A 140,087-nucleotide genomic window follows, 5' to 3' on the forward strand; every position below is an offset into this window, starting at 1 on the left:
GGAGGCCACACAGCACAGCTTTGATCGGGGCGGGCAGGAGTCATGAGTCTTGAGCACATACGTCACTGTGAAGGAGAACGACATGTCAGGGCTGCACCTATCCTCCCGTCGGCATTTGACGAAAGCTCCCTGAAGTGGGGCAGCACTCTCCTCCGGAGAGATTTACCATTTATTGCTCCTCTGAGGAATGTGTGCTTGGGAACTGCCAAGTCTTGCCCCTTCTGGAAGAGGATGTTTTCTCTGACAAGAGCCTAGAGCGTCGGCTGTATTGTTCTGGGACTTGATAGAGGAGCCATGGGGTTTAAACACTAGGAAAGAGGGGCCGGGTGCAGTGGCTCATGTCTGTAATCCCAGCACTTTGGGAGGCAAAGGCAGGCGGATCACCTGAGGTCAGGAGTTCGAGACCAGCCTGGCCAACATAGTGAAATTCCATCTCTACTAAAAATACAAAAATTAGCTGGGTGTGGTAGCTCACGCCTGTAATCCCAGCTACTCAGGAGGCTGAGGCAGGAGAATCACTTGAACCTGGGAGGCGGAGGTTACAGTGAGCTGAGATTGTGCCACTGTACTCCAGCCTGGGTGACAGAGCAAGACTCCATTTCAAAAAAATAAAAAATATATAAAGTAAACAATAGGAAAGGATTTGGTGGGGTGAGGGTGCAGTGTTGAGGGCTGGGCCTCATCTCGTATTCTGAAAGCTGAGAAACATGGCTGGTCAGCTGGAAGGCTGGTGGATGGGCAGGAGTGAGCCAAGCTGAGGCGTTCTCCAAGAAGCAGGTCTGAGTCTCTCCAACCACTTTGTATCCTGTGGGGAGAACAACTTCATTCTTAATGTACTCTACAAACCAGAAAACAAGTTTTTAAGGAGGATGCTGGGCATGCTGATATCTTTTCTGGTTTCCTAAGGAAGAGCTTTTAAAACCAAATCAAAGGAAGAAAAATGCAACGACACGTGGAAGTGAACACTGGATGAATAAGCTGTTTCCCAAGTTAGAATCCTAACGTCCATATTTAACTTCACTTACTCCTCTTTGGCTTCCACAGTTCAACTCCTTTTATTTTGAGATGGGGTCTTGCTGTGTCGACCCGGCTGGAGTGTAGTGGCGCTACCTCGACTCACTGCACCCTCCACTCCCCAGGTTCAAGCGATTCGCATACCTCAGCCTCCAGAGTAGCTGGGATTACAGGTGCCTGCACCACGCCTGGCTAATTTTGTGTGTGTGTGTATTTTTAGGATTTTGCTATGTTGCCCAGGCTGGTCTTGAACTCCTGGGCTCAAGTGATCCGCCCACCTTGGCCTCCCAAAGTGTCAGGATTACAGGCATGAGCCACAGTGCCCAGCCCATCTCTTAATCTTCCATTCCCTTGGTGAATGGGAACTTGAAAAACTTGGGGACTTCACAGCAGGCTCCATGTTCTTCTGGCCTCACTGTACTGTAAGGAAAGAGCTGCTTGTCAGGAACTGAAGACGGGACGCTAGTAAAAAAAAAAAAAATCTGGAGTCCCCAACTGGACTAAATAGGAGTTTTCCAGGTTTGTAGTAACCTGAAACTCTCCTAGATCAAAGCAGTTAGACTGGCCTATGTGGCCTTCTCAGGGTTTGTGATTCAGTTCTTAGTGATTCTTGGCCTGATGAGTTTATAAACACAGCCCCACATTCAAGCCGTGGCCAATCCCAGCTTGCTGTTCTCACTGCTCTTGGGAGGCGTCGTCCCAGTCAGTGTTTCTACAGTTTCCATTTGTTGTTATTATCCAAAGTAAGCGCCTGTTGAATGCAGTTGTGCTGAGTTATAGGTGGGATTTGGAAAAGGGCTGCTATTTCTGCTGTTGAGATTTCAGAGGCTATACTCTTTTTTTTTATTTTGAGACTGCGTCTTATTCTTTTTTTTTTTTTTTTGAGACGGCGTCTCGCTCTTATCACCCAGACCGGAGTGCAATGGTGTGATCTCAGCTCACTGCAACCTCCACCTCCTGGGTTCAAGGGATTCTCCTGCCTCTGCCTCCCGAGTAGCTGGGATTACAGGCGCCTACCACAACTCTTGGCTAATTTTTTTTTTGTATTTTTGGTGGAGATGGGGTTTCATCAGGTTGGCCAGGGTGGTCTCGAACACCTGACCTCAGGTGATCCACCCACCTCAGCCTCCCAGTGTGGGTAGGATTACAGGCATGAGCCACCGCACCTGGCCTCAGAGGCTATACTCTTAAAATTTTGTTCTGAGGGGAGACAAGGAAAGGGTTAGACAACTTGAAACATTGACCTGCCTGTTGGTTGTATAAAAATGCATAATTCTCAATGTGTATTTATAAATTTCTATTTTTTATAACTTTATGGGACTTCTTAGAGGCAAAAAGTAGTAAACATGCAGATTAAAAATGTTTATGAAAATCTCAATAAAAATTCATAATAAAAACTTTGTAAATAAATAGAACTGTAAGCTTTGAACTTAATTTGTGTTCAAAAGTTAACAGCGATGTGGACAAATATGTCAGGCTTAGCCCTTGTGTTGGCCTAAGCACACCTGGGAACTTAGTAAAACTTTTATTTTGGAAATTTTCAAATACAAAATTAGCAAAATACATGAACCCCTGTATATGCCTCTCCAAGCTTCCACACTTATCAATAGCTTGTTGATTCTGTTTCACCTGTTTCTCCCACTTTTTGTCCTTTATTTTCTTTCCTCCTGGAGTATTGTGTGTGTGTGTGTGTGTGTGTGTGTCAGAGTTTCGCTCTTGTTGCCCAGGCTGGAGTGCAATAGTGCAATCTTGGCTCGCTGCAACCTCCGCCTCCTGGGTTCAAATGATTCTCCTGCCTCAGCTTCCTGAGTAGCTGGGATTACAGGTGCTTACCACCATACCTGGCTAATTTTTTATATTTTTATTAGAGATGGGGTTTCACCATGTTGGCCAGACTGGTCTCCAACTCCTGACCTCAGGAGATCCACCCACCTCAGCCTCCTAAAGTGTTGAGGTTATAGGCGTGAGCCACGGCGCCCAGCTCTTGTGGAGTATTTTTAAATGCAAACCCCAGACCTGTGTCATTTAATCTGTAAATGTGTCTGTATGTATCTCTGATCGATCTTTCTTTAAATTTTAATTTTGGAATAATAGATTCACAAGATGTTGCAAAAAATGTTCAGAGAGATCCTATGTACCCATCACCCACTTTCTCCAGTGGTAGCATCTTGCGTAACTGTGGTGCAATATCAAAACCCTTGCGTTCAGTTTCAGTGTACAATGTGGATTGTATATTAGTACAATCCATAGAGCTTATTCAGTTTTCACCATGTGCACGTGTGTATGTTATGTGTGTGTTCTGTGCGGTGTCATCGTGTAGATTTGTGTAACCACCACCACACAAATGGTGAAGACACAGAGCCATTGAATCAGTACAGTTCTCCCTCATGCTGTCTCTTCACAACCACATCCACCTCTCTGCTCTTCCACATCTCTCCTGGCAGCCACTACTCTGTTCTCCATCTCTCATGTTACTGAAAGAATGTGATAAATTGAATCGTAAAGTATGTGACTTTTTTCTTTTTCTTTTTGAGATGGAGTCTTGCTCTGTCGCCCAGGCTGGATGGAGTGCGGTGGCGCGATCCCGGCTCACTGCAACCTCCGCCTCCCAGGTTCAAGAGATTCTCCTGCCTCAGCCTCCCGAGTAGCTGGGATTACAGGCATGCGCCACCACACTCAGCTAATTTTTGTATTTTTAATAGAGATGGGGTTTCACCATGTTGCCAGACTGGTCTCCAACTCCTGACCTCAAGTGATCCGCCCACCTCAGCCTCCCGAAGTGCTGGGATTACAGGCATGAGCCACCGCACCTGGCCAAGTATGAGACTTTTTGATGTTGGCTTTTTCAGTTCTGCATAATTCACTTGAGGTGCGTCTAGGTGGTTGTGTGTATCAATAGTTCCTTTCTTTTTATTGCTGAGTAGCGTGGAGTCACCATACTTTAACACGGTTTCTTTAATCATTCACACATTGAGAGACATCTGGGCTGTCCAATTTGGGGCTACTCTGAATAAAGCTGCTATAACACTTGTGTACAGGTTTTTTGTGTAAACAAAAGTTTTAGTTTCTCTGTAATAAATACCTAAGAATGCAATTGCTGGGTCCTATGGTAACTGCATGTTTAATTTTGTAAGAAACTGACAAAACTATTTTCCAGAGCTGGTGTACCATATATATATATATGTGTATATATATACATATTATATATATATGTGTGTGTGTGTGTATATATATATATATTTAAGACAGCCTTGCTCTGTTGCCAGGCTTGAGTACAGTGGTGCAATCTACTGCAACCTCCACCTCCCGGTTCAAGTGATTCTCCTGCCTCAACCTCCCAAGTAGCTGGGACTGCAGGTGCATGCCACCTCGCCCAGCTAATTTTTGTATTTTTAGTAGAGGCGGGGTTTCACCATGTTGTCCAGGGTGGTCTCGAACTCCTGACCTTGAATGATCCACCCACCTTAGCCTCCCAGAGTGATGGGGTTATAGGCATGAGCCACTGTGCCCAGCCAGCTGTACCATTTTTTTTTTTCTCGCTAGCAATGTGTGAGTGATCCAGTGTGTCTCTACATCCTTGCAAGCATTCAGGATTATTTTTTATTTTAGCCATTCTGATGGGTGTGTTGTAATATATTAATTTGCATTTCCTTAACGTCTAACTCTCCCTCCGCATCACAGCCCCAGTTCTGGCTTTGAAGTGAGGATTCTCGGCAAGCCCCTTTCCTCTGTTTCTGACCAGGAGGGAGTTAAATGGTGATTGGCGGGGTTATTCTGAGAGACCAGTAGCAACACTGGCTGGCTTTCAGGGAAACAAGTGTGAAAGATGTACCTGAGTGGGGCCAGGCGCGGTGGCTCACACCTGTAATCCCAACACTTTGAGAGGCCGAGGCGGGTAGATCATGAGGTCAGGAATTCAAGACCAGCCTGACTAACATGGTGAAACACCATCTCTACTAAAACTATAAAAATTAGCTGGGCAGGCCGGGCGCGGTGGCTCAAGCCTGTAATCCCAGCACTTTGGAAGGCCGAGACGGGTGGATCACGAGGTCAGGAGATCGACACCATTCTGGCGAACACGGTGAAACCCCGTCTCTACTAAAAAGTACAAAAAAACTAGCTGGGCGAGGTGGCGGGCGCCTGTAGTCCCAGCTACTCGGGAGGCTGAGGCAGGAGGATGGTGTAAACCCGGGAGGCGGAGCTTGCAGTGAGCTGAGATCCGGCCACTGCACTCCAGCCTGGGCGACAGAGCGAGACTCCGTCTCAAAAAAAAAAAAAAAAAAAGATGAACCTGAGCTTTGTTTTTCTGGCATCTTGAAGTCTCTCTACTTCTATTCATGTGGCTCAGTAAAATAAGGCTTGGTGACATTTGTATGCATTGTCCACCACTTAACCACTTGTGGATCTGGGGCAAATCACTAAACTTCCAAATCAGTTTCTACAGAAGGGGATTGTTAGGATACCTTGTTGAGGGAATTTCATGGAATGTCTTTATCATTAAAATAAAGTATGGCCATACTTTATACATGAGTGTTATTCCATTACCAGACCTTTCTTTTCTTTCCGTTGCTTTTAAAATTATAAAAGCGGCTGGGCTCAGTGGCTCACGCCTGTAATCCCAGCACTTTGGGAGGCTGAGGCAGGTGGATCACCTGAGGTTGGGAGTTCAAGACCAGCCTGACCAACATGAAGAAACCCCATATCTACTGAAAATACAAAATTAGCTGGGTGTGGTGGCCCATGCCTGTAGTCCCAGCTACTTGGGAGGCTGAGGCAGGAGAATTGCTTGAACCTGGGCGGTGGAGGTTGTGGCGAGTCGAGATTGCGCCATTGCACTCCAGCCTGGGCAACAAGAGTGAAACACCATCTCAAAAAAAAAATCATAAAAGCTTGCTTGCCTCATGACAATATGAAAAAATATATGTAAAAGCGAATACTAATTGAGAACTGAACTCTTGTCAGTCACTGTTCTAAGTGTTTTACACATATGGACTCATTTGATCCTCACAGTTACCCTGAAAGCAAATGTTTTGACCATTCGTGTTTGCAGTCGAGGACATGGAGGCCTGGAGAGGTCGGTAACAAGTCAGTCCACCTGGCCGCTGAGTAGGCCAGCTGTAGTCTGCACCCAGGCATTCTGCTCCAGAGCTGACTGGCACTGTTTCCTCACAACTGTTCGTGTTCTGAGGCTTAGTGGCACTGAGCACTGCTGTGTGCAAGGCGATTCCCACCACCCACCCATGCATTCACCTGGCCTGTGAGTGGGAGGAGAAAGGGAGCTAGAAATGGAACCAGTTAAGACGGGTGATGTGGCTGGGCACGGTGGCTCATGCCTGTAATCCTCGCACCTTGGGAGGCCAAGGCAGGTGGATCACGAAGTCAGGAGTTGGGGACCAGCCTGGCCAACATGGTGGAACCCTGTCTCTACTAAAAATACAAAAATTAGCCAGGCATGGTGGTGCACTCCTGTAGTCCCAGCTACTTGGGAGACTGAGGCAGGAGAATCGCTTGAACCCGGGAGGTGGAGGTTGCAGTGAGCCAAGGTTGTGCCACTGCACTCCAGCCTGGGTGACAGAGCGAGACTCCGTCTCAAAAAAAAAAAAGAAAGAAAAGAGGGAGAGGGGTTATGTGAGGCAGGCTGAGGGCACTGATTACTGCTCATGTTCATTCCTTGATGAAGTAGATAGGGAGAAAAAAAAACTTCCATTAAAGATTTTTTTTTCTTTTTTTTTTTAGAGACAAGGTCCCACTCTGTCTCAGGCTGGAGTGTAGAGTCACTATCATAGCTCACTGTAACCTAAAACTCCTGGGCTCAAGCGGTCCTCCCACCTCAGCCTTCCGAGTAGCTGGGATTACAGGTACACGGCACCATGCCCAGCTAATTTTAAATTTTTTGTAGGGATGGGGTCTCCCTATGTAACCAGGCAGGCCTTTAACTCCTGGCCTCAAGGGATCATACTGCCTCAGCCTGCTGAAGTGCTGGGATAGTTGTGAGCCACTTTGCCCAGCTTTATGAAGGGTTTTGATCTGTTTATGAATGATGGCTTTGTAACAGTGTTAAGGAGACTAAGGATTTCCTGGTAAGTGAAGAGTGAAGATCTTGTCAAGGGAGATGACAGTGACCTCTCTCACTACCCCTGAGGTCCCTAGCAGAGATGAGCTGAGCAACCTTTGGTCTGATCTAAGGTGGCATTTCTGCTGGATTAAATATTGTGTTCGCATATGAGTTAGGCTGCCCTAACAAAAAGTCCCCAGAATCGAGTGGCTTAAGTCAGAGGCATATGGCTTCTATGAAAGCTGGGTGAACAAGAGTGGTCCAGGCCAGCTGGGTGACTTGGTGGTGTCAAGGCCCTTTCTGCCTCTTGGCTCCTCTGTCACTTTGGGTGCTGCTTGCATGACAGAGTATGGTGGCCACCCCATCTGCTGGGCCCAGATTCCAGCACTGGGGGAGAAGGGAGGTATATGAGGGCAAGCTTTTACCTTCCTCCTAAGCAGGACCTGGAAGCTGCACCCTCCTAGTAATACCACCCCAATTGGCTGTGAGGGAAGCAAGGAAATGTGATCTTTACCTGGGTGGCTCTGTCTAGGTAAAATTTGGGAGCTTTGTCACCGTGGGAAGAACGAAAAAGTAGATTTGTGGGACAGTTGGCAGTCTTTGTCATAAATGAGTTTTGAGTGTGTATGCCCAGGAATGTCTTGTTGGGACAGGCAGCAAGCCCTCTACTAACAATGCACCTCCTGACTTGTACCATTAGCTCTCCCAGCCTGTCCCAGAGGCCAGCAGGTAGGTGCTCCTCCAGGATGGGGGCCCTTCAGTGGGGCCCAGCCCGCTGCTTTTGCTTCTGGCGTGTGACTGTGCTGGCTGCCCCTTCCTTCTTCCACATTGTTCCTTTGACTTCCATGACACTGCCCCACTTTCCTTGTTATTTTTGGCCTTCCTTTTCTTTCCTGGCTCTTCCCTCCAGTCTTCTCAGCCATGGATGGTCCCAAACACTCCACCTCTGTGTATGCATGGAGATGGCTCATCTGCTTCTCCACCTCCAGCCATCATCTCTCCAGGACGCCTCAGCATCCAGCTGTCCGGTGATACTTTCATTTCAACATAGCCAGAGTCGATCTCCCTTTCCCCCAAAACCACTTCCACTCCACAGCTTTCCCACTTCAGACAAAGATTAGAAACAGTGAGGATAACAGCAGCCAACCCTCGAGTGCTTACCTTGACCTGGGACCTGGGACCTCAGCCTGGATGGCATGATCTCATTTTCCCAGCTCCCCAGCTCAGTCCCCTAGACTGAGACCTTGGAGTCTTCCTCCTTGTGTGTCTGTATCAAGATGGTCACTGAATTGTGCCCCCTCTTTCTTCCTGGCCAGTCTGATGCTGCCTCCCTGCATGGCTGATCAGGTACCCTGCTCTTCCCCAGCCGCCATCCCTGCCAGGGCCATCTTCCCACAAGCCCTTGCCTTGTCTTCTCTCCCCTGCAGTAGGACTTGCAATTCCTCCCTCGTGCTTTTCACTCCAAGTCCAAATGACCCAACCAGGCTTCTGAGGTCGTCTGCCAATTCATTGTTTCTTTTGGATAATTCATTTTTCTTTTCATTTAGTAAATATCAATCTATCAATCTGGGCATGCCAGGCGCTGTACCAGCTCTGAAGATACCATGGCGAACAAGACAGACATGGGCCCTGCCTGCAGGGAATTCATTCCAGTGAGAAGACATACAAAGAAAACAAACCCACAATTATGACAGACAGTGGAGGGGTGCTAGGAAGGACATAAGTGAGGGTCTTCACACCCTGAGAGGAGGCCATTCTCATCACTGCTGTATCCCCTGCCTTTGTTAGAGCTCTTCCTCCCCATCACCCCCTAAATCTTGCCTGTCTTTCCAGCCTCTGTAGCCTCTCCAGATTACATTGATCCTCCCCTTGTTCAGTCACTCATTAAACAATTTTTTTTTTTGAGACAGTGTCTCACTCTGTTGGCTGGAGTGCTGTGGTATAATCTCAGCTCATTGCAACCTCCGCCTCCCAGGTTCAAGCGATTCTTCTGCCTCAGCCTCCTGAGTAGCTGGGATTACAGGTGTGCACTGCCACACCCAGCTAATGTTTATAGTTTTAATAGAGATGGGGTTTCCCCATGTTGGCCAGACTGGCCTCAAACTCCTAACCTCAAGTGATCTGCCTGTCAGCCTCCCAGAAGTGCTGGGATTATAGGTGTGAGCCATGGCACCTGGCTCTAACATTCAACAAACACTTATTGAGCTTCTGCTACACACAATGCTGATACAGATGTTGGGATACACTGGCGACTAAAACAAGGTTTCCCCCCTGTGAGTTTGTGAGCTAGCTGGGGGACAGACAGCTCACCAACAACATGTAGCATGACGAACTGCAGACAAAACTCTTCAGACACTTGAGTTAAAGAAGGAAGAGGTTTATTCGGCCAGGAGCATCGGCAAGACTCCTGTCTCAAGAGCCGAGCTCCCTGAGTGAGCAATTCCTGTCCCTTTTAAGGGCTCACAACTCTAAGGGTGTCAGCGTGAGAGGGTCGTGATCAATTGAGCAAGCAGGGGGTACGTGACTGGGGGCTGCACGCACTGGTAATCAGAACGAAACAGAACAGGACAGGGATTTTTACAATCCATAGATAACATAACCGGTTAGGTCAGGGGTCGAGCTTTAACTACCAGGCTTAGGTCATGCAGGCCCAGGCCTGGTTTTGGGTCTGCTTTCTTGGTTTCGGGTCTGGTTCCTAGGTGCTGGGCTACCTGCCTTTATTTTCACTTCTTTTTCCTTTTCTGAGTATAAAACAATCTAAAACAATATGAAAGGGTCTGTCTCTCTTCTCTCAAACAGACCTGTCGTGTCAGGTGGTGAAGTTAGGGTCCTGGAAGGAAAGTGACAGTGTACCTGGGTTGGATATTTGAGAAAGGTTTAATAAAGGGCTTACTTCCAAAGGTGCAGGCAAGGTCCAGCAGAAGCACAAGGGTTGGTGTAGCACCTGGGCTGGGAACAGGGAAGGAGAGGGGCAGCTAGAACCTGGGGAGAGGCCCGTGGGAGAGGCTTCTGCAAGAGCCCAGGCCTCAGGTCCAGGAGCCCTGCTAGCCCACAGAGCCCTGCAGGGAAGGAGCCAACCCGGGAAATCAGTACCCTCACCTCCCTCTCCTTCCCTCCCCTCACACTGTCCTGCCTGCTCTCTGCTGGATGGGGTCGGCTGATATGAGCCATACCAGCGCCAGCCTGCCAGGGCCTAGGAGGGTGCATCTGGAGGGGTGGAAAGAAGTGATTGCCACATAATAGGGCAGCAGGGGAAGGAGCACTCGCAGCAGGGGTTGCTGTTTTGGGAGCGGTGGGAAGGAAATTTCTCTTTGAACAGAGCCCTGAATGCATTGAGGGGCCGGCCACATGGAGAAGCATTCCAGGGAAAGGGGACAGCAGGCATACTGCTCTGAGGCAGGAGTGTGTGTGGCTTCACCACAGGAGGCTGGGTGTCTGGAGCAGAGGGAGCAGGAGCGGAGTGGGGCAGGGTTCAGGGAGGAGCTGGGCCGTGCCTGCAAAGCCTCATGGGCTTGATTCATTCAGATGGAGACGGATAGCAAGGGAGGGACAGGAGCTGACTCAGGATCATTCTGGCTGGAGCAGGTATGGGGGATACTATTTATCTTACAGTCAGGTCCACATAGTTTGGCATTTGCCAAGCACAGTTCCGTAAGGGGACAGCTAGCCACCCTAAGACCTGGGGGAGGTTAGTCCTGGCCCCAAGAGAGCCGGCCAGCCTGTCAGCAAGGCCAAGTGTGACTCCTTCCCATAGCCTGAGCCTGTACCAAGGGAGAGGGAGGAAATATAAACCCGCAGCTGACTCCCCTCCCCCGGGGAGTTAGCAGTGTCGTCAGGGAGACAGGCAAACACACAGGAACCTGTTTTAACTCCATTCACCAAGACAGAGAACAACTGTCATTGGAAGGCTGGACTTTAGGACTTAAGTGCTGAGGCCGGGCGCAGTGGCTCACACCTGTAATCCCAGCACTTTGGGAGGCCAAGGTGGGCGGATCACGAGGTCAGGAGTTCGAGACCAGCCTGGCCAACAGAGTGAAACCCAGTCTCTACTAAAAATACAAAAAAAATTAGCCAGGCGTGGTGGCAGGCGCCTGTAATCCCAGCTACTCCGGAGGTTGAGGGAGGAGAATCGCTTGAACCCAGAGGGCGGAGGTTGCAGCGAGCTGAGATTGCACCACTGTATGCTAGCCCAAGTGACAGTGTGAGACTCCATCTCAAAACAAAAACAAAAACAAAAAAAGACTCAAGGGCTGAAGCCTGTGCCAAGTTCCGAATGGGGTGGGGTTAGCAGGTGAAGCTTCAGGAAGAGGTGAGTACAGAGCGGAGTGGGAGGGTGGAAATGGCCTGGGGGAAGGTGGGAGGGCAGTGAGGGGAGTGTTGTCTCACCCAGCCTGCGAGGACTCAGCCACTGAACTGGGGTGTCTGGGGTGCTCCAGCTCAGCTCCTGAGGCTTCCGAGTCCTGAGGCTTCCGAGTCCCTCCTGTAACATCTGCTTGGAGGCTGGTGTGGTGTCAGCTGAAACCAGCCTTCTCCCTTGTGAAGCCAGCAGAGGCTCCCTCAGCGGCATTGGCCCTCAGGTTGTCCCTCCCCCTAGGCAGATGCAGTTTGGGAATGCCACCTCTGAATCAGGGTTGCCCCCGGAAGGAGTCACTGGAACTGGTGGGTCCTCCTGTAGGTTTCTCTGGACGGTCTTTCCCATCGTGGTCATCTGGGGTCCAGGGTTGGAAAGGGCCCCGCGCCAGCTGCTTTACCCAGTGAGTTCTTGATGTTCTTCAGAGGCTCTTACGTGGATGGTCAGGGCATAGCCATAAAAAATATTAGAATCATGTCCTTTACAGCAACATGGATGGAACTAGAGGCCATAATCCTAAGCGAATTAACACAGGAACCCAGAAAACCAAATACTGCATGTTCTGTCACTTGTAAGTGGGAGCTAAACACTGAGCACCCATGGACATAAACATGGAAACAGTAGACGCTGCAGACCACGAGAGGGGGGAGGGAGGGAGGGTCCTCGGTCAAAAACCTACCTATTGGGTGCTATGCTCACTACCTGGGTGCAATATGCCCATGTAGCCAACCTGTACATGTATCCCCCATATCTAAAATAAAAGTTGAAAAAAGCAAGATTTATATACAAAGATGTGCATCATAGCTTTATTTATAATAGCAAAAGACTGGAAATTAGCTAAATGTCCCGCAATGGAGAATTATTTTGTTTGTTTTTTGAGACAGAGCCTCGCTCTGTTACCCAGGCTGGAATGCAGTGCGACAATCTCAGCTCACTGCAACCTCCATCTGCTGGATTCAAGCAATTCTCCTGCATTAGCCTCCCAAGTAGCTGGGATTACAGGCGCCCGCCACACACCTGGTGAATTTTTGTAGTTTTAGTAGAGATGGGGTTTTGCCTTGTTGGCCAGGCTGGTTTCGAACTCCTGACCTCAAGTGATCTGCTGGCCTTGAGCTCCCAAAGTGCTGGGATTATAGGCGTGAGCCACCGCACCCAGCCCCCAACAATGGAGAATTATTAATAAATGATTACATATCCGTAAGTTTCAGTAATGTGGAAACATTAAACATTATGTTTTGGAAGAGTACTTAATGAAATGGAAAAATGTCAATTATATATTAAATGAAAATATCAAGATGTAAAAATAATGTGTATACTATGATTAAAATTATATATTATACATAAATTCATATACTAAATCAATAATAAATAGATGGACAGGGGCTTCAGAGGCTCTTACAAGCAGCTTTGTGGGTACAAGAAGAACCCCCTGAGCCTTGTCAGTTTTTGCCATAATGAAAGAGTCCTGGGGCCACACATTCTATTTCTTTTGAACTTTGTTGTGCATTCATTTATGAGTTTTCCTCAGCTGTTGATAGTGGGTTTCTCACTCTTCTGTTTTACTTAGGCGCATACTGAAAAAAGTTCTTAATTCTGCGAACATCAACTTCCCATGCCCAGGTGCAAGTGTGGGGGCAGCTGGCCCAGGGTAGAGCTTTGCCATGGACTCTGGCGCTTCTGGAAAAAACATTAAGGTATTTTTCCTCCTCTTGGAGCTTGTGGCCTACCTCATCTCCATTTGATTAGTAGTTTTTCTTTTTCTTCTTTGTTAAAAAGTTATTTAATTTTGAATAGATAATATATGTATGCAGTATAAAATTTAAAAGACAGAAAAAGATATAAGTGATAACAAAATATCTTCCTCCTCCCCTGTTTCCCAGAGGCTCAGACCTCATCCCTGGCAGCTGCTATTATGTTACTGTTAATATGACCTTATGTATTCTTCCAGAAATATTCTGTGCATCAAATGCAAATACTTATATTTTCTACTTCTCAGTGTATTTTTTGGTGACGTTCCGTGTCAGTAATAAAGAGCTTCTCTGGTTCGTGGCTGCATGGCCTTTGTATAATTCTACCATAACTTATTTTCCAGTCCCCAACTGATGGGCGTTTAGGTGGTTTCCAGCCCTCTGTTCTTTCAAGCATTGATGCAACGAGCAGCTTTCTGCCTGTGCCATTTTGTTATGGGTGTCCACTGAGTGTGGACAGATGTCGCCCAGGTCTCAGAATGTGTACCAGTTGGCTCTCCTGCACGAGTCCCTGCCTCTTTGTCACCTCAGTGTAGAACTCCTTGAACTTTGCTACTCTGATAGATAGAAAGTTGTGTCTTGTTGAAGTTTTATTTGAGTTGGAGTTGAAATTTTTTTCCCCCAATTCCTTCTATTATAACAAACAAGTGTGTGTGTATCAGCTGGAACCGGGAACATAATCACCATTCTGTGTGATGATGCCCCACAGAGGGGCACCCAGGGACTCTGCCATCACAGAGGAGAGAACACAAACTCTCGGCTGGGACTTCCGGAAGAGCGTCCCAGGGCTGGTGACATTTAAGCTGGACTTTGACCAAGACAAGCAAAGGAAGGAAGGACATTCTAGGCAGAGTGAACAGAGTACACAGGGTACAAGGGAGTGGCAAGGGTTGAGTGTTGCAGTGAAGGTTGAAGACAGACCCTGAGGGCCTCATTGGCCTCGCTGAGAAGTTTCCATGTTGATCCCATAGGGGTCAAAAGTGCAAAGGAGAAAACACGATGTATTTGGAACAAATTCATTTGCTGAGCACTTCTTATATGCCAGGCACTGTGCTAAGCACTTCACATAAATTAACTGTTCATCCTCATGCTATCCTAATGAGGTTGGGAAAATTATTATCCCCATTTACACATGTATCAACTTATTTATTTATTTATTTATTTATTTATTTATTTTATTTTATTTTTTTTTGAGATGGAATCTCACCCTGTCACCCAGGCTGGAGTGCAGTGGTGTGATCTCGGCTCACTGCAACCTCCGCCTCCTGGGTTCAAGTGATTCTCCTGCCTCAGCCTCCCGAGTAGCTAGGATTACAGGCACATGCCACCGCAGCTGGCTGATTTTTGTATTTTTAGTAGAGATAGGGTTTCACCATGTTGGCCAGGCTGGTCTCGAACTCCTGACCTCAGGTGATCCATCTGCCTCAGCCTCCCAAAGTGCTGGGATTACAGGCATGAGCTACTGCGCTTGGCCTCATTTATTAATAGTAGTATTATTTTTGCTGTTTAACAGAAGAGGAAACAGAGGCTTAGAGGCTAAGTACCTTGTGTTAGGTCATCAAGCCACTACATGGCATGACCCTACCCTGCTCTCTCCTAACCACGTGTCTACCCATGGCATCCGGAGAGCAGCAGAGTGGGCTCCTGTCTTGGATGAGTCGGGGGGTATTGCCTCTCTCCAGACTAAAGGAGATGGAGACTTCCATAAAGAGCAAAAGCTGTTCTGAGATTCCACGTCCCCTTGAAACATGCAACCGTTGATAGCATCCTCTAGAGGTATTCTGTGCATATCCAGCAAATACAGACACAGTTCCCCCTTTTTTTTTTTACACATATGGTAGCATACTGCATAAGCTCTTCTGCACTTGCTTCTTTCCCCACTTACTATCTCTTGGAGGTCACTCCTGATAGGTAAAGAACTTCCTTATTTGTTTTTGTGGCTGCAGGGTGTTCCATTGTATGTCTTATCCTAATTTATGACCAGTTTTTTATTTAGAGAAATTGAGACTATTTCCAGCAAACAATGCTGCGCTGACATAATACTTGTTTGTTGGGATATCTGCAGGCCAATTTCCTAGAAGCAGAATTCCCAGCTTGTATTGGTAGCTACTATGGTCTAAATGTTTGTGTCCCCCCCACCACATTTACGTTAAAATCCCCCAGGTGATAATGTTAGGAGATGGGGCCTTTGAGGAGGTAATTAAGTCATGACAGTAGAGCCTTTGTGAATGGGATTAGTGCCTCTAGGCCAGGCACGGTGGCTGATGCCTGCAATCCCAGTGCTTTGGGAGGCTGAGGCAGGAGGATCACTTGAGCTTAGGAGTTTGAGACCAGCCTGGGCAACATGACGAGACCCCTATCTCCACAAAAATTAAAAAACAAAACAATTAATTAGTTAAAAAACCCCCAGAGAGGCCAGGCACAGTGGCTCACGCCTGTAATCCCAGCACTTTGGGAAGCTGAGGTGGGCGGATCACTTGAGGTCAGGAGTTTGAGATCAGCCTGGCCAACATGGTGAAACCCCATCTCTACTAAAAATACAAAAATTAGCTGGGCATTGTGGTGGATGCCTGTAATCCCAGCTACTTGGGAGGCTGAGGCAGGAGAATTGCTCAAACCTGAGGCAGAGGTTGCAGTGAGCCAAGATCGCACCACTGCCCTCCAGCCTGGTGACAGAGCGAGACTCCATCACAAAAAGAAAAAAGAGAGAGCTGCCTCGCCCCTTCCACCATGTGAGGACACAGTGAGAAGGCACCGTCTGTGAGCCAGAAAACAGGCCCTCTCCAGATGCCCAATCAGCCTTGATCTTGGGCTTCCTAGCGTCCAGCACTGTGAGAAATACATTTCTGTTGTTCATAAGCCACCCGGTTTCTAGTACTTTGTTGGAGCAGCCTGAGCAGACTAGGACAGCAGCTATTGCCAAATGCTCTCCATAGAGGCCATGCCAATATCACCCTCCTCCAGAAAAACAGCCCATTTCCCTACATCCTAGCCAACGCCATGTGTTTTACACTTTTGCCAATCTGATAAGTGAAAAATGCTATTTCAGAATAGCCTTCACTTGATTTTCTGTTACTATGATTGAGGTGCGCTTTTCCATATTGTGATTTTGAAATACGGTGTCCTCATCGCTAAGCGTGGCTGAGGAGAGAGCCAAGAAGTTCTGAACAGAACGTGGCTTTCTCTCCTGTGCCGGGAGCACCGTGGCCACCATGTGCTTTCACTTCAGGGATTGTTCTCCAGGGGTGCACATGTGTGAGGTGAGCAACTCCTTCAGGAACTCTGAGTTCTCCCGGGGAGAAACAAACCGTTTAAATCATCACAAGCCACTCCCCTGATCTGAGGCACCCCCTCTCCAGTGCCAGAAGCTGCCCCCTCTTCCACCAACCTCTCCTGACAATCCAAATAGAACAAGCAAAGTGGTTTTTTTCACCCTACATTCCTCAGGCCGGATACATTCTAGAGAATTGTGAGACTTTGTCCTAAGCTACCAAGTGCTCCCCAAGGACATTGGTCACCAGGAGAGCAGCCACAAAGGTCGAGAAAGACACACACGGAAGGAAACCCAAGCTCTGTGCTCCTTCCAGCCCTTGCTGGTGCAGGTGCTACCCCACAAGCTCGTCAGATCGCCCAGGTGACGGGCCAGGCGCAGCCATCGGGAAGGTCATTCAGCCAATCCGGAGGATGTAAATCCTGTCCTCAAGGAGCCCAGGGCGGGTTCTGCCGTGCCCTCTGAAATAGTCTCTCTCCTCTCAGAGCCCTCCCTCGAGAGCCCGAGTGCGCCATGTCTCGTGGCCTCGCCTGAAGCCTTCCTCTGGCTTCACAGAATGCTCTGGAACTCTGAGGTCTGGTCAGGGAGTGTGTCCTCAGCTTGTCTGAAGGAGACCTGCATCCCTCCTGAGCTCTTGGAGGTGCCCAGGAACCCTGCCTCTTCTCACAGGGCCTGGCCACATAGCCAGTTCCAACTCAAAGCCCAGAACAGTGCCTCACCCACTCCCCTCTCCCTGTCTCTCCTCAAAAGAATTTTACATGATTTAAAAATAATAATAGCTTGTATCTACATAGTGCTTACATTTATATAGCACTTACTATGTGCCAGGTACTAATTTAAGTACTTTATATTAACTCATATAATAAATAGACACAGCACAAAACTCAAAAGGTACAAAAGAATAAATCAGTTACAAACTACACCTTCTTCCTTCTCATTCCATTTCTTCAGTCACCCCATGCCCCACTCCAGAAACAGCTACTATCACTGGTCTTATGTGCTCCTTCAAAGCTATTCTAGGAATACAGGTATCTATCCTTTTGTTATTACACAGGGGGTGGCTTATGAAATGCATGTTCTGTATCCTTGTTTAAGTTTTCCTGGTTTTCTTTTTCACTTCCCTGAGATTCTTACCCCCTTTCCCACCCTTAAACGCGGAGCACAGTGACAGGGAGGAAAGATGCCTGGCAGGTCTGTGGCCAGCCCCTACCTGACAGCTCAGTCAGCTGCAAGTGACCAAATTGCTCTGAGTCTCACCTTCCTCATCGATAGAGCAGGCTCATAATGCCTCGGAGGTATCATGGAGAGATGTGGTATTACAGATGACAAGTGTGGGCCGGGCACAGTGGCTCACGCCTGTAATCCCAGCACTTTGGGAGGCTGAGGCAAGCAGATCACAAGATCAAGAGATCGAGACCATCCTGGCCAACATGGTGAAACCCCTTCTCTACTAAAAATACACAAATTAGCTGGGTGTGGTGGCTTGTACCTGTAGTCCCAGTTACAGTTACTCAAGAGGCCGAGGCAGGAGAATCGCTTGAACTCAGGAAGCAGAAGTTGCAGTGAACCAAGATCATGCCACTGCACTCCAGTCTGGCGACAGAGCAAGGCTCCATCTCAGGAAAAAAAAAAAAAAAAATGACAAGCGTGATCCTCGTGGAAGAATTGACATTCTTCCCAGGTGAGCTGCCTCTCTCCTCAGAGATGTGGTCACCTGATGGGTGGGCAGGGGCTAGGCTATGGACCAAGCATACCTCTGGAGAGTGCTAGTGACACGCAGGAATGGGAAGTGTTGCACTGTGGTTCATAGGTGCCTCAGTGGCGAGGGAGAGGAGAGGGTGATGTAGGAGAGCTGCGTTCTTGGCCTGTGATTCAGATGTTGGCACTGATGAGTTGGTAGCTCTGCCCTCTTTTGGAAGATTGGATGGGCACCCTCCTCACCTCCAGGAAAGCCCAGCTCCAGAAATAGCCTGGGCCCTCCAGCCCCCTTCACTGCAGAGCTTTCTATGGCACAGAAGACAGCCAAGCCCGAGCAGGCCCCAGCTCAGGGTCCTCCCAGGAGCACCAACCCCCTGAAGCCTCCCTGCCTCAGCCCATGCCCTGCCAGGGCATCCACCAGCCACCCAATGCAATCACCAGCTGTCCAGCCCCAGTCCCGCTCTCACCACCATCCTCTTTCTTTTTCTTTTTTGTTTTTTTTTTTGAGACGGAGTTGTGCTCCTGTTGTTGCCCAGGCTGGAGTGCAGTGGCACAATCTTGGCTCACTGCAACCTCCGTCTCCCGGGTTCAAGCGATTCTCCTGCCTCAGCCACCTGAGTAGCTGGGATTACAGGCGTGTGCCACTACGAACAGTTATTTTGTATTTTTAGTAGAGACGGGGTTTCTCCATGTTGATCAGGCTGGTCTCAAACTCCCAACCTCAGGTGATCCGCCCACCTCGGCCTCCCAAAGTGCTGGGATTACAGACGTGAGCCACCACGCCCGGACACCATCTTCTTTCTTCTTCCATCTGATCATGTTCAGAAGTGTAAGGCCTATGGTTACATTCAGCCTGGTGGAAACTAAGCTTAAAAACCCAAACCCAGCCAGGGACGGTGGCTCATGCCTGTAATCCCAGCATTTTGGGAGGCCGAGGTGCACGGATTACCTGAGGTCAGGCGTTTGAGACCAGCCTGGCCAACATAGTAAAACCCCATCTCTACTAAAAATACAAAAGTTAGCCGGGGGTGGTGGCGGGTGCCTGTAATCCCATCTGCTCGGGAGGTTGAGGCAGGAGAATCGCCTGAACCCAGGAGGCAGAAGTTGCAGTGAGCCGAGATGGCACCACTGCACTCCAGCCTGGGAGACAGAGTGAGACTCTGTCTCGACAAACAAACAAACAAAACCTCAAATCTTTTAGGAAACTCAGGCCAAATTACAATGGAGGGACCTGCCCAAGGTTACTGAGCTACTGTAGTAGGTGTCAGAGCTGGAACTAGAACTCAAGACTCTGGCGAGGCCCTATCTAGCTCCAGCCAATTCACTTCCCCAATGGAAGGGATATTTCCAGTCCCTCCTCGCCAACTCCCAACCATGGGTGAAGGTCCCTGGGGCGAGGGTGGACAGGGACCCCCAGGACCCCACATCAGTAGCGTTTTACATGGAGCAGTTATTGGTGGGGTTATTTTTACTGGAAAACTTTGAGGAGAAGTTTTATAATTGAATACATGTAAATACATTAGGAAATATAGTGTAGAACGCCCATGAAAAGTAAAGTCTCAAGGACATTTTGCTTTTTTAGTGGCAGCTTCAGGCTTCTCTCCTAAAGCTCGAGGGGGTGGGCGGGCATGTCTATTTGCTCCTTTTGTTTGTTTGTTTGGCAATCTGGGAGGAAAAATATTAGAAGCACTGGTCTAATTAATGGTTCTGTCTTAAGCCGGGTGATAATGATCTGGTTCCTTTGTTATGTATCTTTTTATTCCATAATGGATTAGAAGCAGCTTATAACAAAAATAATAAATAACAACAATCTATGAAATTAAAAAGCAGGTGGGGCGCGGTGGCTCACGCCTGTAATCCTAGCACTTTAGGAGGCCAAGGGGGGTGGATCACGAGGTCAGGAGTTTGAGACCAGCCTGGCCAATATAGCGATACCCCGTCTCTACTAAGAAATACAAAAAAATTAGCCAAGCATGGTGATGCGTGTCTGTAGTCTCAGCTACTCAGGAGGCTGAGGCAGGAGAATCGCGTGAACCCGGGAGGTGGAGGTTGCAGTGAGCTGAGATTGTGCCTCTGCACTCCAGCTTGGGCAACAGAGTGAGACTTCATCTGTGAAAAAAAAGAAAGAAATTAAAAAGCAGAACCAGTGGAAAATGGACTTTAAATGAGTCAGTTTGGGCATGAGGAGGAAGAGGGCCAGGAATAAACAAATAAACATATATAAGATGGCAATGAATGCTGAGGAAAAAAATTAAGCAGGGTAATGAGAATAGAGGGTGTGGAGGAGGAAGGGCATTGCCCTTTATTTATTTATTTAGAGACAGGGTCTCTCTGTGTCACCCAGGCTGGAGTGCAGTGGTGTGATCTCAGCTCACTCAATTGCCCCAGCTCAATCAATCTTCCCACCTCAGCCTCCCAAGTGGCTGGGACTATAGGTGCACGCCACCATGCCCTGCTAATTTCTTTTATTTTTAGTACAGACGGGGTTTCACCATGTTGCCCAGGTTGGTCTCAAACTCCTGGTCTCAAGCCATTCACCCACCTCAGCCTCCCAAAGTGCTGGGATTACAGGCATGAGCCACCATGCCCAGCCTGGGATATGGTCCTTTAATGGAGTGATTATGGAAGGCCTGTCCTCTCCAAGAGGGTGACATTTGAATTGAGACCAATGGAAAAGAGCATTGGGTGGCACAGGATAGCCACTGCAAAAGCCCTGAGGCAAGAGTGGGCTTAGCGTATTTAAGAAGTTCAGTGTGGCCAGCATGGAGTGGTAAGGGGCAGGAGTGAGAGAGGGTGGGAGCACGTGGGGTCTTGTGGGCATCCTAATGATAATAGTGTTTACTATGAAGGGGTGGGCCAAACAGAGGAGTGAGATTACCTGATTTAGGTTTAACAGGCTCATCCTGGACGCTGTGTTAAGAATTGACTTCCTGGCCGGGCGCGGTGGCTCAAGCCTGTAATCCCAGCACTTTGGGAGGCCGAGACGGGCGGATCACGAGGTCAGGAGATCGAGACCATCCTGGCTAACATGGTGAAACCCCGTCTGTACTAAAAATACAAAAAACTAGCCGGGCGCGGTAGCGGGCGCCTGTAGTCCCAGCTACTTGGGAGGCTGAGGCGGGAGAATGGCGTGAACCCGGGGGGCGGAGCTTGCAGTGAGCCGAGATCGCGCCACTGCACTCCAGCCTGGGAGACACAGCGAGACTCCGTCTCACAAAAAAAAGAAAAGAAAAGAAGAAATAAAAAAGTAGTGCTTGCCTGTAATCCCAGCACTTTGGGAGGCCGAGGTGGGCGGATCACGAGGTCAGGAGTTCGAGACCATCCTGACTAACATGGTGAAACCCCATCTTTACTAAAAAATACAAAAAAAAAATTAGCTGGGCGCGGTGGCGGGCGCCTGTAGTCCCAGCCACTCGGGAGGCTGAGGCAGGAGAATGGCGTGAACCCGGGAGGTGGAGCTTGCAGTGAGCCGAGATCGCGCCACTGCACTCTGGGCCACAGAGCCACACCCCGTCTCCAAAAAAATAAATAAATAAAAGAAAGAAAGAAATGGTAGGTTTATCTTAAAGTTAAACTGACAAGATTTGCCAAGGGATTGGAAGTGGTGTGTGAAGAGTTGTCAGGGAAGAATGCGGCTCCACACCCTGAGGTGGAGAAGGCTCTGGGTGTGGGAGGCCAGGCGGGACTCAGGTGTTCAGCTGTGCACCTGTTAAGTGTGAGATGCCATTAGGCAGCCAAGTGGAAACACTGAGTTGGTAGCTGGCTCCATGAGTGGTATTCGGGGGAGGGCTGGAGGTCATCAGGGTGGGTGAGAGTTGAGGATGTCATGTCTATTATCCCAGGCTTACCTCTCGATAGATCCAAGGAAAAAACCCATCTAGAATAATTGAAAGGATTGTTGGACTGCAGTTCCCTGCCTTCCTGAACAGCTTCATCCCATCTGGTGGTTGTGTTCTTTTTGGTTTTGTCAATATTGTTTCCTTTTTTTTTTTGAGACGGAGTCTTGCCCTAGGACCCAGGCTGGAGTGCAATGGCACTGATCTCGGCTCACTGCAACCTCCGCCTCCTGGATTCAGACGATTCTCCTGCCTCAGGCTCCTGAGTAGCTGGGATTACAGGTGCCCACCAACACGCCCAGCCAATTTTTGTATTTTTAGTAGAGACGGGGTTTCACCGTGTTGGCCAGGCTAGTCTTGAACTCCTGACCTCAAATGATCTACCCGCCTCAACTTCCCAAAGTGCTGGGATAACAGATGTGAGCCACCGTACCTGGCCGAGATTCTTTTCCCCCTCAAATCAATCAGAATACATCTTCACTGTTTGTTTTGTCGAATTTCCTCAAGCTAGACTATAGGAATGTTCTGGAAGACAGCGTTGTAACATTTCAGAGCCCCAGAGCCCAACTCCCTGCATAACAACCCTGGCTCTCTGGCTTGCTAGCTCAGTGACCTTGGACAAGTTACAGAGCCTTTGGTAACAAAAGTGCCTGCCTCTTGGGGTTGTTGGGAGGATCGTATGAAATCATATGCGTAAAGTGCTTAGAATCGTGCCTGGTACCTAATAAGTTGTTGCAGGACAGGCTCCCCAGGAGACTGAGGTTTGCGTGCAGCAAGATTGCTGGGAGTGCCCTCAGGATGCACACCCGTGTGGGAGAGGGAGAAGTGGGCACAGAGCAAAGCTGGGCTGCCTGCACTTGCAATGGAGGGGCGCCCTGGTCTGCAAGGACCTTCAGAGTTGTCCTGCATTGAGGGGAGGGACTTAGTGAATGTGAGCTGCCTCTAGGGAATGGGCATGACCTTGGGTGAGGTGACTCTCCCCTGGAAGGACAATTCCTGGGGAGGGACTGCCAGCTGCTGGCTGGGGTGTGAAAGCTTCAGTCCTAGAAAGGGAGAGGGTCAGGGAGACAGTGTAGCATCCATTGTGAGTGCTTGCTGACCACTATCATGAGGCTTGATTGAAACAGAAGCAAGCCTGGGCAACACAGCGACACCTCATCTTTTTTTTTTTTTTTTTTTTGAGACAGATTCTCACTCTGTCGCCAGGCTGGAGTGCAGTGGTGCAATCTCGGCTTACTGCAACCTCCGCCTCCTGGGTTCAAGTGATTCTCCTGCCTCAGCCTCCCGAGTAGCTGAGACTACAGGTGCGCGCAACCACACCCAGCTAATTTTTGTTTTTTTGTTTTTTGGTTTTTTTTTTTTTTTGAGATAGAGTCTCGCTCTGTCGCCCAGGCTGGAGTGCAGTGGCGCGATCTCCACTCACTGCAAGCTCTGCCTCCCGGGTTCACGCCATTCTCCTGCCTCAGCCTTCTGTGTAGCTGGGACTACAGGTGCCCACCACTGCGCTCAGCTAATTTTTTGTATCTTTAGTAGAGAGAGGTTTCACCATGTTGGCCAGGATGGTCTTGATCTCTTGACCTCATGATCCGCCCACCTCAACCTCTCAAAGTGCAGGGATTACAGGTGTGAGCCACCATGCCCGGTTGACACCCCATCTTTAAAAAAAAAAAAAAAAAAAAAAATGTTTTTAATTAGTCAGGCACGGTGGCGCGCGCCTGTAGTCCCAGCTACTCAGGAGGCTGAGGTGGGAGGATCACTTGAGTCCAGGAGTTCAAGGGTTCAGTGAGCCATGATCATGCCACTGCACACCAGCCTGGGCAACAGAGTAAGACCCTGTCTCTGAGAGAGAGAGAGAGAGAGAGAGAGAGAGAGATGCAAAAGTATCTTATTTTTATTTTTAAATATTTTTTGAGATGAGGTCTCACTATGTTGCCTAGGCCAGTCTCAAACTCCTGGGCTCAAGCGAGCCTCTCAAGTAGCTAGGGCTATAGGCATGCACCACTGCACCTTGCTGAAAGTGTCTTTAAAACATTATGGCCACCCAAGGAATGACTGTCAGCCTAACAGTGACTCTATGACCACCTCCCAGTACTGCTTACCCCAAGCCTGCCCTCTCTACTTACTGCCCTCTCTGGAACAAAAATTTGGAGAGTGCTGTCACAACCACCCCAACCCCATTGCCCTGGGGGCAAAAGGCAGTGCAGCAGGTGCTGTCTGACTCCCTAGCACCCTCCAGCTGTGTGGCCTTGGCAAGGTCAGTTGGCCTGCGGAGGCTGTCGTTTCTTCTTTGGTAAGCTGGGCATGGCACTATCTGCCCCAAGGGAGATGAGGTGATGACACATGACACCACACAGCAGGGGTTCTCGAAGTGCCGTCCCTGTACCATCAAGACTTGCAGCCTCACCTGGTAACTTGTTAGAAATGTGAATTCCCGGCCAGGCGTGGTGACTCACGCCTGTAATCCCAGCACTTTGGGAGGCCAAGGCAGGTGAATCACCTGAGGTCAGGAGTTCGAGACCAGCCTGGCCAAGATGGTGAAACCCCATTTCTATTAAAAATACAAAAATTAGCTGGGCATGGTGGTGGGTGCCTGTAATCCCAGCTACTTGGGAGGCTGAGGCAGGAGAATTGCTGTTGCACTGAGCCGAGATTGCGCCACTGCACTCCAGCCTGGTAGACAGAGGCTCCATCTCAGAAAACAAAAACCAAAAAAAAAAGAAAGACATATGAATTCCCCAGCCGCACCCCAAACCCACTGAATCAGGAGCTTTGGAACAAGTCCCAGAAACCTGTGTTTTGACAAGTGCTTCTGATGCACTTCTGAGTTTGAGAATGACTGGTGTGCCGGATAGCACTTAGCTTTGTGCCTGGATCCTAGCAGGAGCCATGTCAACCTCAGATGGATCTCAATCTGAACCTGAACCCCACCAGCCACACGAACTTCAGGCACTTGTGAGCAAAGTGCCACCAGTTGGCTAATGCCCACTCCACATGCACACACGGGGATGCCAGACTAAGACCGTGGTGCTGGACACCAGGGTAAATTACACAGGTGCCTTCTGCTCACTCCCCTCCCCTCTCCCTGGAGAATCCAGTTAAAGTGAATGTCAAGAGCAGCTTTAAATGGCCAAGAGAGGTCACCGAAAGACAGCTCGCTCTGTAGGAAAAATAAGCACACAAAGGGCATCGCTCATTCCTCTGCCCAGTTCATGCACGTGCTCCCATAAGGGTCACAGGCCAGCAAGAGAGGGCAACCACAATGACAGCCCACCAGTGCCCCATGTGGTCCCATGCTCTCTTGGGCCACCAGGCTCTCCTGGGTGGGAGAGCTTGGCATTCTCCTGCTCCATAGTCCAGTTATTTGTGTGTATGTCTGTCTTCCACACTCAATTGTGAGCCTCTTGCGAGGTTCCTTGGCTTGTAGTGAGTAGCGCCCCCTCACAGTGTTGAATTGCATTGGTGGAATTCCATGCTGCCCTTAGCTATTAGAACAAATGCTGGAAAGCTGTGAACCAAAAGACAGGAAGATGACAGATGGGGTAGCCCAGAGAGAGAGAGAGAAAGCAGGAGCCTACCAAACTCTCTTGAATGACTCAGAAAATAAACTAAGGCAACAATGAAAAGTGGCAGGAGATGCTCCTTTGCAGTGAGGAAAGTTGAAAGGAGTCAGAAGGCTCAGTCTGCAGAAGACAAGATTGAAGACATTCCACTTTCAAGAATGAGAAGGGAGTATGAGTGCGGTGGCTCTTGCCCGTAATCCCAGCACTTTGGGAGGCTGAGGCAGAAGGATTGCTTGAGCCCAAGCATTCAAGACCAGCCTGGACAACATAATGAGACTGTGTCTCTATAAAAAAATAAAAACAAAAATTAGGCAGAGGCCGGGCCCGGTGGCTCAAGCCTGTAATCCCAGCACTTTGGGAGGCCGAGACAGGCGGATCACGAGGTCGGGAGATTGAGACCATCCTGGCTAACACGGTGAAACCCCGTCTCTACGAAAAAAATACAAAAAACTAGCCGGGTGAGGTGGCGGGTGCCAGTAGTCCCAGCTACTCGGGAGGCTGAGGCAGGAGAATGGCGTAAACCCAGGAGGCGGAGCTTGCAGTGAGCTGAGATCCGGCCACTGCACTCCAGCCTGGGTGACAGAGCAAGACTCCGTCTCAAAAAAAAAAATTAGGCATAGCACAGTGGCTCACGCCTGTAATCCCAGCACTTTGGGAGGCCAAGGCGGGTGGATCACGAGGTCGGGAGTTCAAGACCAGCCTGGTGAAACCCTGTCTCTATTAAAAATACAAAAAGTAGCCAGGCGTGGTGGCAGGTGCCTATAATCCCAGCTACTCAGGAGGCTGAGGCAGGAGAATCGCTTGAACCCAGAGGGTAGAGGTTGCAGTGAGCTGAGATCACACCACTGCACTCCAGCCTGGTGACAAAGCAAGACTCCATCTCAAAAAAAAAAAAAAAAAAAAAAAAAATGAGCCAGGCCTGGTGGTGCATGCCTATAGTCCCAGCTACTTGGAAGGCTGAGGTGGATCACTTGGGCTCCGGAGGCTGTGACCTATGAGGGCACTACTGCACTCCAGCCTGGGCGACAGAGCAAGACCCTGCCTCAGGGAAAAAAAAAAAAAATGAGAAGCAAGTATCCCATTTCTGGGAGTAGTATTAGGGCTAATGATCTTATGCTGAGGTGGAAGAGATTCAAAACAGCAAGTCTATTGGGTCCCCACTCTGTGCTTAGACCCCTGCTAGGCCCTGAGAACCTCGTGCAGGGAGCCCATTCCTTAATAAAAACCAAACCTAGAACCGTAGGGCTTTCCTCTTGAAGGTGGGCTCTGCAGGTGGGGAGGGCTGGTGAACGAGTCGGGTCTGGCTGGCTTCTGCCGCCCTAGCGCCTTCTCAGTTCTCTGGCCCACATGTGACAGAAATTTACCCTTGGTCCACAGCTGAGATAGGCTGTGGCACCAAGTAAGTTTGCTGAAGACCAAAGGAGCTCAAAAGGGAAAAAGGAACAGAATGCAAATCACTTGGATTACTGGAGCTGGCTGCCCTGGGGCTGGCTCACTGGTGGGGTGCAGAGGGCTGCCTGAGATCCCCACGCCTTAGCCCTTTCTGAGGACCAGAACTCCCTCACCTGGTGCCATCACATCCCAGCTCATGTCTCTACTTAGAGCATGCAGTATCTCAGCCCACCAGGCAGGAGCCACTCCAAGGCGTCTGGACACCTTTATGATGAGACCTTAGAAACTCATCCCTAAAACTAAACCTTCTCGAAGCTTGATAACCTCAGCATTAGATGAAGTTCCACAACTTAGAAAGGATAAGGTTAGGTATTCATGAGTCCACTGGAGACAAGGCCTTTGCCCTTGAGGAACTTTTTTTTTTTTTTTTAGATGGAGTCTCGCTCTGTCACCCAGGCTGGAGTGCAGTGGTGTGATCTTGGCTCACTGCAAGCTCCGCCTCCCAGGTTCAAGCGATTCTCCTGCCTCAGCCTCCTGAGTAGCTGGGTTTACAGGCGCTTACCACCACGCTCAGGTAATTTTTTTGTGTGTTTAGTAGAGATGGGGTTTAACCATGTTGGTAAGGCTAGTCTTGAACTCCTGACCTGGTGATCCACCCCTCTCAGCCTCCCAAAGTGCTGGGTTTATGCCACCGCGCCCAGCCAAGGAACTTACACAGTGCTTGATGATATCTGATTCAGTACTAACTTGTATTCATCAATAAACTCAATATACTGAGTACCTGCTAGTGCCAGGAGCAGCACTGGATGCTGGGGATACCGTGATGAGTGAGGCAGTCCTTACATTGTGGAGCTTATACGTTACTGGGAGAGAGATGTAGACCAAGTAACACTAGTGGGGGGAAGGAAAGCAGCAGGGGCTGTGGGAAGCTTCGGCAGGAGCTGCTGTGGCCTCGTAGGTGAGGGATGTCTGAGCTGAAGCCTGAATAAGAAGAGACTGCCACAGAAGTGGGAGAGGTAGGTATGGAGGAGGAAGAGGTCTCCGAGCAGAGCAGGGCTGGGGAAGGCTTCCTGTAGGAGCTCCAATCCAAGCTGGGCCTTGAGTGTAAGCTGGCCTAGGGGAAGCCAAGGGAGCCCAAGCAGTGAGGCGGGGATGAGTATGGGGGTAGTTTGGAGCCATTGGTCTGGCTGCTGTGGCCACACAATTGTGTGAGAAGGAAGTAGGGGAGAATCACTTTTTAGAGAGGTTGGATTTGAGTGGATGGCCAGGCACCCACATGGACATATCCAGGAGGCACTTCCAAAGTTAGAAATATGGACCCCTGGTACAGGTGAGCTTGAGGGGTGACACTGTCTCCTAAGGAAGAAACTAGAGAAGGAGTGGAGAGCCGAGGACAGGGTGGACAGGGAGACACCTGGAGGGAGGAAAGAAATCAGCGTGCAAGACAGAGAACTGGAGCACCTTGTTCCGCACAGGCTCAGAGAACGATTCTCAAGAAGGGGAAGGAGGGAGGAGTGGCTCATCTGTGCCAAATGTGAGTGAAGTTTCCAGAGGTGTGGGAATTGGGCAGAGGAGCACAGGATTATCCATGCAATGAGGGAGTATTCATAATGAATTGCCTTGGTCTCTTCCCCTCTCCCAGAAGAGCACCTTTTCTCACATCGCTGGCAAAAAGCATCCCAGAGGCCCCAACAGCAGGGCTCAGAATCTGGCCATCCCTGGGGCTTCGGAGGGAGGAGGCCCGGGCTCTCTGACGGGTGCCAGTGCCCATCCTGCCCGTACAGCTGACTGATGATGGCCTTTGAGCTGCAGAAATGGAAGCGGCCACAGGCTGCCAGGGGTAGGCAGGTGGGTGAGCAGGTGGGGGCAGGCCTGCCTGACAGCTCAGCAGTGAGGTGGCCTCTCCCTCACCCCTCCAGGTTCTGGAGCCACCTCTGTCCTACAGCTTTGCACAGAAGGGCTCACCTGGAGTGAGAGGAAGCCTCTCTCCTTCAACAAGCCTGGCCATGACAAAAGCTGAGCTTGACCTTTTCCAGGACAGGCCCCTTTACATATTGCTGACGCCAGGCCCCAGGCTTCCAGCTCAGCTTTTCCAGGGACCTGTCCTAGCTGTTGCTTTGGGCCAGGCTGGGCTTCACAAGAGAGGTGGGGTGGGGTTCTGGCCCAGGGAATAGTGAAAAGGCTTCAGAAACCAAGGTGTGGCCAATCTGATCCAGGAACATCTGCCCCACCCATGCCCATTCATCTTGTTTTGGCACCAGGGTAGCTCTAGCCCACTCAGCCTCTCCTCCACCGCCACTCTAAAAGAGGTAAAGTTTGGGGGGTATGACTGGGAGAGGATAAGTGGGTGGGGAGAGTGGTTACAGCTATAAGGGAGGCAGCTGTGATGAGTCACGCAGAAAGAACAGGGTTTCCAGTCAGAGGGGTCATTCTGAGCAACTCACATGTCTTCCTGGGGGCCTTCGTTTCCTCCTCAGCAAAATGGAATTAGGAGTATTACATGGCCGGCACATTTTAGAGGATTGTCACAGGTAAATGAGAGAGAGAAGGAACTTTGCAAACTGTCAAGGTTAAATAAGTGTTGGCGGGTACCTTGACCACTGTCACTTAAGGAGTTTTCAACGTGAAGCCTGTGGAGCCTGAATCTGGGGGAATCTGTGGGGTGCCTGAAATAGTGTATAAAATGCACTTGTGGCCTCTTGAGAAGCATGCATCAGTTTCTCAAAGAGGTCAGGGACCCAACAAAGTTTAATATCCAGACAAGGCCCAAGTCCACCCTCCCCATTTCTCCGATGAGTCAGCTGACACCCTGGTCACACAGCTTGTCAGAGGCAGAGCCAGGATGTGAGGCCCTTGTTCTCTGCCCTCCCTCCTAGGTTAACCATTGCCCCTCCCATGTCAGATGAGGGAGAAAATGTTAGAAGGGAGCAAGGTGGGGAGAAAAGCCAGATGAAGGGCCCGAGCCACTATCCCAACTCGGGGTTTCCAGAATGAGGACATCATGGTATATGTTGGGGGACAGTGAGAGACAGGAGAACGAGGAGGCACCAAGGATGGGAGAGGCCCTTCCTGGAAGCCCAAATTTCAGAGTAAGTGAGTCATCTTCCTTTTCCCATAAAGTCCCCACAAAAGACTCGGAGGAGGAAACACAACGCTTTCTCTAACACTGTCTCGAGATGACTTTTCTGGTTTTCTTTTCTGGAAAAAAAATAAATTGGGGGCCGGGTGCTGTGGCTCACGCCTGCAATCCCAGCACTTTGGGAGGCCGAAGCAAGTGGATCACAAGGTCAGGAGTTCAAGAACAGCCTGGCCAACATAGTGAAACCTCGTTGCCACTAAAAAATACAAAAATTAGCTGGACGTGGTGGCACATGCCTGTAGTCCCAGCTACTCGGGAGGCTGAAGCAGGAGAATCGCTTGAACCTGGAAGGTGGAGGTTGCAGTGAGCCAGGATGGTGCCACTGCACTCCAGCCTAGGTGACAGAGCAAGACTCCATCTAAAATAATAATAATAAAATAAAATATTCTAAAAGTATGACGTCAAGATGGCCTTAAAATAAAAAAAGCTTTATGGAAAATTGTGATGGGCCACATACGAATGTGAGGTAGCCATCACCCAAAGATGCCATTTGTTGATCTACTAAGCGCTAGGCACGTGCTGGATGCTTTGCCTAAATCAGTATGTCACCACCACAAGAGGCCTTCCCTGACCACCCTGTTAAAGTAAATCCATTCTTCTCCCCACATCTAGCTATTCTCTCATGTTCCCTGTTCCTTTCCTTCTTACTACTTGTAATTTTTGATGTTTTTGTGTGCTCTTTTTCAGTCCTCTCCTCCACTAGACAGACTATTAGCTTGCCATGAACAGGAGTCATGTGGGTAAGCTGATGGCAGTCTATCCATGCTAAGCATAGTGGCTTGTATCCAATAGTTACCCAAATCCTTGTTAGACAAACACAGCCACGGAGCTGGAGGCCAGTCCAAACTGGCCGTTTATTTTCCAAGTCAAGTGAGACTCAGTCTTCTCTGCCCACCCCAGAGCAATATACAGTTGAGAGTCTAGACATCACTCCTCAGGCCTTAGCACAGCAGATAAATTAGTGATCTCTTTTATAAAACATTGTACAGGGAAAATACATACATATAGAGAGAGCTAGTGCTGGCGCTGGGGTGGGATTCGCTTCTTGAACACAGATAACCAGGCCCTACCCCATCATGGTGGCTGGCCTTGGTCATCTGGGCACCCACCCACCCCTGCACTTTCTTCCCTAAAGTGGCTCACCTGCTGTCCTGACAACACAGTGCCTAGGCTGGTTACCACAAGTAATAAATGTCCAACATCTTCCCCAAAAGGGAACTACTTTCTGGCTGGCCCCCACCAGCCTGCTCCTCTGAAATGGGCCACTCTTCAGTCCTTCCTTCTTACTGAGGCAGGCCACCTTGGTCTGGTCCCAAGAATTTGGCCCACCAAGACCTGAAGATAGGGAAGCAAGACCCAGGAATATTGCTTCCTGGTATGTTTGGTGATTATAGCATCTAAACCAGGACTTTTTTGCGAAGTGGAAGGGGGTCTAATTCACTGGAAAACAAGCATAAACCTAGACTGCCCAGGCAAAGGACACGTGGTCACCATACTAATAGGTCTCCCCTGCTCTTTGTTTTTTTTTTTTTGACACGGAGTCTTGCTGTGTCACCAGGCTGGAGTGCAGTGGCGCGATCTCGGCTCACTGCAACCTCTGCCTCCCGGGTTCGAGCAATTCTCCTGCCTCAGCCTCCCGAGTAGCTGGGACTACAGGCACACACCACCATGCCCAGTTCATTTTTGTATTTTTAGTAGAGACGGGGTTTCACCATGTAGGCCAAGATGGTCTCAATCTCTTGACCTCGTGATCCACCCACTTCAGCCTCCCAAAGGGCTAAGATTACAGGCGTAAGCCACCGTGCCCGGCCAGGTCTCCCCTGCTCTTAACTGGCCCAATCCTAGCACCCTTTTTTCCCCCCATATTTTTAGTAGAGATAGGGTTTCACCATTTTGGCAAGGTGGTCTCGAACTTCTGACCTCAAGTGATCCACCAGCCTCAGCCTCCCAAAGTACTGGGATTACAGGTGTGAGTCACTGCACCCGGCCAACCAATCCTACCACTCTTGACTTTCCCAAACACACTCCCCTTCAGCGGCAAGCTTCTTCAGACCTCCATTCCCATCTCTGCTGCCTCCACTCTCCAAGGCTTTCTAGCATCTTAAGGCATCAGTAGTATTGGTGACTTGTAGTATCAGTGTTAGGAAAAATGCCCTCTCCAAATCCCATATGAGACCTGGCCATGTAAAGCCCCTAGTGTCAAGCCAAAGACTCACGGCTCCTTGGGCCCAATCCCCAAAATCAGGGCTGCACAGGTCTGAATAGCACAGCCAGGCTTAACCCTGCTTCCCATCCTAAACTTGCCAAGTGTCCTCTCTGTAGGCTTCCCCGTAGCTAAGGGCCAGAGCCAAGGAGAAGTGAACCATCAATCTCCCACCTCTGCCCTTGGCCAATGCAAAGGGCTTCCATTCCACACGTGGGAGCTTCTCTCCCCACCCTACACATGGTCCTTCTCCATGTGTTATACATACACATTCCTGGTCCCACCTCAACGCGCCTAGGAACCCCAGGTGTCCACTCTTGCTTGGGATGGCAGGTGATGGAGGCTAAAGCTCTCCCTTCGGTGCCCTGCACACCCACCAGGATAGAGCTGGGAACCAGCCCTTTGCAAGGGCCTGAGAGACAATCACAGCTATCTGGATGGGTTCCAGTTCAGAGTCAGTGACCCACCCCTTGTTTTCAGAACCTGCTCAGTAGGCCGTGCTTGTAAAACTGTTTTAAATAACTCTTGCTAAAGCAGATAGTACCAGAGAGCAGAAACTCAGCACCCAGGTCCTTAATGGTTCCTCCTCTCTAACCTCCTTCCCCTCCCACCCCCGATATGTACAGTCCACAGCCACACCAGGCTTTGGGAAACAGAAGCCCACTCTTGATCTTCCTGGGCCACTGCTTCTCATCGTTGGTCTTTGGGGATCAAAGACTCCTCTGTGTCTGAGTCAGGTCGCCTAACAGCTGCTGTGTACCTCCCACCCCCCACAAGAAACAAGTGCCCAGATCCTTAAGGACACAGTTTGTTGGAATAGAGCTAAGAGAACCCCTGGCTCAGGAGGTGGCTTTCCAATGGGCCCCTGAGCAGGCATAGGAGATGGGATGGCGGGTCCCAGGCCTCACGGTGAACGTGTTGATGGGGCTTCCATAGCGGGTGGTGGTGTGGGGAGACCTGGGGGAGAGCAAGAGATGTGAGGTTAATATCTGCAGCTGGTTAGCCAACACGCCTCCCATCTCCCCCAGGGACCGAGAGGAAAAGATGCTGCTCATACTTCTGTATTTGCCCCCACAAGCCCTGGGCTTATCGACCCCAGGGAGGGACTGCAGTCCATCACAGACAGGGCTCCCATTCCGGTCTGGGCCCTGCTGGCCAGAGAACATGCCTAATATCCTCTCTCTCAGAAATCTTTCACTCCTAGCCTGTGTCTGGATCCAACTCTGTGTTGGGAAATCCCTCCACCGAAGGACCACTCAGATCTCTGCCCGCCCCACACTTAGCCTGACCGCTGGGATCTAGCGGGTGGGAGAGAGACGAGAGGAGATGATGGGGAAAGACAACAAGGGAGGTCAGGAAGGCGCCAACAGCGCCCTCTCCCGGTAAGTGGGCCTCCCTCCCCGTTCTACCTGCAAGGCCGAGGGGAGAAAACCAAATGTTTTCTCTTAACTGATGGCCGGGCCTCCTTGGCCCTCGCCTGGCTTTTCACCCCTCCCGGCTTCCCGCACCAGGCGGGTCCGCAGCTCACCTGCCAGCAGCTGGGGCGCTGCCAGGCGCTTTGTGCTTGGTCTCCGCGGCGCCCCGGGCAGCGCCCTCCAGGGACAGCCTCCTTGCATGCAGGCCTCCGGGGGGCGCGCGACCCGCCGAGTTCACGCGCCGCATCTCGGGGCCTCCGGGTTGCGGCCGGAAGCAGTTGGGAGGGCTCAGGCTGCGGCCTGTGCCACCGCGGGGCATCCCTGGGCCGCGGTGCGGCTCCCCGACGTACAGGCGCTTCTTTATGAGCGAGCGGCCCCCTCCCGAGAAGCGCTCCAGGCCCCCAGCCCCGGCGTAGCGCGCGCCCACGGGAAAGCGCGAGAAGCCGAGAGCCGGGGGCGCCCCGGGGCCAGCATTCGGGGGCTGCCCCAAGTCTGAGTAGTTGTTCCGGGGAGGGGAGCTCCGGCGGCCCAGATACTGGAGGGCCGGGGCCGGGGGCTCAGGGTCATTGCTGAACTCTGGCGGCGGTGGGATGACCTCGAAGTTGAACTCCTCCTCCTCCTCCTCTCTCTTGTACGAAGGAGAAGGTGGAGAGGAGAAGGACTTGGGCAGCGGGTGGCCCTGGGGGAGGTTGGAGGTAGCAGCTCTTTCCCAGGCCACAGGGGCCTGGGGCTCCGGCTTTGTCCAGTTGTGCCTGCGGCTCGGCTCTGTGCCCTCTGCGTCTCTTCCCGGCCGCGGCCCCCACTTATTGGGTATTTCGGTCGTCAGCGGGGAGTCCTTCTCAGCTTCCTTGGGTAACTTGGGCACCACAGTGAAGGAGTTGGGCCTGCCTTGGCTGTGGAAGATGCTGTCAGAGCTGACCTCGGCTTGGTGGCTGTGGTCACGGAGACTTCCTGGCAGAGAGGACCGACCCAGGGCAGCCCCTCCAGGTCTCCCCTTCTGTGCCCTCTGCCTGGCCGCCAGGAGCAGGGCCATCGGTGAGCCCCGCTCCACCACTTCCCCAGTCACCGGGTGCCTGAGGAGTTCATCAGTGGGCTGGGCTGAGGCAGAGGGCTTGGCTGGCAGCCCTGGGGGCTCCTTCACCTCTACGGGCTCCCCTGGCCCTGCAGCCCCTCCTCTGGCCAGGGTGGGCATCACCACAGCAACCTCACGGCTGAGGCTGCTCTGGTGGCAGTGGGGCTTGTAGAGACATGGCACCTCTCCTCCACCAGGAGATGTCTTTGGTGGGAGGGCTGGAGATGAGTGGGCTCCCTGTGTGGGCAGCCTAGTGGCCTCTGAGGGGGACCCCTCTCCCCTTGGCTGGGAGGGAGTGGAAACTTCTTGAGATGCTGGCTTCGCTGGCTGCCCACCTGGCCCTGAGTCTTTCTCTGCCATCAGTTGGGATGTGGTGGTGGGCAGAGTTGTGGCTGTAGATGATATGGCCAGGCCAGATGTGGCCTTGGGTGGTGTGGTTGGCCCAGCTGTGGCCTTGAGTGGTGTGGTTGGCCCAGGTGTGGCCTTGGGTGGTGTGGCTGGCCCAGCTGTGGCCTTGGGTGGTGTGGTTGGTCCCAACATGGCCTTGGGCTGGAGTGGTGTGGTTGGCAGCAGGGTGGTAGATTGAGGTGGCAGATTCTTGGCCACAGGCTTGGAGAGTTTGTCATTATCAGCCCCATTTTCAAAAATTCTTCCCCCTTCTAGCCGAGGCTTAGGGGGTAGAGATCCTATGCTGGGCTTAGCCTCCTTCTCTGCGGATGAGGAGAGCCGGGCCTCCAGCTCATTCCGGATCTGCCGCACACTGGGAGTTGGAGAGTCTTGGGGAATGTAGTCCACAGGGGGCAGGGCCAGGCTGGGGGTAGCCTCTGTCTCTGTCAGGCTGCTGCCGCCAAGACTCTTTTCAGGAACACCTGGGGGAGTGTCCTTTGCTGGCGGGCTCGGGGGAGTCTCTTTCTCGAGCATGCTGGGGTCCTTCTTGCCCTCCTTGCTCTGAGGGGCCACTGTTGGGCCTGGCCTGTGACTGAGGAATCGGTCCTCTCTCCTGGAGCCACAGAGATAGGCCGCCAGCTCGTTCCGCAGCTTTTCCATCTGGCTGGGGTCCCTCCAGTCCACAGGTGCTGAAGAGGCTGTGTCCGCTGGGCTGGGGGGGTTGGGTTTGGGTTTGAGAGCAGGAGAGCTGGATTTAGGGGGTTTTGTAAATCCAGCAGGTGGATGGGCTGCCTTCTGAGCACAGGGCAAAGGAGGTGCAGCTGGGGGAAGTGGGGGTGGTGGGGGAGGGAGGGGGGCTGCAGGAGGGGGCAGGGGAGGGGCTGGAGGCGGAGTCCCCGGAGTCCCAACTCTTGGGGGCTCATCTGCTTGGGACTGGGACTGGCCAAGCCTTGAGCTGGCTGGTGCTGCGGCCCTGAGCTCCCCAGGGCAGTCTGGCTTGGGGGTCCTGTCTGGGTAGACCTGGGAGGCGGGGCGGATGTGGAAGCTGGGAGGCAGTGGGAGTCGGCTGGGAGCCTTGTTGGTGGCCCCCTCTTCCTTTTGAGGAGCCTCTTGTGCTTCCTGAACTGGGATGGACGAAGTCCTGACTGGGGTTGGGGGAGGCACTTTGAAAGAACGGGGGAAGGTGAGATGGGGCTCTGGGTTAGGTCCCAGGGCACTCCCCTTTGGCTCAGCAGGGCTTCTCGGGGGGCTGAATCTGGTGGCCTCTGCCTGCCTGCCATTCAGTGCTACATCTGATTTCCACTTGGTGACACCCCCAGGGGGAAAGAGACGAGTCCCCACTGTGTGAGGAGATGCTGGAGCTGGGGGTGCTGGGGCTGGCATAGGAGGTGGTGGGGGCGCTAAAAAGGCCAAGGGTGGGGCAGGGGGAATGAAGTCAGGAGGGGTGGGTGTGGATGGGGAGGAAAGAGTGTGTGGTGGGGACAGGGCCTCCAATACTGGGGGTGGAGGTGGGGCCATGCTGGGCGGGGGTGGGGGTTCCAGCAGCAGGGGAGGCGGTGGGGGTGCTGTGGAAGGTGGAGATGGCAGTGGCAACTCCCCTGGAGGTTGTGAAATGTCCTGGGGGGGCCCCGGGGCTGGGCCTGGGGGAGGTGGGGGGATGAGTAGATCCTGGCCATACTGCCCAGGCCTCAGGTCACCCACAGAGCTGTACAGTCGGAGGTTGCCATTGACTAGTGAGCTGGTACCTGAAAGAGGAAGAGACAAAGATGGGGGGCGGAAACAAGGCAGACCAGCCCTGCCAATTTCTGTTTACCCAGCGCAGGGGCAGGGGTGGGCGCCCAAGAGAATGACTGGATCATTTTCTCCTGAACACCAAGAGAGGGAGCAGCCCCGTGTCCAGTCTCCTGAGCTGTCCTGGGAGTGTCCCCCTTCTTTCTAGGGAGGGTCCCCTGCCTGTCCCTGGCACAGCCTTTGAAGCCTGTAAGGAATAACCTCCATTTGCCTCCCCAGAGTCACGCTCTAACCTGCGCCGGGACTCCCTTGCCCTCTGAGATGGGGGGTGGGGACAAGGGGGCCAGGGCTCTGGTTCCTCTGGCTGCCTCCTGGCTGCGTCACAGGTTGGCAGCAGCTGCCTTTCCTGCCCCGCAGACACAGGTCCTGTCGGGATGTCCCTCTCCCACTGTGTTCAGTCCCTGGGTGTCACTGTTCCCAGGAGACAGGAGTCGCCTAACCAAGCTCACACTCTGGTACACCGTCCCTTTACTCAACTCTCTTCAGTTATCCCCTTTGAGTGCGCCATCTGTTTTTTACTGCGACCTTGATCTTGGCCAAGCCAGAAAGTCCAGGGTTCACATCCCAGCTTTACCACTTATTAGATGAGCGACCTTGAACACACTAATTAACCTTGCTGAGCCTCAGTTTCCTCATCTATCAAAGGAGCATGTTGTCCATGCTCGCTTCTTACAGCCGTTGTGAGGATTAAATGAGAGAATCCATGCAAATACACAGAAAGGGCTTGTCATGGTGCCAGGCCTCTAGTAGGCAGTTAATAGAACGGAACCACTTTGACTGCTACTATCTGTGCTGACCTTTTCAGACTGTGTGAGACAGGGAAAGTGGGAAAGAGATAGGAAGTCATGGGGCAGGGGCGAGAGAGCTCCTCAGTGAGGAAGGCTGGGTGACAGACCTGCAGGAGGGAGCAGTTTGCACAAACAACTCCTGCTTTCTAAAGACCCTGAAGCTACTAAGAACCTAGCTGTCCACTTCATAGAGAACGGAGGCAGATTCTGGTCTGCATGATGGAACGGGGGTGTGCAGAAGGAAGGTGGCCTGGACAATCTGGGTACTAAAGAGATGCTGAGAGTCCCTGGTCCCAGCAGCTCACATCCCTCTGTTGTCCTCAGACCAGGTCCCCAGCCCCCCTCCCAGAGTCTACTTCCTTCTTAGTGGCACCCATCCTTTGCTTCCCTCCTCTCAGTCCCTAACAGTGTGGCGAACCTGGGGAGTGTGCAGCTCTGAAGGGCTCCTCCCAGCTGCCTGACTTCAAACTGAAGAAACCAAGAGCAGGGAAAGGGAAGACTAACGTTCACTGAGCACCCAACCATCAGGCAGGAGTTAGGAGCTGGGGTACAGCAGCAAAAAACCAACAAAACAAAAAACGGACAAACACTGGCCCTCCTAGGGAGCTTATGATTGAATGGGACAATGAACATAACGTGTGAGTACATTATTATCACATTAGAGGATGAGTGCGATGGGAAAAATACCAGCAAGGGAGGGGTGCAGCGGGTGCAATTTAAATAGGGCAGTCCAGCTGGGTGCGGTGGCACACACCTGTAATCCCAGCACTTTGGGAGGCCGAGGCAGGCGGATCACAGGGTCAAGAGATAGAGACCATCCTGGCCAACATGGTGAAACCCTGTCTCTACTAAAAATACAAAAATTAACTGGGCGTGGTGGCGTGCGCCTGTAATCCCAGCTACTCAGGAGGCCGAGGTTGCAGTGAGCTGAGATCATGCCACTGCCCTCCAGCCTGGCGACAGAGCAAGACTCCATCTTAAATAAATAAATAAATAAAGTAGTCTGAGAAGGCCTCGCAGAGAAGGTGACATTTGAGCAAAGAAGGAAGGAGTGAGGGAGACGGCCACACAGATGCCTTACAGAAGAACATTCTAACCTGAGAGGTCTGTAGTGCAAAGACCCCAAGGTGGAAATGTGCCTGGGGTATTTCAGGAGCAACAGGAGACACTTTGGCCGGGGTAGTGTGGGAGGAGAAAGCAAGCAAGGAAAGTGGCCAGACTCAGGTTAGACTCCAGCAGTCCTTGCAAGAACCTTTTCTCTGAGTGATAAGGGAAGCCATTAGCGAGTTTGAAGCACCTCTGAGAGGTGTGACAGACATGACTTATATCCCATCCACCACTTCATTTACTCCTCCAAACTGAACTGTTGTTCCCATTGTTCATTGGAAGATACAGAGGTAGGAGGGGTGAAGCGTCTTGCCCAAGGGAGCAAAGCGAATATGTAGGGAGGTGAGATTCAAAGCCAGGCCCTTCTCCCACTTTATGCTGCACTTGTTCCTGCTCTGGCCTTGTCGCCTCACCATCCTTCCCCCGCCAGAAGGGGGCCTTTGCTGACCCTGGCTCTCCTCAACTCCCAGCCCCGCTGCCCGGGCCCACTGCAGCCAGTAATCAAGAGGACTGAGGATAGCGAGAGTGGCTGTGCCTGGGGACTCTGTCTTTGTCACCAGCTGTGAAGATGGTCAGAAAGATGCTTGGCTTTTGAACTCAGGGCCCTAGGAGGACAGAAAGAAAGATGGACAAGCCTCAAGCCCAGGGTTCACTTACCTGTCACTTCTTTGTCTGCGAAGTCTTCTGGAACTGAGGGGGTGGGGACAGCCAGCCCATGGTTTTCCTGGGCATTCTGAAAGAGACCAGAAATAAATCAGGGGACAGGGAAAGATGGACAGATAATTCTAAAACTGCTGCTCATTGAGGCCATGTTACTGCTTGAAAATCTGCAGTGACACTCATGGCTGCATAACCTTGTGCATATACCAAAACATAAAAGTCTGATTTTGAAAAAAAAGGAATCATGTGGTACAGTCAACCAATCCTCACCATTTGTCATAGTTATGTTCTATAAAGTTGCAGTGAACATGGTATTCGTAAATACTGACCCATTTCTCCTAGGGGAAATACAGGGTTAGGTTCCTGTGACCCCTGGTCACAAGATTTTTGTCAACTGATCAATACATAACCATAACCTTGTTTTAGCTGTATTTCTGCTTAAAGACACTTTAATATATTTTGTTGGTTGGTTAACATTGAACTCATGGCCGATAGCACTATAACACGTGACACTAAACAGAAAAAGACATTTATGTATGACAGCTAAAACAAGAAGACAAAGGATCCTATTGTTTAGCTGGGAACTTGTGCATTGAACAACTCAAAATTTTCACTGCTCTGTGCATGTCTGTAAATGACCACAGAAGCAATACAAACATTGATTCTGGGGTTACAAATAAATTTTAGCCACTAAGCAAAATTTGCAAATACAGAATCCACAAATAGGGAGGATTGACTGTATATGAATTCCATCTCAATGAAAAAGCAAAACAAACCGATAGAATTTGCAACGACTCCCCATGGAGGTCCACAGGTGAAAAGCCACACTCCTCAGCCTGGCCTCCTGTGTGTTCTTAGTAGTCATTAGGTGTTTACAGAAAAATAAAAAGTGATGAACTTGAATTTTTTTTTTTTTTAATTGAGACAGGGTTTTATTCTGTCACCTAAGCTGGAGTGCAGTGGTACAATCATGGCTCACTGCAGCCTTGATCTCCCTGGCTCAAGCAATCTTCCCATCTGTAGCTGGAACTACAGATGTGTGCCCACCATTCCTGGCTTTTTTTTCTTTTTTTGAGATGGAGTCTTACTGTGTCACCCAGGCTGGAGGGCAATGGCATGATCCCCGCTCACCGCAACCTCAGCCTCCTGAGTAGCTGGGATTATAGGGGCGTGCACCACCATGCCCAGCTAATTTTTTGTATTTTTAGTAGAGATGGGGTTTCACCATGTTGGCCAGGCTGGTCTTGAACTCCTGACCTCGTGATCCGCCCACCTCTGCCTTCCAAAGTGCTGGGATTACAGGCGTGAGCCACTGTGCCCAGCCCTAGCTAATTTTTTGTATATGTTTTAGAGAATGTGGTTTTGTCATGTCTCCCAAGCTGGTCTGGAACTCCTGGGCTCAAGTAATCCGCCCACCTTGGCCTCCCAAAGTGTGGGGATTACAGGTATGAGCCACTGTTCCCAGCCTGAACTTGAATATTTATAGCTCTGCAGATGCCCTTCTGATCGCTAAGCTTAACAGGCTATAATATGTTTACACAGCTGTCAGTCTGTACATACTATTTTGCATTCTATTTTTTTTTTCCAAACATACATTTCCATATGTCAACAAAGTCCACACACCTGCTGTTTTGAAGAGCTGTAGAGCATTTTAGTTAGTTTTCAAGGTCCTCAATGACCTGGCCTCATGCTTCCCAGCCAACTGTTATTTCACACTCACCTATTACAACCATCCCACACTGTAACTTCACGGACTCCCTCCCTGCCACCTGTTCAACCACCACATATAGTCCATGTTCATCCATGATGCTGGGCATTGGTCAGCTGTACCTGTCTTTCCCACTCTCCGTTTATAACAATAATCATCATCATAAAACTCCTTGCACTGTGCTCTAACTAAACGCATTATCTCAGTCACACCACTCTGTATAAAAGAGGATGTTATCATTTACCAGATGAAGAAATTGAGGCTCAAAGTTGTCTAAAGTCACACAACCAGTACTACCAAACCCAGGTCTGTGGAGCTCCCACTCCTTAGTATTTTGCCTCCCTAAAATCCCTCATCCTTCAAGGATTAGCTGAGCCCCTCTAGGATGGAACAGGGGTAGGGGCTAAGAGCATTGACTCTGGCTTTCCGGCCTGCCTGGATTTGAATCTCAGCTTTGCTACCTATTAGGTGTATGACTGTGCAAGTTACTTAACCTCCCTGTGTCTCAATTTCCCTGCCTGTGAAATGGTGATAACAACAGAATTACCCATTGTAGGGAAGTTGTGAAGACTAAATGATGCAATGCACAAAAAGCACTTGGGAGCCATCCCCTGTCCGCACCACACTGACCCACTGCTGCCCAGAGCAACCCACAGCCAAGCTTCCAAAAGAGGGGGGACTCTTGTTTGCACTCCAGATTGTCCTCTAGTTCCTTCAGTGAGATCTGGGAGCTCCTCGGAGTCAGGGACCATGTCTTATGGTATCCCCCAAAGCTGGATGCATAGTAAGCCCAGTTGTTACTCAGCGATGGGCTGATGGTACTAACTCTCTGGACTTAATATACAAGAAGGGCACTCAAGGTCAATGTTACAGAAATATCTGTGAGACCCTGGGTTACCAAGGGCCATCTCAGAATTACTGTGGTCACAGGGGATCAGCAAACCACTCATCTTGTTCTTGAAGAATTCTGAAGCTGGAATGGCCTTGAGCCATCAACTTGTCTTTTTTTTTTTCTGCCTTTGTTGATTTGCATGGCCAACAACATTCCTGTTCTCAACATTTCTCAAACCCAGTGACTGGGAACCAGGGGCAGGTACAGGGACCCAGCCCATCAGAGGTGTGTTTCCCATGACATCCTGAGATGTGCCACATACACATGCAAACCACTGATGGTCTAATAACCTCCATCAAGTACGCACACTCCGATTTTGATGAGATGGAGGTCCGGCCTTCAAAAGCCAGGGTTGAGATCTCTGATTAATTTCAACATAATTGGAAAGTGGAAAGGCTAGGGACTTAGCATCAAAAGTCTTCGGTTCCATTCATGCTCAGGCTTGCCAGCGGTGTGGCCTTAGATGAGCAGTGGAGATGTGGGATGGGGACAGTGATGTTGAGCCATTGTCCAGGCTCCTCCTATGTGATAGCCCTATACTAAGAGTGTGACCAGTGTCACCTCAAATCCCTTCACAGAACCAGGGTGCAAACCTAGGCTTTCCACCTTACCTTTTCTATAGATCACTGAGACCCATTTTCTTCACTTAGAAAATTGAGGCAGCCGGGCATGGTGGCTCATGCCTATAATCCCAGCACTTTGGGAGGCCAAGGTGGGAGGATAACCTGAGGTCAGGAGTTCAAGACCAGCCTGGCCAACATGGCGAAACCCCATCGCTACTAAAAATACAAAACTTAGCCAGGCATGGTGGCAGGTGCCTGTAATCCCAGCTATTCGGGAGGCTAAGGCAGGGAGAATTGCTTGAACTGGGGAGGCAGAGGTTGCAGTGAGCTGAGATCACGCCACTACACTCCAGCCTGGGCGATAGAGCAAGACTGTCTCAAAAAAAGAAAAAAAAAAGAAAATAAAATAAAATTGAGTCAATAGTTCCTACTTTGCAGGGCTATTATGAGGATCAAATGAGATAATATCCCTAATCCAGGAAACCAATAATAGTTGAAGGATTATATCTTATAATCCTCTTTTCCAGAAAAGTGAAAAAATTGTGAACAATCAAAGCTAAGCTCCCTGGAAGTCTAGTAGCACCTTCTGGGTTACCCTGAATGCTTAATGGTGTGTGTGGGAGGAAGATGGACGGACTTTATGGGCCTAAGGTAATATTACTCACTATACCCTTTGATCTTAAAGCACTTGGAAAACGCATTAGACTCCCAAAACCACAGGGGGAAAATCCATCTCTGGAGCGGCTTGTAACAACAGCTCAGTCCAAGCCCTGGCTTCTTAGGTCCCTTTCCCGACACAAGGGGGTCCCACAACACGTCCACCACCTCACCACAGTGCTTGCGGTGCTGTGACACACCACGGTCTGGCCCTGGGGCAAGTCCCAAAGGCCAACCTCATCCCTTCAGAAGCTTCAGTATTGAACTGAACATAGTCTCTCTGGCTCTCCAAGCCCCTGTCTGGCCCTTTTCTTTCCCAGTTGGGCCCACATGGGCTCCTGTGGCTTACTTAGCTTTCCCTTTCACTGATGTTTATTCAGGGAAGGCAAATGCAAACTCATTTTAATCTTAGTCCCAGAAAAACAGACTCGGGAGGTAAACTGCTTCCCGCCCAGGCAGCTGGCATCAAGTGCACTGGCGTGGATGGTGACATAGTTCAGTGTGCAAATGCACAGGTGTGGACAGCATCTATCTCTATGGGTGCTGAATTTCCTAACCTGCCTCTCTTCATGTCATAGAACAAAGGAAAAGCCTCCTTAAGAAGAGGGCTTGAGGCAGGGTGCATGGCTCACGCTTGTAATCCCAGCACTTTGGGAGGCTGAGACAGGCAGATCACTTGAGGTCAGGAGTTCGAGACCAGCCTGTCCAATGTGGTGAAACCCCGTCTCTACTGAAAATACAAAAATTAGCCAGGTATGGTGGCGGGCACCTGTAATCCCAGCTACTCAGGAGGCTGAGGCAGGGGAATCACTTAAACCTGGGAGACGGAGGTTGCAGTGAGCCAAGATCACACCATTGCACTCCAGCCTGGGTGACAGAGCGAGACTCTGTCTCAAAAAAAAAAACAAACAAACAAAAAAAGAAAAAGTTTATGTACTTAATGCCACTGAATTGTACACTTTAAAATTGTTAAAATTGTAAATTTTATCTTATGTATACCTTATAATAAAAAAAGTTAAAACAGAAGACAAGAAATCAAAAGAAAAAGTGTTGGGGGCAACTTAGAATGTGTATATCCTCTAGATATCACCTTTCTCCCATCCACTAAACTCCCAGTCTTAACAGTAGGATCAACAGCTGCTACTCGGCCAGCACTTACTCTGCACCAGGTACTCTTTCAGCACTTTTTTTTTTTTTTTTTGAGACAGAGTCTCGCTGTGTCTCCCAGGCTGGAGTGCAGTGGTAAGATCTCGGCTCACTGCAAGCTCCGACTCCTGGGTTCCAGCGATTCTCCTGATTCAGCCTCCCAAGTAGCTGGGATTACAGGCACCCGCCACCACGCCCGGCTAATTTTTGTATTTTTGGTGGAGACAGGGTTTCACTATGGTGGCCAGGCTGGTCTTGAACTCCTGACCTCATGATCCTCCCACCTTGGCCTCCCAAAGTGCTGTGATTACAGGCGTGAGCCACCACGCCCAGCCTCTTTCAGCACTTTCTGTCGCTTAACTCATTTGCTTTTCACAACAGCCCAGTGAGACAGGTGCTGTCATTGCTACCGCCATTTTCCAGATGAGAAAACAGAGGCTCAGAGAGATTCAGTGACATGCCCAAGGTTCCACAGTGAGTTATGGATCACTGTCTTTTCGGGCACCTTGCAAACCCAGCTTGTCATCCAGTTCTGCCTGTCACTTCCTGAATCCTTCCTCCTGCTGCCCCTCCACCTCAGCCCTTTCTCAGTCCTCACCACTGCCTTTGACTCTAGACACTTTCCCAGTCTCTGCCTCACTCCATTCTCCAAAGCTGCCACAGGGATATTCTTTCTCAAAAGTATCTCAGAGCAGGTTACTTTCTGGCTCAGAATACTTCCATTGGTCCAGAGGAAGACATTCAAACACCTTCACATGGCCTGTGAGAACTTTCATAAGGTGGACCCCCTGCAGCTCCTGCCATCTTCTCCCCACCTACTCCACAAACCCTGGGCTCCCACTGGTGGTTCTTGTCTTTTTCCCACCCCACTGTAGCTGGGGGAACCTGACCTACTCATGAACAAGTAGCACCGAGGACCCCCTGCAGCAGGGGTCCTTGGTGGGGCAGAGAAACCACCCCATGGGGAAAATGTGCAGAGGTTTCAGAGGTCCTGGGGGCAGATGGGTAGCTTGAAAAGCCCTCTAGATGATCCAGCTACATCTGCCTCTCCCAACCCCCAAAAATCACTGCCCCTACTTGCGATCCATTTCCACATCTTCTCAGGCTTCCACAGCCTTGTTCTTGCTCTCACTCTGCCTAGGATTCTCTTCCTTTTCTGGCAAACTCCTAGGTATCCTTTAAGCCCCAGATTAAATGCCTTTCCTCTGTGAAGTCCTTCTTGGCAACCCCAGCCAGAGTTAATTCTCTTCCCTGTGTGATCCTCAGGCTCTATGTGCATTATTATTGCAGCTGACATTTATGAGGCACCTACTAGGTGCAAGGCACTGTTCTGAGTACTTCACATATACCAACCCAGTTTTACTGTTAGTCTTCACAGTAACCCTAAGAGACAAGTTATTATTTTTATTTTATAGATGAGAAAACTGAAGCACAGAGAGGCTAAGTACATTGCCCAAGGTCAAAGAGCTAGTAAGTGCCAGAGCCAATATTGGGACCTGACAGCCTCCTTCCTTTGCCAGTATAGTGTTTGCTCTCATACTTTCCCTCTAACACAACTCTATGTCTATTGTTGATGACTGCAGTCCCTGCTGCCCAGCCCACTCTACTTGAGGGCTCGGTGATGGCTGCTTCTTTGTATGTGCCTGAAACAGGCGGGGCAGTTTAACAAGTATTTGTTGAATGAATACATCCCTGGATGACTTTAATGAGTGGCAGCAACAATATGGGACAAGTGCCAGGTGCGGTGGCTCACACCTGTAATCCCAGCATTTTGGGAGCCCTAGGCAGGTGGATCATCTGAGGTCAGGAGTTTGAGACCAGCTTGACCAACACGGTGAAACCCCATTTCTACTAACAATACAAAAAAATTAGCCAGGCGTGGTGGCGGGCACCTGTAATCCCAGCTACTCGGGAGGCTGACGCAGGAGAATCACTTGAACCCAGGAGGCGGGGATTGCAGTGAGCCGAGATTGTGCCACTGCACTCCAGCCTGGGTGACAGAGCAAAACCCTGTCTCAAAAAAAAAAAAAAAAAAAAAAGAGTATGGGACAAAGAGGTGGAAAACCTGTGTTATGGCTCCAGCTCGGCTACCAATTAACTTGGAGCAAAGTAACTTCTCACTCTGGTCTGTTTCTGCCCCTTCTGTAAATACTCTCCAAGGATCACTTTGGCTACGGCGTTCTGTGAGTCCAGGCCCACAAAGTGTCCCTTGTGTGAATCAGCTCACCTGCGTCGTGTGGGCAGTGGCCTGGACACTCAGGGTCACCCCTCGATGACAGGGTGTTGGGACAGATAACTGAATTGCCTCCAGGTTGTCCTCTGACTCCAGAGACGTCAAAGGGGCAGCAGGATAGAGGCGGGGGGAGCTGGGAGGGAGAGTTCTCAAAATTCTTTTCCAGGAGCCCCAGACCAGGCAGGCAGGGCTGGGCTTGAGGTCACTGCTGGCCTCAGACACAGGGCTCTGACTGCTGCAGTCAGCTGGGGAGCCTGCTGTGTCCCAGGCTTACACTGCTCCACCCTTGGCACCAGGAAATGACAGACTCAGGAGCCCAGGGTGCCGCCGGCAGGGGTTGCCATGTGCCTCAAACATTCTCAGGGGAGTGGAGTGCGTGGCCCTCCGAGTGTGGCAGCCCACGTCGAAAGGGGCAGACCAACCTGTGTGCAGTGAAGCAAAGAACACGCAAATGAGCATCTGAGCATGCCCCTGGTGGGCCGGGCTGCAGCACCTCCCTCTTTGGGCCAGCCTGGGGAGTGGCCACAGCCACTCCCTGCACTGTGGCTGCCTGGGGCAGAGTCCAGCCCTGGCTCTGCCAGCTTGGGAACTCCACAAAACTGGGCCTCAGCACTTCCTCGTCCTCACACCCAGACAACACCCAGAAGCTAAGACCATCGGTCACCTCACTCACTTCACAGGTGTACAAGAGAGCAGCTCAGTTCAGCTGAAGCAGCCCTTTAATTTTTGTTTTTGTTTTTGTTTTTTTTGGAGATAGGATCTCACTGTCACCCAAGCTGCAATGCAGTGGCTCACCGCAGCCTCACATTCCTGAGCTCCTGTAACTCCAGCACTTTGAGAGGCCAAGGCAGGTGGATCTTAAGTCAGGAGTTTGAGATCAGCCTGGCCAACATGGTGAAACCCTGTACACACAAAAAAAAAAAAAAAAAATTAGGTGGGTGTGGGGCAGACGCCTGTAATCCCAGCTACTTGGGAGGCTGAGGCAGGAGAATTGCTATCACTTGAACCCAGGGGGCAGAAGTTGCAGTGAGCTGAGATTGTGCCACTTCACTCCAACCTGGGCAAAAGAGCGAGACTCTGTCTCAAAAATAAAAAAAAAAAAGGAGAATTCCTGCAAAAATTGCTGGCCTCCCAAAGTGTGGGACTACAGGTACAAGTCACCATGCCCAGCTTTCCAGCGTGTTTTTTTTTTGTTGTTGTTTTTAGACGAAGTCTTGCTCTGTCTCCCAGGCTGGAGTGCAGTGGCGCGATCTCCGCTCACTGCAAGCTCCGTCGCCTCCCGGGTTCACACCATTCTCCTGCCTCAGCCTCCCGAGAAGCTGGGACTACAGGCGCCTGCCACTACGCCCGGCTAATGTTGTTTTTTGTATTTTTAGTAGAGACGGGGTTTCACCGTGTTTGCCAGGATGGTCTCGATCTCCTGACCTCTTGATCCGCCCACCTCGGCCTCCCAAAGTGCTGAGATTACAGGTATGAGCCACCGCGCCCGGCCTTTTTTTTTGAGAGAGAGTCTCACTCTGTTGCCCAGGCTGGAGTTCAGTGGTGCAATTTTGGCTCACTGCAAACTCCACCTCCTGCATTCAAGCAATTCTTCTGCCTCAGCCTCCCAAGTAGCTGGGACCACAGGTGCACGCCACCACACCTGGCTAATTTTCTTGTATTTTTAATACAGATGGGTTTTTGCTATGTTGGCTAGGCTGGTCTCGAACTCCTGGCCTCCAGTGATCCACCTGCCTCAGCCTCCCAAAGTGCTGAGATTACAGACGTGAGCCACTGCACCCAACCTGCCCAGCTTGTTTTTATATTTTTTGTAGGGATGGGGTCTCGCTATGTTGGCCAGGCTGGTCTCCAACTCTGAGGCTCAAGTGATCCTCCTCAGCCTCCCAAAGTGCTGGGATTACAGATGTGAGCCACCTCACCTGGCCAAAGCAGCCCTTTAAAAACCATCACAGCAGCCAGGACGGTGGCTCACGCCTGTAATCCCAGCACTTTGGGAGGCTGAGGTAGGCGGATCACCTGAAGTCAGGAGTTCAAGACCAGCCTGACCAACATGGAGAAAACTGTCTCTACTAAAGATACAAAATTAGCTGGTCATGGTGGCGCATGCCTGTAATCCCAGCTACTCAGGAGGCTAAGGCAGGAGAATCGCTTGAACCCGGGAGGCAGAGGTTGCGGTGAGCCAAGATTGCGCCATTGCACTCCAGCCTGGGCAACAAGAGTGAAACTCCATATAAAAACGAACAAACAAACAAAAAAACCCCATCATCACAGCCTATTATAGTGGAAAGTTCCCAGCAATGATTAGTTGGGAGGAAGCATGGATGGAGAGAACTACCATTCCAAGAATATTTATATGTATTTCCTTCCTTATACTTGTCTCTATTGGGAGGTTCTTAACAATGAACTTTTGTTTCCTTTATAATTAAAAAAAAATAGCCAGGCCGGGCGCGGTGGCTCAAGCCTGTAATCCCAGCACTTTGGGAGGCCGAGACGGGCGGATCACGAGGTCAGGAGATCGAGACCATCCTGGCTAACATGGTGAAACCCCATCTCTACTAAAAAATACAAAAAACTAGCCGGGCGAAGTGGCGGGCGCCTGTGGTCCCAGCTACTCGGGAGGCTGAGGCAGGAGAATGGCGTAAACCCGGGAGGCGGAGCTTGCAGTGAGCTGAGATCCGGCCACTGCACTCCAGTCTGGGCAACAGAGCGAGACTCCGTCTCAAAAAAAAAAAAAAAAAAAAAAGAAGAAGAAGCTGGTGGGACCCCCCACCTCTGCCTCAGATCAAGAACTACACAGAAACCCTCTAGGCACCCAACATACCCAACTAGATGAAGCCCAGCCAGTTGTTTTCCTGGCTTAGGGGTGCAGTGTGGGGGTGCTGGCCTGGTGGAGGTGGTAGAAGATCGAGACGGGCTGTGTGTATCCTGCAGAGCAGCTGTGAAGTTGGGAGCCAGTGAGCAGTTTATAAAGGAGACAGATTATTTCCCCAACACAGCCCGACACTCTGCCACAGCTCAGACCCCTCCTGGGGGCCAGGAAAGAGTGTTCACCCATGAACCGTCTTCCTCTGGACCTATCTACCATCTGAGAACCACCCTTAGACCCAGGTTACCATGGCTTCTGCCCTCCACCGGGTACTATGGAGGGCCCTGGTCTGCCCTCTCTCTGGGGCAAGAAGTCAGTAGGATGAGGGGGACATGCCCCCAGAGGGCACACCACGTCCCTCGAGACCCTGCCTAAATGGCCCTGAGCCCGCTTCAAGGGCTTCTTCCCTGGCCAGTCCTCCTGAGGGGGGCACACATCTGTGAGTCCACGGGGACAAAGGGGCGGCTGTTTATGGGCCAGGATGAAGGATGGAGGTTTATGGGCCTGGATGGAACTTTGGAGGTTCAGGCTGAGGTCCTTAATGAGAGGGAAGGAGCCAGGTGGGTAGAGAAGGGGGTGTGGAGCTCCGTTTGCATTCTTGTGGCAGGCCTAACACCCCACACCCCATAACCCTTTGGCCTAACATCATCCACACAAACCAGCCAAAAGCCAATCATGGCTGCCTTGCCTGACTCACCCTACAGAGCTCAGATTCTGCCCCTAAAAGGTGCCTGGGCCTTGAGTTTAGAGAAGAGTTCCTCAGCAGCGGGCTGGGTGGAAAGGACAGATGGGGCTGACTCCAGTTGCCTCTCCAGCAGCAAGGACTAAGGGAAGGGTGCAGGGCAGGCGAGGCCTCCTGCCTGAGCCTAGGGATGCCTCTTCTGGCAGAGCCAGGCCTGTCTGACTCAGAGGGTGGGGTGACCCAGGCAGCTCTCACCGCCCAGGGCACCCCTGGGGACCTGTTGGGCCAGTTTTCCCGTATTTGCCACACTGACATTTAATTTTTAATTCCTCATATGCATCACCCTGGAGATGGCTTGATTCAGACTGGGGAGGGCAAGAGAGAGAACCCCAGAAAATACAACCCTGCTGCCACCCAATGTTCTATGGACCCAGCTCTCAGAAGCAGAGGGACAGGACAGGCGCGGTGGTGCACACCTGTAATCCCAGCACTTCGGGAGGCCGAGGTGGGTGGATCATGAGGTCAGGTGATAGAGAGACCATCCTGGCTAATACAGTGAAACCCTATCTCTACTAAAAATACAAAAAATTAGCCCGGCGTGGTGGTGGGCGCCTGTAGTCCCAGCTACTCAGGAGGCTGAGGCAGGAGAGTGGCGTGAACCCGGGAGGCGGAGCTTGCAGTGAGCCAAGATTGTGCCACTGCACTCCAGCCTGGGTGACAGAGCAAGACTCCGTCTCAAAAAAAAAAAAAAAAAAGAAAAAAAAGAAGAACAAGAAACAGAGGGACAGGCTCCAGCTTGCTCTCTGAGCCCAGTCTCCCTGAAAAGGAGGGAGAAAGGATCACCCTTCACTCAGCCAGACCTCCGGTGGTGTACACAGGGCACAGGGCCAGCCTGGGGAGAAGGCCTGGCTCCTGTCCCTGCTTCTATCGAGCCCAGTGGCCTGGGCAGGGCCCTCCCCTCCCCAGGCCTCAGTGTTCTCACGTTGATCTTGACAACTGCTGTAGTCCTCCCACCTCTGAAGTTTGGTGGCTCAAATTCAGCTCCTCAGGGATCCCCAAGCAGGAAGGTGGGGTTGCCCCAGTAGCTGGAAAACCTCCCTTTCCAGAGGTGGAAACAGAGCTCAAGGAGGGTTCCATGTGTCGTTAGGGCCTGACTTCTCCAGTGGCCCTCCAGGGAGCCGACCACACCGTCTACCCTTCCGTTAGGAAGTCATTTTAACACAGATAGTCGTGGCTGGGGAGACCCTTGAGGACCATGCAGTATGACCCCCACTGTTGGGCGAGAAGCCAGAGGCCCAGGGAGAGGAAGGGGCTGGCCTGCAGCCACCCCGAATCCCAGCAGCAGAGCTGGGACTGGTACCAGCTGCTGGAGTCTCAGCCCCTGGTCCCATCCCAGCCACTGAGGGATCCCGAGGTCCTTTTTTTAGCTGGCCTTTGGCTGCCGGATGCCTGAGAAACACTTCGTAATTCCCAGCACCCTCAGCACACAGAGCGAGGGAGCTCTGGGGAAGGGGGCAGGAGTGTGCCTGTCGCTGCCCTGTCCCCTTCTCTCTAGCCCTGTCCCCTGGCAGGCTCCTGTAGGGCACTGACAGGGAGGGTGGGCTCAGAGGATGGCCCAGGCCTGGAGAGAGCTCACAGGCCCTCGTGGGGCCTGTCACCTGACTTCTTGGGCACTGCTACCCCGTACCTCCCCTTCGCACTGGGCAGCCTGGCCTGAGAGGTGCCTCTGAATGTGGGAAGGGAGGACAGGGAGGGGTGGAGGCCCGGCCGGCTAGGACAGTGTCAGGCAGGGCTAGGCACTGTCCCAGCTCCCCACCCACCCTGACTTGGCGGGGCTGGGGGACGGGGTGTGTGCGTGTGCATGTGTGTGTGAGCCCACACCCACACAGAGCTCGCCTCTTTTGGCACACAGACGCTTTTGAGCCAATCCTCCCCATCCTCCCAGCCTTCTGTCCCTGCTGAAAGAAAGCAAAGGACCTGGCTAGGGCCTGCAGGAGAGGAGTCAGAAGGTCAGACAAGAGAGAATTAAGCTGCCAGCCAGATTCCCCTCCACCCGGGAGCAGGCAACAAACGGCATGGAAGCTGCCCTATCCTGTGACCTGAGTGAGGAGCACAGAACAGTCCCTGTGATGCGGGCCACTGGGCCAAGGGTTCCTAGTCTGAAGGCACATCATGGGAGGGCTTTAGTCCCCTGCTGAAATTGTAAGCAAAACTAGGTGTATGTGACTCACAGCCTCATCATGGCGTCAAAAGCATCTATGAGCCGAAAGAGGCAAGAGGCCTGGTGCCCGGCAGGCCCAGACTGCTGGACAGGGATTCAGAGAGGCAGGCAAGGGAGGTGGAAGTGGTTTTGCCGCCTGGCCCTGGAAGGAGAAGAAAAAAGCTTCTATGTAGTGAGTGGAGGGAGAGTAGAACGGCCTGAATAGAACTTGGATCCTGGAGCCTGGCTTCAGGGATTCCAGTCACGGCTCTATCACTTAGCCGCATGACCTTAAGCAAGTTACTCCCCTCTGTGCCTCAGTTTCTCTGCCTGTAACATGGGGATTAATGACAGCACCTTGCTCGAAGGGTGGCTTTGTTAACACACGTGGTCCACGTGGCATGGTGCCTGGCGCACAGTGAGCGCTCAGCACGTGGTGGCCGAGATCACAGGCCGTGCCACTGGATGGGGTCGGCAAGTCGCTCTGCCTGCCTTTGCCCAGTTAGCCAGCACTGAGGGAATGGGTAAACTTCCCCTTCCTGGTTCAGTTCCTGCCTCTGTAAAATGAGGCCCCTTTCAGCCGTCAGTTCACCAGGTGTCCATTCTCTCACCCTCACCAGTGAGGGGGCGTGAGTTTTTAGGGAGAAGCCCCCATTTCCTGGGACTGGTTCTGAGGCTTGCACAAAAGAACTGCTCCCAGGAAGCACTTCTCCAGGACAAGCTGGAACTCAGGCCTGCCCAGCTAGCCCAGCCCACTCCAGGGGCCCCAGAGCCTTTGGCCAGGCCTCCCTGGGGTCTGTGCAGCCCCTGAGTCATGTTCTGCCCAGACCAGATCCAAACCAGAGCCTGGGAGGGCCTGGCAGGCGAGGATTTGCCCTGGTCCTTGAGGGGCCCGCAGCAGATAGGTGGGGGGAGATAAGGATGCCGACCAATCAGAATGAAGTCGGCTGGGACCACATTAACTCTTTAGTTGCTGCTTTTGGGGGTGGTCCAGATCTAGGGGAGGGGCAGGACAGCAGGAACCACTCCAGGGGCAACAGCCATTTCTACTCTGTAGAGAAGTATTTCCGTCATGTTTTTTTGTTTGTTTGTTTGTTTTTGAGACAGAGTGTTGCTCCTCGTCCAGGCTGGAGTACAGTGGTGCCATCTCAGCTCACTGCAACCTCCGCCTCCAGGTTCAAGCAATTCTCCTACCTCAGCCTCCTGAGTACCTGGGATTACAGGTGCGTGCCACCATACCTGGCTAATTTTTGTATTTTCAGTACAGACGGGGTTTCACCACGTTGGCCGAGCTGGTCTCGAACTCCTGACCTCATGATCTGCTCACTTCGGCCCCCCAAAGTGCTGGGATTACAGGAGTGAGCCACCACGCCTGGCCGTATTTCAGTAATTTTTTTTTTATTCCCATTTTACAGATGAATGTTTTAGTATTTTACCGACTGGTAGAGGTATGTCAACTCTGGGCCCACACTGCTATGAATCTGGGTATGTGTGTTGAGGGTAAGTGACAGGAGAGAATCTAATTAACCTCCCAATATAGAATATTTCAGGCTGGGCACGGTGGTTCAGCCTGTAATCTCAGCACTTTGGAAACTGAAGTGGGTGGATCACCTGAGGTCAGGAGACCAGGTGAGACTAGCCTGGCCAACATGATGAAACCCAGTCTCTACTAAAAATACAAAAAAAAAAAATGCTGGGAGTGGTGGTGGGCACCTGTAATCACAGCTACTTGGGAGGTTGAGGCAGGAGAATCGCTTAAACCTGGGAGGTGGAGGTTGCAGGGAGCCGAGATTGCACCATTGCACCACTCCAGCCTGGGTGACAAGAGCAAAACTCAGTCTGGAAAAAAAAAAAAAGGAATATTTCAAACTGATTTTGTCTGCATTTATGGGTGCAATCACTTCTGTCAGAGTTTTATGCATTCTCTGGAAACAAAGTTAGGGGCTGACTCATTTTTTTTTCTTTGTTTTTAAGACAGGGTCTCTCTCTGTCACCCAGGCTGAAATGCAGTAGTGCAGTCATAGCTCACTGCAGCCTCAACCTCCTGAGCTCAAGCCATCCTCCTGCCTCAGCCTCCCAAGTAGCTGGGACTATAGGCACACACCACCACAACTGACTAATTTTTAAATTTTTTGTAGAGATAGGGTTGGGCTATATTGCCCAGGCTAGTCTTGAACTCCTGGCCTCAAGTGATCCTCCCACCTTGGCCTCCCAAAGTGCTAGGATTCCAAGCTGACTTATTTGATTTATACCTTGTTGTTGGTGGTGTTGCTCTTTCTATATTTATCTATATTGTCCACAAATTGCTTTTATAAGCAGAAAATAAATTATTTAAAGTTGCATTCCCAGAGATCTGTGTGCTCAGCCCTCCACAGAGAGGCCTTAGAAATGCAGCAAGGAGAATGTAAGACTGCCTCTGTCCCATCTAGAATCTTAGGTCTGATTGTTGAGGTTGGACATAGCAGAAAAAATTGGTGATGGGGAGAGGAAGGTGGTTGTGCCAGGCAGTGCTAGGCAGGAGGTATGGGGACCCAGGATGAATGTGTGGGGTGCCATGAAGTCTAACAGACTCATGAGAGCTCAGACCAGGGCAAGGGGCCTTTCAGTCCAGGCAGGACTAAACCCTCATGGAGGCAAGAGGATGCCGTGACCCCGGTGACAGCATTGTGCCACCCATGACCCAGGTGCGACAGAGAGGAGTGAGCCTCAAATCTAGGAGCCTGGTGTTTAGACTGGCTCTGGCCTGGGCTGTCTAGTACAGCAGCCACTGGCCACAAGCAGCCATTGAGCACTGACATGTCTCGGTGATGGGAGCCGGGGATGTGTGCTATATAAGTAGTACACCAGATTTTTTTTTTTTTTTTTTTTGAGACAGAGTCTTGCTCTGTGTCTCCCAGGCTGATGGAAATTGTACGATCTCGACTCACTACAACCTCTGCCTCCCGGGTTCAAAGCGATTCTGGGTAGCGCCCAGCCTCCTGAGTAGCTGGAACTACAGGCATCCATCCTGCATACAGCTAATTTTTTTCTGTATTTTTTAGTAGAGATGGGGTTTCACCATATTGGCCAGGCTGGTCTCAAACTCCTGACCTTGTGATCCGCCCGCCTCAGCCTCCCAAAGTGCTGAGATTACAGGCGTGAGCCACCGCACCCGGCCCAGATTTTTAAGACTTAGTATGAAAAAAAGAATGTAAAATAGCCTATTAGTATTTTTTATATTGATTAAATGTTGTTATGACACTTTTTTTTTTCTTTTGAGATAGAGTCTTGCTCTGTCACCCAGGCTGGAGTGCAGTGGTGCGATCTCAGCTCACAAGCTCCGCCTTCCGGGTTCACACCATTCTCCTGCCTCAGCCTCCCGAATAGCTGGGACTACAGCTGCTTGCCACCACACCCGACTATTTTTTTTTTGTATATTTATTAGAGACAGGGTTTCACCGTGTTAGCTAGGATGGTCTCAATCTCCTGACCTCGTGATCCACCCATCTTGGCCTCCCAAAGTTCTGGGATTATAGGTGTGAGCCAGCATAAGCAAAATATATTTGTCTCCTGCAGTGGGCAGGGAGCTCCTTGAGAACAGCAACGCTGGCCCAGTCATCTCTGTATCCAGCACCTAATGCAGGGCCTGGCACAAAGCAGACAGTCATCAGTGACTGTGGAAAATGAACCCTGCTTGGCTGAGGGTACCCACTGCTGTATCACTCCTGCACACAAGTTCTCTATAACTATTCCTTGGGCTTGGCCCTGAACGAGCTGGCATCCCTAATCCTAAACTTCCTGCTGTGAGCCTCGGCCATGCCTCCTTCCAGTAGCCCCCCTTCCCACCGGGTCAGCATCAGGAAGGAAGGGGTGGGTGGAGGGTGCAGCTGATGTCCACTCAGGCTGGGGCAGGCCTGGTGTCCCCACCCAGAGCAGACCCTCCAACCTCAGAGCAGAATCGTACTCACCAGCGGAAGGAAGGTCAGCAGGGGCCGGACTCTTGGCCGAGCTTTCAGCGTGGCTGTTCCTGACTCGCTCACTGTGTTAAACCGATTGTCTCCATAATAGATGCCATCTAGAGAACACAAGTGAGGGGACACTATAAGCTGGAGATCCAAGGCATCCGGTCACCCAAGTTTAATCTGCCCTTCAGCTCCCAGTGAGGAAAGCCAGGGCCCGCGTGTCCCCCAGTGTTGGACTCAGCTAAGCGCCTCTGACATAATCAGATCTTATGGGTGAGATGTGCGCTAATGGGGCCAGCTGAGGTGGTGCTGGGTGAGGGACTCGATGTTCCTGGGGCTTTCAGCCCCCTGCAGCCATCTCTCTCCCAATCCACAACCACCACCCTGCATTGATCCTGAGCCTTCTCTCCCACAGCAATGGTCCCTTGTTTTCGGAGCCCAGGGAGCCCGGCTAAGGGCCCAGCCGAAGCTTATCTCTGAGAGAGGGGGGAAAACAAGCCGGCTTTTCCCTCGAGTGTTTAAATTTCTAATCTGAAACATGCAGAGCAGATGAAGCCACCTGCTGCCCCCAGGGGCCAATATTCCATCATCTGGACTCCTTAACTCAAGATTTCCCTGACTACCAAACCACAGATGCTTGTGTACATGGCTTTCTTTAACGCACCCTGGAGGGCAGAGCAGAAAAAACGGGACGGTAGGGTCAGTGTGACCTGGTTAAAACATCCCAGCTCTGCCGCTGACTGCTCACGTGGCTTAACCTCTCTGGGTCTCAGTTTTCCCATCTGTACAGTGGGAGTGATGACAGTGCCGTAGAGCACTGTCATGAGGAGTGAGTGTGGCCAGGGCAGAGTAAGTGCTCAGCAAACATGCTTGTTTCCCCTGTAGGAAAATGATATGAAGGACCTTCCTCTTCCTCCAGTTACTGAGCCTGTGCTCCGTGCTGCTCTATGGCAGTGGGAGGGTGCGAGGGGCCACTCACATCACATCACATCCCTTTCTCAACTCCCTCATGACCCTTGATACACACTGACAAGAAATTCACACTCCCTTGGCAGGGATCGCTGTGGCCCTCCTGCTATGTGGCTTGTGAGCAAAGAGGGCTTTCGTCCATTTAACGAGGTGTGGAGGACTTTCCCCGATAGCCAGAAAGGAGAGAAGAAAGGTCAGAATCCCAGTTAGCCAGAAGTCTAACTGGGACATTGAGTTAATCATGATTACTTTTCTCCTTGTACGTGACTTTAGGAGAAAATTGCAAGAAAGCCAAATGATTTATTCGAAAGAGACTGGGCTTGTCAGGAAGATCCTGGGATCAGACTACATCCATCCCAAATCCCAGCACCCCATGTGAGCATCTGGGCTTTGGATGTGACAGGGAGACTCCTGGGAGGGCTCCAGCAGCTGGAGGTGGTGTCCTCGGTGTGCAGCCCTCCCAAGGCAGGAAGCTGGCTGGGACACTCAAGCTTCTCCACCTCTCAAATGGAGCCTGAACGTTGGGTTCTCTGTGTGCTCTGCGCGTCCCTGGAAATTCCAGTTCCCAGCACTGCCCTGCCCCGTGCACTCTGGGCAAATATGATTTTCCAGTCCCAGTTGCCAGGCTCCATGACTGAGGCTGCAGACCAAGATCGGACGGGGCATCGGGGAGGGAGCTGTAAGATCTGACCCCATGGGAAACAACAAAAGTAGCTCACACCCAACAGCCACCACGAGAGCCCCCGATTCCCTCACTTCTGAGAGTCTGCGTGTTGACACCGGGATCTCCTGGGGCATTCTCTAGAGAGGGCTGTGTGGATGCCAAGGCCCTAGACCTGACGTGATGTGGCTACCTGGACCCTTAACAGGACTGGGGGTGGGTGAGGATTGCCACAGGGACTGCATGAGAGCCACGCTCCTAGGCAGGGCTCTAATCATTTCATTTCATCTCTGCACCGATGTTGGGATCTAGGGAGCCTCCTTCCTACAGTCGAGTTATTGTCATACTAATGGCTACTCTTGTTGGGTGCCTACGCGCTTTAGAAGTGTTATATCTGAGCAACTTGGCAAGGATGATAACTGTAATACTAATAATAATGAAGGGTAAAAACTTACTGAGCACCTTTTTTTTTTTTAATTTTTTTTTTTTTTTTTAAGATGGAGTCTTTTTTTTTTGGTTATAAAGATGAGAGGTTTCTACGTTGCCCAGGCTGGCCTTGAAAGCCTAGTCTCGCCTCCTTATGCGCCGGGACAACAGGCCTGAGCCACTGCAGATCCCCTTGCTCTGTCACTCAGGCTGGAGTGCAGTGGCATGATCTCGGCTCATTGCAACCTGTGCCTCCCTGGTTTAAGCAATTCTCCTGCCTCAGCCTCCCAACTAGTTAGGATTACAGGTGTGCGCCAGTGCCACCATGCCCAGCTAATTTTTGTATTTTTAGTAGAGACAGGGTTTCACCATGTTGACCAGGCTGGTCTCAAACTCCTGAATTCAGGTGATCCACCCGCCTCGGCCTCCCAAAGTGCTGGGATTACTGGTGTGAGCCACACGCCCGGCCTACTGAGCACCTGTAATGATCCGGACACTGTTCCAAGCACCTGACACATTATTCATTCATTTAATTCTCAAAACGGCCCCATGCAAATTGGTACGGTCATTATCCCTGTTTTACAGATGAGGAAACCGAGGCACAAGGAGGTCAAATAACTTGCCCAAAGCCTCAGAGTAAGTGTTGAAGCCAGGGTCTCCCTAAAGGGCCTGACTTCTAAACCACCATACACACACCCCCAAAGGGAAGAGTCATAACCCCACCGTGTACAGGGCTGAGGAAGGCTTGGCTTGGCTCTGGCCAGCGAGCAGCTCTGGGAAGCAGCGGGAGGTGACGCAGCTTGTTTGAAGCCTGCTGGTCAGGAAGGAGTCGGATCTGAACTGTGGCCGTCTGACCCTCAAGCAGGCGCTCTAACCGCCTCACAGATCCCATGACTCAGCCGTGACTCTGAGCCACTGTTGTTTTGCTTCCTTTGTGGTTGTTTCAAGCAGTGAAATCCTTTTTAAGAATATAACTGTTCTCTGTAAAACATATAGAAAGGTAGTGGCTGTGGTTGGGGCCGGGCTGAAAGGCCCAGGTGGCTCTTCTCCCCACCAGGCACCTCTGGAAAATCAGATTTGATTTCCCAGTCTGAAGAGGAGTGGGTAGGAGTCAGAGAGGGAAACATGTTACGGAAGCAGAGGTGGGGTGATGCGCTGTGAGAGGGGCTCGGCCGCCACGGCTGGCTTTGAAGATGGAAGGCAGCTACTGGCCGAGGACTATGGGCTGCCTCTAGCAGCCAGAACAGGCAAGGAAACAGACTCTCCTGGAGCCTCCAGGGAGAAACAAAGTCTTGCCAACACCTTAATTGAGCCCACTGAGACCTGTGTCAGAGTTATGACCTGCAGAATTGTAAGATAGTAAATTTGTTATCAAAATAAGAAAAGGGGCTGGGCGCGGTGGCTCACATCTGTAATCCCAGCACTTTGGGAGGCCGAGGTGGGTGGATCACGAGGTCAGGAGATCGAGACCATCCTGGCTAACACAGTGAAACCTCATGTCTACTAAAAATACAAAAAATTAGCCAGGTGTGGTGGCACGCACCTGTAGTCCCAGCTACTCGGGAGGCTGAGGCTGGAGAATCACTTGAACCAGGGAGGCGGAAGTTGCAGTGAGCCAAGATCGCCACTGCACTCCAGTCTGAGCGACAGAGTGAGACTCTGTCTCAATAATAATAATAATAATAAAATAAAATAAGAAAAGGAGGTGTGGGGCTGGGCGTGGCGGCTCACGCCTATAATCCCAGCACTTTGGGAGGCCGAGGTGGGTGGATCATGAAGTTAGGAGTTCAAGACCAGCCTGGCCACTATGGTGAAACTCTGTCTCTACTAAAAATACAAACATTAGCCGGGTGTGGTGGTGGGCGCCTGTAATCCCAGCTACTCAGGATACTCAGGAGGCTGAGGCAGGAGAATCGCTTGAACTGGGAAGCAGAGGTTGTAGTGAGCTGAGATTGTGCCAGTGCACTCCAGCCTGGGTGACAGAGCAAGACTGTGTCTCAAAAATAAAATGAAAAAAAAAAGAAAAGCAGATGTGGCTGGAATCAGGCCAACTCTTAGGGCCCCTCAGTCCTGGCCCAGCTCCTGCTGGATGGGGGCACAGTATGAGGTGAGGTGCGTGGGTCCATCTCCATCAGCTAGATCCTCAAAGCATTCAAGGTCAGGACTGGGGTCTTCCCAGCCTTAAGGTCAAGGCCCAAAACTTGACAGACAACAGAGCTCAACCTTGGGAATTTCTTATTGGAAGTGACGAACATTGCTCAGATCATAGGTCAGGGATGCTGAGGCTTTCCTGAGAAGCAGCTCCCTCCTCAGTCGAGGAGCTAAAGGAGGGCTAGGAACATCCTGGTGTCCCTTGAGGAAGGAGGGACGAGGAGGAGGTGAAGTGGGTGCCTGGAGAGGAAGCTGGATGATTTGCTCTCAGAACAAGCTGCAATGAGAAAGAGGGGCACAGCCCCGTGTCTCATCCACTCTGAAACTTGCAAACTCCCTAGATGTCTGGCTTTTTCTGGAAAGGTCGTTAGGGATCTCAGAGGTTTTATGCTTGCCACATGCACGGACCAGAGAGGCAGCACTGGAACATCCAGGTGGGATTCAGAAAGCTGGAAAAGGAAGGCAGATGCCCCTGGACCCAGGAGCTTCCAGAGAAAGAGAGTCCCAGGGCAATTCCAGCAGCCGGGAAGCCTCGTGAGACCCCAGCAGCAGGTTCTGAGCAAGGCCGGAGCCCCAGATGGACCACAGTCCTGTCAAGATACAAACTGAAGCTTCTGACAAACTCACATGCAAATAATGCAGTGATAAAATAGGGGTAAATCCAGGTCTGCCTCAATTGACCCAAACCTGATCTTTAAATGAACCCAATTTCCCCGCAAATGGAATCCTATTTATGACAAGATTATGCATAGGATTATGTTAGATTTTCTCCCTAACAACTTCTCCTTCATAGAAGGATGGGAAATGAAGGTAGGGCTTTGCTTTCATTTACACTCCCTCAAGGATTTGAGTTGACATAAATATTAATACCATCTAACATCCAAAAACCTGTTCCAAAAACAATTCCTGGTACCAAGCAGGAGACTTCACCCCAGATTTCAACCTGGGTACAGGCAGCTCCCCTCCTGCCCCTTCTCCCTCAGGAGAACCTGGCTCTGCCATGGGCCTGAGGGCAGCAGAGTTGTGGCTGAGGCTGCCTGGGTGTGAGGAAACCATGGCTAAGGTTCTGTCCTGGCTGGAAACACCCAGCAGTCAGACAGTTCCTGGCTGGGACCAGAGGCAGGACCTTGTGGGGTCAAGGCTACGGGTTTAGAGCCCAGCTGAGCGATGGGTTCGGTTCGGCTCATCACTTAACTGTACTCTGAAATTCCACTGGAATGCTCTAAAGGGCTGTCTCTTTATCTTTGTACATGTGAACAGTGGTCTCTGCTGGGCAGGCTGATGTGAGGCTGAGTGAGAGAAAGCATGCAAAAGTCATCAGCACAGTGCCTAGCAGATATTTGTGCCCGATAATTGGGAGGTTGACTGGGTGTGAGGTGGCTCACCTGTAATCTCAACACTGGGGAGGCCAAAGGCAGGTGGATTACTTGAGTTCAAGATCCCAGCCTGGCCAACATGGTGAAACCCCGTCACTAAAATACAAAAAATTAGCTGGTGTGGTGGTGGGCACCTGTAACCCAGCTACTTGGGAGGCTGAGGCAGGAGGTGCTTGAACTGGGAGGCGGAGGTTGCAGTGAGCCGAGATTGCGCCATTGCACTCCAGCCTGGGGCAGAGCGAGGTCCACCTCAAAAAAAAAGACTTAACCTGGCTAAATGTGGGTGAAACCCCATCTTACTAAAAATACAAAATTAGCTGGGCGTGGCCTGTAATCCCAGCTACTCAGGATGATAAGGTTGAGGCAGGAGATCACTTGAACTGGGGGAGGCAGAGGTTGTAGTGAGCTGAGATTGTGCCACTGCACTCCAGGCTGGGCAACAGAGTGCGACTCCGTCTCAAAAAAAATAATAATAATAATTGGGAGGCCCCAGATTATTGTTATCGTCATCATCATCATTCTCTCTCTGCTCCACCTTACTTCCCTCCACCAAGAGTTTGGGCTGTGAGCTTGAGCTGGGCTGTGTCCTTACACCGTCACTTGAGTGACACCTGTCCCCATGGGGAGAGCCACAGGCAAGCAGGCCCCTTTGCTTTCTTGTTAGGGTCCACTCTGAGTCCTGATGCCTGGGACTGTTCTCAATAACCCTCTTTGCAGCAGCCCAGAGTGGGAGGGGCTGGACTAAGGTCACCAAGCAGGGGTTAAACAGGGCCCCTGACTTGCAGTGCCTTACATATGGCACGTGGCTCCCTGCCTCTCCCCAACAGGCAGACCTGGCTCTCTCAGCCTGGGCTGGGGTATGTGTTAAATGTGGCAGGTGGGCCAGCTCCAGGCGAGCTGAGAGCTAGGTACACGCTGCTGCAGGAGGCCCAGCCCTTCTTTTCTCCCTTGCTCCCCGAGGAGAGGAGCCTCACTGAGTCTTCTGCATTTCTTTGCTCACAGAGTTCAGGGTTGGAAGAAATGTTCTACCTCCTCCAGCCCCGAAACTGCTCATGGATCTCCATGGAGGCTGAGGTCAGAAAGATTCTGGGACAGTTATTTAGCTCTTTCCCCAAATTCTAGCTAGGTCCAAACTAGCGAGAAAATTAATTTGATTAATTAAATATTTAAATGTCGAACATCTATTAAGCCCTCACCACCCCATGGGGGTAGTACCCTTATTATTCCCAATTTGCAGGTGAGGAAACTGAGGCTCAGAGAGGTTAAGTCCCTTGCCTAAGGTCCCACAGCTGGTGAGTCAAAGGGGCCAGGATTCCAGCCCAGGCAACCTGACTCCAGACTGATTCCCTCAGGTCATAGCCAGCATGGCAGGGAGGGAATGCAGGGATTCAGCATCTCTCCCCTCCATCTCTTGTTTTTCCTGAATGAGACTTGAAAGTTGGTAAGGCCTGGAGGGGAGGAAATGGGCCTAGGAATCATATCTGGATTCACATCCATATAACACCTGAGGACACTGAGCACTTTGTCGGGCTTAGTTTCCCCACCTGTAAAATGAGGATGATACTTTTCCAGAAGCCTCCCAAAATCAGGAGAGGGAAGGAAGCTAGCTGGAGTGGGAGGAGGGCTGGGGCCCCAAATTGCCAGGAGCCCCTAAATGACCTCAGGAGCACTGGCTACAGGTCTGATTGGATTCCTGGGGCTTAGGAGGATTCCGGCCTTAGCTTGGGGAGTTTTTGCCTTGACTAAGAGTAACCCAGAATCCCAAAACAGACCTCTTTCTACTTCTACCTCACTGCAGATATAGAATGGGGGTGCTGGACAGTGAAGCATGAAGTGTGGCATCCAATTATCGGCCACTAGGGGAGCCCCTGCCTTTCAGGGAAGCAGCGGGGGCGGCCCTATGTGAATGTAACTCACAAATGGCGTTAATGAGGCCTTTTCTTGCTAATTAGCAAGTCCACATGACAGGAGCCTAAAAAGGCCAGTCTTTCCCAGCAAGTCCCAGCAGGCCTGACCTGAGGACCAGAGAGAGGCATTTGTCCAAGGCAGAGCGGACGCTGAAGGTTGGGCTGGGGTGGAGGGGAGGAGGGGCAGGGAGCCACAGAGTAGAGGAGGAGGGAACAGAAAAGGAGTCTTGGAAGCCGCCCCCCACAACCCAGCATGTGGGACTAAGAGGGAGGAGCAGAGTGAACAGGGCCCTCTTCTTCCAAGCTAGGACTTGCCACTCAGTGTGCAGACCCCAGAACTTGTGAGAAATGCTGACTCTCCCTTCATCCCGAAACTACCGAAACAAATCTAATCTTAACAAGATTCCAGATGATTGGATGCACTTTGATGTTTGAGCTACACCGGACTGGAATGACTGAGTCATTTCACCTATCTAAGCCTTCCTTCTGAGTCTGTTTCCTCAAATGAGAAGACATACAAAGCTTTTACTCCAGAGTCTGGTGATAATAATTGCATTACTGTCATTACTCTATTGGCTAGGAGAGAAGGGGCACCTTGTAGCTGGTCTGTAGGGGTCAAAGGCAGGCCTGGCTTTCTGAAGTTGAACTAGAGTGACAAGAGAAGCTTATATAATGGGGCAGACGAGGGTGTATATGTGTGCACTGGACTGCTGGCAAACCACAGCACACCTCCAGGGGACAGGAGTAAGCAAAAGTTGGTAGGCTGGTGCCAGCCTGGCCCTGGGGGGAAATAAGTGCTCAGCGCCTGGCTCCAGGGGTAAGAGGTGGGAGTTTCCCACCCTTTAGCAGGACCTGAAGCACAGGGCCAGGAGACCCAGGGAACAGGAACACCAGAAACTGCAGCCACACCAGAGGGCACCAGGGTCCTCCTGATAAGGAGCTGGCCACATTCTTTCCATATTTATGTAGAACCTACCATGTGGCCTGCAGGGAGTCCTAAAGGGAAAGAGAATAGCCTTGCTTCATGTGGGGAAGGAAATACCAGGATTCTCATATCTTCCTTCACAAAACAATTCCCCTGAAGCTGGCTAAAAACCCAGAGCCTAAAGGCTGGGCGCGGTGGCTCACGCCTGTAAATCCTAGCACTCTGGGGGGCCCAGGTGGGCAGATCAAGAGGTCAAGAGACCATCCTGGCCAACATGGTGAAACCTCGTCTCTACTAAAAATACAAAAATAGCCATGTGTGGTGGCGTGGGCGGGGGAGGCTGAGGCAGGAGAATCGCTTGAACCCGGGAGGCAGAAGGTTGCAGTGAGCCGAGATTGTGCCACTGCGCTCCAGCCTGGCAACAGAGTGAGACTCCGTCTCAAAAATCCCCCAGAGCCCAGACCCTAGCCCAGAGATTCTGACTTCCTGTGCCTGAGGTGGGACCCTAGGAATCTGAAATTAATTAATTATTTTTGAAGTGGAGAGGACAGGATCTCGCTCTGTCACCCAGGCTGTAGTGCAGTGATGCCATCATAGCTCACTGCAGCCTCTATCTTCCAGGCTCAAGCAATCCTCCTGCCTTGGCCTCCCACAGTGCTGGGGTTGTTTTGGTTTTTGGTTTTTGTTTTGAAACAGGGTCTCGCTCTGCCACCAAGGCTGGAGTGCAGTGGTGCGATCTTGGCTTACTGCAACCTCTGCCTCCTGAACTCGAGCAGTCCTCCCGCCTCAGCCTCCTGAGTAGCTGCAGCTACAGGCACATGCCACCAAGCCTGGCTAATTTTTGTATTTTTAATAGAGATGAAAGGGTCTTGCCATGTTGCCCAGGCTGGTCTCAAACTCCTGAGCTCATGTGATCCACCTGCCTCAGCCTCCCAAAGTGCTGGGATTACAGGCGTGAGACGCTGCGCCTGGCCCAGAATCTGCATTTCAAATAAATGTCTGCGGTAGCTGTGAGCCGTCCCATTTAGAGGAACAGGGCAGGAAAGACAGTCCTCTAGCAAACAAGGGTGTCCCATTGCTGGTGGCGGGTGCAGTGGTGGTAGATAAAGAATCTTGGCTCAGTTAATCCAAGACGCAAGGGAGGAGTCCTGAGTGACTGGCAGCTTTGTCTCCAGTAGCAGCCCAGTCCCTTATCTTGGGATTTGCAAAGATCCACATCTCTGCTTTCTCATGCATTTAAAAAAACCACACACACAATCGTGTGGCCTTGCTTGGGCTGGGAGAGGGCAGAAGACTTCGTTAGGATTGCAAATGTATTCAGTGAAGGCCTCCTAATTGCTGGAATACATATTAGAGAAATTCTGTAAAGAAAAATTTGCTTGTCACCACCCTCACATGACTGTTTGCATTTACCCTCTGTACCCAGCCTACCCTTGTGCAAACAGATTTTTACATGGCTGCAACCACAGAGCAAACGGTTGATTACTGCTTCATTCCCTTACACATCCCTACATTGATTTTTCTCCCTTCCATTCCACCACCTGTTCTCCAAGGGCTGGATATCGCCAGCATCTCACCCCAGGCTCAAGGGGAATGTCACAGACTCAGGGGCCCTATGGAACTCTAATCCCACTCTCTGTGAGACATTTGAAATAGCCTTGTCATGGCTCAGTTTCCTCTAGTCTACAGTGTTAGGAAGAGGAGCTGAAGCAGGCAGGGGCAGGAAGTGCTCCATGCTGGGAATGATCTCACAGTAATAAATCACGCCTTGGAGCAGGGGCCAGTAAACTTTTTCTGTGCAGGGCCAAATAGTAAATATTTTAGCCTTTGCAGGCCATAAGGTCTCTTTTGTAGCTACTCAACTCTAGCCATAGACCATATGTAAATGAGGGGCATAGTTGGCTATGTTCTAACAAAACTTTATTCCCCAAAGCAGGCCATGGGCCAGAATGGAGCCAGGACTGTAGTGTGCCAATCCTTGCTTTAGAGCAAGCTTGTCCAACTGGTGGCCCAACACAAATTTGTGAACTTTCTTAAAATATTATGAGGCGGTTTTTTTTTTTGCATTTTTTTGTTTTGTTTTTTAGCTCATCAGCTATCATTAGTGTCAGTGTATTTTGTGTGGCCCAAGACAATTCTTCTTCCAATGTGACCTAGGAAAGCCAAAAGATTGGACACTCTGCTTTAGAGTTTTTCGTTTTAATGCTTTTCAAAGCACTGCCATAAATACCGCTTCAGGCAGTTACCCTGCAGGCAGCCTGGACACTATCCCCTTTAACAGAAGAAAAAACTGAGGCCCAGAGAGTGCTCAGCCCCACGTATTGACAGAGACAGGATGCCAAGTCAGGGCTGCACCTGCATCCCATCACAGAATCCCCAACACTGGTCCCTCCTCTCCCTAACTCCAAGCAGAGCAGGGAGGAGGACTTCTGCCACGCCCAGTGGCACCCCAGGGAACACCCCGGAAACACTGGGGCGCTGTTCTGCTGGACGCATGATGTTTTCCACCACTCCCTGTGCAGGCAAGACCAAGCTGAGTCAGCTGGAGGCCCAGCCCTGCCCTGAGGAACAGGAGGAGCTGTCCTTTGGGCTCCAGCTCTGCCCAGGCTGATGAGGGCAGCAGCTGGCTGGAGGTGACAGGGGACCAGGCCCTCTTCCCTCACCAGAGGTGGTGATGCCCACTAGCAGCCTGCACAGCCTAGGCAAAATGCAGAAGTGGCTGAGAGGCATGGCTGAGGTCTCCCCTTGAGGGAGGAAGGGTGTGTGTGTGTGGTATTTTCCACATAGATGCCCCTCAAGTAAAATTCACCATTGGATTGCCTTCCTCTGCAGAGTTAATTCAGCAAACCTGCTAAGAGTGTGATCTCTGGAGCCTGACTGCCTGGGTTCAAATATTGGTTCTGCCTCATAAGGGAGATGTTGGAGGTCATGGAAATGTTCTAAAACCAGATGGTGGTGATAGTTGCACAACTCTGTGTAAACAGTCTACTGAAAATCATTAAATTGTGGACTTAGAAAAATGCTGCCTCCAGCATTGAAAGCTGTGTGATCTTGGGCATATTATTTAACCTCCCCGTGCCTCAGTCTCCTCATCTGTCAAACAGGAATGATAATAATAGTGCCAGACTCCAGATGAGATTTCAATGAATCTGTAACACAAAGATTTTAGAATGGCATCTTGCACCTAAGAAGGGAATGATAAATGCTCTTCCCATGGTGCCTCCGTTGAGAGGGAAAGAAGTGTCCTGGCTCACAGGCACTTCCCCGCACACCTGTGTCTGGGAGTGCCTACACCATGCCTCCACTTGCCCTGCTCCTCCTGGTCTTTGCTTCTACTATTTGTTTTGCCAGGAATGCCCTTTCCTGTCAGCTCGAACGCTAGTTCCACTCAGAGGTCATCTCTCTCCTCTGCTTTTATGCTTAATAATCGTTTATAGCAAAGGCTCAGAAAGGACTAAATGGCATATGGTTAGTTCTGTTCACTCTGGATCTGAGATCCCTGTGCCAGGAAGAGGCGACACTTTGCCCTTCCTGCTCCTATCCACGGTGCCTTGTGTCCTGGCTGTATCCACGGTGCCTTGTGTCCTGGCTGTGGCAACCTGGGTGCTGAACTGAGTCCAACAGCAGGCACCAAGGCTATGACATCCACTGTGGGTCCCAGCACAGTGGCTATAAAGATCAGTGAAGATAATATGGTGAGAATGAAGGCAGGCAAGCTTAAGCAGTGATGGGTGTCCTTCCTTGAGCCTAGAAGCCACCCACCCCCAACCTGGGGGTTCCAGAGTCACATGTCATACACAAGAAATGGATTTCTGTCTCTAGCCGCTGGTTTCCCCTAGTTATAGAGAATACAAATTGCAAAATGAGGCAGTGATAAGATGACCCACAGCCAGAGCCTGGGGATAAGCCAGGGCGGTGTTTTTAGAGGCCTGCAGAGACACACCAGTCTGATTCCGGGGTCAGCGGCAGCTGGCAGTCAGGGAGAGGGTTCCTTGGCCGCCACTGTCCCATTTCTGGCTCCTCGGTGTTAGCCCAGAGACAGCCCAGGTCCCAGGTTGACCTGGCAGGAGCCTGTGGCCCCAATAAGTGACTTGGTGTCACAAACAGGCTGGTAACCTGGTAGCAGCTGCGCCTGTTGTTTTTTCCTGGGCCTCACCTAGCCAGAGCCAAGTTTGTGAGCACCCAGAGAGCAGCCCCCTCTCTGCCACGTGGGCTGGGGAAACAGGGAGTGCAAAGGGTGAGGGAGGAGAACGCTCCTTAGCCCCCATTCTCCAGGAAAACTTTTGCTTCAGCCAGAATGGGGGTGTTGTAGCGGTGGGGGTCGGGGGAGATACCGCAAACCTCCGGAAGCCGTCCCGCTAACAGTAACACAAGCATCGGATTCGCCAAGTGGGGAATTAAACACCTCCAAGGAGGGCCTGGGGTCAGAGGTAGGGGCGGCAAAGTTCTCCCACCTACCCGTGGTGGCGGGGTCCCCTCTTTTCCCGCACCTCTCTCACCGCACGTCCCTTCCCAGACACCCCGGTGCTACGCCTCCTCTCTCCTGCCCGGCGGCTGCTCTTGGCCAGTCCGCAGGTTCCAACGTGTCCCTCCCCTCCGCGCCTCCAGGAGACAGCGCCGCCGGCCCTGCCCTAGCGCCCTTCGTCTCCGGAGCACTCACCGAAGTCCCTGGTCCCCTCCTCCGGGGCCTCCTGGGTGAAGATCCAGGGCGGGTTGGTGGCGTAGAGGGAGGTGCTGGGGCTGGTGGTGTGCTTCTTCCCGAAGAGTTTGCTGAAGGTGCCCTGCACGGTCTGGTTCTTTTTCATGCTGCCGCAGCCCGCGCGGGCGCCAGGGAAGGACCTTCCCTCCCTTGCCCTGCCCTGCCCCGGACTGAACTCCGCACGGTCTCCCCAGGGGACTCTACCAGGCCATGTCCCCCGCCGTCCTCCCCGCCCGCGCACCGGGCGACAGGTGCTGCGGGCGCCGCCGCTTGCCGGGAACTGCGAGCTACCTGGCCAGGTAAGGGGCAGCCGCTCAACCGGGCCCCGCCCCGCCGCCGCCCAACTCCCCAGGCCGCATTCCTTCCCGCCTCCTTCTACAACAGGCCATTGTTGGCCCGGCCCGGTGGGCTGGGGACCTCGCCCGGCCCACGCCCAGCCTGGGAGACGGGCCACCCCTCCCCCAGGTTCCCTCCCGGCACGCCTCCTTCACCCCACTTCCCCCTAGTCCGGGGAAGGAGGCGGGTGAGTTCCCAGCCTCTCAAGGCGATTCGTGACCAGGTCAGTATGGGTACATGTGGACAGCTCTAGTGTCCAACACGAGGGACATGGATGGCCAAAGCGAGCACGCCACGGCATTCTATAGCCCCTCAAAAATGTGGGGACGTGAGACTTCGGGGAACATCAGGAAGTGCCCATAAGAGAAAAGTAAGCTGGGAAAAGCAAGAAAATGACAAACTAATATACCAATCTGATGACGAGGGTGGAAAAACATCCTCATTGACAGGGATGTGGAATGATGAAATCTTGGCATTCTGTGCTTGTACGTCACATTCTTTTTCTTTTTCTTTTCTTTTTTTTTTCCTTTCGACGGAGTCTTACTCCATTGCCCAGGCTGGAGTGCAGTGGCGCGATCTCGGCTCACCGCAACCTCCCGGTCCCGGATTCAAGCGATTCTCCTGCCTCAGCCTCCCGAGTAGCTGGGATTACAGGCATGCACCACCACGCCCGGCTAATTTTTATATTTTTAGTAGAGACAGGTTTTCACCATATTGGCCAGGCGGGTCTGGAACTCCTGACCTCGTGATCCGCCGGCTTCGGCCTCCCAAAGTGCTGAGATTACAGGCATGAGCCACCGCGCCTGGTCCACATTCTTTTTTTTCTGTGAAGTTAAGTGAATATAATTTTTAAAAACCTGAAGTGGGTAGAGCCCACTTAGGGTTGGGTTCACTCTCCAGGGAGACAAGCAGTGGTACTTTAAGGCACTTGAGGTACCATCCTAACCAAGCCAGAGGGGGCTATCCATGGGGGAAGTTTCCTCTGATGAGGATGGGGAGAGCCTGCCTGAAGATGCTGACAGCAGAGGTGCAGGCCAAGTGGGTGGAATTTGATGTTTTCCGGGCAGGAGGGGCCACAGGCTGGTGCAAGTTGCTATTTCTCCTGAGCTTCCTGGGGACTGGGCCCACTGCCACATTTCCCCTCAATTTCCCCCAGATCTTACACGAAAGGCGTTTTTCCTCAACTTTTCATTCTGAAACATTTCAAACCTTCAGAGAACTTAAAAGAATTGTACAATGACCACCTGTATACCCTTCTCCCTGGATTCACCAATTGTTTTCTCTCTCTCTCTCTCTCTGTCTCTCTCTCTCTCTCTCTCTCGGATTCTTTTCCTTTTCATTTTGCTGAAGCTTGGAAGTTGTAGATACTGTGGCCCATTTCTTAGCCTCCCCCAGTACTTCAGCATCGATTGTCTAAGAGTAGGAACATTCTCCTACATGGCCACAATACAACTGTCACACTCAGGAAATCTAACATTGCCAGGCACGGTGGCTCACGCCTGTAATCCTAGCATGTTGGGAGGCCAAGGCAGGTGGATCACCTGAGGTCAGGAGTTTGAGCCTGGCCTGACCAACATGGTGAAACTCCATCTCTACCCAAAATATAAAAAATTAGCTACGCATGGTGGCATGTCCCTATAATCCCAGCTACTAGGGAGGCTGAGGCAGGAGAATCGCTTGAACCTGGGAGGCAGAGGTTGCAGTGAGCCAAGATCACGCCATTGCACTCCAGCCTGGGCAACAAGAGTGAAACTCCGTCTCAAAAAAAAAAAAAAAAAAAAAAAAGAATTTCCCATTTATCCCCTCAATGTCACTTTAGTTCTTTGTTCCTTTTTTTTTTACTGTGATGCAATATTAGCTCACTGCCACCTCCGCCTCCCAGGCTCAAGCGATTCTCCTGCCTCAGCCTCCCAAGTAGCTGGGACTACAGGTACCTGCCACAATGCCCAGCTAATTTTCATATTTTCAGTAGTGATGGGGTTTTGCCATGTTGGCCAGGCTGGTCTCGAACTCCTGACCTCAAGCAATCTACCCACCTTGGCCTCCCAAAATGCTGGAATTATAGGCGTGAGCCACCTTGCCAGCCAAGTGGTTCCATTTGTTTGCAACTTCTACTATATAACTATTATTATTATTATTATTATTATTATTATTATTAGATGGAGTCTTGCTCTGTCACCCAGGCTGGAGTACAGTGGCGCAATCTCGGCTCACTGCAACCTCCACTTCCCAGGTTCAAGTAATTCTTCTGTCTCAGTCTCCCGAGTAGCTGGGATTACAGGTGCCCACCACCACGCCTGGCTAATGTTTGTATTTTTAGTAGAGACGGAGTTTCACCATGTTGGTCATTCTGGTCTTGAACTTCTGACCTCAGGTGATCCACTGGCCTTGGCATCCCAAAGTGCTGGGATTACAGGCATGAGCCACTGCACCCCGTCTATAACTAATATTCTTGAGAGCCACTGTGTGCCCCACGCTGGGCTGTGAAAGAGCCAGAAAAATTAAAGACATTGTTCTTGAGTCCAGGTTGCTGTAGTCTGTGGAGACAGGCAGCCACCTGTGGAGAGCTGGGCAGTGGAGAGGTAACTGAGGAGGAAGGAAATGAGAGGGGGAAGGTGCAGAGCAATCTGGGGGCTGCAGGATCTGGGGAGGGTAGGCAGGAGGCCTCTTCAGGGGCTGAGGATGGGGGAGCTGGGAATTACCCGGGAGGTCATGGCCAAGGTGTGGAAGGCTTAAAAAGGCCATCTGGGTGGCCAGGTGCGGTGGCTCACGCTTGTAATCCCAGCACTTTGGGAGGCCAAGGTGGGCAGATCACGAGGTCAGGAGTTCGAGACCAGCCTGGCCAACATAGTGAAACCCCATCTCTACTAAAAATACAAAAAAATTAGCCATGTGTGGTGGTGGACACCTGTAATCCCAGCTACTTGGGAGGCTGAGGCAGGAGAATTGCCTGAACCTGGGAGGCGGAGGTTGCAGTGACCTGAGATCGCGCCACTACACTCCAGCCTGGACGACAGTGCGAGACTTTGTCTCAAAAAAAAAAAAAAAAAAAAAGAGTCAGGCGCAGTGGTTTATGCCTGTAATCCCAGCACTTTGGGAGTCCGAGGCAGGCAGATTACCTAAGGTCAGGAGTTCGAGACAAGCCTGGCCAACATGGTGAAACCCTGTCTCTACTAAGAACACAAAAATTGGCCGGGCGTGGTGGCAGGCACCTGTAATCCCAGCTACTCAGGATGCTGAGGCAGGAGAATCGCTTGAAAGCAGGAGGTAGAGGTTGCAGTGAGCTGAGATGGCGCCATTGCACTCTAGGCTGGGGGACAAGAGCGAGACTGTCTCAGAAAAAAAAAAGGAAAAAGAAAAAGCCAGCTGAGGCTGGGCACGGCGGCTCATACCTATAATCCCAGCACTTTGGGAGGCTGAGGCGGATGGATCATGAGGCCAAGAGATCAAGACTATCCTGGCCAACATGGTGAAACCCTGTCTCTACTAAAATTACAAAAAGCTGGGCATGGTGGTATGTGCCCGTAGTCCCAGCTACTTGGGAGGCTGAGGCAGGAGGATTGCTTGAACCTGGGAAGTGGAGGTTGCAGTGAGCTGAGATCACACCACTGCACTCCAGCCTGGCGACAGAGTGAGACTCCGTCCAAAAGAAAAAAAAAAGGCCAACTGGAAAAATGGGAATCAACCAAATGTCTACCAAGAGGTGAATGGTTAAATTGAAATAAACTATAGCCAGCTGGGTGCCATGGTGCATGCCTGTAATCCCAGCACTTCGGGAGGCCGAGATGGGCTAATCACTTTAGGCCAGGAGTTTGAGACCAGCCTGGCCAACATGGCAAAATCCCATCTCTACCAAAAATAAAAAAAAATTAGACAGGCGTGGTAGCACATGCCTGTGGTCCCAGCTACTTGGGAGGTTAAGGTGGGAGAATCACTTAAGCCCAGGAGGCAGAGGTTGCAGTGAGCCTAGATCACGCCACTGCCCTCCAGCATGGGTGAGAACGAAACCCTGTCTCAAAAATAAATAAATAAACAAACAAACAATGCCACATCCTATCCACACAATGGAATAAAAATGCAACCCTGGCCAGGCGTGGTGACTCACGCCTGTAATCCTAGCACTTTGAGAGGCTGAGGCAGGTGGACTGCCTAACCTCAGGGGTTCGAGACCAGCCTGGGCAACACGGTGAAACCCTGTGTCTACTAAAATACAAAAAATTAGCCGGCGTGGTGGTGTGTGCCTGTAGTCCCAGCTACTCGGGAGGCTGAGGCAGAAGAATTACTTAAACCTGGGAAGTGGAGGTTGCACACTGAGCTGAGATCACACCACTGCACTCCAGCCTGGGCGACAGAACGAGACTCCGTCTCCAAAAAAAAAAATTATCATAATGCAACCCTAAATACAAGTGAGTCAGCTAGCTGCTAGCTGTGTCCAGTTATCTCTAAGATAAACTGATAAACTTAGCCAAATTCTAAGTGATCTGCCCGCCTCAACCTCCCAAAGTGCTGAGATTACAGGTGTGAGCCAACACGCCAAACGGTATAGTGTGCTACCTTTTGTCAAGGGCAGGAGGTAGGGCAGAGTAAACATGATCTTATTTGTTTCTTTTGGCACAGAGAAACCTCAGAAAGTTACATTAAAAAACTAATAAAAGTAGTGGCTGGGCGTGGTGGGTCACGCCTGTAATCCCAGCACTTTAGGATGCTGAGGAGGGTGGATCACCTGGGGTTAGGAGTTCCAGACCAGCCTGGCCAACATAGTAAAACCCTGGCTCTACTGAAAATACAAAAAAATAGCTGAGTGTGGTGACGGGCGCCTGTAGTCCCAGCTACTCGGGAGGCTGAGGCAGGAGAATGGCGTAAACCCGGGAGGCGGAGCTTGCAGTGAGCCGAGATCCAGCCACTGCACTCCAGCCTGGGCGACAGAGCGAGACTCCATCTCAAAAAAAAAAAAAAAAAAGTGTTTTACACCAGGTAAATGTGTTTCCTATTTAAAAATTAAAGGAAAAGTAACGAGGCAGGAGAGTTTGGTTTGATCCTAGCAACTCAATGTGGTCCATGAACCGACAACATCGGTACCTCCTAGGATCTTACTAGAAATGCAGAATCCTGGCAGGGTGCTGTGGCTCACGCCTGTAATGCCAGTACTTTGGGAGGCCAAGGCGGGTGGATCATTTGAGATTAGGAGAACGAGACCAGCCTGGTCAACGTTATGAAACCCTGTCTCCACTAAAAATACACAAATGAGCTGGGCATGATGGTGGGTGCCTGTAATCCCAGCTACTCGGGAGGCTGAGGCAGGAGAATAGCTTGAGCCGGGGAGGTGAAGATTGCAGTGAGCAGAGATTGCACCACTGCACTCCAGCCTTAGGGACAGAGCGAGACTCTGTCTCAAAAACAAACAAACAAAAAGAAATGCAGAATCTAGGGCCTCATCCCAGACCTTGGGCAACCTCTCTGAGCCTCAGTTTGTTCATCTGCAAAATGGGCTATTGAGGTCATTTTGAGATTCAGTGAGCAGATGAACTACCCAGCAGAAAATCTGTGTTTGAACAAGGTCCCCATAGGATTCAGGTGCATGATAACATTGGAGAAGCTCTGTCCTAAAGTCAGTGGCTATCAGAATGCTGTATGGGATTCTGAGCAGGCAAGGTTTCGTAGTAACAGCTATGTTTTAAGAATGTTCATCTAACAACTGGATGGATGATGTATGGGAAGGAGAGCGCACAGGCTGAGGGGCTAATTGATGGGTTAACTGGTTAGCTAGTTGGTTAATTGATAAAAGCAGGAGGGGACAGGGGCCAGGACGTGTGTGCTGGTGGTGAAAACAGAGCAGAGTTGTTAGTTTGTGGGACATTTCCTAGGAAGAAAGGAAGGGTGGCCGGGCGCGGTGGCTCATGCCTGGAATCCCAGCGCTTTGGGAGGCCAAGGTGGGTGGATTATCTGAGGTCAAGAGTTTGAGACCAGCCTGGCCAACATGACGAAACTCTATCTCTACTAAAAATACAAAAACTAGCTGGGCATAGTGGAACATGCTTGTAATCCCAGCTACTCGGGAGGCTGAGGCATAATATACAGGAACCCAGGAGGCAGAAGTTGCAGTGAGCTGAGATCGCACCACTGCACTCCAGCCTCGGTGACCGAGTGAGACTCTGTCTCAAAAAAAAAAAAAAAAAAAAGAGGCTGAGAGCGGTGGCTCATGCCTATAATCCCAACACTTTGGGAGGCCAAGGCGGGTGGATCACCTGAGGTCAGGAGTTGGAGACCAGTCTGGCCAACATGGTGAAACCGCATCTCTACTAAAAATACAAAAATTAGCCGGGTGTGATAGCACATGCTTGTAATCCCAGCTACTCTGGAGGCTGAGGCAGGAGAATCGCTTGAACCCAGGACAATAAGGTTGCAGTGAGCCGGGATCATGCCACTGCACTCCAGCCTGGGTGACAGAGTGAGACTCCATCTCAAAAAAAAAAAAAAAAGAAAGAAAGAAAAAAAAAGGCTGGACGCGGTGGCTCACGCCTGTAATCACAGCACTTTGGAAGGCTGAGGCAGGCGGATCACCTAAGGTCAGGAGTTTGAGACCAACCTGACCAACATGGAGAAACCCCGTCTCTACTAAAAGTACAAAATTAGCCAGATGTGGTAGTGGGCGCCTGTAATCACAACTATTCAGGAGGCTGAGGTAGGAGACTAGCCTGAACTCAGGAGGCAGAGGTTGTGGTGAGTCAAGATCGTGCCATTGCACTCCAGCCTGGGCAACAAGAGGAAACTCTGTCTCAAAAAAAAAAAAAAAAGAAAGAAAGAAAAGGCTTGGCATATAGGGGGAGAGCTTCTGAGTCAGCTTCTTTATTTGTAGCATGAGAGCAATAACACTGTCCCCTCTTGGGCTTGTCCATAGGGGTGGGAGGAGGAGTCTCTAGAAGGTCTAGGTTCAGCAGTGCGCAGTTCCACCAAACCTGCCAGTTTCATCCCATCAGCCTGGCAGCTTTTGACGCTGAGCTCCCTGGGGCAGGGGCAGGGCCTCATCCTCTGTCCAGCTCAGCACTCTATACTGTTGATACTCAGCCTCCACTCCGTCATCTAATAACCACACCTCACACCTGTCCCCCAGGAACAGAAGCCGCTAAATCACAGGCTCCCCTCGAAACAGACAAAAGCCCAATGCTATCATTACATTTCTGCTCAGTGATTACTCAGTAACCTCCTGAGAGCCAACTTCACAGGGCAGCTCTGGAATGCAGGGTGGGATTGGGGGCCCGTAGTTGCAGTCTCCCCAGAGACCCAAACAGGTCTTTGTCAAGTCTTGTTTTTTTTTTTTTGAGACAGAGTTTCACTCTCGTTGCCCCCAGGCTGGAGTGCAATGGCTTGATCTGGGCTCACCACAACTTCTGCCTCCTGGGTTCAAGCGATTTTCCTGCCTCAGCCTCCCAAGTAGCTGGAACTACAGGCATGTGCCACCATGCCCAGCTAATTTTGTATTTTTAGTAGAGACGGGGTTTCTCCATGTTGGTCAGGCTGGTCTCACACTCCCAACCTCAGGTGATCTGCCCACCTCGGCCTCCCAAAGTGTTGGGATTACAGACGTGAACCACTGTGCCTGGCCAAGTCTGTGGTCTTTCCTCCCACAATGCCAAGGGGTCCAGGCTGGGAGAATGGATTCTTGAGTAGGAGAAGGACAGGCCAAAACATCCCGAGGGTCACCTTAGTCCCCATGCTGGGTCTCTGTGGCTAGCTCTTCAGAGGCTCAATCAGAATTTTCAAATCCCAGATAATGAGGGGATGCAGATCATCCTGCCGGGCCTTTTGTTTCTGGACAGGAGACACCTTATCACAGATCAGCTCCTGAGGCTGTTTCTTTTTTTTTGAGACGGAGTCTCGCTCTGTCGCCCAGGCTGGAGTGCAGTGGCCGGATCTCAGCTCACTGCAAGCTCCGCCTCCCGGGTTTACGCCATTCTCCTGCCTCAGCCTCCCGAGTAGCTGGGACTACAGGCGCCCACCACCTCGCCTGGCTAGTTTTTTTTTTTTTTTTTGTATTTTTTAGTAGAGAGGGGGTTTCACCGTGTTAGCCAGGATGGTCTCGATCTCCTGACCTCGTGATCCACCCGTCTCAGCCTCCCAAGTGCTGGGATTACAGGCTTGAGCCACCGCGCCCGGCCGAGGCTGTTTCTTCAGGCCTTCAGGGGAGGGTGGGCTTCAATCCCGGTGACTTCTGCTTTCCTCTGGGCTGGGTGCATTCAAGAAGAGGGGTTCAGGTTGAGGGGCTCTGGACGGCTGGACTCCTACACATCCCAAGATGGGACTTGGAGATTCTCGAGTAGCTGGTGCCTGTGGTGTAGGGATCTGAGGTCTGCCCTGTTTGTTCAGGGAGTGCTGGGAAGGAACTCATTTTCCTTTTCATCCATGGGCTCTTTGATGGGATTATGATACTGTGGGGAAGATCCTTGACTGCAGACTAGGTCCGAATCCTGGCTCTGCTACTTCTCAAGGGTGTGAACTTGCAGAGTTACCACCTCTCTGAGTCTCAGTTGGTTCATCTGTAAAAGACAAGTTGTTAGAGATTCAGTGAAAGAGTGGGGTAAAGTGCTCAGCAGAGGGTCCAGCTCATGGTAGGTGCTCAGTACCTGTGTGCTCCTTCCCCTGCTTTGTAGGTAGACAAAGCTCCCTACCCTGCTTTGGGCATGGAGATGCTAAACAGAGAACAGCAAAAACACAACAGAGACCATGAGAGGCTGCAGAAGAGCAGTGTCAATTCAACAAAGGACCTCAAGAAGGAAAATTCCATTGAGACCTGGGACACAGGGTGGGGCAGGTGTCTACAAGGTCACCTTGCAGGCCAGGTAAAAACATCCCATGGTAAAACATATCCCACAATCTGAAACAATGTGTGTGTGCACAAGTGATTGTGTCTACATTTTAAAAAATGGATTAAGTACAAAAAGCAAAAATAAAATAAAATAAAAATTCTTTGTAGATTATGGCCATAAATATATATTTGTGAATGGCCAGGGATTGGAAGGGAACAGAACTATGAAGATGGTCCAGCTAGAATGTCAAGATTACTTATGGATTTTTGGGGTTTTTTTGTTTGTTTGTTGGTTGGTTGGTTGGTTTGTTTGAGACAGAGTCTCTCTCTGTCGCCCAGGCTGGAGTGCAGTGGTGTGGTCTCGGCTCAAAGTAGCTGGGACTACAGGTGCATGCCAGCACACCTAGCTAATTTTTGTATTTTTTAGCAGAGATGAGGTTTCACCATGTTACCCAGGTTGGTCTTGAACTCCTGGCCTCAAGTGATCCACCCACCTCAGCCTCCCAAAATGCTGGGATTACAGGCTTCAGCCACTGCACCTGGCCACATATGAGTTTTTAAAAACTATTTAGTGATGTGTCCTGTTGCTCTATCATTTGTTTTAACTTAAAACTCAACAAATAAAAATAACATAATTTAACATGGAATGCATTTTTGTTTGTCTGTTTGTTTTTGAGACAGAGTCTCACTCTGTCACCCAGGCTGGAGTGCAGTGGCACAATCTTGGCTCACTGCAACCTCTGCCTCCCAGGTTCAAGCGATTCTTGTGCCTCAGCCTCCCAAGTAGCTGGGATTACAGGCACCCACCACTACGCCTGCCTAAATTATGTATTTTTAGTAGAGATGAGGTTCCATCATGTTGGCCAGGCTGGTCTTGAACTCCTGGCGTCAAGTGATCCACCTACTTTGGCCTCCCAAAGTGCTGGGATTACAGGCGTGAGCCACCGTGCCTGGCCCATTTTGTTTTTTTTGAAAAGCCTTAGAATCAGAATTAGCAAGATTCCCTGGTGGTTCTTATGCAAATTAAAATTTGAGAGGCATTGTTGTAGAATACAAATAAAATAAAATAAAAAGCCCTAGAGCAGAGGGCAGGGGGGCCTGGAGATGTGGATTCTAGTGCCACCTCTGCCACTAAACTCCTGTGAGACCATGAGCCTTCCCGTGCCTCAGTTTCTCCATCTGTACAATGGGATGGTGGCGTCTAATACTCAGGTGTGGTTTCACATCTGTTTAAAACGCTTGTTGGCTGACAGGACAGAGGAAGAACAGCAAATGAGGCTGTCTTTTCCCTCCTGTGTGAGGAGGCTACTTCCAGCTCTGAGGAAAGAGGGGTCAGGAATGGGAGAAATGTTTCAAGGGAGCGTGGCGAGCTTTTCTTGGGCACGGCATCTCCTCTGTGTCAGGCTCTGTGCTCAGGCTATGGGAGGTCCTACCATTCAGCTATGTAGAGCCTCAAGAAATCACACAGTCCCACACCTGCCTCACACGTTCTGGGGATCAAATTTTGAACTGGGATTTGAGGCCTGGGTAAATTCAGAGCTCAAAGTTCCAATTCAAGTTGTGGGACATCGGCTGGGAGCAGTGGCTCAGGCCAGGTGCAGTGGCTCATGCGTGTAATCCCAGAACTTTGGGAGGCTGAGGCAGGCGGATCACAAGGTCAGGAGTTTGAGACCAGTCTGGCCAGCACAGTGAAACCACGTCTCTACTAAAAATACAAAAATTAGCTGGGCGTGGTGGTGCGCGCCTGTAATCCCAGCTACACGGGATACTGAGGCAGGAGAGTCACTTAAATCCGGGAGGTGGAGTTTGCAATGAGCCGAGATTGTGCCACTGTACTCCAGCCTGGGCGACAAAGCTAGACTCCATCTCAAAAAAAAAAAAAAAAAAAAAAAAAAGAGATGTGGGATGTCAGCTTGCCTGAAAAGCAGCTTGTCTTCCCCTCTCTCTGGTACCTGGAGGGACCAGCAGCTACACCTGTCATTGTGTCATTGGCTGGGCTTCTTCTCTGTGTCAGTCACAGAACCCACTACAGCCATATCAGCCCTGCGAAGGAGAGGCCCATATGTTCATTTTATGGATGGATAAAGAAGACTTCAAATGATGCTTACTTAGACTCCATTACCAATCAACTCGCTCTTAGGAATGTGCCCCAAAGAATCTTTCACACAGGTCCGGAAGGGTGCATGGATGTGACCTCATTGAAGTATTGTTTGTGGGGATGGGGAGCTGGAGGCAGCTGGGGGTCCACCTCCAGGGGAGTAGACAGGTAAAATGGGGTGGGTGGACGACGCAGCAGCTGGAAGTGAGGAAGGAGGTGCTTAAGTGGCAACACCAACAGCAGGGAGTCCCACAAGTAAACAACAGAACGAGACCCAAAACACACAATATCACTTATGCAAATGAAAACTACCTGCATATAAAACAACAATATATATTTTGCAATAACACATATGAACAAGAAGATACTCATTAAGCATATTCAGATGGTTGCCTTTGGCTTGGGTGGGTGGGAAGTGTGGTTGGAAAATGGAGATAAGGAGAAAAATTAACACAAGAAGAGAGGAGGACCAGTGATGATAATGCATCGCTAAGCAAGGAGTATGAATAACTCAGCCCTGTGTACTTGAGGTCCAACAAAGGACAAACAAGTAAAGATCAGAGAGATTAAGTAATTTGTCCAAATTACACAGCAGGTAAAGAGGGGTGGAGAGAATGTCCAGATAACCAGGCCTATTTAGGGCAAGGCAATAGCAGGACGCTTAAAACCATTAACCTGCACCTTAAGAGCAGAGAAGGCAGGAGAGGAGGCTGTGTGTGAAAGGTGTGGGGGTGGTTAGAGAATCCTTCTGTGCTCCAAGTCAGCCCTGAGTCTCCATGACTCTCTTCGTTCTTCCCAAACACCCACTGGGCACTGTGGGGTATGGGCCACAGCCCTTACATTCCAGGGTCTTTGATGATGCATGAAATGAGGTCATCCCTGGAGTTGGCAGGAAAGTCAGAGAAGGAGGTACTCCAGGAGGCAGGATTGAATCAGGAGTTATCAGGGTTTAGAAATTATAACATAAATCACAGCATCTACCAGGTAGTAGGCGCTGCTCTAAGCTCACAAAGTCCTCATAAGCCTTCAGGGTAAATTCTATTATCATCTCCATTTTGCAGATTAGGAATTGAGGCACAGAGAGGTTAGGTAATTTGTGGAAGTCACACAGCCGAGAAATGGCAGAGCTGGGATTTGAAACCCAGGCAGAGTGGGTCTGGAGGTCATGATCTTAACCATTATGCAATTTATCAGTGAAATAAGGCAGATATGGCTCATCTGGCCAGGACTTCCTAAAGGCAATCTCCCCAGCCACTGCCTCCTCTTGAGCTCCCCACAGTGAGGGTGACATGGCCTGGGCTGGGTACGTTGCTGGCAGGGGCCTACCACCAAATGTCAATGCCTCCTGCCCCACAGAAGTTCTCCCCACCTTGGACATCAAGTATCCAAGGTGGAGGGACCCAGTGTCCTCATGATACACATAAGACACTGAGCCTGCAGAGGGGACAGGACTCATCTCAGGTCGCCCAGTTCTCCCGCTTATCAGACCAGAACCTCACCCCACTTTGGCTGAAACAAAGTACAGTGTGTGCTAAGCCATGGCTCCCCCAAACCCGCACCCAGACCCCTGGGCTCCCTCCAGATAGCTCCTTCAGGCCATTTGTCCCCAGATGCAGAGATGCTGGCCACTCTGCCCAGAACGCCATGTCCCCAGTCTTCCAAACAAGACTCCACCCACCCCAGAGCGCTTGGAGATTGCCGGTCAGAGGCTCTGGCAGGGGAAGCCCGATTAATACTGTGCTGCTCCTTCTCCTTCTCTCCTGGTCCCTCCCAGCCTCTTTAGAAATTAGGGGTCATTACCATCAGGGTGTGAGATCTAGGCACAACACACAAGTCATCAACACCCCAATTTCCAGTCTGCCTTTGGCCCCAAAGTCCATCTTGTCAGTGTTGACTCAGGGCCAGGAAAAAAACAAATAATTCCGGGCCCAGCCCAAGCTGGTGTGGCAGGAAGGCACCCAATAGCTCTACCTACCTCCCCCTGGAACTCTCTCCTTCCCCTCAACCCAGGGAGAAGCCCGTGTCACTCCTACATGTGGGATTTCTGACACTACTCCTGGAAGCTGCCTACCAAGTGTGGTATTGGGGAGACAGGACCCTAGGGAGGTAGGGAGGCTGATTTCTGAAGATGGGGACAAGACAGCCCATTCAGCCACCCACCCATCAATCCAATTACCCACCCACACATAATCATAGCTGATGTTTACTCAGTGCTTACTCTGTGCCAGGCACTGTCCTAAGTGCTTCGCCCAACTCTATTAGGTAGGGTCTTTACCCATTTTACAGATGAGAAAACAGAAGCATAGAGATGTCGATTGATTTTCCCAAAGTTACACACTAGTAAAATAGTAGAGCCAGAATTCAAGCTCAGGCATTCTAACTCCTGGGCCTGCACTCCTCTATAACACAGCCATCACCATCTGTCCATTTACTGACCATCCATCCATCCATCCATCCATCCATCCATCCATCCATCCATCCACTCACACATGGTCACTCCTATTCAGCCATCTGTCTATCCACCTGTTCATCCATCCCTTTATCTCCCAACCCCCTGTTCAAAGCAGTCCACGAGAAGGAATGGCATATGGAAAGCCTCAGAGGGGAGAGAGTGGGGCATGTCTAAGAAACTAGCTACTGCATACAGAGTGAGGGAAAGACAGCAAGAGATGAGGCTAAGGAGATGAGCAGGGCTCAAATCACAAGGGTTGGCCCATCCGCCGTCTCTCCACCAACCCAGTCCATCTACCTGTCTATCCACCCTCCCACTCCTCTGTCCACCCATCCATTCATCCACTCATCTCTATAATTTGGAAGGCAGGCAGATGATAGATAGATGATAAATAGATGATTGATAGATGATTGATAGATGATAGATAGATAGATAGATAGATAGATAGATAGATAGATAGATAGATAGATAGAATGAAGAGTTGCCAGGGTACATTTCCTTCCTGACAGTGATATTGGGACATGGGGGGATATTAGGACTTCTGGAGGCACCTGGATAATTAGTATGATCTCTCTCCCTTCACCTCCTGCCCACAGTTTTAGGGTTCTATGCATTTGTGGGAAGAGGGAATAGCATAGTGGGCCAGTGTCAAGGTTGAAAGACCCTTCCAGGTCCTGAAAAGTCAGTCCCCAGCCCTGGCCTCATGTCTCCTTGGGAAGACAGAAGGAATTGTGTTGTAAAGAGGTGTCACAATGCCCCCTGCCCCATACAAGTTCTCCCCACCTTGGCACTCTCAGTATCCTGCCAAGAGTCCTCCCTGACCACCAGAAGTTCCACCTGACCATCAAGAAAGGCCCTGGTCCAGCATGTGCAAGGTGGGATGAAATCACAGGGCTGGAGAAGGTCAGCCGGGGGTCACAAGAAGCCTGATGGGCAGGAAAGAGCATGAAAGCCCCAGCCGGCCTCACTTGTGTGGCTGGGAGGTGGGTCCTCTTACAAAAGGCTTAGCTGGGTGCTGGTGCTGCTGCCTGCCTTGTACTCCCCAGCTGTGGGACCTCTGTTATCTCCCTGGGGAGACAGAGAGAGGGAACAGGACACCCTCCATCTTGCTTCCTCTGCCCCTTCACTGCTGCAAAATGTGTCCTGGACTGTTTGGTTCATGTTACCCCCATCTCCAAGGCAAACTTGAGATAAGTAATAATTGTAGCTAACCTTTGAGTGCTTAAGAGGTCTAGGCACTTTACATGGACTAGCTCATTAAGTCCTCGCATTAACCCTATGAGGTAGAGCTCTTGTTGTTCCCACATTATACCTGGGAAAATTGAGGTACAGAGATTATAATTTGCCTAAGGATCAGGCAGCTAGTGAGTGAGAGGGCTGGAGTTGTTTTTTTTTTCTTTTTTTTTTTTGAGACTCGCTTTGTTGCCCAGGCTGGAGTGCAGTGGCACAATCTCGGCTCAGTGCAACCTCCACCTCCTGTGTTCAAATGATTCCCCCACCTCAGCCTCCCAGGTAGCTGGGATTACAGGCACGTGCCACCATGCCTGGCTAATTTTTTTGTATTTTTAGTAGAGATGGGGTTTCACCATGTTGACCAGGCTGGTCTTGAACTCCTGACCTCAAGTGATCCTCCTGCCTCGGCCTCCCAAAGTGCTGGGATTACAGGCGTGAGCCACTGTGCTCAGCCTTTTTTTTTTTTTTTAACGTTTTTGTAAAATAGAGATGAGGTCTCTCCATGTTGCCCAGGCTGGTCTTGAACTTTTGAGCTCAAGCAATCTTCCCATCTTGACCTCCCACTGAGATCACAGGTGTGAGCCACCCGGCCCTGCAGGGAACTGGAATTTGAACTGAGGTAGCTGGCTCCAGGCCCCCATGCTACCCACCAGTCACAGGAGGAAGCTGAGGCCTACCCCCAGCCTCCCTAACCCTCCCTTCAAAGCCTCTGTGCTCCCCCAAAGGGAAACGTGCTCTCCTATAGGTTCAGCCAGGTGTGCGTGAAACCACGGTGTAACTGCCCGAGAGGCTGATAGTCATGACTATTTGCACTGCGCCTTTACGGTTCCCAGCACTCATGGCACCCCGCCACAAGCTGGTGAAGTAGGTAGCCTTATTATCCCCATTTTGCAGATGAGGCCACCGAAGCTCAAAGAGGCTCAGCAACTTGCCCAAGGTCGCCTGACCTGTAAGGGCAGGGTCAGGCCCAGGGCTCAGACCTTCAAACACCAAAGCCAAGGTACATTCCACAGCACCAGATGCCCCTATGGGCCTTCACCAGCCTTCACACCCAAGTGCTATTTGCATTTCAATAAGGCACAAGGCCTTCCCCTAGAGTGAGGAGGCTACAAGTGGAATTTCTCACTGGGCATGGTCATGTGCCTATGGCCCTGGAGGATTTGAGAGGACAGGGGCCTTCCTAGAAAACCTGTAGTAATATCACAGATGAGATCTTCTTGCCCTACTCAGAAAGCCCCACTCTTGAGTCATGCACTTCCGCACTCTAAACCCCGGCATAAGGGACAAACACATATTAGTATATATGTACATATTAATACGTGTGTACTGTGCATCTAAAAGGCCTTTGTGAGATCTGCCTGCGGGGATGGGGGTCATGAAGGGGTATTTCTTTTTTCTGAGACAAGGTCTCACTCTGTCACCCAGGCTAGAGTGCAGTGATATGATCTCAGCTCCCTGTAACCTCCTCCTCCCTGGTTCAAGTGATTCTCCTTCCTCAGCCTCCCGGCGTCTCACCAGCCCCTCCCCTCCCTTGGGAATCCCATGATCCAGGAGGATCACTTGAGGTCAGGAGTTCGAGACCAGCCTGGTCAACATGGTGAAACCCCGTCTCTACTAAAAATACAAAAAAATTAGCCAGGCATGGTGGCACGTGCCTGTAATCCCAGCTACCTGGGAGGTTGAGGTGGGGGAATCATTTGAACACAGGAGGCGGAGGTTGCACTGAGCTGGGATTACAGGCATGCACCACCACACCCAGTTAATTTTTTGCATTTTTAGTAGAGACAGGGTTTTGCCATGTTGGTCAGGCTGGTCTCGAACTCCTGGGCTCAAGTGATCTGCCCGTCTCAGTCTCCCAATGTGCTGGGATTACAGGCGTGAACCATGGCGCTGGCTCTTTTTTCTTTTCTTTTTTTTCTTTTTTTTTTTTGAAATAGAGATGGGTCTTACTATGTTGGCCAGGTTGGTCTTTAACTCTTGGCCTCAAGCAATCCTCCTGCCTTGGCCTCCCAAAGTGCTAGGCTTACAGGCATGATCCACCATGCTGGCCCATGGAGGGATAATTCTATCCAGATTCCTTCTTTTGGCTTTAGCTTAGAACCCAAATGAAAATAGGATCATGGGATTCCCAAGGGAGGTGAGGTGTTGGTGAGACCCTGTACTTGTCCTGTAACTTCATCACTCCCTGCGGAATGGCAGTGAGGGAAGCAGGAAGGGGAGATGGGACTTCTTCTTCAAACCTCTAAACCAGAGTTTCTTAATCTTGGTGTTTTTGACATTGGGCGCTGATGATTCTTTGTTGTGGGTGCTATGCATTGTAGGATACGTAGCAGCCTCCCTGGCTCCTACCCGCTGGAAGGCAGTAGCACCCACCCCACACTGTGTGACAACCCAAAATGTCTCCAAACATGCCAAATGTCCTCTGGAGGAAAAATCACCCCTGGCTGAGAACCAATGATCTAAGTCACATACGCAGTGTGCACATACCCAGCACCCTTGACAAGGAGCACGTGAGCAAAGAACAGCCAGTTAAAAGAAACCAGATGTTAACCCGGAAAGTATGCAGTCAGGCTCCACCCTCCACCAGAGCTGGCTGTGCTAGGCCCTCGGGGAGGAAATGGGAAGTCCTCAGCCCTCTGAGGTGAGTCACTTGGAGGCTGTCTTGGCCCCTAGAAAGGGCAGGGGAAGGCTAGTGCTGCCTGACTCCCTCTTCCTCCTCCTCCTCTTCCACCACTTCCCCTGGACTGTCTCTGTCCCAGTTTTTGTGAGGGCTTCATTCCCGGATGTTCCGGGGACCCTGGCTGTCCCCTACCCCTGCTGCCACCAGAGTCCTGTATGTTGCAGCAGCAGCATCCTAAACACAGCTGAGGTGTGGACCCAGGGCAGGTGGGCCCAAGCCAGGGCCTGGGCTAGGGCAGAAAGGAAGGAGAGAGTTTGAATCCTGGTTCCCACACTAACCAGTTGTGGGACTTCGGAAAGGTACTCACATACTATCCTACAAACTGTGTTAACTCAGACAAATGCTTCGATGCCTTTGAGCCTCAGTTTCCGTATCTGAAAAATAGGGGCAACGTCTCAAATGGCTCTTAGGAGCTTTTGTTGAGCTGAGTGGCTAATGCCTGACATTTGGCAGATCCTCAATCCCATGAGTAAAGAGTGCCACCCTTCCATCTGTGGGCTGCTCTCTTCAGTTCCCCAGCCATTCTGAAAGCGCCTGCCTCTGTCATCCCTAGCCCCAGCCCCATGAGCCCAAGATGGCCAAGAGGCTGATGCAGCCCTGGGGCTAAGGGTTAGTGGGGAGCAGGGACAGGGGTGGGGTCTCTGCAGCTCCCTCATCTTCATGGCCCTTCTGTGGTGTCAGGAGGACAAAACCCACATGCTCAGACTCATCCTTAACACGAAGAAACCTAAGCCACTTCTTGCAGCCCAGGAAAGGGAGCATTCTCTGGGCCAGGATGTCAGCCTCTATCAAGGATAAAGAGATTGCCATGGGTCTGATAGCACTGATTGTCACTGCCCTCACGGGACATTGGGCAACGACTGGAGACATTTTTGTGGTCACAACCGGGAGAGGGTGCTACTGGCATCTGGTGGGTAGAGGCCACTGCTGTAATCCTGCAAGACACAGGACAACCCCTCTAACAAAGATTGTCCAGCCCAAAGAGTCAGAGGTACCAAGGCTGAGCCACCATACTCCACAGGGACCCTCTTGTGTTCATGCATGGTGTCTTTGTCACCTTCACAGCAAGAGCCTGGCATCCAAGACGTGCTCAGGAATGGTTGCGAATGAATGAATGGAGCAAATCATGTCCTCCTATCCTCAGCTCTGCTAAGAGATGGTGATTCATGGTGTAGACCTCATACTTCCCAGTGTGTTGTTCTGTCCATGCAGGGTCCAAAAACCCAGAACCCAAATCCAGCAGTCAAAACCCCACAGTGTTCTTGCCAGACTGGGAAATCTGGCTGCCCCGCCCTCCAGTGAGCTGGGAGCTGTGCAGGGCAACCTTAGCTAATCAGCTGCCACACAGCACGCCTGGCAGGAGCTCAGTGGGTTGATGGAATGAGGACAGAAAGAAATAGAAGATGCACAGGCCCTGGCAGGCCCTGCTCCCGTAGACACATCATGGAGCACAGGGTGTGGAAAGACCTGGGTTCAAATCTCAGCCTTGCTCCTCACCAGTCATGTGACTCTGGACATGGGACTGACCTCTTTAGTTTTTTTCAATTACAAGGGGGGCTAATAATAGTAACACCTTCCTCAAAGAGTTGATGTGAGGATTGTAAGAGGTGATCCACTGACAGGGTTTGGTGCGGTGCTCACAAATTGAAGTGGAAAATAATCTTTTGGTTTTTTTGAGATGGGGTCACGCTCTGCCACCCAGGCTGAAGTGCAGTGGTGTGATCACAGCTCACTCCAGCCTCAACCTCTTGGGTTCAAGCCATCCTCCTGCCTCAGCCTCCCGAGTGGCTAGGACCATAGGTGCATGCCTCTATGCCTGGCTATTTTTTAACTTTTTTTAAACAGAGACAAGGTCTCCCTATGTTGCCCAGGCTGGTCTTGAACTCCGGGCCTCAAGTGATCCTCCCACTTCAGCCTCTCAAAGTGTTGGGATTACAGGTGTGATCCACCGCCCCTGGCTAGAAAACAATCTTTGATGACCACTATCAGGGTTCATTTCCAGTGCTTGCCCCTCTGCCTGTAAACCCCTGTGCCCTGGGGCTGAGCCTGGAAGAGTCTGGGAAGGCCGTAGAACACTTGCTCATTTCTTGGGGCTGTGCACCAGCACTGGGGTAGGCTCTAGGGACAAAGAGATGCATAGGATGCAGTACTGACTGCGGGAGACATTTACAGCCTGTTGGGACTTTAGCAAAGGACTATGTTGGGATTAAGATGAGACAAGACTGCAGAAAGTGGTCCCAGTGTAGGACTCTGAATGACAACTTCTTCAGAATGTGTGCGCCTGACTCACCTTAGTCCCTCCAGTAAAGGAGCACATCCTGAGAGGGGTCCAGAAGGCATAGAAGAGGACAAGATGGGGCAGGGGCTGCAGGAGGCTTCAGGGGTTCCTGGAGAAGGTTTCAAGTCTGCTGCTGGCCTTGGCAGAATAGGAAGAATTTTGAAAACTGCAAATTTGCAAAACTGAGGGCACATATATACCTGGGTAGGAACCAACAGTAGCAAAGCCTGCTTTGGAGGAAAGCCCTGGACAAGTTTGGACTGGGCAGATAGTTTGTAAATTAAACCCAGAGAAGACCGGGTGAGGTGGCTCATGCCTGTAATCCCAGCACTTTGGGAGCTGAGGCGGGCGGATCATCCGAGGTTGGGAGTTGGAGACCAGCTTGACAAACATGGAGAAAACCCGGGCATGGTGGCATATACCTGTAACCCCAGCTACTCGGGAGGGTGAGGCAGGAGAATCACTTGAACTCAGGAGGTGGAGATTGCTGTGAGCTGAGATCGAGCCCTTGCACTGGGCAACAAGAGCGAAACTCCATCTCAAAAAACAAAACAAAACACAGAGGAACTACATGATGATTTGAGCAAAGGAGACTTCTTTTGTAAGAGGGCAGGAGCTCAACTTCCACTAACCCTGTACCTAGGGGTTCTCTCACAGTGCCTGGAGGCTGGAGGGCTGTGAGGCTGGGGGAGGGGAAATGGGTTCCCCTGACAGCTGAAGCCTGGGGGACCAGAACAGATCCAGCCTGACACACGCAGGGTGGATGGTTGCCTACAGATGCCTCATCCTTTGGTGGTACTGTCATGATGAGGACAGTCCCTAGTAAAATGCACAGCTGGTACCAGAAACATGGTGTGGGGATTTGAAGGTGAACAGGATAGCTTGGTCACAGGAAGGGTAGTGACAGAGGAATAAATAAATGTCAATGTGATGTGCTAAATGTGGCAATGGGGGCCTCCTAGAGAGTGGGTAGACCCCAGTAAGTAATCAACCAAGAGTGGTGGTTAGGATGAAGTAGGTATGGGTGAGTAGGAGACACATTTGGTAACAATGAGATATGTTCTAAAATAGAATGGGCTGGCTGGCTGGAAAGTGAGCTGGTACCCCTTACTAGAATTCAGTTCAATTGATTCAACATTTATCAAGCTTTCTCTAAATGCATTCATCTGGAGTAAAACAGTAAATAGGATTTTGGAGGCTGTTATGTCAAGGGTAAGAGTATGAGATAGTTGCCCTTAAGGAGCTGAAGCTCTAATGGGAAAGACAGAATTTCCCTAGTGCACAGGAGGGAGGGCTCAGGGGAACACCTGAGCCAAGGTACAGGCTCTGGAAGTACCGGATGTGAGCAGGGAACAAGAGGTAGACTGTGTGGCTGAAATGCAGGGTGGGTGGAGGGTTGGAGGGACTGGAGAGTGGAAGCCACTGTTTTTTTTTTTTGAGACAGAGTAGGCTGGACACAGTGGCTCACGTCTATTATCCCAACACTTTGGGAGGCTGAGGCGGGTGAATCACCTGAGGTCAGGAGTTTGAGACCAGCCTGGCCAACATGGTGGTTCGCCTGTACTAAAATACAAAAATTAGCCGGGCGTGGTGCTGGGTGCCTGTAATCCCAGCTTACTCGGGAGGCTGAGTCAGAAGAATCGCTTGAACCCCGGGAGGCAGAGGTTGCAGTGAGCTGGAGACGCCTACTGTACTCCAGCCTGGGCAACAAGAATGTAAACTCTATCGCTTTTGACATGGAGTCTCGCTCTGTGAGGGTGAAGCACAGCGTGACCAAGCAGGAGGGTGGGAGACAGGAAGCCCTGGTGGAAGGCAAGCTGGCGGGGCCCCGCAGGACAGCGAGGTCGAAGGCCTGTGGGAGCAGTGGCAGAGAAGAGGGAGGGGAGGGCCACACAAGAGCCATGCGAAGGACACAGACAAATGGATTGGATGTGGGGAAAGTGGGTGGGGAGGGACTGAAGACGATCCCCAGGTTCCTAGCCTCTGGGAGCTGGCTGTTGCCTCTGGTAGGTAGGCAGAGTTCTGCAGCAGCAGGGGGCCAGGTCAGGGGACCCTGATGGCTCTCGCTTGCTCTGGAGGTCCCTGGCTCCATGGTCAACACAACAGTGCTCCAGAGTGGCTCTGGGGGCTTCTGAGCAGTGGCTCCTTCTCCTCTCTTCTGCCCCTGGCATAGCAGTTGAAGTCCCAGTATCCAATGCCTCAGCTCTCGCCTTCTTTACCCCCTCCCAGGACTCACAGAAACCCTCTGGACCCAGTCATGGGCCAAAGACACCATCATGCAAGGGGGTGAAGGCTCCACACCCATCCGTGTCCCAGGCGTGGAAGCAGGACCGCGAGCAATCTCTGGCAGCAGCCTATGTGCCGGTCGTGGTGGACTCTAAGGGGCAGAATCCAGACAAGCTCAGGTTCAATTTCTACACCTCCCAGTACTCCAACTCCCTGAACCCCTTCTACACCTTGCAGAAGCCTACCTGTGGCTACCTGTACCGTCGGGAGACTGACCACACCCGCAAGCGCTTTGATGTGCCTCCTGCCAACTCGGTCTTGTGGCGCTCCCAGGCCTGAGCCAACCAGAAGCCCCTCACCCTTCATCCTCAACCCTGTGACCTCAGGTCCCCAAGGGGAAGGGCTGCTCACTGCAGGAGGAGCGACCTGTATTTGCGCTGAGACAGCTGTGCCGTGCCCACCTATCGACAATGATAAAAGGAGGTCTCTCTTCTCAGCAGCAGTTCAAGTTTGTCCTTCCTTTCCCTGGCATCTGAATGGGTGGCTGTGAGTGGGTAAACAGGCCATGGGGATGTTATACTGTAAGGTTATGTCCAGAGGTTCCTGAAGACTTGGAAGGACTTGATTCTCAGTTCCCTAACCCCAAAAGTAAACTCAACCCTTCTCCAGAGCCTGAGTCCCAAGCAAAGCCAATCCTGGCTCCAGCCTCCTGATGGTCCAGGCTTGGACCCCTCCAAAAATAAGGAAGAGAGGGTGGGCATGGTGGCTCACACCTGTAATCCCAGCACTTTGGGGGCCAAGGTGGGCGGATCACCAGAGGTCAGGAGTTCAAGACCAGCCTGGCCAACATGGTGAAACCCCGTTTCTACAAAAATTAGCCAGGCATGATGGCGGGTGCCTATAATTCCAGCTACTCGGGAGGCTGAGGAATGAGAATCGCTTGAAGCCGGGAGGCAGAGGTTGCAGTGAGCGGAGATTGTGCCACTGCACTCCAGCCTGGGCAACAGAGGGAAACTCCGACAAAAAAAAAAAATTAATTAAAAGAAAAAAGGAAGAGATCCATTAACTGGCCATGACTCCTGCTCTTTTACAAGGTCATCTTACCCTGGTTGGAGCAGCTGCTGCAGAACGAGGAAGAATGAGGAGAATGAACACAGTCTCTAGGGAGTCCCCTCCCAGACCCAGTTTTACATAAAGCTGCTCCTTCTGACTTGTAGTTTGTTGGTGGGGGAGGATTTCCCATCCTTGCTGTCTGCTCTGGTCCAGAAGAGCTGGCTCTGAGGCTAGTTGAGCTCATGGGTCATGGGACATGGAAGAGGGGGATGGAGGCAGAGGGCACTGGATTCCCAGCAGTGGCCTGAGTGAGTCCCCAGTCACTGCCATTCAGAGAGACCCCAGTGGTGTGCTGGAGCCAGCTCGTACTGGCTTGTAAGAGCTGGTTGTGCCCATGTCTTCCCTACCCCGCAATCAGTGACTTCCTGTTGGCAGTTTGAAATCAGCTGTGGTGGGAGCATTTACACCACAGAAGCGAGCAAATGCCTACAAATTGGAGTTTCTTTTTTCCAGAGAGCTCATCATTAAACATTTACCAGCACACCACAGGGTGAATTCAGCTGGTTTCGTTCCTAGGAGTCCCGTCCCCCTGTAGGTATGGTGGTGTATTTCGTGGGCATAATTCCTGTGCAGGAGAGGTTGGGGTTGGTGTGGGAAGGAGAGACAGGTGTCTGGAGACCCGAACAAGCAGCCCACAACACAGGCCAGGCTGTCCTGTCGGCCTTTCTTTGAGAAGATGGTAAGCAGTGCGGAGGGAAGCGGAGACCCCTTGAGGCGACCCTAACAGCATAGAATCCGCGTTTTCCTCTTGGCTTGCTGTAGGTTCTCTTTCGAGTTAGAGTTTTCCTCAAATGCCTGATGAGCCTTGGCTGGCCTCAGACCATCTGGTATCTGTACCAGGTCTCTCTTTCTGCTTGGTCATCAGTGTTCAAGGAGCCAGGCATGGGAGGCATGTGGTGGTTTTCTCACTCTCCGTATGTAGACTTTCTTTTAACGCTCCATTTACAGAATGGCACATATCTCTTCCTGAGGCTGTGCCTAGAGACTAGGGCCTCTCTGGCCAAATCTCCAGAAGAACCTTCAACCAGGGTCAGGAGGGGACTGATGCAGGGAGATGCCTGTTCTGCCGCCTCACGGAGGGCATCAGAGAAGCTAATACAAACTTTGGCCCGTCCTATTTTCTGCTCCACATGTGCTGCATCCCAGCCTTCAGGGGCACCTGGTACCTCTGCCTCCCTATTCCTGTGGCAGGAATAGGTTTGTCCCGAGCTCCGCAGCCTCCTCCTCTTTGAAAGCATTTAGGTTTCGACTTTCTCCACTCTCATAAGAAAGACAGTTACCACTTGTTCATCTGCCTTGTTTTCCAAAATTTTATTAGAACCCCCGTATCTGCTGTCTTTTTTCCTTTTTTTCCCTTCTTTCTTTCCTTCCTTCCTTCTTTCCCTTTTCTTTCTTTCTTTCCTTTCTTCGCTTTCTTGCTTTCTTTCTTTAGAGATTCACTCTTATTGCCCAGGCTGGAGTGCAATGGTGAGATCTCAGCTCACCGCAACCTCCGCCTTCCAGGTTCAAGCAATTCTCCTGCCTCAGCCTCCCGAGTAGCTGGGATTACAGGCATGCACCACCATGCCTGGCTAATTTTGTAATTTTAGTAGAAACAGGGTTTCTCCATGTTGGTCAGGCTGGTCTCGAACTCCTGACCTCAGGTGCTCTGCCCGCCTTGTCCTCCCAAAGTGCTGGGATTACAGGCATGAGCCACCACGCCCGGCCTCCTTTTGTCTTTAAAACATGCATTTATTCACATTTTAGTGGGATTTTGAAAAGAAGAAATAAGTGGAAGTTTTCAGTCTGTGTATAACTTAGAAGTCTTGCTCATTCATTCAGTCAGTCAGTCACCGAACAGACCCTGTGGGCTGGGTCCTTAAGATGCAAAGATATTAACAGGAACCGTCCCTTCCCTCCTAGATCCTATAGCCTTTGCAGGGTGAGGGGCAGGGTTCCCATGAGGAGTCTTTACTCTCCCAACAGATACCTCCTCCCCTGCCCTGGAGAATGGGCTCCCTCTTGAGGTTCATCTTGGTAATGCAGCCTCCATGGACGCCCTTAGAAACCCTTTACAGAAGCTGGCCAAGGTATCACCTTGATTTGAGTGAGATAGGCCCAGGAGGCAAGTGAACCTGTGCTCAGGATCCTTCTGTGTTTCTGTGGAGTGGAGGGGCAAGCAGGCAGCCTTGGAGGGGGATTAGTCTGGCCTGGGATCGCTGCCCCTCCTGTCTCTTCCTGGCTTGTCTTCCCACCTCTCTGCAGCTGCCCCATCCACTCCCTCCCCTCGGCCCCATTCCGCCAGGTGGAGCCTCTTCCTTTGATCTGGCTTCTGTCCCAGGAGGGATTTGTGCAGACAGAGCAGCGGGGGAAGGCAGGAATCTCCCTCACTGTGTATGCTGTGTGACCTGTACCCTGGCCTTCCGTGCCCTCACGCATACCTTGTGCATACTGCTTCCTTGGGGCCTTGGTGTTGATCTCAGTCCTCCTTGCCTGGCCATGCCTGTCTGAGGGGATTCCATTCCCACCCTGGGCTGGAGACAAGGGGTGGGGACCCTCCTCCCGCAAAGGGAGCAAGCTCTCTGTCAATGGAATTGTTGGGCAGAGGGCCACGAGGGGAGGGCTGAGGGAGAGGGCGCTGGAGCGAGAGGCTCGAGGGGCTCGTGGGGTGCCTCTGGCTCTATCCAGCCCTTCTGCAGAGGTGTGAAGGCTTAGGAGAAAAGCATGATGATGAGGTGGGAAAACTTTGGCACCACCACTAAAAGGCTCGTGAACCTGAGCGGGTGATTTAAATTTTCTGCCCCAAGCCCCTTTTGTTTCATGTGGTAATAATAATACCCACCCCACAGGACTTGCGCACCTATTCAACAAGCAGAGTTTCATCCAGTTTTAGCTTTTTAAGAATTCTTTCTTTCTTTTTTTTGATTCGGAGCTTCACTCTTGTCACCCAGGCTGGAGTGCAATGGTGCGATCTCGGCTCACTGCAACCTCCGCCTCCCGGGTTCAAACGATTCTCCTGCCTCAGCCTTCTGAGTAGCTGGAATTACAGGCACCTGCCACCACACCCAGCTAATTTTTGTATATTTAGTAGAGATGGGGTTTCGCCATGTTGGCCAGGCTCATCTTGAACTTCTGACCCCAGGTGATCCACCCTCCTCGACCTCCCAAAGTGATGGGATTACAGGCATGAGCCACCGCGCCCGGCCCCAGGAATTCTTTCTTTAATCATATGTGCGTGCATGCAAGCACTCAATATTTTACTGGGCTCAAGTCGGTCAGTCAAATGTTACTCTTAAAAAGGTAATTTAGGAGAGTCGATGTGGGGACTATTAACAGAGAGGTGGGCATAGTTAAGGGAATGGTGATGTACCCAGAGAGTAGCGAGAGGGAAGCCCTTATCATGCCTGGCAGGGCAAAGGGAGGGAGCCGTGATTACAGGAGCCCAGAGAGCTATGGCAGGAGCGGTGGTTGAAGGTGGAAGGAAATAACTGCTGCCCCAACCCTAAGTTGGCAGGGAGCAGTGAGGACAACAAATGTCCCAGCCCTTCTCCCTCTCCACCCTCCAGTCTTCCTCCAGCTTCTCAGTGGATGAACCTACCTGAAACCAGAGGGCAGCAGAGTCTGAGTGATGCAGTCTGTGGGGTCAGTCTCCTGGGGCTCAGACCTGGAGGAGAAAGTTGGAGAATGAGTGGGGGCAGGGCAAACAGAACAACCAGCCCACGACTGTGTGGAATGTGTGGTACCAGCGGCTGGGGGCAGGCGAGACACAATAACACAATGGTCTCCACCCTCTGTGCTTGCTGGGTTCCTTAGAGCAGGATGGCAAGAAAGAGTTGCCTATATAATACTTCCAGAAAGAAATGAATGTTATGTCCACGTTATTGTAGAAGAATGAATGTCATAATAGACTCTAAGGTGACCCCAGTGATTTCTATCTCCTGTTGTTCCTGCCTTTGTAAAATCCTCTCCCTTTGAGTGTGGGTGAGGCCCGTGACGGTGCTAACCCATAGAATATGGCAAAGAACGTCACTCTGTGGATTATGTTAGGTTATATAGACTTCAGCAGATTGCAGAGAGACTCTTCTCGCTGACTTGAAATAAGCAGCCGTGGTGAGGAAGGTGGTGTAACAAGGAATGGAGGGTAGTCTTTAGGACCTGACTGTGGGCCCCAGGCAATGTCAAGTGAAAAGCCAGCTCCCTTGCCACATAGCCACGACAAAATGAGTTCTGCCGACAACCTGAATAAGTTGGAAGTGGCTTCTTCCCCAGTTGAGCCTCCAGATGAAAATACAGCCCAGGTGACACCCTGAGAGCAGCCTTGTGAGACCCTAGGCAGAGGACCAGCTAAGCTGTGCCTGGACTCCTGGCCCATAGAAACTGTGAGATAATAAATGTATGGCTGGGCATGGTGGCTCATGCCTGTAATCCCAGCACTTTGGGAGGCTGAGATGGGTGGATCACCTGAGGTTGGGAGTTCGAGACTGGCCTGACCAACATGGAGAAACCCCATCTCTACTAAAAATACAAAATCAGCCGGGCGTGGTGGTGGGTGCCTGTAATCCCAGCTACTCCAGAGGCCGAGGTGGGAGAATCATTTGAACTTGGGAGGCAGGAGGTTGTGCTGAGCTGAGATTGCGTCATTGTACTCCAGCCTGGGCAACAAGAGTGAAACTCCATCTCAAAAAAAAAAAAAAAAAAAAATAATAATAATAATAATAAATGTGTGTAGTTTTAAAACTGCTGACTTTGTGGTTGTTATGCAACATAGAAAACTAATATAACACACACATTAGCCAGAGTTCATCACAGAGACAGAGCCAATAGGATATATATAGAGGTGTGAGAGAGGATTTATTAGGGGGATTGGCTCACACGTTTATGGAGGCTGAGAAGTCCCACAATATGCCATCTGCAAGAAGGAGCTGGGGAAGCCAGTAGCATGGTTCATTTCAAGCCTAAAGGGTTCAGAGCCAAGGAAACTGTTGGTGTAACTCTGGGTCTGAAGCTGAAGGACTGAGAACGTGAGAGTGGGGAGGGGTTGCTGCTGGTGCAAATCCTGGAGTCCGAGGGCAGGAGAAGAAGGGTGTTGCAGCTCCAGAGGGGAGAGGGAGAGAGGGAGGGTGGGAGAGAGAGAGAGAGAGAGAGAGAGAATTCACCTTTCGCCTGCCTTTTTCTTCTATCCAGGCCTAAGCCAATTGGATGGTGCCCACCCACATAGGCTGAAGGCAGATTCTCCTTACTTAGTCTATGAATTCAAATGCCAGTCTCTTCGGCAAGCACCCTTACAGAAACACCCAGAAATGAAGCTTTACCAGTTTGCTGGGTATCCCTTCATCCAGTCCTAAAATTAACAGTCACAACACATAAAATATCAGGATGCTGCGGGAGGAAGATATTTGAGAGCGATTTGGGAAGTCTTCACAGAGGAGGTGGCATTTGTGCTTACACATGAAGAGGGAGAGGGATTTAAATAGACAGACAGGGAAAGATGAGCTGCTGCCTTGTCCCCAACCTCTTCATTTCCCAATCTCAGGCCTGAGAGGCCTCTGCAAGGATACATTTTCCAGCTGGGCCCCAAGCAAGTTCCCAGAAGGAGTCCTCTCCTCGTCCCTTAACTTGTTGTGGAGAACCCGACTGAAGCAGGGAGAACTCAGCTCCCTACCCCCGTGTACCCGCCGTCAATTTATGCGGAGTAGAGGTACAACAGTCTCAGTTGGTCTCTTTTTCAAAAATAACTATCCTCTTTGATTTTGTGAGCAACATATGCTCATCATGAACAATTTTTTTTTTTCCTTTGAGACGGAGTCTTGCTCTGTCGCCCAAGCTGGAGTGCAGTGATGCAATCTCAGCTCACTGCAAGCTCCGCCTCTCTGGTTCAAGTGATTCTCCTGCCTCAGCCTCCCGAGTAGCTGGGATTACTCAGTCTTCCAAGTAGCTGGGATTCCAGATGCCCGCCACCACATCAGGTTAATTTTTGTATTTTTAGTAGAGATGGGGTTTCACCATGTTGGCCTGGCTGGTCTCGAACTCGTGACCTTGTGATCTGCCCACCTCAGCCTCCCAAAGTGCTGGGATTACAGGCATGAGCCTGAATCTGATAAGGTTTTAACAAAGGCCTCCACCTTCCCTAGGGCCTGACTACAGCTGGTAGGTGGCCCGTGTGAGGCAAGTTGAATGTCTGTTCCTACACATAGCCCTTCTAGCTGTCCAGGACCCAGAGTGAATGGGGCTAAAGGGACAAGAGCATGATTGGCTCTAACCTAGGGATGCTGCTGTGTCCAAGATGCAGTACAAGTGCACCTAGACTGTAGTGAACAGCACGCCAGACGTGCTATAGTAATAGATACAAAATAACGTCATAGCCAAGATTTATGGGACACTTACTCTGGGCCAGACCTTGTTCTAAATGCTTTTCTTATATTAACTCACATACTCTTTTTTTTTTTCTTTTTTGTGATAGGGTCTCGCTCTGTCATCCAGGCTGGAGTGCAGTGGTGCGATCTTGGCTCACTGCAACCTCTGCTTCCTGGGTTCAAGCGATTCTCCTGCCTCAGCCTCCCAAGTAGCTGGGATTAGAGGAGTGTGCACCATCACACCTGGCTAATTTGTGTATTTTTAGTAGAGATGAGGTTTCACCATGTTGGCCAGGCTGGTCTTGAACTCCTGGCCTCAAGTGATCCACCCAGCTCGGCCTCCCAAAATGTTGGGATTATAGGCGTGAGCCACCGTGCCCAGCCCCACTTACTGCCCTTAACAGCCCTATCAGATGGGCACCATTATTCCTATTTTAAGAATGAGGAAACTGAGGCTCAGAGAGGTTAAGTTACTTGCTCAAGGTCACCCAGCCAGTAATGTAAGCAAGAAACAAGCTTGTGTTGTTTTCAGCCACTGAGATTTTAGAGTGGTTGGTTACTGTAGCATAGCCTAGCCCATTGTGAGATATGTATACACATATATTTGATATATGTTACCTATTGTATAAATTGTATATTTATATAAATCTATTTACATGTAATTATATATTATTTATATAAATTGTATAAATTGTGTATCAGTGCACAACTTGATCAAGTGTCCAAGGCCCTGGTGGGGAACGCAGAAATATGGGCAATGGTTCCCTCTAGATGAGTTAGGAGACCTGGGTGTGGCACATGTGTAAAGGAGGAAGGCAAACAAGGGAAAAACGGCAGGGCAAGCACTGGCTTTAAGTTTTCCTGGCAGCATCCAGATTAAGTGCACCTGCACCCAAATGCTGGTTCCGTAATTGAGCCAGCTTTTAAATGTGTGGCCAGGGAGTACACATCCCACCAGGCATCAGAGAAAGCTGTTGCTGCATAGACAGGCCCCCCAGGCTTGGCCTGGGAGCTTTCCAGGCCCAGCAGATAGTAGCTCACCCATGCACCTGTGTGCCTGCACTCTCCTACTCACACACACCCCAGGGCACCAGGCACACACTCCATGTCCCCCACCCGTGCCCCTAGAAGGTGATGGTGATGGTGTGAGGCTCAGAGTCAGATGGAAGGTTGAATTCAGGGCTCTCAAGATGGGAAAGATGCAACCTTCAGGAACACGAGAGTGTGGCCAGAACAGGACCAGTGTGTAAGAGTGTGTGTATGTGTGTGCACTGGTGTGCACTGGTGTGTACTGGTGCAGGCTAATGTAGGAGGGGGTTCTCTCTGGCTGTTCAAGGCTTATCTTGGAAGCCCACAGACTCTGCATCCACCCAGGTGCCCTTATATGTTAGCACATCCATGGTACGATTGGACCCACTCAGTCATGATGGCCAAGTGCAGTGCACAGCCTGGATAACTGTACACAGCAGCCCTGTCAGGAGCCCACAGTTGGCCATCTCTGGACAAGAAGCCAGCTCTATCTCATATATACCTCAATTCCATGATTGAGGGCAGAATCCAAAAGCATTGTGAATCCACTCAAACCGGGAGAAGAAGGTCGCAAAGGTCATAGGATCAGAGCAGCTTCTGGCTGACACCCACTCCGTGGTGGTAAGAAGGGATTAGGAGATTGCAAACTGGGTTAAAAAATCCTCTCACCTATAGCTCAAGGCTGTAATCCTAAGGACTCTGCTTCTCTAAGCCTTGTTCTATTTTCAACTGTCTTCTCCAGGGTACAGTCTCCACTGGGGCTGCAAGGATTTAGTGGAGACTCTTAACACCAGTTCTCTGGCATCTGTGAGTTTGAGTGTGGGCCATCAGCTTCTTCCTTCTTCTCTCTTCCTCTCCACATTTCCCGGTACCATCTGATCCATCAGGCCCTTCTTTGCTCAGGCCCGAAGGACTCAGGCCTGTGAGAGAGGACAGCCCGTTGTCGCCAAGACACCTCTGGGTGAGGAGCAGCGAACAGGACCTGTCCATCTCAGGCGTCAGCCCCCTGAAGGTCTGAGCAATGGGCAACGTGATGGAGGGAAAGTCGGTGGAGGAGCTGAGCAGCACCGAGTGCCACCAGTGGTACAAGAAGTTCATGACTGAGTGCCCCTCTGGCCAACTCACCCTCTATGAGTTCCGCCAGTTCTTCGGCCTCAAGAACTTGAGCCCGTCGGCCAGCCAGTACGTGGAGCAGATGTTTGAGACTTTTGACTTCAACAAGGTGAGCAGAGGCCCAGTGGCAGGGAGGGGGAGTGCTGGAGGGACCCCTCTGGAAGCCTGATCAGCTGAGGGTGAGGAAGAGCAGAGAGGAGCATAGAAGTGTCCGCTGGGGAGCAACTTCATTTATTCAGTCATTTGTTTGCTTGAGAGGTGGGTTTTTGACGCTAGGGTTTCAACGGATCTAATGTTTGTGCTTTAATGAGCACCGACTGAATCAGGCACTGGGGGGTTAGAAATGAATCAGACACTGTCCCTGCCCTTACTTTCTAGGGCAAGACAGAGAGGCCCCAAAATTAGTGTAATCTGAGGCTGAATCCAATGGCTTCCTCTGCCTCTGCCACAGGCATATCTTGGTTTACTCCAAAACGAGTGTAAACACTTCCAAGATGGTCACTGAACACCTGCGATGTGCTGGTCCCATACGTGGTGCTTTTGCAAAACCCTTTGAAGCTTTCAAGGGTGTGGGTGGAGGGGCAGAGAGCGGGGAGCAAGATGATGATTCTCCAGCCTTGCTGTCTGGCATGGGCAGGCCACTCATAATGCTCTGTGGACATGAGGACTGGAGACAGACAGGGTTGCCTGGTCCCTGGAGAATCCAGAATACTCCCAACCTCAAAATACCCAGTGACCTCAGATCACTGGGTATCACCTTTTCTCAAATGAGCCTGAAGGTCCACACAATGGTCATATTGTGTGTCTCCCTAGTAGCCCCCTGGATGCACTGGGTAAGGACTTCCTGATTGGTAAGCTAGAGGGGTCACTGAAAGGCGAATTTGGGACTGTGGGTTTGGGTCCCTAGCTTTCATCAGCTGGGTGACCTTGAGCCCATCATCTCCCCTCTCAGTCTTGGGGATGCTGTGGATGTCGGGAGAATTAGTTAAGAAGTTTGTTGGTTTTTGTAGTAAATCTTCCATTCATTTGGAACTATTTGGTCAAGACATAGTTGTGGAAGAACCCAAATCTGCAAACGTGGCTCCCCGCCCTGTGGCCCCTCACTTGAAAAGTAAGGACGAAATGAGGCGCTGCCACATGTCCTCCACAGACCCGGGAGAGGCTCCTTCCCTCGCTGCCCAAAAGGTCCAGGCAGCATCATGGGTGGGGCTTCTTGGGAAAGCTGGGGCTCAGTGGCTATTTAAAACTCACTAATATTTGAGGATAAGGGACCAAAGTAGATTACAGGCTTTGAGTCCCAACCTCAAGTGTGGTATGAGGGAGCCCGAGGGCTTTCCCGAAGTGGGAGCAGTTGAGCAGAGTCCAGAGCCTGTGGTATGGAGACTTGAGGGGATGGCGTCATCATGTTCAACACTCAAAATGCTCCCAAAGAAGGAATAACTCTTTTTTTTTTTTTTTTTTGAGACGGAGTCTCGCTCTGTCACCCAGGCTGCAGTGCAGTGGCGCAATCTTGGTTCACTGCAAGCTCCGCCTCCTGGGTTCACGCCATTCTCCTGCCTCAGCCTGCCGTGTAGCTGGGACTAGAGGCGCCCGCCACCGCACCCGGCTAATTTTTTGTATTTTTAGTAGAGACGGGGTTTCACCGTGTTCGCCAGGATGGTCTCGATCTCCTGGCCTCGTGATCCGCCCGTCTCGGCCTCCCAAAGTGCTGGGATTACAGGCGTAAGCCACTGTGCCTGGTCAGAAGTTTTGATACAGAGAGGAGTTAAACAAAACAGGGATAGGCAAATGACAGCACACAGGCATGTTTTTGTAAATGAAGTTTTATTAGAACTCACCACATCTATTTATTTACATAGACAATTGTCTATGGCTGCTTTCACATGAAATAACAGAGGGTGTGTGGCTGCAAAGCTGCATATTTTCTCTTTGGTTCTTTATAGAAAAAGTTTGCCAGTCCCTGCACTAAAAAAATGGTTGTATCTTTGGGATGTGCAGGCTAGAGGAGTACAAGTGCAATGAGCGAGGACAGACCTGGGGACAGGCATTTGCCTTGCCTACTTCAAATGTTTGTCTGGAGAAACATAGGTTTTGTCCCAATGATCACACAGGTGCCCGTCTATGTAAAATCCTCCATCTGCATTTGAGGACTGGTATAGGATGATTTAGGAGACCCAGTTTTCTAGGCGAGACTTTGTCATTCACTAGCTGTGTGGCCTAATCTCTCTCAACTTTGACTTTCTCAGTCAAACTAGAGACAAAAATACTCACCTGGGGGTGGCCGTGAGATTAAATGAGTAAAGTGAATAAAGCTGTCAGCCTAGGAAGTCCATGGAGAGCACTAAAAAACCGTTAGTATTGCTATATATTTTCATTGACTCTAATGCATACATAACCTTTTTTTTTTTTTTTTTTTTTTGGGGCGGTCTCTCTGCTCGCCAGGCTGGAGTGCAGTGGCGGATCTCAAGCTCAACACAAGCCTCCCAGGTTCACGTCATTCTCCACCCTTTCGGCTCACGATGGCTGGGACTACGACACCACCTACGCCTGCAGTTTTGTATTTTTTAGTAAGAGACAGAGTTTGCAGTGTTAGTGGGATGAATTACCAGAATCTCCTGACACCCAAGTGATCCACCGTCTAAGCCTCCCAAAGTCTGGGATTTCACAAGGCAAGGCTTTTTTTTGCAGCTGGCCATACCACAGCAGAAAAGTGCACTGTATTTCCATTTTTATAGCTGGGAAAACGGAGACTCAAGGTCATGAGACTTATCTAAAGTGATTTAGGTCTTTCTAGCACAAAAATCCACTTTTCCATGCCCTTTTCAGACGCAAAAATAGAACAAACGAGCAGGCAAGAGCACCATGAGTAGTTCATCTACGAGAAATTTCTAACAGTACAGAAAGATACAAAATGAACAGCAAAAGTATCCTCAACCGGTGTCCCCTCCCCAAGAGGAAACCTCCTTAGCAGTTTTCTTGCTTATTCAACCAGTGCTGTCTAGGGGCCTCTCTGGACTCTGTTCTGATGACAGCCCTGGGAGGTGGGCTGGGACTGAATGAGCCCACTGTGGGGCTCAGAGTGGTTAAGGCCTTCCGGGGGGCCTAAGCCCCTCAGGCGGCAGGGTGAGAAACCCCCAAAAGCTCACCCAAACCACGCTCCCATCCCTGGGGGTGCAGTTCTTCCTCCTCTCATCTACGCACAAGTCTCCCATTTCCCCTAACTGGAAAGTCTCATGCTTGACAATCACAGGGAAGCAGGCAGCGCCCGCTAAAATCCAGATGCCTGTGAACAGACCGTGCCATAGCCATTCACACCCCAGTGGGTGCTGGCTTATTGGATTTGACTGGCAGCCTCTGAGGTAGGCAGGGTGGGCTATACAGGGCGTCTAGGAAGACTGACAGGTCACGGCGGAGACAGGGCTGGCCTCCCTGGCCGCATCTCCTAAGGTCCAGGGCTCCCCTCAGCATCTCCTGGGGCTTGCCGAGATGGGTGGAGACTTGGGTTATGATGGGCGGGGCCTGAGGACGGAGTGGGCGGAGCCCGGGTGGGCTCACAGCAGCCACGCCCCTCGCCCAGGACGGCTACATTGATTTCATGGAGTATGTGGCGGCGCTCAGCCTGGTCCTCAAGGGGAAGGTGGAACAGAAGCTCCGCTGGTACTTCAAGCTCTATGATGTAGACGGCAACGGCTGCATTGACCGCGACGAGCTGCTCACCATCATCCAGGTGCAGAGGGCCCGGCCAGGGCTGGGGGCAGCGGCCTGGGTGGGACCCGGAGCTGAGAGCCCAGGGTTAGAACAGCAATCTCAGGATTGAGACAGGATGTGGGACTGAGGATCCTAGTGGCAGCTGTGGACCTCACCAGCTGCGTGACCCAGGCCACGTTCCTTCCCTTCCTGGGCCTCAGTTTCCTCATCAATACCAAAAGAAGATAGAAGTTTGACTCTTGAGTCCCAGCTCTGCCTAGGCCCCCGGGTACCCTGCACTCTACTCCTCATTGCTCTTGGGAGCCGCCCAAGCTCTGACCGTCCCCACTCCCACCCCTGAGATAGGATAAGGATGGGCCCCTCTCACTTCTGCCCCTTCCTCCCTCCCAGGCCATTCGCGCCATTAACCCCTGCAGCGATACCGCCATGACTGCAGAGGAGTTCACCGATACAGTGTTCTCCAAGATTGACGTCAACGGGGATGGTGAGCGGGCCGAGGAGGGGCTCCCCAGGGGAGGGGTCACCATGGATGTGGGGTCATGAGGGGTGGAAGGTCACTAGAGGAGAGGGGAAGGAGGGGAGGAGGAGGCCCAAAGGTCCCCGGGCTAGTCACCTCCTCCACCCGCCCCAGCCACAAAGTTGGCTTTTAGGGGCCCCTGGACCAGAATCTGGGCTCTGGATGCCTCTGCCTGCTGCACCTGCAGGTCGCTTCTCCTCGCCTGGGCTCTGTCCCTGCCCCTGGCAAGAACCCGGTTCTGTGCTCTGGACTGCAGAAATGAACACCCTCCTCCCCCTGATTCCCTTTCTCTCTACCCTAGGGGAACTCTCCCTGGAAGAGTTTATAGAGGGCGTCCAGAAGGACCAGATGCTTCTGGACACACTGACACGAAGCTTGGACCTTACCCGCATTGTGCGCAGGCTCCAGAATGGCGAGCAAGATGAGGAGGGGGCTGACAAGGAGGCCGCTGAGGCAGCGGGCTGAGCGCACCGCCCAGCTGCTTCTGCACTAGCGGGTGGGGTGGTATGGTGGTGACTGGTGGTGTTGCTCTTGTCTTAACCCTAGATAGAATCTACTAAACTCAGAGGCTTAGCTCGCCTCTTTGGGGTACATGGTGGCAGCAGAGAGGCAGCAGTGGGAGGCCAGAGCCAGGAACAGTGAAGGATGGTTCCTGGCCCCTCTGAGTGACAGCTGACTGCAGCACTCTCTGCTGGGGGCACTGTTCAGCATCCCTCTGCTGTCTGGTGACCCCCTAGCCCTTCTGGCTCCTCTCCCAGTTTTTCCCAGCTTTCTCCACTGAGCTTCTCCATGCTCTTCTGGATGTGGACTCTCTGAGGCAGAGTTGAACTTTCCCAGGCCTCTTACGGAATCCTGCAGATCCGGTGGCTGCACTTCAATCTCAGTGCTGCAATCACACATCTATTCTGCCCCGGGGACCCTGGAGCCTACTTGTGTGCTTTGCATTTGATTCACGCCTCCCTTCAACAAGCATTTACTGAGCGCCTACTATGTACTAATGCTAGATGTTAGATGTACAGAGAAGACAGTTTTCATCCTCAAGGAACTCATAGGCTAATGGTGAGACCTACAGACAAACATCATTATAATAAAACATGCTAAGAGAACTTATGAACAGATTTCTGTAGGAGACACCTATAGGCGTCTGACTCAGAGACAGCATCACAGAGGTGGTGTTTGACTTTGAACACGAAAGAGTGCTTTGGGGCCGAATGTGGAGAAGAAGGTGATGCATGTGGGGTGGTTGGAAGTGCATTCTCTGTGATGTATGTGTCACATGTCGGGGGCTGTGTGATGTGGACAGGAGCATTCTTAGGTGCAAATTTGGGGTATCCCTTGGAATTTAAATTTTACCAAATTTAAAACCGTAAGAATCACCATATCTGTTTTTAGGGAGTACCTCCTAGGTCCCCAGTAAGGGAAAACAAGCAAACACAGCTCCTTCAAGAGATTTATAATCCTACTAGCAAGATAAGGATGGGATGTTTTGCCAGGTGTGGTGGTAAATGCCTGTAATCCCCAGTACTCAGGAGGCTGAGGTGGGAGGATCGCTTGAGCCGAGGGGTTCAAGACAAGCCCAGGCAACACAGTGAAACCCCTCTTCAAAAAGGAAAAAGGGGGCTGGGAGCGGTGGCTCATGCCTGTAATCCCAGCACTTTTGGAGGCCGAGGTGGGCAGATCACCTGAGGTCAGGAGTTCGAGACCAGCCCGGCCAACGTGGTGAAACCTCACCTCCACTAAAAATACAAAAATTAGCTGGATATGGTGGCAGGCGCCTGTAATCCCAGCTACTTGGGAGGCTGAGGCAGGAGAATTGCTTGAACCCGGGAGGCAGAGGTTGCAGTGAGCCGAGATCACACCACTGCCCTCCAGCCAGGACAACAGAGTGAGACCCTGTCTCAAAAAAATAAACAAATAAATAAAAAGAAAAAAAGGGTGGAATATTTAGATGACAATGTAGATCTGAATCTGAATGCACGTGCATGCATTCACTCTGGGAAGGTTTGGTGTTGGCCAAAACGTGAAAGAGGGTGGGTGGTTCTGTAGAAAATCCTCATTTCTTGAGAAGAAATCCATATTTTTTCAGAAGAGCCTGCACAAGTCCCTCATACTTCCCCTCCTTGGTGACATATGGTGCTCCATGGCTCCCCACAGATCTGCGACTCATTGCTCATTGCAAATAATCTATCCCTGGTCTAACCTAAATCCCTCTTGCTGCAGTGACACCTGATACCAGTTGGGAAGTGGGACAGTCTGTTATAGGTGGGCCCCATCCGCATCTTTGCACGTCTCAACTTTAAGAATACCCAACTCAGGCTGGGCGCGGTGGCTCACGCCTGTAATCCCAGCACTTTGGGAGGCCGAGGTGGGCGAATCACAAGGTCAGGAGATCGAGACCATCCTGGCTAACACGGTGAAACCCCGTCTCTACTAAAAGACAAAAAAATTAGCCAGGTGTGGTCACGGGTGCCTGTGGTCCCAGCTGCTCTGGAGGTTGAGGCAGGAGAATGGTGTGCACCTGGGAGGCAGAGCTTGCAGTGAGCCAAGATCACGCCACTGCACTCCAGCTTGGGCTACAGAGCGAGAATCCGTCTCAGAAAAACAAAACAAAACAAAACAACAGCAACGAAAAACCCAACTCAGAGATCTATCTCTACCTGTCCAAGGCAGGTTTTCTTGGTTCTGTCCCTGAATTACAGCTACCTGGTTGCTGCAGGAACCTGGGGAGACACAGAGGCTAGAGCAATTGTGACCATTTTTTCTTTTTCTTTTTTTTTTTTTTTTTTTGAGACGGAGTCTCGTGCTGTGTCACCCAGGCTGGAGTGCAGTGGCATGATCTCGGCTCACTGCAAGCTCCGCCTCCCAGGTTCACGCCATTCTCCCGCCTCAGCCTCCGAGTAGCTGGGACTACAGGCGCCCGCCACCACGCCCGGCTAGTTTTTTGTATTTTTAGTAGAGACGGGGTTTCACCATGTTAGCCAGGATGGTCTCGATCTCCTGACCTCGTGATCCACCCGCCTCGGCCTCCCAAAGTGCTGGGATTACAGGCTTGAGCCACCGCGCCCGGCTGACCATTTTTTCAAAGATGCTCTTTCTTCTGGGCTTTGAGTCTTCACTTCAGCTGGGTGTGGGGGAGGTGTGTGGAGTAAATGAAAATTCAGGAAAGGAAGCCAGGCATGGTGGCTTAACGCCTGTAATCCCAGCACTTTGGGATGGGTGCTGAGGTGGGTGGATCACTTGAGCACAGAAATTTGTGACCAGCCTGCCCAACATGGTAAAACCCTGTCTTTACAAAAAAAATTGAAAAATTAGCTGGCCTTGGTGGTGTGCACCTGTGGTCCCAGCTACTCAGGAGGCTGAGGTGGGAAGATCGCTTGAGCCTGGGGGTGGAGGTTGCAATGAGCCAAGATTGCGCCACTGCACTCCAGCCTGGGTAACAGAGCCAGATCCTGTCTCCAATAAATAAATACATAAATACATTCAGGAGTGGGAGAGAGAAAATGAGGGGAAAAATAAGTAAAATACCAAGTCAGAGAGTGCCCCACTGGGCGGACGACGGGGTGCATTTTGCTCATGTCCTGTCCACCACTTGGACCTCCCCAGACAAGGAAGTCAGCCAGGGACTGAGCAACAGACATGGAAGGAAGGTAGAGGTAGAGGTCGTTCTGTCTGAACGTTGGTTCAGACAGAAAGAAAAAGGGAGTTGACATTTCTGCTCCTTTGGCTGGCTGCCTGTCGGGAAATCCTGAAGGTCAGAGTTGGGAAGGTGTCTGCATGTAATTAGGACATCCCTCAATGTCATGCACATACCTTCTTCATAATTTGGGGCATATGTGTTGTACCTGGATACACACACACACACACACACACACACACACACACACACATACATATATTTTTTGAGATGGAGTTTCACTCTTGTTGCCCAAGCTGGAGTGCAGTGGCACTCCAGCAATGGGGTGATCTTGGCTCACCGCTACCTCCGCCTCAAGGGTTCAAGTGATTTTCCTGCCTCAGCCTCCCAAGTAGCTGGGATTAGAGGTGCATGCCACCACACCTGGCTCATTTTGTAGCTTTAGTAGAGACGGGGTTTCACCAAGTTGGTCAGGCTGGTCTCAAACTCCTGACCTCAGGTGATCCGCCCACCTCGTCCTCCAAAGTGCTGGGATTATAGGCATGAGCCACCCCACCTGGCCTGCTTGCTTTGCTTTGCTTTGCTTTTCTCTTTCTTTCTTTCTGTCTTTCCCTCCCTCCCTCCCTCCCTTCCTTCCTTCCTTTTCTCTTTTTCTTTCTTTCTTTTTTTTGATGGAATTTCATACTTGTTACCCAGGCTGGAGTGCAATAGCGCGATTTTGGCTCACTGCAACCTCCAGCTCCCGGGTTCAAGTGATTTTCCTGCCTCGGCCTCACAAGTAGCTGGGATTACAGGCACCTGCCGCCGCACCCAGCTCATTTTTTTTTTTTTTTGTATTTTTAGTAGAGACGGGGTTTCACCATGTTGGTCAGGCTGGTCTTGAACTCCTCACCTCAGGTGATCCACCCACCTCGGCCTCCCAAAGTCCTGGGATTACGGGTGTGAGCTGCTGTGCCTGGCCAATGTTTTTCTAATCATTTTTTACCAAATTGGTGTCTAAAGGAAATTTTATATGAATATCATATGAAATAGCACGCTATGAAGTCGCAGGTTTAATAGGTTAGTTTTATTTTTTATACACCAACATAACAACCTATCTATTCAAGATAAAGCAAATGTTTTTCCAGGTCTCACTTTAAACTGTCTTATAGGAGTAACAGTGACCCAGGACGCTAGTTTTCAGTTTGCTTTTTTCAGAGGTGCCTCCAGTTCCAGAGGGTACTCAGACCCCCTTTCAACCAGAGAGACTCCCTTTTAATCTAGTTTCTATACTGGAGTTACACATAAGAGTTTATATAACAAAAAATAATTCCACATCTAAAAATATAATAATCCAAAACTGCTTGCCTAGTCCGACCTGCTCACCGTGCCGCTGAGACATAACTGAGGTTAGGGAGGAGAAGTGGCTGTCTTGGGTCACACAGCCATTAGAAGCAAAGTCCGGCCCATGAACCCCAGTCAGCAGGCCCCCAATTCTCGCCAGAGATAGACAGAAGTTTTCTCCATCCTTTAAAGAGAGACATTCAGCTTATGGCTGGGAGTTGTGGAAGGTCCATAGCGGGGGATGTGGATGGAAAGGGAGGATTGTTGGGGGAATGGTGGGTTGGCAGCACGGGGTCCAGGAGCAGCGCCCAGGCAGAGCTGAAACAGCCCCTTTAAGCACAGCCGACCCTTCCAAAGGCAGAAAGACCACAGCCTGCAGCGTATTTGCTACCATTTTTCCTGTTGCCACCACTGGTGAGGATGCCTTGGGGAGAAGGAGGCCAGGGTCCTCCCCATTAACGCCCCTCAGCATCCTGGAAGTTAGAGAATTATCGCCGCCCCCTGCTTCCCAACACTCCTGCCTTTTCTTCAGTCTCAACACCCTACCACCCCTGCCTCCTACCAGTCTTTGTGTTCTCATTTCTGATTTGGTCTGTGGGACCCTCACCCCTCAGTTGGCTCCTGCTTCCAACTGAGAACACCTAGAAACCGTGGGAGCCCCACAACCACCAAGCCAAGGCATAGTTCTCCCGGGAACAGCTGAACGGGAAAAGTAACCCAGTTCCCTTCACCATCCCAGGGAATCCTCCAAAATGGACTATGCCCTGTTGGCCACTTCAGACCCAGCAGCCCGTCCCCATCCCCACTCAGCCCTGCACAGGGGGTGCCAGGAAGTCCACACCAGGGGACGAGCAGGCTGAGCCAGGGACCCTTCCACTACCCTGGAAACCTGGGTGAGCCTGGAGTCATGCAGGGGCCCCAGACCCCTCAGAACATGGCACTTTTCCGTCTCTGCTGAGCGAGCCAGCTGCTGGGATTCATGTCCATCTGCAGCATCTTCATCACCCATTTGTCCCGACGGGCACCTTCAACAAACTCGTTCAGAGACAGCTGGCCTGAGCAAGGGGGAGGAGAGGCGGTCATGCAGAAGAAGGGGAGACCTGAGTCTGGGGGCAGGAGGGGAGACCTCACTCCCAGGATGCGCCTACACCTCTTATGCCAACTATCCTGCAGTCTCAGGCCCCAAGCTTGAGGCTTGTCAGGTGTCTGAATCTCCAGGAGTCTCCTGCCACCTTTAAGGGGCTTTCTAGGCTGGGTGCGGTGGCTCACGCCTGTAATCCCAGCACTCTGGGAGGCCGAGACGGTTGGATCATGAAGTCAGGAGATAGAGACCATCCTGGCTAACACGGTGAAACCCCGTCTCTACTAAAAATACAAATAAATTAGCTGAAGTGGTGGCTGACCTGTAGTCCCAATACTGGGAGGCTGAGGCAGGAGAATAAGCGTAGACCTGGGAGGCTTGCAGTAAGACCAAAGATCAGCGCCACTGCACTTCAGCCTGAAGCGTGGAAATGAGACTCCATCTCAAAAAAAAAAAAAGAAGTGGGGGCTTTCTTTGCAGATGAATTGATTTTTTGCACACGGTCCCACGGAAATGCTGGGTGGAGCTGAGAGATCTGGAGGGCTCGTGTGTGTATTCCAAGCCAGCTCTCACCCCACACAGCCTTGGGGCTGGGCACTGGGCTACAGGGAGGAGAGCCCAAGCAGCCTGAATGGAGGCCTACCCTATGCCTGCTCTTAAACACATTATCCCATTCATTCCTCTCAACCACTATTATTATCCCCATTTTCCAGATGAGGAAATTGAGACCAGGACGAGAAACTCAATATATCACCCCCTGCCTGACTCCAAAGTTCCAATTCTTTCTATTCTGCATACTTGGCCTCCATCGGCAACTCCTATAGGACTTTTAGTCGCTCCTACAAACACGTGCTCATGAGTCCCTTTGTTAGTTCATGTCATCTTCTCCACAGCCTTCTCATAGATGAGGACCCCAGGGTTGGAAGGTGGAGGGTCTTGCCCAAGGATGTGAGGCCAGAAAGTGGCAGTGATGCAGAGTGGGCAGCACCCCCTACACATCTCTGCCCCTCTTACCATCTCCATTCTCATCCACCAGGAGGAAGATCCTGTCTACGACCTCCTCGGGCGTGAGCAGTTGGCCTTGCTCAGTTTGTAGCTCTCGCCGGCAGGCTTTCTTCAGCTGGTAAATTCCCTGCCAAAGAAAACTCAGTTGCATTGATGGGAGACCCTGCAAGCTCACCCTCACCCCCGTGACCCATATCCCTCAGCGCCACTTCCCCAGTGCTGGCTTCCCAGGCTGTGCGTCTTAGGATCACGTAATCTGGATCCAGATCAAAACTGACCTGTCCTAAGGCGGTGCTCTCAGAATCCCACTGGCCTAATTCCAGCTGAGTTCCCGGCCTCACACCCCACCTGACCCCAACACCATTTGCATTTCCACTGTGAGCCGCAAAGCCCAAATCCAAAACCTCTAATGAGGGAGGTTTAAGTCACCATGAGTCTAAATCGCATTCTACACAGGAAGAAATAGAGATGCAGAGAAGAAAATTCAGTGTATCTATATATGTGTGTGTCTGTACATGTGTAAAACAGAAAGATGGGGATACACATGTTCCCTCCTCATGGACGGGAGGGAAAAACCCAGGTTTCTCCTTTTCCCTGTTTCCTCTCGTGGTGAAACTATGTTTGTGAAAGCATCATGTAGGCCAGGCGCTGTGGCTCACGCCTGTAACCCCAGCACTTTGAGAGGCCAAGGCAGGCCATCATTTGAGGTCAGGAGTTCAAGACCAGCCTGGCCAACATGGTGAAATCCTGTCTCTACTAAAAATACAAAAACTAGCCAGGCACAGTGGTGGGCGCCTGTAATCCCAGCTACTCAGGAGGCTGAGGCAGGAGAATTGCTTGAACCCAGGAGGTAGAGGTTGCAGTAAGCTGAGATTGTGCCACTGAACTCCAGCCTGGGCAACAAAATGAGACTCTGTCTCAAAAAAAAAAAAAAAAAAAAAAAAAGAAAGCACTATGTAAATGCGGAAGAGATGGACACATATGACGGTCTTCCTTAGCTCCCAGGCTGGCGCTCCCTGAGGACAGAAGCTGTGTCTTATGCACCTCTATGGCCTCACTGTCCAGCCCAGTGCCCAGCACAAAGTAGGCCTCATCGACGTGTCTTGGGAGACTGAGGGGTTAAATCCAGCTCCAGCACTTTCTAGGTAGACTAATTTGGGCAGATTACAGAATCTCTATGAAGCAACTTCTTGCTCTGTGAAATATGGCTAACGATGGTCTGGCTAACGCAGGGAACACGCCAGAGTCTAGAATGCACTAGGCACTTCTTTTCTTCTTTAATGATTCTTGCTAATAGAGAGTGATTGTTAGTCTTTTAAAAGAAATAACTTCTGATCTTGACTTTTTCTCATGCATTTGTGTTTTCTATTTTATTGATTTCTGCTGTTTATTTTCTTTCTTCTACTATTTTTGGATTTAATTTTATTTATTGATTTGTTTATTTTGAGATGGAGTCTCGCTCTGTCGCCCAGGCTGGAGTGCAGTGGCGCCATCTCGGCTCACTGCAAGCTCCACCTCCCAGGTTCAAGCGATTCTCCTGCCTCAGCCTTCGCAGTAGCTGGAACTACAGGCACCTGCCACCACGCCTGGCTAGTTTTTTGTACTTTTAGTAGAGACTGGGTTTCACCATGTTAGCCAGAATGGTCTCGATCTCATGACCTTGTGATCTTCCCGCCTCGGCCTCCCAGGGTGCTAGTATTACAGGTGTGAGCCACCACTGCTCCCGGACAAGGGTTTATTTTACCTTTTTTTTTAAGACAGGTTTTCACTCTGTTGCTCAGGCTGGAGTGCAGTGGCACAATCACAGCTCACTGTAGCCTCGACCTCCCAGGCTCAGGCAATCCTCCCACCCCAGCCTTTGGAGTAGCTGGGACCAGGTGCATACCACCATGCCCAGTTAATTTTTTTTTGTATTTTTTGTAGAGATGGGGTCTTACTATGTTGCCCAGGCTGATCTTGAACTCCTGGGCTCAAGTGATCCACTCACCTCAGCCTCTTAAAGTGCTGGGATTACATGTGTGAGTCCCTCCACCTGGCCTTAATTTACTCTTCATTTTTTCTAATTTCCTGAGATGGCCTCTTAGATCATTGATTTTCTAATATATAAAGTCTTATTTTCTAATATAGTATGCATTTTCTAATTGTTTCCTAATATATATTTTCTTTTTTTTTTGAGACAGGGTCTTACTTTGTTGCCCCAGCTGGAACGCAGTGGCATGATCATAGCTTACTGCAGCCTCCAACTCCTGGCTCAAGCAATTCTCCCAGCTCAGTCTCCTAAGTAGCTAGGACTACAGGCATGTACCTCCAAGCCTGGATAATTTTTAAACTTTTTGTAGAGATGGGGTCTCACTTTGTTTTCCAGGTTGGTCTTGAACCTCCGGGCTCAAGCAATCCTCCCACCTCAGCCTCCCAAAGTACTGAGATTACAGGAATGAGCCACTGCATCCAGCCTCTATTTCCTAATGTATGCATTTTAAGTCTTATTTTCTAATATGTACATTTTAAATCTATAAATTTTTCTGCAGGTTCAGCTTTAGCTGCATTCCACAAGTTGTAGTATATCATGCTTGCGTTATTTTTCAATTTAAGACACGTGTGTGTGTGTGTGTATGTGTTTGTGTGTGTGAGAGAGAGAGAGAGAGAGAGAGAGAAAGGGAAAGTATTTCTTTGATCCACGGAGTATGTGGAAGTCTACTGCCTAATTTCCACAGATGGGGATTTTCTAATAATCTTTTTGTGATTGATTTCTAGCTTAATTCCACTAGAAAGTACACACTCAGAACGAGAACACAGGAAACACACTCAGAATGATTTCAAGGCCTCTTCTTCAGTCCCCGCTGGCCACTTGCAGCCAACCCTCAGAGCTCTAGCAGTGCTCAAGTGCCCAGGCTGCTGGCCCATGGGCAGAGACACTAACCTCCACAATGTTGAGTAGCTCCAGGCGGTCGATGCAGCCATTGCCGTCCTTATCATAAATCTTGAAGGTCCACTTCAGCTTGTGCTCCAGGGTGCCTCTCAGCACGAGATTCAGGGCTGCCACGTACTCCAGGAAGTCAATGGTGTTGTCCTGCATTAGATGTGGATGCTGCTGAGGGCACAGCCCACCTCCCCAGAGCATATGCCATTCATCCCAGCAAACACAGGGCTTCTCCTCCTCATTTTAATCCATGTGGCCTCTGCATCTTTTTTTTTTTTTGAGGCCGGAGTCATCTATCCTTAGGCTGGAGTGCCGTATGGCGGATCTTTCCAGGCTCACTTGCCATCCGCCTCGGGTTTACAGCCATTCTCCTGCCTCAGCCTCCCAGTGGCTGGGACTACATTTAGGCTGGGACTACCATAGCCTGCCACTTTCATCCCGGCTAGTTTTTGCGTATTTTTTTTAGTAGAGGCAGGGGTTTTTACTTGGTGTTAGCCAGGATAGTCTTGATCTCTGACCTCTCGTGATGCCCGTCTGCGGCCTCCCAAAGTCTTTGGGATTACAGGCTTGGGCCACGTATGGCCGGCCTCTGCAGCATCTTTGGCTCCAAGCCTTTCTCTTGGGGTAGAGAACATTCTATTATCTATCTATCTGTCTATTTATCTATCTATATCTATCATCTGTATCACATTATCTGTCTGTCCGTCTATCTATCTATCTATCTATCTATCTATCTATCTATCTATCTATCTATCTCTCTCTCTCTCTATCAATCATCTGTCTCTTTATTTTTAGAAACAGGGTCTCACTACATTACCCGGGCTGGCCTCAAACTCTTGGGCTCAAGTGATCCTCCCTTCTTGGCCTCCCAAAATGTTTGGATTACAGGCATGAGCCACCACACCCAGCCTAGAGAACATTCTCTCTTCTCATTTTCTATGATCACCCAAGCCTACCCATCCTTCAAGGCTGAGCTCAACGGTCTCCTCCTCCAGGAAGTCTTCGTTCTCTGATCTATTCAGCCATAGTGCTCTCTCCCTCCCCATTCTAACATCCTCAGCATCTACTGCTTATTCTACACAGCTTGGGACTTTCTCTGGCATTGTCACTTAACTGTTTCCTAAATATGTCTCATTCTCTAACCACGTTATATGCTCCTGGGGAAAAGAGAGGGGTTGACATTGCTTGGGTTTCTCCTCCGTGCCTAGCACAGTGCCACTTACGGCCAGAGCTGGAAGCCAATAGATATTCATGAATCAATTAGTCAATGATGGACTTGATCTGAATTTGGGACTAAGACAGTTTTGAAGGAGATTAGAAAGCAGAGCCCATGTTGAAATTTTCCTCTGCATTCTCATTCACCCCAAGTCAGAGAGAGGCAGACGGGCAGTGTCTCCAGCCCTACCCACTTCTAAGTTCTGGTGTACATTACACCGAACAACAGGCCTGTGACTCCAGCCCATCCAGGAAGGGTGGGGGAGCACAGAGCTCAGATGCTAACTGGGCAGAGGAAGGGAGAGAGGCACAGTCTACTTCTAAGGTGACTCTCACCAAGAAACAACAGAAACTTCTTGTAACAGAAATGCGGCAGCAATAACGATTTCTAAAGCCGTAAACAAGTAAGAGGATATATTCTTGCTTTCTTCTCCAAATGTGTTTGGGGTGACAGGCTGCTGCTGGTGGTGGCTGCAGTGGATTAGCTGTGCCAGTGTCTCACTTACAGGTGCTCACTTATTCCAGGGTTGGGACCTCCACTCTCCAAACAAAAAAATCTGAGCCATCAGATCCCCCAGGAGTGCCTGTCATTCACATGACTTTGTTATCGGAAATGATACCGATGGCCCAGAGCAGAGCACTTCTGTCCCACTGGGTCAGGACACTCAGGAGCCCCAGCCCCAGATCAAGGAGTGCCTGGGTGAGCAAGGTTTGAGCAACAGGAGATATGGCAGAAAATGAGGGAAACAGCAAGAAGCCTAAGGAAAAGCTAAGAAGAAAACAAAACGAGCTTACCTTAGTACCTGAAGTGTTCTATTCATATCTTTTATATAATTCCTATAAATATATGGTCTCTGTACTCCCCGTCATATACTTACCTAATTGAGGTCAGATTATATTTATAATTTTGTTTCCTTCATTTTCATGTAACATTTTCTCATGTCTTTAAAAATTATTTAAAATGTCAACTTCCATTTTTTTTTTTTTTTTGGTGGGGAGGCGGTACTGAACATTCCCTTTGTTGAACATATTTCTAATATTTTCCATTACACAATGAACATTTTTTTCGCATGTATACCTTTTCTTACATCTCTGGTATTTTTTTTTTTAGGGTAGACACTTGGCAGTGGTTGTCAGTTCTTTAAAAGGCTATTTTCTTGAGTCGTTGTTATTTATTAAGCTTACCACAAAGCAAACTTGCATTTCTTATTTAATGAGGATGATTTATTATCCCCATTTTATGGATGAGGAGTCTGGGACCCAGAGGTTCCCAGGCCACCCAGCCAGCAAGTGGCAGAGCTTTTCCAGGCACACATCTCCTCCAGTTCATCAAGTCGGAAAAACTTGCAGTCTCCACTTAAGATCTATTTCTGTCCAGCAAATGAGCTTAGTGCTTGGGGATGCCAAGAGAAGAAAAACAAAAACAAAAAACCTGAAACCACCACAAATCCCCACGCTCTAGATCTCCAGTCTTCCTCATTCTTTGTCCCAAAACTTCTGTTCCTGCAACATCCTCTCAACATGATTCAGTTTCCATGACTCCTTGCCTTATATGAGACATAGTCCAGAGTGATCTCTAGACAAGTGATCTCATCTGAGAGGTTACTGGAAACCCCAGGACCATTTCTGGGAAACTTCCAGCTGGGACTAATCTCATCTGCTGTGCATGGGACCTTGTCAGCTCCAATTACCCACAGAGGCCTGAGAGTGATGGAAATGGCTCTGTCTACTCAGGAATAGGATGGGCGTGTCACCGGCTCTGTGGGATTATCTGCCCTGTTTCTCCTTGAATTGGCCACATTTGTGCACCAGCCCTGACCCCAATGCATCTTATACAAGAATCCCAAATGACATTTGATCTTGACCCTCCCCTTTCTTCCATTCTAGGCGGTCATAGGGCAACCACCAGAGTTGCAAGGGAGAGTGGCGGAGATGAGGTGTTCCTACCCCTTTGTCTCCACCAAACCAGTTTCCATCACCTCAGATTTTCACATGTGAACCAGATCCATAAACTCTTTTGATTTGATTTGCTTTAGAAATCTCAGACCGATTGTTCAGAAATGACACTCCTCGATATAAAGGGGAATGGAGTCAGGTGTAGGTTTGGAGACAAAGATTAAGTGGGAAAGAAGACTCAGTCCCTGAGAGAGGAACTTACAAACACGTTCTAGGGAGGCTCTTCCTTACAGTGGAATGCCAACTAGTAAATAGAGAAGGGGTGGTGGGGTTAGAAAATTATCAACAGATGCCAAAGCCAGTAGAAAATTTGACTGAACAATAGGATATTTACTTAGTCTTAAGGTATATCCCTACGAGATGCTTATTAATTACAAAGAAAAAAAAATAGTAACTTTACAGTGTTGAAACATGGCAGATACCACCTTAACCAAGTGATCAAAGTTAACTGTGCCAGTGATGGGACAAACTGACATCTTATGCCTGATGATATGATGCACCGAGGACACAACAGCACATCAGTGGCAATTCTGCCAATTCAGGCAAACACCAATTGTGGGGTGTCCTACCACATAATTCAGCCAGGCATGGAGGTGCGCAGTCTTCAAAAATGTCACAGCCAAATAAAAAAGAAAAGCTGAGATTAAAGGTTCCAAGTTAAAGAAGACTAAGGAGGATACAACAAGGAAATGCAATGTGTGATCACACCAAACAACAACAACAACAACAAACAAACAAAGGAAAAGGAAGGCCGGGTGCAGTGGCTCATGCCTGTAATCCCAACACTTTGGGAGACTGAGGCTGGCGGATCATGAAGTCAAGAGATGGAGACCATCCTGGCTAACATGGTGAAACCCCGTCTCTACTAAAAATACAAAAATTAGCTGGGCATGGTGGCACTCGCCTGTAGTTCCAGCTACTGGAGAGGCTGAGGCAGGAGAATCGCTTGAACCTGGGAGGTGGAGGTTGCAGTGAGCTGAGATCACACTCCTGCACTCTATCTCAAAAAAAAAAAAAAAGAAAAGAAAGAAAAAGGAGAAAAAAGAAAAGCTGACCCGGAGTGCAGTGGCTCATGCCTGTAATCCCAGCACTCTGGGAGGCCGAGGTGGGCGGATCACTTCAGGTCGGGAGTTTGACACCAGCCTGGTTAACATGGTGAAATCCTGTTTCTACTAAAAATACAAAAATTAGCCGAGCAGGGGTGCTTGCCACCTATAATCCCCTGCTTCTCGGGAGGATGAGAGGCCACGAGAATGCGGCAGATCGAGTGGAGATTGCAGTGAGCTGAGATCGTGCCACTGGACTTCAGCCTGGGCAACATGGCAAGACTCTGTTTCTACCAAAATAAATAAGTAAATAATACAAAAATTAGCAGGCATGGTGGTGCACATCTGTAATCCCAGCTACTTGAGAGGTTGAGGTGGGAGGATCCCTTGAGCCTTGGAAATCAGAGGCTGCAAAGAGCTGAGATCATGCCACTGTACTATAGCCTGGGTGACAGAGTGAGACCCTGTCTCAAAAACCAAAAAGAAAAAGAAAATACACACTGAACTACTTAGGGATAAATAGGCATGATATCTGTAAGTTTCTCTTAAAAAAAGTATATGTATATATTCTGCATATGTATAAATTATGTATCATGTATATGTATATATACTTATAGGATACATTATATATATGTATGTATACAGAGAGAGGCAGAATGATAAAGTAAATGAGATAAAATGTAAATAACTGGGGAAATTTGGATAAATTGCATATGGGAGTTACTTGTATCATTCTTGTAACTTTTCTGTAAATTTAGAATCATAGCAAAATTAAGAAATTATCCAAAAAGGAAAAAGCATTGATGAACATGATATGCCGATTTATAAGAAGAGATGAGGCATAAGGAGTACAACAATATGCCTAGGGGCTTAATCAGCCCTTTTCGATCTTGAATCATGATTGTATTGATTTTTAGATGAATCTGGGGAAGATTGATGGACTTAAATGAGTCTTATTATTTATGACCTGATATATTTACTTTACTTTTCTTAAGACGTTTTAAAAAATCATCAATTAGTTTAAAAACTCATCTTCTCTCTTTAAAAAATCTGCCTTCTAAGCAGGAGCACTTAAGACCTTGGGCAAATGGATTCATTTCCTTTTGCCCAGCTTTCTCATCATTTAATCTGGAATAACAAAAGTCTGCCCCTCCCACCCAGGGTTGCTGCTGACTCAGAGGAGACCGAGGAGAGGGGGAGTGCTAAGAAGCCCGAAACTGGCTCTGTGCCCTGTGGGGTGGTCGATGGGGTTCATCTCTGAGGAGGTTCTGTTGAATTGAAGATGCTGACCTCACCATCCTGTCCCGGGACAGGCACTGTGGGGATGTGCACTGACTGGTCCCAGGGGCAGGATGAGACCTGAAGTGGCATTCCCAGTGATTCAGCTTAGAAAGCTAAATTCTCCACGCACTGAGAAGTGGAGTACTGATGCTTTCTCCAGATTAAATAGGTATTTGAGGCAAATCCAGTGGTTTGCAGGATTGCCAGGGCACTGAACTGGATAACCTTAAATAATCAAGGGGTTTTTAAACTGAATTGAAATTTAAAATTCAATCCCCAGGTGCATTTACAAGATGTGTTATCTTCTTAGCACAACTGGTGACACTGGGGGGCTTAGAGAAACTCTGGTCTGAATGATTTCATGAAACCTTCCTGGACTTTAAGAGCTGAAAGGGGCTTTTGCAGTCATCCTCCCAGTCTCCCAACCCATGCAGGAGCCTCCTCCAGCATTCTTGACAGGGAGAATCTGACCAGTCTCAGTTCGAAGAACCCCAACGAGAGGGAGCTCATAGCCCATGCTAAGATACCTCATCCCATTTGGAACATCTCTTTTGCTCCTAGTGTTTAGAGTGACAGGGTCTCTGGCAGATGTGAAAACCCAGTCATTGGCTGCAGAGTCTTGGCCAGAAGTACACAAAGAGAGGACCTGGACTGTCTGCCAGTCCCCCTTCAGCTCTCAAGAAGAGGACACAGGGAGCATCAGCCGACAGCTGAGAGATAGAGGGAGGGAAGGAGAGACAGATAATATGGAAAGGGACAAAAGAGAAGAGACAGAAGGGTTTGGGGAGTGACACAGAAAAGGTAACGAGAGATGGAGTGGAAAGAAGAGTAGAGAAAGAGCCGGAGTGGGGAACTGGGAGCGCTCCCTGAGGACACTCGTGGAGGAAGGCGCCAGGTGGACTGGCCACCGTTCCTTCCCTTCAGGGTGCCTTACCCCATTCTTGTCGAAGGCTCGGAACATGCCCTCTACGTACTGGGAGGCCTCCTCATCGTCTGTGACCTTGAAGAAGCGTTTAAACTCATGCATAAAGAGTGTGCCGCTGGGGCACTCCATCACGAACTTCTTGTACCACTCCTGGAGCTCTGCCACATCTATCTCGCCAGCTGCCTCTGCCTCCTCCCAGCTAAACTCCTGCCCCATGCTGGCCCTGAGGAGCGTCAGGGAGCAAGGGTCTGTGTCTCCTCCCTGGCTTCTGCTGATGGATCTCTCCAGCTAGGGCCCTCTTCCTTCCTTTCCAGGAGGCCTGATCAGCCTCTCCATCATCTCCTGGGTGACTGAACATGATCGTCAGTGCAGGGGGCAGGTGGCAAGGGAGGTGGGCCCAGGTCAGCTAAGCCATCCTAAGACTATTAGAAGATTCCCCGGGCAGCCGGGCGCAGTGGCTCATGCCTGTAATCCCAGCACTTTGGGAGGCTGAGGTAGGTGGATCACGAGATCCCAAGAGGCGGAGGAGCCAGGCCGCCGAGATTGCGCCACTGCACTCCAGCCTGGGGGACAGAGTAAGACTCCATCTCAAAAAAAAAAAAAAGGAGATTACCCTGGAAGTTCTGACCTCCAGTCTAAGCTCCTCCAGTCTCACCCCCTCCCTTAGCCTTGTTAACAAAGCAGCCAAGCTGGCCCAGGCAGACTCTAAAGAGGTAGAAGGGGAAGAAATTGAGAGGTAAGCAGAGGGATGCAGAGTGAAGAAAGAGTCGGGGTGCCAGGCTGGGATCCTCCCATCTCACTCCATGTCTCTTTAGCTGGGCCCCACATTGCTCCAGGGAGGCCCATCTTGGAGACAGGAGACTCAAGCCCAGAGAGGAAGTGACATCAAGTCCTAATCTGTAAAACAGAATCCGCTGGTGATCTGAGACTCGCCCCTCAGATGGTCTAGTGAAAAGAGGCAGAATCGATGATGGGAAGGGCTCTAGGTGAGCAACTCTCTTTCCAGGCTAACTCAGTTCCTGACACAGGATCTGAAGCTCCTTTCCAGATCACACCTTTGATCTTGGGAGCTTTTCACTTTCTGATTAAAAATACAAATACCTCCCTCCAACCCTTCACCCAAGACCTAGGGGTAATGCTTTTTTCACATTTCCTCCAAAATACTAACATGTGAGAAGGATCTGGGAGCATGGCCTAAAATATCTTTGAAGGCTCTTACTTTTACATTAAAGGCCATGTAAATTTGCTGTTGAACAGTTACATATTCATGCTTATTTTAATGTAACATAAAAATGACACCTCCAAGAAATCAAAAGACCTGAGACACACGTTTTTTTTTTTTTTTTTGCTTTTTAAAAAAAAAAAAAATATTTTTTGAGACAGGGTCTCACTCTGTCGCCCAGGCTGGAGTGCAGTGACGCGATCTTGGCTCACTGCAAGCTCCACCTCCAGGTTCAAGTGATTCTCATGCCTCAGCCTCCTGAGCAGCTGGGATTACAGGTGCCCACCACAACACCCAGGGTTTTTAAAAATTTTTTTTTTTTTTATTATACTTTAAGTTCTAGGGTACATGTGCATAACATGCAGGTTTGTTACATAGGTATACATGTGCCATGTCGGTTTGTTGCACCCAACGCCCAGCTAAATTTTGTATTTTTAGTAGAGACGGGGTTTCACCATGTTGGCCAGGCTGGTCTGAAACTCCTGACCTCAAGTGATCCACCCGCCTTGGTCTCCCAAAGTGCTGGGATTATAGGCGTGAGCCACTGCGCCCAACGACACTCATTTTTCTAGAAGACTTCAGAGGCAGCATTTCCAGTGAATCTGTCCTTAACCTACCCGTCCCTCACTGGGTGTTCAGCCTGAATTGTTTTGCACATCTCCAGGCCTGACCTCCTCTCTCACTGTTCTCTGCCTCCAGACGTCACTGAGCTCTGAAAGCTCTTTTAACTTTCTTGCTATTCCTGAAGGAGAAATGTGATTTCTTCTGTCATCCTTTCAAGTGGTAGTGGGTTTTTCTCCCCCACACACCTCAAGGTCTAGATAACAGGGCTAGTGTCCTCCTCTCTTCTCACTCTTGCCTCCAAATGGTCTTTTATTGTTTTTTTCCTAGAAAAGGCCAGTCCCTTTTTTTTTTTTTTTTTTTGACGGAGTCTCGCTCTGTAGCCCAGGCTGGAGTGCAGTGGCCGGATCTCAGCTCACTGCAAGCTCCGCCTCCCGGGTTCACGCCATTCTCCGGCCTCAGCCTCCCGAGTAGCTGGGACTACAGGCGCTGCCACCTCGCCCGGCTATTTTTTGTATTTCTTAGTAGAGATGGGGTTTCACCGTGTTAGCCAGGATGGTCTCGATCTCCTGACCTCGTGATCCGCCCATCTCGGCCTCCCAAAGTGCTGGGATTACAGGCTTGAGCCACCACGCCCGGCCAGGCCAGTCCCTTTGAAGCCACATCTGACTCCTTGCCACTATTTACTTCCCTCCTTGCTGTAATTCACTGTTGACTTCCCTGCTTGTCTCAAAGCATCATGTCAGTCATTTCAGTGACTCTGACATCCAAGTGGATAAACAGCCCATCCCACACACTGGCCTCAAAGGTCCTTGATCTCCCTTTTTTTTTGAGACAGAGCTTTTGCTCTTTTCACCCAGGCTGGAGTACAATGGCGTGACCTCGGCTCATTGCAACCTCCGCCTCCTGGGTTCAAGCAATTCTCCTGCCTCAGCCTTCCTAGTAACTGGGATTACAGGTACGCGCCACCACGCCTGGCCAATTTTTGTATTTTTAGTAGAGACGGGGTTTCACCATGTTGACCAGGCTGGTCTCGAACTCCTGACCTCAGATGATCTGCTTGCCTTGGTCTCCCAAAGTGCTGGGATTACAGGCATGAGCCACTGCGCCCAGCCCCAGTGAGAGTATGTGTGGGGGTTGCACTGCCCTCTTACTCTCTAATTGCTGGCAACCTGGCATGGTCCCACATGTGTGAGTCACCGTGTTTGGCCTGGTCCTTGGTCTCTTTAGTTCCAAAGAGCTTTTCTTCCACCTTACCTAGGACTTTCATTCACTTGTGGTCCCTGAGCCACAAGTGCAGCATCTGGGAGCTTGTTAGAAATGCAAAGTCTTAGGCCCCACCTCAGACCTACTGAATCAGGAACTGTGGGTTGGGGTCAGGAGTCTGTGTTTTAACAAGCCCCTCCAGGTGCTTCCAATGCATACTGAAGTTTGAGGATCACCACCCTAGGCCTTGCTGTCACCAATCTCTACTACCTCTGAAACATTCAAATGCTGCCTTCTCTTATCAGCACCCCACCCCTTCCATCTGTTACTCTAATACCTTCACTCCAATAATTCACTAATCTCATTGTGACTTCCAACCTGCTGATCTGTTTTTAACATCTGTCATCTTGCTCATCTCCTCACTCTCCTCCTTATTATCCTCATTCCATGGCCCAGCATTCTGTCCATTTTGACTTTTGTTCTCCTAATGCCTCACTTGGCCTGGCCCTGGTTAAGGCTGTACGCTAACTATGCAGTAACACCTTGCCTACAGTGGGGAGCCTGGACATCGCTGGGGGACATCACAAATCATGCTGGCTGCACACACTTCAGATCATGTCAGACAATCATACTACATATTCTTCCCGCCGAATTCCCTCTCCCTCCCTCTGAGATGACTATTCCATAGTGCTTCCTGCCCTCAAACCTTCCACTCACTCCCACACTGTCACGCACTTCACAGAGACAGACGAGGCAGTGACTCATCTTCCCACCAGTGTTTACCAACTTCTCTGTATCTGTGCCCATGTCCTCTGCCCCCTTCCAGTCTCAGTGGAAGCAGCGTGCCCTTCCCCTTGTCCCCGTCAATACTGCTACTTGTTTCCTAGATCCCATCTCTCTTTACCTACTCGAAAGCTTCATTCCCGCAGTTACTCCCTTTCTCTTCTGCAGCCTCCACTCATCCCTCTCTAATGGCATTCCTGTCGGCATTCAGATGTGCTGTAATATTGCCTTTATTAAAACAAGACAAAAGTCCCTCCTTGACCCCACATTCAGGGCTACATTATGATGTTCATGGGCCCCACGTTTTTGCCTTCATGGGTCATAATATAAATATTAAAAAAATATTAAATAAATAAATATTAATAATTATCACTGGTATAAAAAGGAACATAATCTAGACTGGGTGTTTCTTTTTAATTATGATTTTATTTTATTATTATTATTATTTTGAGACAGAGTCTTGCTCTGTCACCCAGGCTGGAGTGCAATGGCACGATCTCGGCTCACTGCAACCTCTGCCCTGCCGGGTTCAAGTGATTCTCCTGCCTCAGCCTCCCAAGTAGCTGGGATTACAGGTGTGCACCACCACGCCCGGCTAATTTTCTATTTTTAGTAGAGACAGGGTTTCACCATGTTGGTCAGGCTGGTCTTGAACTCCTGACCTCAAGTGATCCATCCACTATGGCCTCCCAAAGTGCTGGGATTACAGGCATGAGCCACCGCTCCTGGCTCTGATTTTATTTTAATTAACTAATGTATTTATCCTGAGATAGGGTCTCTGTCGCCCAGGCTGGAGTGTACTGGTGCTATCAGGGCTCACTATAGCCGCGACCTCCTGGGCTCAAGCAATCCTCCCGCCTCAGCCTCCTGAGTATATAGGACTGCAGTTGTGTGCCACCATGCTTGGTTAGTTTTTTGATATTTAGTAGAGACAAGGTCTCACTATGTTTCCCAGTCTTGAACTTCTGGGTTCAAGTGACCCTCATGCCTTGGCCTCCCAAGTGCTGGGATCATAGGCATGAGCCACCATGCTTGGCCTTTATTCTGGTTTTAAAAGAAATTTAAAATATTGGGCCCTAGGCACTGTGCCTACTGGGTAAGCTGACCTGTCCACATTCCCCCCAAGCTACTGTCCTAAATTTTGCTCCCTTTATAACAAAACCCCTTGTGGCAGATGTATTTTCAGAAAATGGCAGGACAATGGTTCTGGCTTCACTCATTCCTTCCATCAAAGGGAGGAATCTATTATATTTTTCTTCAACCTGGAGGAAACTTTCTCGCTGCCTTGTTGAAGATAACTGCAGAAATGACACAATGTGACTTCCAGGGCTAGGTCATCAAAAGTGATAGGTTTCCACCAGGCTTTCTCAGAACTTGCCCTTGGAACCCAGCCACCATGTTGTGAGGAAGCCCAGAGCACATGCAGGGGTTCTGGCTGAAAGCCAGTCTCAACCACCGGACATGGCTGAGTGAGCCTTCAGATGACTCCAGCCCCAGCTTTTGAGCTACCCCAGCTGATACCACATGGAGCAGACACTCTCCCTGCAGAGTCACTGTTTTAAGCTACTAAGTATTGTGTTTTTTGAGGTAGCAATAGATAACTGGGACATTCTCAAACCTATTTTGCATTCTCTCTCTTTTTTTTTTTTTATCTCTTATTCTCTCCTCAAGTTACTCCAACTGATGTTCATCCCCATCACTCCACAGAAATGGCTTTTATTGTGGTCACAAATTATCTACTTTTTTTACCTAACCTGCTGCAGATTCATTACAGTTCACCAAACTGAATTCTTTCTCCAAACACTCCAGGTTTCAGGGACCCACCCTCCTCTGATTTCACTCCAACCTCACTCATTGCTCATTTCCTTTGCTAGCACCTCTTGCTTTTAACCAAATCTCTAAAAGCTGGGAGCTTTCCAGGCTTGTCTTCAGTACTCTTCCCTTGTTCACCCACACTCTCTCCCTAGATGATCTCACTCATTCCCATGCCATTACACACCATTTACAGGCCAGCAGCTTCCAAATTTATATCTTCAGCTTGGACCTCTCCCAGGAACTCCGGATGCATGTATTCAACTGCCTACTGGACATCTATACTCAGATTGCAAACTTAGCAAGGCCAAAACCAAATTACTGATTTCCTTCCCAAGTCCCACCTTATCTCTTCTCCACCTCAGTCATGGCACTGCCATTTATGCTTAGGCGAAAACCCAGGAGTTATACTTGAATGCTCTTTCCTCTAGATTTCACTTCAATCTACTAGTAGGTCATTTAATCAGCTCTTCCTGCAAACTATATTCTAAATTAAACCACTTCTCCTCACTTCCATTCCCGACATTCTCGCCCAGACCAGCCTCATCTCATCTGGTCCACCACAGCAGATCCCTAACTGGTCTCCCTGCCCTCTCGTCACCCCTCTTTTACCCAGCAGCCACAGTAGCATACAGCAGATCCTGCCACTCTCCTGCTCAAAACCCTCCTTTACCTTTCCATTTGCTGAGAATAAAATCCACACTCCTCCTCATGCCTATGATGCGTTACATGCGTTACATGATCTAGCCCCTGCCTACTTCTGTCTTCATGGTCTTCTACACTGCAAACACACCGAACTCCTTATAGAATCAGTGTGTCTTTGCATGTATTTATGGTTCCTCCTACTTGGACTGCTTTTCCTCCAGATTTTTTTTTTTGAGACAGGAGTCTCGCTCTTGTTGCCCAGGCTGGAGTGCAATGGCACGACCTCGGCTCACTGCAACCTCCGCCTCCCGCGTTCAAGTGATTCTCCTGCCTCAGCCTCCCGAGTAGCTGGGATTACAGGCACCTGCCACCACGCCCGGCTAGTTTATATTTTCAGTAGAGATGGGGTTTCATCATGTTGGCCAGGCTGGTCTCGAACTCCTGACATCAGGTGATCCACCCATCTCAGCCTCCCAAAGTGCTGGGATTACAGGCATGAGCCACTGTGCCCGGCTTCTTCCTCCAGATGTTAACACCACTGCCTCCTTCTCAGCGTTCTCCTCTCCTCAGAGAGAACTTTCCCAACTCCCCCTCAGGTAGCCACTCAAGTAATTCTGATATTATTCCATTTTATTTTCTTCACAGTACTTAACTGCATTTGAAACTATCTTATTTTTTTCTCTACTTATCTGTCTCTCTCACTAGAGTCTACGATCTTTGAGGAGAGGGACTTCACTACATACATTCCAGAATTCCCAGCGTTTAGAACAGTGCTTGGCATGTACAGGAAACTCAAATACTTGTTGAGTAACTGAGCAAGGTCCTTGGCACATGGTCAATGCTGAATTAATGTGAGCTATTACTCCTTCATTTTTCAAGGCAATTCCTCTTTGACTCTGTTTAGTGTCTAGATTAGCAGGTATTTGTTGAGATAAAAATGATAATGGGATTTTAGAACTGGAAGAGGCCTTGAAGATTACGTAGCCCATTAATTTCCAATTACCCATCTCAACACACCTTAAGATAACACATGCCCATCAGCAGCCATGGCTCTGTAAGAGCAGCATCTCAACTGGCTTGGTGTGAAGGTGGTATTATTCCCATCCATCTCTCTTTTTTTTTTTTTAGACAGGGAGACTGGGTCTCCCTCTGTTACCCAGGCTGGAGTGCAGTGGCGCACTCTCGGCTCACTGCAACCTCCATCTCCTGGGTTCAAGCAATTCTTGTGCCTCAGCCTCCTGAGCACCTGGAACGACAAGCAAGCACAACCACGCCCTACCAGTTTTTATATTTTTCGTGGAGATGCGGTTTTGCCATGTTGGCCAGGCTCCGTCCATCTCTTAACACTTACTATTTAAGCAACATTGAAGATTGATTAAAGGACAGTATCTCTGCCCAAGTTAAGAAATTTTATGAGTGAAATATAACCTGATTTAGCCTCTGGCTGAGGAATTTAAGGTTCAATTGGCTTTTCATGTGGGTCAGTTGCCCATGACCTGCCCTATAAATAAATGTCGCTGAGCTACTGAGTTATAAATATATCATTTTAAAGAGGATTAAAAATCTGGCCGGGCGTGGGGCTCACGCCAGTAATCCCAGCACTTTGGGAGGCTGAGGTGGGCGGATCACTTGAGGTCAGGAGTTTGAGACCAGCTTGGCCAACACGTCAAAACCCCATCTCTACTAAAAATATAAAAATTAGCTGGGCGCGGTGGCAGGTACCTGTAATCCCAGCTACTCAGGAGGCTGAGGCACGAGAATCGCCTGAACCTGGAAGGCAGAGGTTGCAGTGAGCCGAGATTGTGCCACTGCATTTCAGCCTGGGGAACAGAGTGAGACCCTGTCTCCAAAAATAAATAAATAAATAAATGAAAATAAAAATAAAATAAATAAAATAAAGAGGATTAAGAATCCATAGAGAGAAATGAGAGCTTGAAGTAACAATAGAAAGGATTTAAGGAGGGCAGGGTTAGGAATTGAGCAGGGGATTTGGAAAGAGAGCCCTGGGGATTGCAGGCAGTCAGCCATAAGCCTGGCTCCAGGGGCAAAGAAATGCTTAAAATCGACAAACCCATGTCTTCTGAGCCCTAGTCAGGCTGGACCTGAAGCCTCACTGTGAATCATCTCCATCTGAGTGTTCTTGTGACTGAGTTGGACTCCCCTTGCTGACGCCTAAACTCTTGTGTTGCCCCCTCCCTCAGGACCAGTCTCAGCAGTGGGACCACCTAAATCTTGCTTCTTGCCTTTATTCATTAATTTTTCCTCTCAGTCAATTGCTTTAGAGCAAGCATATCCAGTTGGAGGCCCGCGGGCTGCATACGGCCCAGGACAGCTTTGAATGCAGCCCAACACAAATTCGTAAACTTTCTTAAAACATTATGAGATTTTCTTTCATGATTTTTTTTTTTTAAATTAGCTATCATTAGTGTTAGTGTATTTTGTGTGGCCCAAGACAATTCTTTCAATGTGGCCCAGGGAGGCCAAAATATTAGACACCCCTGCTTTAGATGAAATGAGTACATTTTGGTAATGTGAGAGATGAACAAAGCTGGAATTTAGCTTTGAATATTCTGCATAAATTTAGTATGTGGATATTTGAGTACCTCATAGCCTGCTTACAAATTAGGTTCTAGGGCTGACCCTGTCACTAACAGCTTTATCTGTAAGCTGAAAGGGTGACTGAGTGGGCAAATAACAACTCTCTAAGCCTTGGTTTTCTGTCCTGTAAAATGAGGACAACGGTAAGTACTTTAGTGTGTTAATAAAAATCAAAGGAGTTTTGGTTTGTGGCTGGGTGCTGTGGCTCATGCCTATAATCCCAGCACTTTGGGAGGCTGAGGCTGGCAGATTGCTTGAGCTTACAAGTTTGAGATCAGCCTGCAACATGACGAAACCCTGTTTCTCAAAAAAAAAAAAAAAAAGAAAAAAGAAAAGAAAAATTAGCTGAGTGTGGTGGTACGTGCCTGTAGTCCCAGCTACTCAGGAGGCTGAGGTAGGAGGATCACTTAAGCCCAGGAGGCAGAGGTTGCAGTGAGCCAAGATTGTCACTGCACTCCAGACTGGGTGATAGAGCCAGACCTGTCTCAAAAACAACTCTAAGGGCCAGGCGCAGTGGCTCATACCTGTAATCCCAGCACTTTGGGAGAACAAGGTGGGCGAACCACGAGTCAGGAGATGGAGACCATCCTGGCTAACACAGTGAAACCCCGTCTCTAATAAAAATACAAAAAATCAGCCAGGCATGGTGGCAGGTGCCTGTAGTTCCAGCTACTCGGGAGGCTGAGGCAGGAGAATGGAGTGAACCCGGGAGGCAGAGCTTGCAGTGAGCTGAGATCGCGCCACTGCACTCCAGCATGGGTGACAGAGTGAGACTCTGTCTCAAAAAACAAAACAAAACAAAACAAAACAAAAAAACCCAAGAACTCTAAGATAAATGTTATCCCTACCCTGGAGGTAATCTGAGGTCTTTTCCAGCTGGTTCTTGAACAGTATAGCACACAAGCATTTAACTATCATCAGATTGGTACTGCCATTTACTGAATGTCTGTTACCTGCTCAATACTGTGCAAGGTGCTTTATCAGTTATTGAATACTCCAATCTTATTAAGCTGGAGTATTAAATATAGTCAAATGTAAGTATGTAGGTATTATTTCCTACAGACTTATTATTACCGTACTAATGAGTAAAATGAGGCCCTGACAGGGTTAAATCTCTTGCCCAAGTTTACGGCAGTCAGTGGGTTTGAACTCTTATCTGACTCATGTCTGTCTGACTCCAAAGTCCATGTTTGCTCTGTTATGTTATTCATTAATATTGTAATAGAACTAACTTAATAATGTAATGTAGGACAGGGATGGTTGCAGACAACTAGAAATGTTAAGAAACTAGACTAATAATTTATTTATTTATTTATTTATTTTTTGAGACGGAGTCTCGCTCTGTCGCCCAGGCTGGAGTGCAGTGGTGCGATCTCGGCTCACTGCAAGCTCTGCCTCCTGGGTTCACGCCATTCTCCTGCCTCAGCCTCCTGAGTAGCTGGGACTACAGGCGCCCACCACCATGCCTGGCTAATTTTTTGTATTTTTAGTAGAGACGGGGTTTCACCGTGTTAGCCAGGATGGTCTCGATCTCTTGACCTCATAATCCGCCTACCTCTGCCTCCCAAAAAGTGTTGGGATTACAGGCGTAAGCCACCGTGCCCAGCCAAGACTAATAATTTAAAATGATTGCTTTATGTATTCACTGTGGCATGTTTAAATGGTCATAGGGCCAGGAATATATGCCATTCTTTCAAAGCACTGAAACTTGGTACTGAACTAGTTTAGTCTGTCTTACCAGAGATCTGTAGTGACACTAAGACTCTTAGATCAGAACATGATTTTATTTCCTATGAAGAAAATATAGGCTGGGCATGATGGATCATGCCTGTAATCTCAGTATTTTGGGAAGCCAAGGCCGAAGAATCACTTGAGGTCAGGAATTTGAGACCAGCCTTGGCAACAAAGTGAGACCCCCATCTTTACAAAAATATTAAAAAATTAGCCATGTGTGGTGGTGCATGCCTGTGGTTCCAACTACTTGGGAGGCTGAGGCAGGACGATCACCTGAGCCCAGGAGATCAAGGCTGCAGTGAGCTGCGTTCATGCCACTAAACTCCAGCCTGGGCGACAGAGCAGGATCCCCGACTCCAAAAAATAAGAAAATTAGCTGAGTGTGGTGGTGCACACATTTAGTCCCAGCTACTTGGGAGGCTGTGGTGGAAACAGCCCTTGAGCCCTTCGAGGCTGTAGTGAGCTTTGACTGTACCACTGCACTCCAGCCTGGGCAACAGAACAAGACTCTGTCTCTACAAAAGAAAAAAAAAAAAGAAAAAGAAAAAAGATCATCTCACTTCCTACCTGCCTTCTGGGTCATTCTATTTTGTTTTTGTTTTTTTTTTTGAGACGGAGTTTCACTCTTATTGCCCAAGCTGGAGTGCAATGGCATGATCTCAGCTCACCGCAACCTCCGCCTCCCCGGTTCAAGGGATTCTCCTGCCTCAGCCTCCCAAGTAGATGGGATTACAGGTATGCGCCACCACACCCTGCTCATTTTGTATTTTTAGTAGAGATGGGGTCTCTCCATGTTGGCCAGGCTGGTCTCCAACTCCCAACCTCAGGTGATCTGCTGGCCTCGGCCTCCCAAAGTACTGGGATTACAGGCGTGAGCCACCACTCCTGGCAGGTTCATACTATTTTTTTGCCATTACTTTTAATGGCAAAAACTGCAATTACTTTTGCACCAACATATACCATCAAATCCACTCTTCTCTCACCATCTCCCACACCCACCATGGACAGAAAGTGTGAGCCAGGCAATTCTAATTTTCAGGATATGCATTTTACTCAGAGGCCTAATTTAAAACCAACAAAAGAAAACCAAAAATCTTCTCAGCCTATCAGGACAGCTATATCCTGGTAAGCTAAGAAACTATTTTGTTTATAACATTTTTTCAGTACTGTACTTCATGCCAACTTTGTTTATATCAAGAAGTAGGCTTCAAATATGCCAAATACTTTTGTCAAAGAAACACTGCTAGTTTTGGGCCAGGTGCGGTGGCTCATGCCTGTAATTCTAGCACTTTGGGATGCCAAGGCAGGCAGATCATGAGGTCAAGAGATCAAGACCATCCTGGCCAACATGGTGAAACCCCATCTCTACTAAAAATACAAAAATCAGCTGGGCATGGTGGCACATGCCTGTAGTCCCAGCTACTTGGGAGGCTGAGGCAGGATAATCGCTTGAACCTGGGAGGTGGAGGTTGCAGTGAGCCGAGATCGCGCCACTGCACTCCAGCCTGGGTGACAGTGCAAAGCTCCACCTTTAAAAAAAAAAAAAAAAAAAAGAAATACTGCTAGTTTTTCCCAAGTGCATGTGTGCACATGTAGTTCATTTGCTTATTTATCTTAAGCCAAGGTTTTAACATGTAATTGGAAGTCCTAAACTAAGTACTTCGGTTTACAGGTTAATTTGGTCTGAAATAGCTGGAAGTGGATGCACACACCTTTGAAGGAGCTCATATAGAAGTCATTGGAGGTGAGCATGCATACATCATGCTATAAATCACTATAAAAGTGATTTATAGTGTCTGTAAAAAAGTCCCAAAAAGTTTAGGTGTGAATTTATATTTATTTATTTTTTTTGAGACAAGTCTTGCTCTGTCACCTAGGCTGGAGTGCAGTGGCACGATCTCGGCTCACTGCAAGCTCCGCCTCCCGGGTTCACGCCATTCTCCTACCTCAGCCTCCTGAGTAGCTGGGACTACAGGCGTCCGCCACCACGCCCGGCTAATTTTTGTATTTTTAGTAGAGACAGGGTTTCATCGTGTTAGCCAGGATGGTCTCGATTTCCTGACCTCGTGATCTGCCCGCCTCGGCCTCCCGAAGTGCTGGGATTACAGGCGTGAGCCACCGCGCCCGGCCTATTTAATTTTTTTGAGACAAAGTGTTGTTGTCACCCAGGCTGGAGTGCTGTGGTGTAGTCTCGGCTCACTGCAACATCCACCTCTTGAGTTCAAGCAATCCTCCTGCCTCAGCCTCCCAAGTAGCTGGGATTACAGGTGCCCACCAGCATGCCCAGCTAATTTTTGTATTTTTAGTAGAGATGGGGTTTCACCATGTTGGCCAGGCTGGTCTCAAACTCCTGACCTCAGGTGATCCACCTGCCTCAGCCTCTCAAAGTGCTGGGATTACAGGCTTGAGCATCTGCGACTGGCCGGGTCTATATTTATTTTTAAATAAGTACTTCAGATGACAATGTGTCATAAATTGCTGCTTTGCTACACATAGTTACCATTATGTTGCTCATGTTTTATTGACTAGTTCTTGATCTTGAGGCTTATACCTGGTGTAAGTATGCTTTAGGCATTCATGAATGACAGTCAACAACTGAGCTGAAGGTCATGGGGCACAAGGCTGTAATTCTTCTAATGGTAATGACAGTAACGTAAGTCTGATACACAAGCAGCATGTATTCAACACACTGATACCTGATAGCATGTCAGGAAAAGAGAACAGGCAATGCAGTTTAAGGAGGGAAAAACTGAGAAGTCATAACTACTCCAAAGATGTGAAGGAAACCACAAAAGACATGGACCTGCTTCTACTATAAAAAGAAAATGAAGCACTTCTCTGGGGTTGCTATACCAACTGTTTCAGCCCATTGTAGTCTTGCCTCTTTCAGGGCTTTAGCCACTATTTCATTTCACGGAAAAGCAGACATCTCCTAACAGAGTGACATTTACCAAAAGAAAGAAGGCTTATCAGTGAGAAGCTTAATAAAGAAAAAATTTTATCTATGCTTTGCACAATTTTTTTTCTTTTTTGTTTGAGACAGAGTCTCGCTCTGTCGCCAGGCTGGAGTGCAGTGGCACGATCTCGTCTCACTGCAACCTCCACCTCCCGGGTTCAAGTTATTCTCCTGCCTCAGCCTCCTGAGTAGCTGGGATTACAGGCATGCGCCACAATGTCCGGCTAATTTTTGTATATTTAGTAGAGACAGGGTTTCACCATGTTGGTCACGCTGGTCTCAAACTTCTGACCTCATGCTCCGCCTGCCTTAGCCTCCCAAAGAGCTGGGATTACAGGCGTGAGCCACTGTGCCTGGCCTGCTTTGCGCAATTTTCAAAAGCCATTATTTCTATTCAATTTTGGGTACTTACTACAGTGCTGGATGCAAAGTTTATGCAATAAAATCTTATTGAATGAATGAATCATAGGATAAATAATATAACTAGTAATTTCTTAAGATCATAAATTCCACTACAGTAACCCCGGTAGGCAACTCTATAAAATTTTGGGCTCCAAGAAGAGGTCAATGCATGCCATAAATGTGTTTGATCTGCTGTAAAGTATATTCACAGTCTTCAAAATGTAATGCTTAAATGAGATAAAACTGGTTGGTTACCACCCCCAAGTTAGCATATGCCAGCCTGCACAAACGTAAATATCAAAAACTTTAACTGCTCAATTTGAATTAACCAAAGATTCCTTCTAGGAATCTTAAAAAAAAAAAAAAAAATAAGGGTGTGAACACTTCAAGCACTTATTTTCAGATGCATCAACTGACATAAATTAAAAATGGTGCAAACTAATAATTGAACACTAGTAGCATAACAAAATAGAATTTTCACTTTCCACTTTGAGTCAAAGTGGTTTGCTCATGTTTGTTGAAATCAGAACTGAAACAATGACATGTATAAAAAGAACAGATAAAAGTGGTTCTTCCATTAAAAGTGCCATTCCCTGCTCTCAGCTGATGAAGGCACGAGAACTCAATGGAACAGTTAGGCAGACTCAAATCATCTCAGCTGGAAGCACTCTCCGCTTAAACATACTCATCTGGCCCACCCTCATTCCAAATTCAGGCACAAATGGCCTCCCCGAGGCTTTATGACTTGCTTTCTTCTTTTTCTTCTGATAGTGTTTCCCAGATTGGCTCCTTGATGTGTTCTGGTAACTGTTCTAACTGTGTCTAAAAAAAGAGAGAAACAAAACTATAATGTGGATTTAAAAGAACTTTTTGGCTATAAATCAGACTTATTAATTTGGTCAAATCCTCTTTACTTTTTTCTTTTATCCCCCTAGTCTTTCTATAGGGTTTTGAAATGGAAACAAGGAAACTTGATGGTCTACAAAACACTCTCACATATATAATCTATTTGATCCTCAATGATCTTCATGGATTGCCACTTAATGGGATCCCCAAGTCTAGACAACTAATATTGAGGAGGGAGAACTTCAGAGGTGGTTCACGGAGGACTTGGGCTGAAATGGCAGGATTCTGTTGCAAGGGGTGGATAGCCCCCAACCACTGTGGCAACTCTGTCTCCCAGTTTGCCACAGGTTAGGGCAAACTCTACTCAGTGGGCCAGGACCAGGTTGCAGTGTATCAAAACAACAATACAGAACCACTCCCCACTGCCCCAGCTGAAAGAGGTAGAAATTCAAGCTATACCTTTGTTACTTCCATGGCAACCCCTTCAGGTAAGTTTCGCTGAATATATTCCAAGTAGACATCTGCTGTGCTTCCAGTTAGATGTTCTAACTAAAACATCAAACATGAAAATGATTCATGTATGCTGTTTGTTAAAGCACACCTTTTTTTTTTTTTTTTTGAGATGGAGTCTCACTCTGTCACCCGGGCTGGAGTGCATGTGATCTCAGCTCACTGCAACCTCTGCCTCCTGGGTTCAAGCCATTCTCCTGCTTCAGTCTCCCGAGTGGCTGGGACTACAGGTGTGTGCCACCATGTCCAGCTAATTTTTTTTCTATTTTTAGTAGGGATGGGGTTTCACCATGTTGGCCAGGCTGGCCTCGAACTCCTGACCTCAAGTGATCCACCCGCCTTGGCCTCCCAAAGTGCTAGGATTACTGGCGTGAGCCACTGCGCCTGGCCTCCCCTAAAGAATCTTATGTAAAATCTCAATTAAAAAAAAAAAAAAGTATGAATCCTTTGGTTGACGGCATGGGGGCAACATGGCCCAGAAACCCTCTTCTTCCAATATGTAGCTGCCTTAAAACCTGGGCTCCATGGAACACCGTTGGCAAGCATAGTATCAAAGCAGTATACTTTCAAGAGGCTCACAAAACAACTGAAGACAAAAGGACTAGATTATAAGATACAGTTAGTATAAGGTTTTCTGTGTGTACTATGAGAGATGTTTCCCTCAGACACAGGTGGATAAAATTTGGGTTTTTCTTTTTAAGAGTAGGGACTGGGCAGGAACAGTGGCTCACACCTGTAATCCCAGCACTTTGGAAGGCTGAGGTGGGTGGATCGCCTGAGATCAGGAGTTCAAGACCAGCTTGTTCAATATGGTGAAACCCCATCTCTACTAAAAATACAAAAATTAGCCAGGCGCAGTAGCGTACACCTGTAGTCCCAGCTACTAGGGAGGCTGAGACAGGAGAACTGCTTGAACCTGGAAGGCAGAGGTTACAGTGAGCCTAGATTGTGCCACTGCACTCCAGCCTAGGTGACAGAGTGAGACTCTATCTCAAAAAGAGTAGGGACCATGACTTTACTATATTTGTGCCCTCAATGACTAGTACAGTACTTCCCATATAAAAGATGTATGAGTGCTTGTTTTAATATTTACCAATCACTTACTATGTGATCAAAGTATTCTGAGTGCTTACATAAATTTTCCATTCTAATTCTCACACTAACCTTTTGAGATGGGTACCACTATTATTCCCATTTTACAGATGGAGGAATTGAGGTACATGTCACACAGCTGTCAAGTGCCAGAACTTGGATTCTGGCATTGGCAGTCTAACTCCAGAACCCATGCTCTCCTTAAGCACAAGACTGTGCTGGCACTAATGGAAGCACAAATGAGTAACAGATGAATGAAAAATCTAATGCTGTGCATCACTGACATGGAAAATCCAGCTAGTATGTGAAACAGTTATCAGAACTGTGTAAAACCTTAACTAGAATTTTTTAAATATGAGCAAAATTATTCCAATGCTATCTTGGCATAATCTGCATTCCTGAATTAAGGTACGCACTACTCTAAAGGATGGCTTCATTTAATTTTACTTTTCCTACCATGACACTTCCATAAACACTAAAAGATATTTACCTTCTGTACAACCAACAGACATGGGCTTGCTGAAAGAAGTCAATCTAGTCAATGTTAAAGTTATATGCTGGTATGAATTTCTGGTATTTCAAAAATGTCAGAATTTTTCAAATACACTCACCTCTAAACATCTGTAAAGTGTTCTCATTTCATACTGAACTCTGTGCTTCTTGTAAATATGCACTGATTTGAGTAGAGTAAATCGCTCTATTTTCCTTGGGGGTTCGTGTCTGAAATTAATGGACAAAACAAAACCTGAGTCACTATGATAACAAAGCATAATTCCATGATTTTGTAGGTCAGACTCACACTCAATTATAGGCATTAAGTACCATTTACAGACTTCCATTTGCCAAAACTGTCATCTGGAACAACAACTGCTATCATAAAACTCAGGCCAAAATAAACACTGCAGACAGCAATAGCTTTTTCCCACAGGCTCAAAAATAAGCCCTGGCATGTCAAGTGCGCATGCATACACACACACCTGCTGCTTTTACACCCTTTAGTCTTTTATTGACCAAACATATGAATTGTGAAGAGTTGCACTAGTGTGGTGGACACAGTTATAACACCTGCTATATGTCTGTTGTTTTAGGAAAATCTACAGATACATCGAAATAACAAAACTATAGTCTATTTTGGGAAACTGTGGCCTTCTGTTTTTGTTAGAAGGTCAGACTGCCAAAGCCCCAGATGGGGCCTTATTCAACAGGAGAAGGAGCAGATGACAAGACAAAGGAGACAGTTATGCTTGACCCTGCAGTGACTCCAAGGCTATCTGAAGCTTACCTTGTTCAAGCAAGAATTACTGGGTGAGTGGTGTTTCTTAGGGAAGATTTGAAACAATGGATATATTAGCCCCAAATCATCATATCCAAAGGGTCTAAAACGATTGTTCATTCACCTACTCTACCTCCCTGCTCCATGGAGATCCCAGAAACATGGCCTTCTTAAGTCTCCTTACATCTATGCAATTTCTAGAAAAAGGATTTCTTTCATTTTCCTTGTTTACTCATTCTAGTATTTAAAAACTCCAGTGGGCAGGAAGGCATGATCCTGATTAGGATAACATACGACAAGCTTAAACTCTACCCACCAAGAGTTTCTATCCTACTTTAAAAGTTCAGACTGGGCCAGGTATGGTGGCTCACGCCTGTAATCCCAGCACTTTGGGAGGCCGAGGTGGGCAATTTGCCTGAGCTCAGGAGTTCAAGACCAGCCTGGGCAACGTGGTGAAACCCCGTCTCTACTAAAATACAAAAAATTAGCCAGGCGTGGTGGTGTGCGCCTGTAGTCCCAGCTACTCCTTGGGAGGCTGAGGACTGCCTGAACCCAGGAAGCAGAGGTTGCAGTGAGCTGAGGTTGTGCCACTGCACCCCAGCCTGGGCAACAGAGCCAGACTCTGTCTTAAAAAAAAAAAAAAAAAAGAGTTCA

At 49.9% G+C, this 140,087-nt stretch overlaps 6 protein-coding genes across 15 annotated transcripts in view; 3 read left to right on the forward strand and 3 right to left on the reverse strand.

Annotated features, from left to right (window-relative positions):
- The window catches only part of TAF8 (TATA-box binding protein associated factor 8), a 41,132-nt gene extending 27,667 nt beyond the window's left edge, over nt 1-13,465 (forward strand). For 2 of the 6 annotated variants that reach the window (XM_009205168.2, XM_009205169.2), the window contains one exon: nt 12,988-13,465. In XM_009205168.2, the coding sequence (XP_009203432.1) occupies nt 12,988-13,072 (85 nt within the window). In that variant the 3' untranslated portion in view covers nt 13,073-13,465. Of the gene's footprint in view, nt 1-7,769; nt 8,590-8,616; nt 8,980-12,987 lie in introns of those variants that run through there. The other 4 variants (XM_017957859.2, XM_017957858.2, XM_021937258.1 and 1 more) reach the window with 4 other exon arrangements.
- Nucleotides 13,466-32,765: 19,300 nt separating this feature from the next.
- C6H6orf132 (chromosome 6 C6orf132 homolog) lies at nt 32,766-70,394 on the reverse strand. The gene is made up of 5 exons (XM_021937259.2): nt 69,451-70,394; nt 56,382-56,488; nt 39,485-39,560; nt 33,796-36,886; nt 32,766-33,224 (listed from the first exon to the last, which is right to left on the reverse strand). The coding sequence occupies exons 1-5, from the start codon at nt 69,593-69,595 to the stop codon at nt 33,107-33,109; spliced, it is 3,537 nt and encodes a 1,178-aa protein (XP_021792951.2). The 5' UTR covers nt 69,596-70,394; the 3' UTR covers nt 32,766-33,106.
- Nucleotides 70,395-83,947: 13,553 nt separating this feature from the next.
- On the forward strand, nt 83,948-92,097 carry LOC101002089 (uncharacterized protein 114841037). 3 transcript variants are annotated; one of them, XM_017957860.2, is made up of 3 exons: nt 84,098-84,161; nt 86,733-87,052; nt 91,599-92,097. In XM_017957860.2, the coding sequence occupies exons 2-3, from the start codon at nt 87,029-87,031 to the stop codon at nt 91,932-91,934; spliced, it is 360 nt and encodes a 119-aa protein (XP_017813349.1). In that variant the 5' UTR covers nt 84,098-84,161; nt 86,733-87,028; the 3' UTR covers nt 91,935-92,097. The 3 variants fall into 3 exon arrangements, with proteins under 3 accessions (XP_003897643.1, XP_009203434.1, XP_017813349.1); XM_003897594.2 differs by lacking the exons at nt 84,098-84,161; nt 86,733-87,052 and adding an exon at nt 83,948-84,053; XM_009205170.1 differs by lacking the exon at nt 86,733-87,052 and having other exon boundaries at nt 83,950-84,161.
- A 7,234-nt stretch (nt 92,098-99,331) lies between these two features.
- Nucleotides 99,332-106,513, forward strand: GUCA1A (guanylate cyclase activator 1A). Of its 2 annotated transcripts, XM_009205172.2 has the most exons (5): nt 99,332-100,876; nt 100,973-101,291; nt 104,760-104,909; nt 105,281-105,374; nt 105,709-106,513. In XM_009205172.2, the coding sequence occupies exons 2-5, from the start codon at nt 101,091-101,093 to the stop codon at nt 105,870-105,872; spliced, it is 609 nt and encodes a 202-aa protein (XP_009203436.1). In that variant the 5' UTR covers nt 99,332-100,876; nt 100,973-101,090; the 3' UTR covers nt 105,873-106,513. The 2 variants fall into 2 exon arrangements, with proteins under 2 accessions (XP_009203436.1, XP_021792952.1); XM_021937260.1 differs by having other exon boundaries at nt 99,332-101,291.
- Nucleotides 106,514-110,087: 3,574 nt separating this feature from the next.
- GUCA1B (guanylate cyclase activator 1B) lies at nt 110,088-122,300 on the reverse strand. The gene is made up of 4 exons (XM_021937261.2): nt 121,803-122,300; nt 115,371-115,520; nt 112,460-112,577; nt 110,088-111,419 (listed from the first exon to the last, which is right to left on the reverse strand). Exons 1-4 carry the CDS (start codon nt 122,007-122,009, stop codon nt 111,292-111,294), a joined length of 603 nt encoding a protein of 200 aa, XP_021792953.2. The 5' UTR covers nt 122,010-122,300; the 3' UTR covers nt 110,088-111,291.
- A 12,550-nt stretch (nt 122,301-134,850) lies between these two features.
- MRPS10 (mitochondrial ribosomal protein S10) overlaps nt 134,851-140,087 on the reverse strand; it is a 12,452-nt gene continuing 7,215 nt past the window's right edge. For both annotated transcript variants that reach the window (XM_003897595.2, XM_009205174.1), the window contains exons 5-7: nt 138,772-138,880; nt 137,018-137,107; nt 134,851-136,534 (exon numbers count right to left, since the gene is read on the reverse strand). In XM_003897595.2, coding sequence (XP_003897644.1) covers nt 136,451-136,534; nt 137,018-137,107; nt 138,772-138,880 — 283 coding nt within the window. In that variant the 3' untranslated portion in view covers nt 134,851-136,450. The remainder of the gene's footprint in view (nt 136,535-137,017; nt 137,108-138,771; nt 138,881-140,087) is intronic.

This window comes from Papio anubis, chromosome 6, assembly GCF_008728515.1.
Source record: "Papio anubis isolate 15944 chromosome 6, Panubis1.0, whole genome shotgun sequence".
NCBI lineage: Eukaryota > Metazoa > Chordata > Mammalia > Primates > Cercopithecidae > Papio > Papio anubis.

What these genes read in the sequence shown, in the direction of transcription:
- C6H6orf132 (XM_021937259.2), bottom strand. Translation starts at nt 69,595, where the DNA reads ATGAAAAAGAACCAGACCGTGCAGGGCACCTTCAGCAAACTCTTCGGG. An exon ending in GGAGGGGACCAGGGACTTCG is followed by an intron (nt 56,489 to 69,450) that starts GTGAGTGCTCCG and finishes TGTGTTCTCTAG; the next exon opens with ATGGCATCTATTATGGAGAC. An exon ending in TGCTGACCTTCCTTCCGCTG is followed by an intron (nt 39,561 to 56,381) that starts GTGAGTACGATT and finishes GGTCTCTTTCAG; the next exon opens with AATGCCCAGGAAAACCATGG.
- LOC101002089 (XM_009205170.1), top strand. Translation starts at nt 84,108, where the DNA reads ATGGGCAGGAAAGAGCATGAAAGCCCCAGCCGGCCTCACTTGTGTGGC. An exon ending in CTCACTTGTGTGGCTGGGAG is followed by an intron (nt 84,162 to 91,598) that starts GTGGGTCCTCTT and finishes ACCCCCTCCCAG; the next exon opens with GACTCACAGAAACCCTCTGG.
- GUCA1A (XM_021937260.1), top strand. Translation starts at nt 101,091, where the DNA reads ATGGGCAACGTGATGGAGGGAAAGTCGGTGGAGGAGCTGAGCAGCACC. An exon ending in AGCTGCTCACCATCATCCAG is followed by an intron (nt 104,910 to 105,280) that starts GTGCAGAGGGCC and finishes CCTCCCTCCCAG; the next exon opens with GCCATTCGCGCCATTAACCC. An exon ending in GATTGACGTCAACGGGGATG is followed by an intron (nt 105,375 to 105,708) that starts GTGAGCGGGCCG and finishes TCTCTACCCTAG; the next exon opens with GGGAACTCTCCCTGGAAGAG.
- GUCA1B (XM_021937261.2), bottom strand. Translation starts at nt 122,009, where the DNA reads ATGGGGCAGGAGTTTAGCTGGGAGGAGGCAGAGGCAGCTGGCGAGATA. An exon ending in GAGCCTTCGACAAGAATGGG is followed by an intron (nt 115,521 to 121,802) that starts GTAAGGCACCCT and finishes CATCTAATGCAG; the next exon opens with GACAACACCATTGACTTCCT. An exon ending in AGCTACTCAACATTGTGGAG is followed by an intron (nt 112,578 to 115,370) that starts GTTAGTGTCTCT and finishes TTTCTTTGGCAG; the next exon opens with GGAATTTACCAGCTGAAGAA.